General features: G+C 49.9%; 2 protein-coding genes across 6 annotated transcripts; both read right to left on the bottom strand.

The window, feature by feature from the left end:
* Window positions 1–22,517: 22,517 nt before the first annotated feature.
* ALDH4A1 (aldehyde dehydrogenase 4 family member A1) lies at window positions 22,518–57,171 on the bottom strand. Of its 2 annotated transcripts, none has more exons than XM_083161898.1 (15): window positions 56,922–57,171; window positions 48,447–48,540; window positions 46,202–46,294; window positions 42,835–42,882; window positions 42,558–42,713; window positions 41,544–41,693; window positions 41,241–41,315; window positions 39,788–39,975; window positions 37,908–37,981; window positions 29,878–30,074; window positions 29,480–29,527; window positions 28,222–28,374; window positions 27,286–27,407; window positions 26,438–26,556; window positions 22,518–23,766 (listed from the first exon to the last, which is right to left on the bottom strand). In XM_083161898.1, the coding sequence occupies exons 1-15, from the start codon at window positions 57,140–57,142 to the stop codon at window positions 23,654–23,656; spliced, it is 1,851 nt and encodes a 616-aa protein (XP_083018024.1). In that variant the 5' UTR covers window positions 57,143–57,171; the 3' UTR covers window positions 22,518–23,653. The 2 variants fall into 2 exon arrangements, with proteins under 2 accessions (XP_083018024.1, XP_083018025.1); XM_083161899.1 differs by having other exon boundaries at window positions 56,843–56,983.
* Window positions 57,172–66,374: 9,203 nt separating this feature from the next.
* On the bottom strand, window positions 66,375–118,036 carry IFFO2 (intermediate filament family orphan 2). 4 transcript variants are annotated; one of them, XM_083161902.1, is made up of 9 exons: window positions 117,369–118,034; window positions 78,875–78,935; window positions 78,688–78,783; window positions 73,588–73,728; window positions 73,020–73,168; window positions 71,685–71,805; window positions 71,480–71,572; window positions 70,910–71,040; window positions 66,375–70,601 (listed from the first exon to the last, which is right to left on the bottom strand). In XM_083161902.1, the coding sequence occupies exons 1-9, from the start codon at window positions 117,911–117,913 to the stop codon at window positions 70,496–70,498; spliced, it is 1,443 nt and encodes a 480-aa protein (XP_083018028.1). In that variant the 5' UTR covers window positions 117,914–118,034; the 3' UTR covers window positions 66,375–70,495. The 4 variants fall into 4 exon arrangements, with proteins under 4 accessions (XP_083018028.1, XP_083018027.1, XP_083018026.1 ...); XM_083161901.1 differs by having other exon boundaries at window positions 66,375–70,604; window positions 71,480–71,569; window positions 117,369–118,033; XM_083161900.1 differs by having other exon boundaries at window positions 66,375–70,604; window positions 117,369–118,032.
* Between the last annotated feature and the right edge of the window lie 3,860 nt (window positions 118,037–121,896).

Consider the following 121,896-nt stretch of genomic DNA (forward strand, 5'->3'; position numbering starts at 1 on the left):
CTGGAAGGATGTGACGAGAGACAACTGTTAATTGAGCCTCTAATCTCCAGATGACATGAACGCTTCAGAATGTGGGACTGAAAAATGACGTTACAGCACCGAGGCTCCTCCAACGCCAAGGTCAGAAATCCACGTTACCCGAGCAAGTATCCGCTGGTACACACACTTAACCTGCAGCTGTCATTCCCTAATGCCTTGGTATACCGCATATCTCAGCGTTACATTCCTGTGGTCGTTTCCTGCCTAACCGCGCTTTTATATGGACGGAATAGACAGCGAGGAGACTGATTCAGTAAGATTCCAGCAGCTTGCGTAGGGAAATAAAGGCTTACCATACATTCCTACCGGAAAATTAGGACAAAGTATATTACATCCCCAGTGTGTGCGTAGCCCAGGACTTGCTCAACGGCTGTGATAGAAACATGCTGATTGGGGGCGGAGCTGATGTCACATGACTTCCCCTCACACACCTGGCCACGCCTGCGTATTCCCTGACACTCCCAGATAACAGCCGCTCACCATGTAATGATTCCCCAGTGTCTGCGTAGCCCAGGACTTACTCAGCGGCTGTGATAGAATCAGGCTGATCGGGGGCGGAGCTGACATCACATGACTTCCCCTCACACACCTGGCCACGCCTGCGTATTCCCTGACACTCCCAGATAACAGCCGCTCACCATGTGCTGATTCCCCAGTGTGCGCAGTGTGTGCGTAGCCCAGGACTAACTCAGCGGCTGTGATAGAATCAGGCTGATCGGGGGCGGAGCTGACATCACATGACTTCCCCTCACACACCTGGCCACGCCTGCGTATTCCCTGACACTCCCAGATAACAGCCGCTCACCATGTGCTGATTCCCCAGTGTGTGCAGTGTGTGCGTAGCCCAGGACTAACTCAGCGGCTGTGATAGAATCAGGCTGATCGGGGGCGGAGCTGATGTCACATGACTTCCCCTCACACACCTGGTCACGCCTGTGTATTACCTGACACTCCCAGATAACAGCCGCTCACCATGTAATGATTCCCCAGTGTGTGCAGTGTGTGTGTAGCCCAGGACTTACTCAGCGGCTGCGATAGAATCAGGCTGATCGGGGGCGGAGCTAATGTCACATGACTTCCCCTCATACACCTGGCCACGCCTGCGTATTACCTGACACTCCCAGATAACAGCCGCTCACCATGTAATGATTCCCCAGTGTGTGCGGTCTGTGCGTAGCCCAGGACTTACTCAGCGGCTGATATAGAATCAGGCTGCAATGGGGGCGGAGCTGATGTCACATGACTTCCCCTCATACACCCGGCCACGCCTGCGTATTCCCTGACACTCCCAGATAACAGCCGCTCACCATGTAATGATTCCCCAGTGTGTGCGTAGCCCAGGACTTACTCAGCGACTGTGATAGAATCAGGCTGATCGGGGGGCGGAGCTGACATCACATGACTTCCCCTCATACACCTGGCCACGCCTGCATATTCCCTGACACTCCCAGATAACAGCCGCTCACCATGTAATGATTCCCCAGTGTGTGCGGTCTGTGTGTAGCCCAGGACTTACTCAGCGGCTGATATAGAATCAGGCTGCGTCGGGGGTGTAGCTGATGTCACATGATTTCCCCTCATACACCTGGCCACGCCTGCGTATTCCCTGACACTCCCAGATAACAGCCGCTCACCATGTAATGATTCCCCAGTGTGTGCAGTGTGTGCGTAGCCCAGGACTTACTCAGTGGCTGTGATAGAATCAGGGTGATAGAGGGTGGAGCTGACATCACATGACTTCCCCTCATACACCTGGCCACGCCTGCGTATTACCTGACACTCCCAGATAACAGCCGCTCACCATGTAATGATTCCCCAGTGTGTGCAGTGTGTGCGTAGCCCAGGACTTACTCAGTGGCTGTGATAGAATCAGGCTGATCGGGGGCGGAGCTGATGTCACATGACTTCCCCTCATACACCTGGCCACGCCTGCATATTCCCTGACACTCCCAGATAACAGCCGCTCACCATGTAATGATTCCCCAGTGTGTGCAGTCTGTGTGTAGCCCAGGACTTACTCAGCGGCTGATATAGAATCAGGCTGCGTCGGGGGTGTAGCTGATGTCACATGATTTCCCCTCATACACCTGGCCACGCCTGCGTATTCCCTGACACTCCCAGATAACAGCCGCTCACCATGTAATGATTCCCCAGTGTGTGCAGTGTGTGCGTAGCCCAGGACTTACTCAGTGGCTGTGATAGAATCAGGGTGATAGAGGGTGGAGCTGACATCACATGACTTCCCCTCATACACCTGGCCACGCCTGCGTATTACCTGACACTCCCAGATAACAGCCGCTCACCATGTAATGATTCCCCAGTGTGTGCAGTGTGTGCGTAGCCCAGGACTTACTCAGTGGCTGTGATAGAATCAGGCTGATCGGGGGCGGAGCTGATGTCACATGACTTCCCCTCATACACCTGGCCACACCTGCGTATTACCTGACACTCCCAGATAACAGCCGCGCACCATGTAATGATTCCCCAGTGTGTGCAGTCTGTGAGTAGCCCAGGACTTACTCAGCGGCTGTGATAGAATCAGGCTGATCGGGGGCGGAGCTGAGTCACATGACTTCCCTTCATACACCTGGCCACGCCTGAGGTTTCATTGACACTCCCAAACACCGGCTTCCTGTCAATCAACTTGCATATAAGCAGCGATAAAATATTTTGCAGGATTGTATCGCCTCGTACATGCTTACTATGGGCCGTGCACATCTGGAGTCTATCGATAATCGCCCAGCCTGAGAATTTGTAGCCGTGCGATCAGGTCTGAATAAACCCTAGGTTCCAGAATTTTCTACAGTGCATTGCTGTTATTAGTGTGATACGTTCTCATGCATGCACTAGCAGTAATAATTACTATATATATTTATCTAAGGGCCCAGACCATGCATCTAATGGTTAGCCACACCTCTGTGGTGGCTGACCACACCCCCTCTGGAGACAGGCCACACTCCTAAACACAGGGTCCTAGCATTTCCCCCTGTGGGCTCTTCATGCCCCAGTCCGTCACTGGATGCAATAGGGAAATGACAGACAGGATGTGATTCCACTGCGCCCAGGAAGAAGGACACTAGATGCTCAAAACACGTCTGAAGTGACTGGTGTCCATCTATTGGACCTGCCCAGTGCTAAGGTATTTGGATCCAAAGACAGGGTGCAATCCTGGACTGCAGCCCTGTCTTTACCATCCTTGCTGGCTCCAAATACCCTTAGGGGTAAGAAGCTTTCTACGTGTTTTATACAAATTAATACATTTTTATTTCTTTCTGTTTGTGCACAATTAAATTTTTGATTCTATCTCCTGGCGCCTGACACAATTGTCACACACACACACACCCATCTACTCCACAACGCGTAAGGTCAGAGGGAGACCCTAAAGTGACAATTTAAGGCTGCCGGGATAGGAGCGCAGGACACAGTTCCTCCAAAAGTTCCGAAAGGATCTAAATGGGCGCTATCAGTAACAACACCTCTTTTCCTTGATTTAATTCCCCCCTATATGTGTCTGTACCCCAGACCCATCCAAATTCTGGGGCAATCACTCTCTTGCTGAGACACCTAGATATCCGTTCTGCTTCATGTAATGTCAGTTCTGGAACATTAGCTGGGGAAAAACACTTTTATGTTTAGACACAAATGTTGAATTACAGGTACAGCCAAGCCGCCCTGGGGACATGTTGTCAATGGGACGGTTTAAGGATTAAGGCATAATACCAGTGGGCAGGAGAGGCTTGCAAAGACTGAATGTTCTGTGTACACGGGCGGATTCCCACTCTAGCATCTATTGGTAAACAGAGCGGCACATTGGGCAGTGAGAGGGGGGAGGGCAGAGTCTCCCTTGTTACCCCCCGCAGCCCAGCACACAGCAGCACACTATTACTGCCCGATGTGCTTCTGCACCAGTAGTGGGCAGAGGAGAAGTGTTACAGTACCCGGGCCCATCTGAGCTCTCGGCGGCCCTGCACACACTCAATGGTTTGGCAGCAGGTTTTCTTGCCTGTGCTCCATTCAAGTTAAACCATTCTGAATGAGCCGGCTATTAGTACTCCGTTCCAGGCAAGGGGTGGGAATTGCTATTTAAGCAGCATTTCACCTATGGCACTGGAACATATATCGCCCAACAGAATGCTAAATTCCCTCGCTATCCTATGGCGCTTCTACTGTACCACTGATTCTGCTGAGCGACAGAGAATGATGGGTCTGATTGCAGAAGCTCTCCGCAGCAGCTACCTCACCCCGGTCACTAAGTGTCCGTGTGTCACCTTCTGACACACGCGTGAAATTGTCCGTAAGGCTGGCCGCCATATTGTGGCCTCAGTAATCTCTCCTCAGCGCTGTTTAGCCCACACATGGCCGTCTCCATATTTACCTTGTAAACATGTTTTTATATTCTACTTTTTATACTGTGTTCCTTTATATTTCTTGCACTGTAACAGAACTGCCTTTGTTAACCGTAGACAAATGAAACCAGAACTCCAAGCGCTGTGTGTGGCCGCAGTCCGAGAGCAGCAATAAACAGCATTTATTGGAGTGCGGCTATAAACACCACATAACGTGGCCGTGTGGCAGGTGTCCGACACCTGGGTATAACGCCTCTGCTGCTGATCTGCTGGCAGCGCTGGTGCAGCCATTAACACATTACACAGTGGAGCGGGTGCGTTCTCCATGGCCCCATCCTGACCCCTGGAATTATGTATCCTATGACTGGAATGGGAAATGTGTAGACAAAAGGGGATGCTCACAGTAGGGGGCCTGGGCATTGGGCCCACAATGAGGTAGTTGTTGGCCAGCTGTGGCTGAAGCACCATTACAGAGTTGGGTAATCCTCTCTGTGGAAATGGCCATTCAGCAGGAAAGTGATGGACATGGGGAGATGGGCGACGTGCGCTAATGGGGCTCATATATGGCAAGGAGTGCGGGCACATGGCGCTGACCCTGTAATCACGCAGGGCAGCCTTCAGCAGGTTCCAGGCCTTGCCGAGAATGTACATAGTGAACAGATTCAGAATAAATGTTGTCTAGACTACGTGTATGTCCTCGGTTACACAGTGCTTCTCTGTATCCATACGGAGGACTAGCTACCACTGGCAGTGCTTCTCTGTATCCAAACGGAGGACTAGCTACCACTGGCAGTGCTTCTCTGTATCCACACGGAGGACTAGCTACCACTGGCAGTGCTTCTGCATTTGGTCCTATTCCCCCAAATACTCGCTGTCTGTTTGTTGGCCGTACATGTGGGGAAGGAACGTTAATATTCTCCGCTAGTATTACTCTATAACGTGCATGGCACAAAGTATTAGACTTTGGGGCACTTTTTCCTTTTCAATTTGCTCTTTGCAACAATGAGAGATCATATAGCGCCTGACTGTATCCTGGGCCGGCGCCACCACTAGGCATTTGCCTAGGGCGCCGGCCTCTGGAGGGTGGCACTTTGAAGTGCCGTATAAAAGCGGTGGCCGCTGCACCCCCGTGGAGCCAGTTGAGCGTTCCCCTAGTGTCTCTCTCCAACACCCCCCCCCCCCTCCAGACCGGGTCAGAGGCGTGTGAAGCTGCCCAGTGCTTCCACTGCCGCGCTGCGGGGAGGAGGGGGGGGGGGAGTGTAGGGAGATGCTGGCCAGTGCCGCCCCCCCCCCCCCCCCGGATCACTGCAAAGTGCAAACGGCGCCTGAACCCCCCCATGCCGTGGAGCAGATAGGCAGCGGCATTCCCGTGCCCTGCCGTGTCACCCCCCCCCCCGACCGGGTAAGGGGGGCAGGGCGCCTGGGGTGCTCAAACAATTTACACCGGCCCTGACTGTATCCCATACAGGGAGAGAGTCTCTAATAGGAACCTGTCTCTGATGTGTAGGTAGTGTACTTCAATCGGTGTGGGAACAATGGTAGCAACAGACCCTCCCAGAGCGGATACTGTGTATGGCGTTATCTGCTCACTGAGCTCTTACTCACATATTACCCACAGACTCTCCCAGAGCGGATCCTGTGTATGGTGTTATCTGGTCACTGAGCTCTTCCTCTCATATTACCTGCAGACTCTCCCAGAGCGGATACTGTGTATGGTGTTATCTGGTCACTGAGCTATTCCTCACATATTACCTGCAGACTCTCCCGGACCGGATCCTGTGTATGGCGTTATCTGATCACCTCACATATTACCCGCAGACTCTCCCAGAGCAGATCCTGTGTATGGCGTTACCGGTCACTGATCTCTTTCTCACATATTACCCGCAGACTCTCCCAGAGCGGATCCTGTGTATGGCGATATCTGGTCACTGAGCTCTTCCTCACATATTACCCACAGACTCTCCCAGAGTGGATCCTGTGTATGGCGATATCTGGTCACTGAGCACTTCCTCACATATTACCCACAGACTCTCCCAGAGCGGATCCTGTGTATGGCGATATCTGGTCACTGATCTCTTCCTCACATATTACCTGCAGACTCTGCCAGACCGGATCCTGTTATGGCGTTATCTGATCACCTCACATATTACCCGCAGACTCTCCTAGAGCAGATACTGTGTATGGTGTTATCTGGTCACTGAGATCTTCCTCACATATTAACCGCAGACTCTCCCAGAGCGGATCCTGTGTATGGCGTTATCTGGTCACTGAGCCCTTCCTCACATATTACCAGCAGACTCTGCCAGAGCGGATCCTGTGTATGGCGATATCTGGTCACTGAGCACTTCCTCACATATTACCCACAGACTCTCCCAGACCGGATCCTGTTATGGCGTTATCTGATCACCTCACATATTACCCGCAGACTCTCCTAGAGCAGATACTGTGTATGGTGTTATCTGGTCACTGAGATCTTCCTCACATATTACCCGCAGACTCTCCCACAGCGGATCCTGTGTATGGTGTTATCTGGTCACTGAGCTCTTCCTCACATATTACCCACAGACTCTCCCAGAGCGGATCCTGTGTATGGCGTTATCTGGTCACTGAGCCCTTCCTCACATATTTCCAGCAGACTCTGCCAGAGCGGATCCTGTGTATGGCGATATCTGGTCACTGATCTCTTCCTCACATATTACCTGCAGACTCTGCCAGACCGGATCCTGTTATGGCGTTATCTGATCACCTCACATATTACCCGCAGACTCTCCTAGAGCAGATACTGTGTATGGTGTTATCTGGTCACTGAGATCTTCCTCACATATTACCCGCAGACTCTCCCACAGCGGATCCTGTGTATGGTGTTATCTGGTCACTGAGATCTTCCTCACATATTACCCACAGACTCTCCCAGAGCGGATCCTGTGTATGGCGTTATCTGGTCACTGAGCCCTTCCTCACATATTACCAGCAGACTCTGCCAGAGCGGATCCTGTGTATGGCGTTATCTGGTCACTGAGCTCTTCCTCACATATTACCCAAAGACTCTCCCAGAGCGGATCCTGTGTATGGCGATATCTGGTCACTCAGCTCTTCCTCACACATTACCCGCAGACCCTCCCAGAGCGGATCCTGTGTATGGCGTTATCTGGTCACTGAGCCCTTCCTCACATATTACCAGCAGACTCTGCCAGAGCGGATCCTGTGTATGGCGATATCTGGTCACTGAGCCCTTCCTCACATATTACCCACAGACTCTCCCAGACCGGATACTGTGTATGGCGTTATCTGATCACCTCACTTATTACCTGCAGACTCTCCCAGAGCGGATCCTGTGTATGGTGTTATCTGGTCACTGAGATCTTCCTCACATATTACCCACAGACTCTCCCGGACCGGATACTGTGTATGGCGTTATCTGGTCACTGATCTCTTCCTCACATATTACCCACAGACTCTCCCGGACCGGATACTGTGTATGGCGTTATCTGGTCACTGAGCCTTTCCTCACATGTTACCCACAGGACTCTCCCAGAGCGGATCCTGTGTATGGCGATATCTGGTCACTGAGAACTTCCTCACATATTACCCACAGACTCTCCCAGAGCGGATCCTGTGTATGGCGATATCTGGTCACTGATCTCTTCCTCACATATTACCCGCAGACTCTCCCACAGCGGATCCTGTGTATGGTGTTATCTGGTCACTGAGCTCTTCCTCACATATTACCCACAGACTCTCCCAGAGCGGATCCTGTGTATGGCGTTATCTGGTCACTGAGCCCTTCCTCACATATTAAAAGCAGACTCTGCCAGAGCGGATCCTGTGTATGGCGTTATCTGGTCACTGAGCTCTTCCTCACATATTACCCAAAGACTCTCCCAGAGCGGATCCTGTGTATGGCGATATCTGGTCACTGAGCTCTTCCTCACACATTACCCACAGACCCTCCCAGAGCGGATCCTGTGTATGGCGTTATCTGGTCACTGAGCCCTTCCTCTCACATATTACCAGCAGACTCTGCCAGAGCGGATCCTGTGTATGGCGATATCTGGTCACTGAGCTCTTCCTCACATATTACCCACAGACTCTCCCAGACCGGATACTGTGTATGGCGTTATCTGATCACCTCACTTATTACCTGCAGACTCTCCCAGAGCGGATCCTGTGTATGGTGTTATCTGGTCACTGAGATCTTCCTCACATATTACCCGCTGACTCTCCCACAGCGGATCCTGTGTATGGTGTTATCTGGTCACTGATCTCTTCCTCACATATTACCCACAGACTCTCCCGGACCGGATACTGTGTATGGCGTTATCTGGTCACTGAGCCTTTCCTCACATGTTACCCACAGGACTCTCCCAGAGCGGATCCTGTGTATGGCGATATCTGGTCACTGAGAACTTCCTCACATATTACCCACAGACTCTCCCAGAGCGGATCCTGTGTATGGCGATATCTGGTCACTGAGCCCTTCCTCACATATTACCAGCAGACTCTGCCAGAGCGGATCCTGTGTATGGCGTTATCTGGTCACTGAGCTCTTCCTCACATATTACCCAAAGACTCTCCCAGAGCGGATCATGTGTATGGCGATATCTGGTCACTCAGCTCTTCCTCACACATTACCCGCAGACCCTCCCAGAGCGGATCCTGTGTATGGCGTTATCTGGTCACTGAGCCCTTCCTCACATATTACCAGCAGACTCTGCCAGAGCGGATCCTGTGTATGGCGATATCTGGTCACTGAGCCCTTCCTCACATATTACCCACAGACTCTCCCAGACCGGATACTGTGTATGGCGTTATCTGATCACCTCACTTATTACCTGCAGACTCTCCCAGAGCGGATCCTGTGTATGGTGTTATCTGGTCACTGAGATCTTCCTCACATATTACCCGCAGACTCTCCCACAGCGGATCCTGTGTATGGTGTTATCTGGTCACTGATCTCTTCCTCACATATTACCCACAGACTCTCCCGGACCGGATACTGTGTATGGCGTTATCTGGTCACTGAGCCTTTCCTCACATGTTACCCACAGGACTCTCCCAGAGCGGATCCTGTGTATGGCGATATCTGGTCACTGAGAACTTCCTCACATATTACCCACAGACTCTCCCAGAGCGGATCCTGTGTATGGCGATATCTGGTCACTGAGATCTTCCTCACATATTACCCGCAGACTCTCCCACAGCGGATCCTGTGTATGGTGTTATCTGGTCACTGAGCTCTTCCTCACATATTACCCACAGACTCTCCCAGAGCGGATCCTGTGTATGGCGTTATCTGGTCACTGAGCCCTTCCTCACATATTAAAAGCAGACTCTGCCAGAGCGGATCCTGTGTATGGCGTTATCTGGTCACTGAGCTCTTCCTCACATATTACCCAAAGACTCTCCCAGAGCGGATCCTGTGTATGGCGATATCTGGTCACTGAGCTCTTCCTCACACATTACCCACAGACCCTCCCAGAGCGGATCCTGTGTATGGCGTTATCTGGTCACTGAGCCCTTCCTCTCACATATTACCAGCAGACTCTGCCAGAGCGGATCCTGTGTATGGCGATATCTGGTCACTGAGCTCTTCCTCACATATTACCCACAGACTCTCCCAGACCGGATACTGTGTATGGCGTTATCTGATCACCTCACTTATTACCTGCAGACTCTCCCAGAGCGGATCCTGTGTATGGTGTTATCTGGTCACTGAGATCTTCCTCACATATTACCCGCAGACTCTCCCACAGTGGATCCTGTGTATGGTGTTATCTGGTCACTGATCTCTTCCTCACATATTACCCACAGACTCTCCCGGACCGGATACTGTGTATGGCGTTATCTGGTCACTGAGCCTTTCCTCACATGTTACCCACAGACTCTCCCAGAGCGGATCCTGTGTATGGCGATATCTGGTCACTGAGAACTTCCTCACATATTACCCACAGACTCTCCCAGAGTGGATCCTATGTATGGCGATATCTGGTCACTGATCTCTTCCTCACATATTACCCTCAGACTCTCTCGGACCGGATACTGTGTATGGCGTTATCTGATCACCTCACATATTACCCTCAGACTCTCCCGGACCGGATCCTGTGTATGGCGATATCTGGTCACTGAGATCTTCCTCACATATTACCCACAGACTCTCCCGGACCGGATAATGTGTATGGCGATATCTGGTCACTGAGCCCTTCCTCACATATTACCCACAGACTCTCCCGGACCGGATACTGTGTATGGCGTTATCTGGTCACTGATCTCTTCCTCACATATTACCCACAGACTCTCCCGGACCGGATACTGTGTATGGCGTTATCTGGTCACTGAGCTCTTCCTCACATATTACCCACAGACTCTCCCAGAGCGGATCCTGTGTATGGCGTTATCTGATCACCTCACATATTACCCACAGACTCTGCCAGAGCGGATCCTGTGTATGGCGATATCTGGTCACTGATCTCTTCCTCACATATTACCCACAGACTCTCCCGGACCGCATACTGTGTATGGCGTTATCTGGTCACCTCACATATTACCCACAGACTCTCCCGGACCGGATCCTGTGTATGGCGATATCTGGTCACTGATCTCTTCCTCACATATTACCCACAGACTCTCCCGGACCGGATCCTGTGTATGGCGTTATCTGATCACCTCACATATTACCCACAGACTCTCCCGGACCGGATCCTGTGTATGGCGTTATCTGGTCACTGAGCTCTTCCTCACATATTACCCACAGACTCTCCCAGAGCGGATCCTGTGTATGGCGTTATCTGGTCACTGAGCTCTTCCTCACATATTACCCACAGACTCTCCCAGAGCGGATCCTGTTATGGCGTTATCTGATCACCTTACATATTACCCACAGACTCTCCCAGAGCGGATCCTGTGTATGGCGTTATCTGGTCACTGAGCTCTTCCTCACATATTACCCACAGACTCTCCCAGAGCGGATCCTGTGTATGGCGTTATCTGATCACCTCACATATTACCCACAGACTCTCCCGGACCGGATCCTGTGTATGGCGTTATCTGGTCACTGAGATCTTCCTCACATATTACCCACAGACTCTCCCGGACCGCATACTGTGTATGGCGTTATCTGGTCACCTCACATATTACCAGCAGACTCTGCCAGAGCGGATCCTGTGTATGGCGATATCTGGTCACTGAGCCCTTCCTCACATATTACCCACAGACTCTCCCAGACCGGATACTGTGTATGGCGTTATCTGATCACCTCACTTATTACCTGCAGACTCTCCCAGAGCGGATCCTGTGTATGGTGTTATCTGGTCACTGAGCTCTTCCTCACATATTACCCGCAGACTCTCCCACTGCGGATCCTGTGTATGGTGTTATCTGGTCACTGATCTCTTCCTCACATATTACCCACAGACTCTCCCGGACCGGATACTGTGTATGGCGTTATCTGGTCACTGAGCCTTTCCTCACATGTTACCCACAGGACTCTCCCAGAGCGGATCCTGTGTATGGCGATATCTGGTCACTGAGATCTTCCTCACATATTACCCACAGACTCTCCCAGAGCGGATCCTGTGTATGGCGATATCTGGTCACTGAGATCTTCCTCACATATTACCCGCAGACTCTCCCACAGCGGATCCTGTGTATGGTGTTATCTGGTCACTGAGCTCTTCCTCACATATTACCCACAGACTCTCCCAGAGCGGATCCTGTGTATGGCGTTATCTGGTCACTGAGCCCTTCCTCACATATTAAAAGCAGACTCTGCCAGAGCGGATCCTGTGTATGGCGTTATCTGGTCACTGAGCTCTTCCTCACATATTACCCAAAGACTCTCCCAGAGCGGATCCTGTGTATGGCGATATCTGGTCACTGAGCTCTTCCTCACACATTACCCACAGACCCTCCCAGAGCGGATCCTGTGTATGGCGTTATCTGGTCACTGAGCCCTTCCTCACATATTACCAGCAGACTCTGCCAGAGCGGATCCTGTGTATGGCGATATCTGGTCACTGAGATCCTCCTCACATATTACCCACAGACTCTCCCAGACCGGATACTGTGTATGGCGTTATCTGATCACCTCACTTATTACCTGCAGACTCTCCCAGAGCGGATCCTGTGTATGGTGTTATCTGGTCACTGAGATCTTCCTCACATATTACCCACAGACTCTCCCAGAGTGGATCCTATGTATGGCGATATCTGGTCACTGATCTCTTCCTCACATATTACCCTCAGACTCTCTCGGACCGGATACTGTGTATGGCGTTATCTGATCACCTCACATATTACCCTCAGACTCTCCCGGACCGGATCCTGTGTATGGCGATATCTGGTCACTGAGATCTTCCTCACATATTACCCACAGACTCTCCCGGACCGGATACTGTGTATGGCGATATCTGGTCACTGAGCCCTTCCTCACATATTACCCACAGACTCTCCCGGACCGGATACTGTGTATGGCGTTATCTGGTCACTGATCTCTTCCTCACATATTACCCACAGACTCTCCCGGATTGGATACTGTGTATGGCGTTATCTGGTCACTGAGCTCTTCCTCACATATTACCCACAGACTCTCCCAGAGCGGATCCTGTGTATGGCGTTATCTGATCACCTCACATATTACCCACAGACTCTGCCAGAGCGGATCCTGTGTATGGCGATATCTGGTCACTGATCTCTTCCTCACATATTACCCACAGACTCTCCCGGACCGCATACTGTGTATGGCGTTATCTGGTCACCTCACATATTACCCACAGACTCTCCCGGACCGGATCCTGTGTATGGCGATATCTGGTCACTGATCTCTTCCTCACATATTACCCACAGACTCTCCCGGACCGGATCCTGTGTATGGCGTTATCTCATCACCTCACATATTACCCACAGACTCTCCCGGACCGGATCCTGTGTATGGCGTTATCTGGTCACTGAGCTCTTCCTCACATATTACCCACAGACTCTCCCAGAGCGGATCCTGTGTATGGCGTTATCTGGTCACTGAGCTCTTCCTTACATATTACCCACAGACTCTCCCAGAGCGGATCCTGTTATGGCGTTATCTGATCACCTTACATATTACCCACAGACTCTCCCAGAGCGGATCCTGTGTATGGCGTTATCTGGTCACTGAGCTCTTCCTCACATATTACCCACAGACTCTCCCAGAGCGGATCCTGTGTATGGCGTTATCTGATCACCTCACATATTACCCACAGACTCTCCCGGACCGGATCCTGTGTATGGCGTTATCTGGTCACTGAGCTCTTCCTCACATATTACCCACAGACTCTCCCGGACCGCATACTGTGTATGGCGTTATCTGGTCACCTCACATATTACCAGCAGACTCTGCCAGAGCGGATCCTGTGTATGGCGATATCTGGTCACTGAGCCCTTCCTCACATATTACCCACAGACTCTCCCAGACCGGATACTGTGTATGGCGTTATCTGATCACCTCACTTATTACCTGCAGACTCTCCCAGAGCGGATCCTGTGTATGGTGTTATCTGGTCACTGAGATCTTCCTCACATATTACCCGCAGACTCTCCCACTGCGGATCCTGTGTATGGTGTTATCTGGTCACTGATCTCTTCCTCACATATTACCCACAGACTCTCCCGGACCGGATACTGTGTATGGCGTTATCTGGTCACTGAGCCTTTCCTCACATGTTACCCACAGGACTCTCCCAGAGCGGATCCTGTGTATGGCGATATCTGGTCACTGAGATCTTCCTCACATATTACCCGCAGACTCTCCCACAGCGGATCCTGTGTATGGTGTTATCTGGTCACTGAGCTCTTCCTCACATATTACCCACAGACTCTCCCAGAGCGGATCCTGTGTATGGCGTTATCTGGTCACTGAGCCCTTCCTCACATATTAAAAGCAGACTCTGCCAGAGCGGATCCTGTGTATGGCGTTATCTGGTCACTGAGCTCTTCCTCACATATTACCCAAAGACTCTCCCAGAGCGGATCCTGTGTATGGCGATATCTGGTCACTGAGCTCTTCCTCACACATTACCCACAGACCCTCCCAGAGCGGATCCTGTGTATGGCGTTATCTGGTCACTGAGCCCTTCCTCACATATTACCAGCAGACTCTGCCAGAGCGGATCCTGTGTATGGCGATATCTGGTCACTGAGATCCTCCTCACATATTACCCACAGACTCTCCCAGACCGGATACTGTGTATGGCGTTATCTGATCACCTCACTTATTACCTGCAGACTCTCCCAGAGCGGATCCTGTGTATGGTGTTATCTGGTCACTGAGATCTTCCTCACATATTACCCGCAGACTCTCCCACAGCGGATCCTGTGTATGGTGTTATCTGGTCACTGATCTCTTCCTCACATATTACCCACAGACTCTCCCGGACCGGATACTGTGTATGGCGTTATCTGGTCACTGAGCCTTTCCTCACATGTTACCCACAGACTCTCCCAGAGCGGATCCTGTGTATGGCGATATCTGGTCACTGAGAACTTCCTCACATATTACCCACAGACTCTCCCAGAGTGGATCCTATGTATGGCGATATCTGGTCACTGATCTCTTCCTCACATATTACCCTCAGACTCTCTCGGACCGGATACTGTGTATGGCGTTATCTGATCACCTCACATATTACCCTCAGACTCTCCCGGACCGGATCCTGGATATGGCGATATCTGGTCACTGAGAGCTTCCTCACATATTACCCACAGACTCTCCCGGACCGGATACTGTGTATGGCGATATCTGGTCACTGAGCCCTTCCTCACATATTACCCGCAGACTCTCCCACAGCGGATCCTGTGTATGGTGTTATCTGGTCACTGATCTCTTCCTCACATATTACCCACAGACTCTCCCGGACCGGATACTGTGTATGGCGTTATCTGGTCACTGAGCCTTTCCTCACATGTTACCCACAGACTCTCCCAGAGCGGATCCTGTGTATGGCGATATCTGGTCACTGAGAACTTCCTCACATATTACCCACAGACTCTCCCAGAGTGGATCCTATGTATGGCGATATCTGGTCACTGATCTCTTCCTCACATATTAACCTCAGACTCTCTCGGACCGGATACTGTGTATGGCGTTATCTGATCACCTCACATATTACCCTCAGACTCTCCCGGACCGGATCCTGTGTATGGCGATATCTGGTCACTGAGATCTTCCTCACATATTACCCACAGACTCTCCCGGACCGGATACTGTGTATGGCGATATCTGGTCACTGAGCCCTTCCTCACATATTACCCACAGACTCTCCCGGACCGGATACTGTGTATGGCGTTATCTGGTCACTGATCTCTTCCTCACATATTACCCACAGACTCTCCCGGACCGGATACTGTGTATGGCGTTATCTGGTCACTGAGCTCTTCCTCACATATTACCCACAGACTCTCCCAGAGCGGATCCTGTGTATGGCGTTATCTGATCACCTCACATATTACCCACAGACTCTGCCAGAGCGGATCCTGTGTATGGCGATATCTGGTCACTGATCTCTTCCTCACATATTACCCACAGACTCTCCCGGACCGCATACTGTGTATGGCGTTATCTGGTCACCTCACATATTACCCACAGACTCTCCCGGACCGGATCCTGTGTATGGCGATATCTGGTCACTGATCTCTTCCTCACATATTACCCACAGACTCTCCCGGACCGGATCCTGTGTATGTCGTTATCTGATCACCTCACATATTACCCACAGACTCTCCCGGACCGGATCCTGTGTATGGCGTTATCTGGTCACTGAGCTCTTCCTCACATATTACCCACAGACTCTCCCGGACCGGATACTGTGTATGGCATTATCTGGTCACTGAGCTCTTCCTCACATATTACCCACAGACTCTCCCGGAGCGGATCCTGTGTATGGCGTTATCTGGTCACTGAGCTCTTCCTCACATATTACCCACAGACTCTCCCAGAGCGGATCCTGTTATGGCGTTATCTGATCACCTTACATATTACCCACAGACTCTCCCAGAGCGGATCCTGTGTATGGCGTTATCTGGTCACTGAGCTCTTCCTCACATATTACCCACAGACTCTCCCAGAGCGGATCCTGTGTATGGCGTTATCTGATCACCTCACATATTACCCACAGACTCTCCCGGACCGGATCCTGTGTATGGCGTTATCTGGTCACTGAGATCTTCCTCACATATTACCCACAGACTCTCCCGGACCGCATACTGTGTATGGCGTTATCTGGTCACCTCACATATTACCCACAGACTCTCCCGGACCAGATCCTGTGTATGGCGATATCTGGTCACTGATCTCTTCCTCACATATTACCCACAGACTCTCCCGGACCGGATCCTGTGTATGGCGTTATCTGATCCCCTCACATATTACCCACAGACTCTCCCGGACCGGATCCTGTGTATGGCGTTATCTGGTCACTGAGCTCTTCCTCACATATTACCCACAGACTCTCCCGGACCGGATACTGTGTATGGCGTTATCTGGTCACTGAGCTCTTCCTCACATATTACCCACAGACTCTCCCAGAGCGGATCCTGTGTATGGCGTTATCTGGTCACTGAGCTCTTCCTCACATATTACCCACAGACTCTCCCAGAGCGGATCCTGTTATGGCGTTATCTGATCACCTTACATATTACCCACAGACTCTCCCAGAGCGGATCCTGTGTATGGCGTTATCTGGTCACTGAGCTCTTCCTCACATATTACCCACAGACTCTCCCAGAGCGGATCCTGTGTATGGCGTTATCTGATCACCTCACATATTACCCACAGACTCTCCCGGACCGGATCCTGTGTATGGCGTTATCTGGTCACTGAGCTCTTCCTCACATATTACCCACAGACTCTCCCGGACCGGATACTGTGTATGGCGTTATCTGGTCACTGAGCACTTCCTCACATATTACCCACAGACTCTCCCGGACCGGATACTGTGTATGGTGTTATCTGATCACCTCACATATTACCCACAGACTCTCCCGGACTGGATCCTGTGTATGGCGATATCTGGTCACTGATCTCTTCCTCACATATTACCCACAGACTCTCCCGGACCGGATACTGTGTATGGCGTTATCTGGTCACTGATCTCTTCCTCACATATTACCCACAGACTCTCCCGGACCGGATACTGTGTATGGTTTTATCTGGTCACAGCCTTTCCTCACATGTTACCCACAGACTCTCCCAGAGCGGATCCTGTGTATGGCGATATCTGGTCACTGAGAACTTCCTCACATATTACCCACAGACTCTCCCAGAGCGGATCCTGTGTATGGCGATATCTGGTCACTGATCTCTTCCTCACATATTACCCTCAGACTCTCTCGGACCGGATACTGTGTATGGCGTTATCTGATCACCTCACATATTACCCTCAGACTCTCCCGGACCGGATCCTGTGTATGGCGATATCTGGTCACTGAGATCTTCCTCACATATTACCCACAGACTCTCCCGGACCGGATACTGTGTATGGCGATATCTGGTCACTGAGCCCTTCCTCACATATTACCCACAGACTCTCCCGGACCGGATACTGTGTATGGCGTTATCTGGTCACTGATCTCTTCCTCACATATTACCCACAGACTCTCCCGGACCGGATACTGTGTATGGCGTTATCTGGTCACTGAGCTCTTCCTCACATATTACCCACAGACTCTCCCGGACCGGATACTGTGTATGGTGTTATCTGATCACCTCACATATTACCCACAGACTCTCCCGGACTGGATCCTGTGTATGGCGATATCTGGTCACTGATCTCTTCCTCACATATTACCCACAGACTCTCCCGGACCGGATATTGTGTATGGCGTTATCTGGTCACTGATCTCTTTCTCACATATTACCCACAGACTCTCCCGGACCGGATACTGTGTATGGCGTTATCTGATCACCTCACATATTACCCACAGACTCTCCCGGACCGGATCCTGTGTATGGCGATATCTGGTCACTGATCTCTTCCTCACATATTACCCACAGACTCTCCCTGACCGGATACTGTGTATGGCGTTATCTGATCACCTCACATATTACCCTCAGACTCTCCCGGACCGGATCCTGTGTATGGCGATATCTGGTCACTGAGATCTTCCTCACATATTACCCACAGACTCTCCCGGACCGGATACTGTGTATGGCGATATCTGGTCACTGAGCCCTTCCTCACATATTACCCACAGACTCTCCCGGACCGGATCCTGTGTATGGCGATATCTGGTCACTGATCTCTTCCTCACATATTACCCTCAGACTCTCTCGGACCGGATACTGTGTATGGCGTTATCTGATCACCTCACATATTACCCTCAGACTCTCCCGGACCGGATCCTGTGTATGGCGATATCTGGTCACTGAGATCTTCCTCACATATTACCCACAGACTCTCCCGGACCGGATACTGTGTATGGCGATATCTGGTCACTGAGCCCTTCCTCACATATTACCCACAGACTCTCCCGGACCGGATACTGTGTATGGCGTTATCTGGTCACTGATCTCTTCCTCACATATTACCCACAGACTCTCCCGGACCGGATACTGTGTATGGCGTTATCTGGTCACTGAGCTCTTCCTCACATATTACCCACAGACTCTCCCAGAGCGGATCCTGTGTATGGCGTTATCTGATCACCTCACATATTACCCACAGACTCTGCCAGAGCGGATCCTGTGTATGGCGATATCTGGTCACTGATCTCTTTCTCACATATTACCCATAGACTCTCCCGGACCGCATACTGTGTATGGCGTTATCTGGTCACCTCACATATTACCCACAGACTCTCCCGGACCGGATCCTGTGTATGGCGATATCTGGTCAGTGATCTCTTCCTCACATATTACCCACAGACTCTCCCGGACCGGATCCTGTGTATGGCGTTATCTGATCACCTCACATATTACCCTCAGACTCTCCCGGACCGGATCCTGTGTATGGCGTTATCTGGTCACTGATCTCTTCCTCACATATTACCCACAGACTCTCCCGGACCGGATACTGTGTATGGCGTTATCTGGTCACTGATCTCTTCCTCACATATTACCCACAGACTCTCCCGGACCGGATACTGTGTATGGCGATATCTGGTCACTGATCTCTTCCTCACATATTACCCTCAGACTCTCTCGGACCGGATACTGTGTATGGCGTTATCTGATCACCTCACATATTACCCTCAGACTCTCCCGGACAGGATCCTGTGTATGGCGATATCTGGTCACTGATCTCTTCCTCACATATTACCCACAGACTCTCCCGGACCGGATACTGTGTATGGCGATATCTGGTCACTGAGCCCTTCCTCACATATTACCCACAGACTCTCCCGGACCGGATACTGTATATGGCGTTATCTAGTCACTGATCTCTTCCTCACATATTACCCACAGACTCTCCCGGACCGGATCCTGTGTATGGCGTTATCTGATCACCTCACATATTACCCACAGACTCTGCAAGAGCGGATCCTGTGTATGGCGATATCTGGTCACTGATCTCTTCCTCACATATTACCCACAGACTCTCCCGGACCGCATACTGTGTATGGCGTTATCTGGTCACCTCACATATTACCCACAGACTCTCCCGGACCGGATCCTGTGTATGGCGATATCTGGTCACTGATCTCTTCCTCACATATTACCCACAGACTCTCCCGGACCGGATCCTGTGTATGGCGTTATCTGATCACCTCACATATTACCCTCAGACTCTCCCGGACCGGATCCTGTGTATGGCGTTATCTGGTCACTGAGCTCTTTCTCACATATTACCCACAGACTCTCCCGGACCGGATACTGTGTATGGCTTTATCTGGTCACTGAGCTCTTCCTCACATATTACCCACAGACTCTCCCAGAGCGGATCCTGTTATGGCGTTATCTGATCACCTTACATATTACCCACAGACTCTCCCAGAGAGGATCCTGTGTATGGCGTTATCTGGTCACTGAGCTCTTCCTCACATATTACCCACAGACTCTCCCAGAGCGGATCCTGTGTATGGCGTTATCTGATCACCTCACATATTACCCACAGAGTCTCCCGGACCGGATCCTGTGTATGGCGTTATCTGGTCACTGAGATCTTCCTCACATATTACCCACAGACTCTCCCGGACCGGATACTGTGTATGGCGTTATCTGGTCACTGAGCTCTTCCTCACATATTACCCACAGACTCTCCCAGAGCGGATCCTGTTATGGCGTTATCTGATCACCTTACATATTACCCACAGACTCTCCCAGAGAGGATCCTGTGTATGGCGTTAACTGGTCACTGAGCTCTTCCTCACATATTACCCACAGACTCTCCCAGAGCGGATCCTGTGTATGGCGTTATCTGATCACCTCACATATTACCCACAGACTCTCCCAGAGCGGATCCTGTGTATGGCGTTATCTGATCACCTCACATATTACCCACAGACTCTCCCGGACCGGATACTGTGTATGGCGTTATCTGGTCACTGAGCCCTTCCTCACATATTACCCACAGACTCTCCCGGACCGGATACTGTGTATGGTGTTATCTGATCACCTCACATATTACCCACAGACTCTCCCGAACTGGATCCTGTGTATGGCGATATCTGGTCACTGATCTCTTCCTCACATATTACCCACAGACTCTCCCGGACCGGATACTGTGTATGGCGTTATCTGATCACCTCACATATTACCCACAGACTCTCCCGGACCGGATCCTGTGTATGGCGATATCTGGTCACTGATCTCTTCCTCACATATTACCCACAGACTCTCCCTGACCGGATACTGTGTATGGCGTTATCTGATCACCTCACATATTACCCACAGACTCTCCCGGACCGGATCCTGTGTATGGCGATATCTGGTCACTGATCTCTTCCTCACATATTACCCACAGACTCTCCCGGACCGGATACTGTGTATGGCGATATCTGGTCACTGATCTCTTCCTCACATATTACCCACAGACTCTCCCGGACCGGATACTGTGTATGGCGATATCTGGTCACTGATCTCTTCCTCACATATTACCCACAGACTCTCCCGGACCGGATACTGTGTATGGCGTTATCTGATCACCTCACACATTACCCGCAGACTCTCCCGGACCGGATCCTGTGTATGGCGTTATCTGGTCACTGAGATCTTCCTCACATATTACCTGCAGACTCTCCCAGACCGGATCCTGTGTATGGCGATATCATGTCACTGATCTCCATCTACTGAGCCAGTATTCACATTTTGCCACATGGATTGAGCCAAAATATACACTATACCAAACAAATTGAGCAATAATGCAAAATATGCATCATAAACAGGGGCATTGCGCGCCAAAGGCTGGCATTAAAATATTACACCATAATGCCCATTACGTTAAGCCACACGCCATAATGTCCATTACGTACAGTATTATGCCAAACACCTTAATGCCTATTAAAAATGATGCTATATAAGTGCTGCTCATTGACAGGGGTTTCATGCTCCTTGCCATGTGGGATTACATGCTCATTGCCAAGGTGGAATAAATGCTCATTGGAAAGCCCTGGCCCTCAGCTACAAAATGGGCCTATTTGGAGAGTGGGCCTGGAGCTGTAGCTCCATCAGGCCCATTGTTAATCCGGCCCTGGATGTAGGTCATCCATGTAGAATGTGGCATCAGGACACTGAATGTGATCTGACCACGGTTTCTCACTCCTCTGGTACATTACATGTGACTCTGCATGGGGCAGATGTAGGGTAAGTAGTACAATGGGATGTTGCTTTGTACAAGTTAATAAAGGGACGCACACATATGCATGAGCGTAAACTTACACGCATCGGTCGCAGTTCTTTACCGCTGGAGAGGTAAAAAGGGGAAGCAAAGGGGTGAGCCAACAAAGGCCAAGTACAGGAAGGGCGTGTCCATGCAAATGCTGCTCATGCGGACCAGCAGCTGTACACCTGTCAGGAGGCGGAGCTTTCCCTGCTACAGGTGATGAGTACTATTAGTAATTCTCCATAACGATTCCACACACAGGAAAATATCAGCTGATTCCATAGTACATACCATTAGTCTCTGATTTATATTTATGTGCAGAACCACTGTATGAAGGCAGAAGACGGGAGAGTTGATATTCTGATTTATTATTTGTTTGATTCCCAGATTATCGGCAGCTCTTGTAACAGTTATTCTAGCTTGACCTAAAATCCACACATGTGCTCAGTCATTCCCACACAACGCATGTATTTTATGTACATACAATAAAGAATGGCCTGAATTAGTGAAATCGGACGGTATAATGTAATGAGTCCGGCAGTATATCCCAGCCATGGCGTCCTCAGTATACGTGTATTCTATGCTGTAAGAAGGGAAGCCCAGGCATCTGTTACAGCAAACATAAAAGTTATTTGTTTTAAAACTATATATATTTTTTTTTCTTTTTTTTTTTATAAAAATCTAAATAATGAAATTCTCAAACATTACAATGTCTGTAGGTGGATGTTGTGTTTTAATGATTTTTTTCCTACCTGCTGGTGGAGCGTGAGCAATGGGGAACCTAAAATGTGTAACGACTACTGCAAATCCTACAACGCGGCATGTCCAGTGTAACGTCATGGAAACCCTGTTCGCCTGCGTGTGTGTGCTATCACCCTCTGCTGGGACAACATTGTGACAGGTTGAGTATTATATTACCGAAGTGCCGCTATATTTAACCAGTGTCACTAAAACATAATAAGGAACCTGTAAGACATGTACAGCAAGTGCTAACAGCACAATATGGCTGCCTGCCAGAGCCGCTCCTTGCCGCAAGACTGCGCCAGTGTGCATTACAATGAATTGTCAGGGAGGGGCTCAGCCGCAAACTGTTGATCGGTCTAATCTATGTTAATGTAAAACCTATTTGTGTAACCTGTATCATTTTATAACCTATTACGTGGCATTACATTAATGGCACCTGAACAATGCCCCGCCCATATTTACCAGCGACCACCTGCTTAGAGGTGCAGGAAGCTGCCAATCAAATGTAATGAACATAATTGGGATTTTCAGTGTCATTTGTCTGTGATGACCACTAATAACGGTTTCACTGTAAGGAGGAAGAATTTCTGGGTTCTCATTTAAAACATTTAAAAAAAAAATAAAAGATTTTTAAAATAAGTAAAACACTGTTTTGTTGCACTGAGGATCAGTAGTCTGAAGGCGGTATTATCGTTCCGCGAAGAGAACATTCATACTGTTCCATGCGTCCACGCAGCGGTCTCACTGCATGTAAGGGTACTTCCATTCAGTCAGGGGGACGTGGGTTTCTTTGATGACTTGCGGTGAGGTCCAGCGCAGGATGTAGTGCGCGCTGCCGGGTTTGTCGTTCGTACCTGTGGCAACAGAGAACAAAGTAAATAGTCAGTGAGAAGTAAGGAAGGGAGAGCAGCTGTAACATTGCCCCCAGCCTCCTGGCACGCCAAGCCATTACATAACAAGGACCACCGCCCTTACCCCGGGCAAGAGAGGCAATGAGATGGTCAGGAAACATCTAGCGGGAGACTGGTGAAGGTCAGAAATGCAAACGCTTGTTACCAGCAGCAAAAACACTAATCTAATAAGGCAAGTACCGGCATCTGTATACTACCAGCATCTGCGTACTACTGCCACCTGTATACTACCAGCGTCTGCGTACTACTACCACCTGTATACTACTACTGCTGCTGACTGTATACTACCAGCATCTGTATACTACTACTACTGCTGACTGTATACTACCAGCACCTGTATACTACTACTACTACTGGCACCTGTATACTACTACTGGTGTCTGTATAGTACTTACTGATGTATGCTACCAGCATCTGTATACTACTGGCACCTATATACTACTACTGCTGCTGCTGACTGTATACTACCAGCACCTGTATACTACTACTGGTGTCTGTATAGTACTTACTGATGTATACTACCAACATCTGTATACTACCAGCACCTGTATACTACTACTGGTGTCTGTATAGTACTTACTGATGTATACTACCAGCACCTGTATACTACTACTGGTGTCTGTATAGTACTTACTGATGTATGCTACCAGCATCTGTATACTACTACTGCTGCTGACTGTATACTACCGGTACCTGTATACTACTGCTGGTGTCTGTGTAGTACTTACTGATGTATGCTACCAGCACCTGTATACTACCGTCATCTGTATACTACTACTGCTGCTGACTGTATGCTACCAGCGCCTGTATACTACTACTGGTGTCTGTATACTACTACTGCTGCTGACTGTATGCTACCAGCATCTGTATACTACCAGCACCTGTATACTACTACTGCTGTTGACTGTATACTACCAGCATCTGTATACTACTACTGCTGCTGACTGTATGCTACCAGCACCTGTATACTACTACCGGTGTCTGTATAGTACTTACTGATGTATGCTACCGGCACCTGTATACTACTACTGGTGTCTGTATAGTACTTACTGATGTATACTACCAGCACCTGTATACTACTACTGGTGTCTGTATAGTACTTACTGATGTATGCTACCAGCATCTGTATACTACTACCGGTGTCTGTATAGTACTTACTGATGTATACTACCAGCATCTGTATACTACTACTGCTGCTGACTGTATACTACCAGCACCTGTATACTACTACCGGTGTCTGTATAGTACTTACTGATGTATACTACCAGCATCTGTATACTACTACCGGTGTCTGTATAGTACTTACTGATGTATGCTACCAGCACCTGTATACTACTACCGGTGTCTGTATAGTACTTACTGATGTATACTACCAGCACCTGTATACTACTACTGCTGCTGACTGTATACTACCAGCATCTGTATACTACTACTGCTGCTGACTGTATACTACCAGCATCTGTATACTACTACTGCTGCTGACTGTATGCTACCAGCACCTGTATACTACTACTGCTGTCTGTGTAGTACTTACGGATGTATGCTACCAGCATCTGTATACTACTACTGGTGTCTGTATAGTACTTACTGATGTATGCTGCCAGCACCTGTATACTACTACCGGTGTCTGTATAGTACTTACTGATGTATGCTGCCAGCACCTGTATACTACTACCGGTGTCTGTATAGTACTTACTGATGTATGCTACCAGCATCTGTATACTACTACCGGTGTCTGTATGGTACTTACTGATGTATGCTACCAGCATCTGTATACTACTACTGGTGTCTGTGTAGTACTTACTGATGTATGCTATCAGCATCTGTATACTACTACTGGTGTCTGTATACTACTACTGCTGCTGACTGTATGCTACCAGCACTAGTATACTACTACTGCTGCTGACTGTATGCTACCAGCATCTGTATACTACTTGCTATCTGACAGCCAGAATGTGGGAGAAATCCAGACTTCTAAGTGATTTTATCAGGATTTATGGCTGCATGGAAGCTACGTTTTATGGCTGTTTTAATTGTCTTATGTTTACGTGTTGTTGATTTTAACATCGATTTGCATAATCCCCTTATCGCTGCCTCTTATCACTCGGAAAGCATATTGTATTATAATTATTAACATATTTCATTAGAATGTATTCATACCATGTCATCCATCCTTGTTGTACACACGTTGTCATCTTATACCTCTGCTAGTTCCAGTATAAACATTTTCTGTATGTACCAGACGTGTGCTGTATTTGTTAGCTGGCCTCAGATATAGGACAAATAACTGGCAGCGTCCATAGAGCAACCTCCGACTGATATGACAAATAAAAAGCCGTGGTGATACTCAGGATTATTGCCACTTCGATTCATCATTTGGAGTGGTAGAAGCAGATGTGTATATGCAGCGTTAGGCGATAAACCGCTTAGAACGCTCCCGCAATGGGAGATTGCATCTAAAGTGTTGGTTTATATGTGTCGGCCTGACCGCCCGATCCCATAGCAGCCAGTACACACCGCGGGGCTCAGAGGCGGCTCACCGGGGGTTACACTGCGGACGCAGCACTCGTCCGATCAGCGGTGTGTACCCAGCTTAATGAATGACATAACTCACCTGACGCCCGGGACCCTCCGAAGGGCTGCTGAGCCACCACCGCCCCTGTGGACTTGTCATTGATATAGAAGTTACCAGCCGCGTTGCGCAGGACCTCTGTCGCCTCAAGCACAATGTTCCTAGATACAAATGAAACACAAGTCTTAGTAATCACACGAGTGGCAGTAAACCACTGTATGACCCACGCCGGACCCCAGCGCATGATGTAGGCCATAACACCCTGAGAGTCCAGCACACAGTGTTAGGAAGAAAGCGCGCCTACAGCTGTATTTACTATGTCATGTAGCGCTCTGGAACGTTATCCAGGCGTGTTATGGGCGTGCTCACTAGGTACGCTGCCATGAATAGGAAACAATCGGTATCATATCCTACGCTGTAATTGTACCGTCTCCCAGTGCGGACATCGTCTTATACAGGAATAACCAAACGTCACTCGCAGGAGGAAACTGGAGCTGGCGGCCTCCGCTGGCCTGATCCCAGAAAGGGAACGGACTCATTTATTGGGCTGTAGCCTGGTTACACATTATCCCGGGACACGTGCGGAGTCACCGCAGTAAAACCATTTACAGCAATTAGGCTGATAGCCGGCTGAGAGATAAGGAATGCACAGTCCATAAAGATTATTCCTGCAGCATTGTCCGTTCCAGTGGTGTCACTTATACAGCACAGGGGGTTATGGGGGATATTTACTAAAGCCGTCACCCGCTTCCCATGTCTGTATATGCTGTATGTACAATATCCTGCATACTGTACATGTGAATTACACAGCAGCCTGCTAACGGCCATTACAGACACACTGCACAGGAGGAGACCCCAGTTCTATAATAACCGCTGATAGCACAACTTACTTATCCTGGGCAAACACTGCCCCCGTGAGGCCATATGGGGAACTGGAATCTATCAGCTGCAGAACCTCTTTGTATTTATTTTCTGGATACACGTACACTGCTAACACTGGTCCGAATATTTCCTGCATCAAAAGAGAACACAGTATATAGGTATGACCCGTACAAAGGACAAGGGTATGTAGTCATTGTGCAGAGATGCGTATAGTGATAGCTTAGTGGGCTATTCTGTGTAGGAAAATCGCATTGCATGTCCATATTAAGTGCGCAGGGGTGCTTATACAATGAAATATCGCATGCCACCAAATGTGATGCGATGCAATATTTCATTGTACAAGCACCCATGCCATGTGATGTGATGGGTGCTTACTATGCCAATGCGTCACCCCCAGTATCCACGCCACTCCGAAGCGTGACGAGCGGCGGCGGAACGCGTCCTCTGACCTTTTCATACCCGCACTATCCACGTCGGCTTGGAGTTGACTTTATATAGTGTGGCGAGCGCAGCAAACCACCGAGCCCGAAGCGTGGCGAGGGGACGCGGAATACATGTAAAGTAATGCGCGTGCGCTCACCACGCTTCAGGCTCAGTGGCTCGCTGCGCTCGCCACACTATATAAGGTCAACTCCACGCCGACGTGGATAGTGGGGATATGAAAAGGTCGGAGGACACGCTCCGCCACCGCTCACCATGCTTCAGGGTGGCGTGGATAGTGGGGGTGTTTTAGGAACACATTCACACCAGCCATATCATACATGTAAAAATATGGAAAATCTGGGTGCCGTTCTAGGAAACAAGTACCGGATGCAGTATATTGGTATGATCCATACCTGGGGAACCTGTACACAGTCAGTCTTGCGAATCAACCAGAATAAGGACCTTTGTGTGCGCCAGTCACACGTCTCATCACTGCACACAATCACACACAGTCCCCTCACCTCCAACATTATTTTCTCCTTGGGATCTTTGCTCTCGATTATCGTGGGCTCCACAAAATACCCCACTTTGTCGCTGCAGGTGCCCCCGGCCAGGATGGTGAGATTGGGTGACTGCTCCGCATGCTTTATCCATCCCTGTATCCGTCTGAATGACTAGTGGGAGGCAGAGAATGGTGACATTTTACACCTCTCACATAGCGGACAGCATTGTGCAGTACATAGGGGCGTTGTGGAAATACTCGCTGCTTGTTGCAATAATGTCTGAGCATCCGGAGTTAAATTAGAATTATTTAAAGATAAACGTCATATTTAGCCAACCACAATACAAAGCGGAACCTAACCTGCATGTTAACCCTTGAGAATGTATCCTTCCTCGCGGCTTCAGGAGCTGCAAGGAAAAGTCCAGGGGATAAAAGCACTATCAGAAGTCCAGTGATTCCCCAGTGTAGGATGATCAGTGAGTTTCCGCACCCGACCCCCTGATTATTGTCACGGGGTATTATATTATTTTGTTTAATTGACCGGTAATGAGACCACACAATCTTCTTGCGCTCTGTATGTGGGTTGTCTCACATGGTTTCTGGCTAACTGCAAGTAAGATTTCATCAACTCTCAACAGTTTTTCAGTATTCTCTGGTTTTCATGATGAAGCTAGCCAACTGTAACACCTTTCACAGATGACTGATTTTGAAACCAATTGAGACACATTACGGTCCAGTTACATCAATATGATGCTACGCTGGAAGACCGATTCCATGGTTTTTTATTTAGGCATTCGGGTGCCGTTTAAACGCTGCTACGGCACCCGAATTAAGCCGATCTCGCAACCTTCGCAGGGCTGAATTCGCCTAAAATAGCTTGCAACCCTATGGAGGTTCGAGCGCTTTTAGGTGAATTCAGTCTGCCGTAAAGTACCCCCGGTGCTGTGAATCATCCGCACTTGGTAGGATCGACCCCTTTTCATTCACGGTACTTGTGAGTTTAAAGTACGTGCGGGGAATCTGCCCCCAGTGACTGGGCCCTAATTCATTAACAAGCCGCATTCTAATGAATGTTAATGCAGTGGCAAAATGACGCACCAGAACTTGGTTACTGAAAAGGATTCTGGGTGATTATGTGAGACTACAATGATTAGCGCCATCTACCATAAGATCTGCACAATTACTAATATAAAAGCAATTGCCTAAATCATGCAGGCGGTACAGGAATATCGGACGCACACAAGTTCCCCCCAGATAACACAAATCCCGCTACTTGCCTTCTCATCAATAACGGCAGACATGAAGCTGGTGAAGTCGTCTGCCGGCTGGGAATTAAAGCAGAGAAACCAGATCAGAGAGTTCCAGGATCATTACTAAGTTACCCAAAGCTTCTCACTGAATGTCACGGAACATTCGCTAAATCCTCACACAACCGCCAGCTTGTAACATTACCCTTCCCACCTGACAAGGGACGGACGCTTCTTTTCAATTAACACATGGGGTTAATGGCTACTTACGATAAATTCCTGCACTACTCCCTAACTCTTCATCCCCCCCGTCCCCGTCCCTGACAGGATAAGAGAAGCGGATGGTTCTGCAGGTATTAGCCCCGGCCTAACGCAGACTCTAATCCCATCACACTCCCGCTGAGAAGAGGTGGGAATCTCACACTCACATTCCCCACTTTGATCTTGCTGTGTTCCTCTAGCAGTCGGGCTTTGATCTGGGGCCACAGAGAGTCGGGAACGTAGAGCCGTGAGCAGGCAGAGCACTTCTGGCCGCTGTACTCGAAGGCCGACCGGATCGCGCCGTTCACCACGCTTTCGATATCGGCAGATTTGTGCACAAAGTGGAAGTTTTTTCCTCCACATTCTGTAAAATAAAATAAAAAATAGAATTTTTTTAATGAACTCCTTCAGTAGCAGAGCGCTGCGCCAATGCCTGGGGCCACAGTAGTCATGAGGCTGGATGGAGAACATATGAAAGGCGGCGGTACGAAGGGAAGGTAGTGGATCAGCATCTGTAAAAAACCCTGAATTCTCGCTCATTGTCCCATCCTCCTCACCCCAGGCCAACGTTGCTGGGTGACCGTAGCAAACAGCCCACCATGAACCTGGTGACCATTATGCAGTAGGTAGCACCTATCCTTGTGTATCAATGCCTATTTCCCTATACGAGCAGGGCCCTCCTACCACTTTGACTACCCAGTCTGTTTTATCACTGTTTTCAATTCTAAAACTACACTGTTAATACATAAATGCATAATATAGAGGTGTGGAGTGGACTATTTTATTTAGTGATCTAGGGCCTTATTCTGGTTCACTCGCAGAGGCAAATTCCTTCTCAAATGGACAAAACCCTGTGAACTGCAGGTGGGGTAGATGTTACTTGTGCAGAGAGAGGTAGATTTGGGTGGGGTTTTACTTCAAAGTGAGATCTATATTGCAGTGTAAAAATAAAGCAGCCAGTATTTACCCTGCACAGAAACAAAATAACTCACCCAAATCTAATTCTCTCTGCACATGTTACATCTGCCCCACCTGCAGTGCACATGGTTTTGTGCATTTGAGAAAGAATTTGCCTCTGAGACTGAACCAGAATAAGGGCCCTTATTTAGTTGATCTGTACTGTGCGCTCAGTGAGGTTTGCAAGTCATTGAATGGCAGCATTATCCTGCATTATGCACTATGTCCTAAAACCGCTGGATCCTGAAAACTTGCAATGCAGACGCCCGGGGCCTGCGACCCAACCTGCAGCGTTTATACATTGCTGACCTGGCGTGAAGAGACTGCTGTAAGGAGTCAGGTGTGGACAGAATGGGATGAGACCGTTCTGTATTTGTTACGTTCAGTGTTCATTCAGCACAAACAGCTCGGAAGCTATTCATTCACAAACATCTCCCAGGCTTTATGTGTGTCCTGTGTACACAAACAGTGTCGTTATCTCATCACTGAAATAACAAACAGCTGGGACTGTGCGGCACCGACTGTAAATTCTATTACCTGCCTCATCCAAGCAAGCGTTTCCCACCCAGTACCGGCCTCGTCCTCACTCTATCATGGTCTAACATAGACAGAGAATTATATGTACAAATAACAGCCCTCCTCACATGCACACTAATGCCCATTACTGCTAAATAAACAGCCATCACACAGTGTGTACGCCCCAAAGGTCACCCAGTACCGGCCTCGTCCTCACTCTTCTATCATGGTCTAACGTAGACGAAAGGGAGAATTATATGTACAAATAACAGCCCTCCTCACATGCACACTAATGCCCATTACTGCTACATAAACAGCCATCACACAGTGTGTACAACCCAAAGGTCACCCAGTACCGGCCTCGTCCTCACTCTTCTATCATGGTCTAACATAGACAGAGAATTATATGTACAAATAACAGCCCTCCTCACATGCACACTAATGCCCATTACTGCTAAATAAACAGCCATCACACAGTGTGTACGCCCCAAAGGTCACCCAGTACCGGCCTCGTCCTCACTCTTCTATCATGGTCTAACGTAGACGAAAGGGAGAATTATATGTACAAATAACAGCCCTCCTCACATGCACACTAATGCCCATTACTGCTACATAAACAGCCATCACACAGTGTGTACAACCCAAAGGTCACCCAGTACCGGCCTCGTCCTCACTCTATCATGGTCTAACGTAGAGGAAAGGGAGAATTATATGTACAACTAACAGCCCTCCTCACATGCAAACTAATGCCCATTACTGCTAAATAAACACCCATCACACAGTGTGTACGCCCCAAAGGTCACCCAGTACCGGCCTCGTCCTCACTCTATCATGGTCTAACATAGACGGAAGGGAGAATTATATGTACAAATAACAGCCCTCCTTACATGCACACTAATGCCCATTACTGCTACATAAACAGCCATCACACAGTGTGTACAACCCAAAGGTCACCCAGTACCGGCCTCGTCCTCACTCTATCATGGTCTAACATAGACGGAAGGGAGAATTATATGTACAAATAACAGCCCTCCTCACATGCACACTAATGCCCATTACTGCTACATAAACAGCCATCACACAGTGTGTACAACCCAAAGGTCACCCAGTACCGGCCTCGTCCTCACTCTATCATGGTCTAACGTAGACAGAGAATTATATGTACAAATAACAGCCCTCCTCACATGCACACTAATGCCCATTAGTGCTACATAAACAGCCATCACACAGTGTGTACAACCCAAAGGTCACCCAGTACCGGCCTCGTCCTCACTCTATCATGGTCTAACATAGACGAAAGGGAGAATTATATGTACAAATAACAGCCCTCCTCACATGCACACTAATGCCCATTACTGCTACATAAACAGCCATCACACAGTGGGTACAACCCAAAGGTCACCCAGTACCGGCCTCGTCCTCACTCTTCTATCATGGTCTAACGTAGACGGAAGGGAGAATTATATGTACAAATAACAGCCCTCCTTACATGCACACTAATGCCCATTACTGCTACATAAACAGCCATCACACAGTGTGTACAACCCAAAGGTCACCCAGTACCGGCCTCGTCCTCACTCTTCTATCATGGTCTAACGTAGACCAAAGGGAGAATTATATGTACAAATAACAGCCCTCCTCACATGCACACTAATGCCCATTACTGCTACATAAACAGCCATCACACAGTGTGTACAACCCAAAGGTCACCCAGTACCGGCCTCGTCCTCACTCTTCTATCATGGTCTAACGTAGACCAAAGGGAGAATTATATGTACAAATAACAGCCCTCCTCACATGCACACTAATGCCCATTAGTGCTACATAAACAGCCATCACACAGTGTGTACAACCCAAAGGTCACCCAGTACCGGCCTCGTCCTCACTCTATCATGGTCTAACGTAGACGGAAGGGAGAATTATATGTACAAATAACAGCCCTCCTCACATGCACACTAATGCCCATTACTGCTACATAAACAGCCATCACACAGTGTGTACAACCCAAAGGTCACCCAGTACCAGCCTCGTCCTCACTCTATCATGGTCTAACATAGACGGAAGGGAGAATTATATGTACAAATAACAGCCCTCCTCACATGCACACTAATGCCCATTACTGCTACATAAACAGCCATCACACAGTGTGTACAACCCAAAGGTCACCCAGTACCGGCCTCGTCCTCACTCTATCATGGTCTAACGTAGACAGAGAATTATATGTACAAATAACAGCCCTCCTCACATGCACACTAATGCCCATTAGTGCTACATAAACAGCCATCACACAGTGTGTACAACCCAAAGGTCACCCAGTACCAGCCTCGTCCTCACTCTATCATGGTCTAACATAGACGGAAGGGAGAATTATATGTACAAATAACAGCCCTCCTCACATGCACACTAATGCCCATTACTGCTACATAAACAGCCATCACACAGTGTGTACAACCCAAAGGTCACCCAGTACCGGCCTCGTCCTCACTCTATCATGGTCTAACATAGACGGAAGGGAGAATTATATGTACAACTAACAGCCCTCCTCACATGCACACTAATGCCCATTACTACTACATAAACTCCCATCACACAGTGTGTACAACCCAAAGGTCACCCAGTACCGGCCTCGTCCTCACTCTTCTATCATGGTCTAACGTAGACGGAAGGGAGAATTATATGTACAAATAACAGCCCTCCTTACATGCACACTAATGCCCATTACTGCTACATAAACAGCCATCACACAGTGTGTACGCCCCAAAGGTCACCCAGTACCGGCCTCGTCCTCACTCTATCATGGTCTAACGTAGAGCAAAGGGAGAATTATATGTACAAATAACAGCCCTCCTCACATGCACACTAATGCCCATTACTGCTACATAAACAGCCATCACACAGTGTGTACGCCCCAAAGGTCACCCAGTACCGGCCTCGTCCTCACTCTATCATGGTCTAACGTAGAGCAAAGGGAGAATTATATGTACAAATAACAGCCCTCCTCACATGCACACTAATGCCCATTACTGCTACATAAACAGCCATCACACAGTGTGTACAACCCAAAGGTCACCCAGTACCGGCCTCGTCCTCACTCTATCATGGTCTAACGTAGACGGAAGGGAGAATTATATGTACAAATAACAGCCCTCCTCACATGCACACTAATGCCCATTACTGCTACATAAACAGCCATCACACAGTGTGTACAACCCAAAGGTCACCCAGTACCAGCCTCGTCCTCACTCTATCATGGTCTAACATAGACGGAAGGGAGAATTATATGTACAAATAACAGCCCTCCTCACATGCACACTAATGCCCATTACTGCTACATAAACAGCCATCACACAGTGTGTACAACCCAAAGGTCACCCAGTACCGGCCTCGTCCTCACTCTATCATGGTCTAACGTAGACAGAGAATTATATGTACAAATAACAGCCCTCCTCACATGCACACTAATGCCCATTAGTGCTACATAAACAGCCATCACACAGTGTGTACAACCCAAAGGTCACCCAGTACCGGCCTCGTCCTCACTCTTCTATCATGGTCTAACGTAGACAGAGAATTATATGTACAAATAACAGCCCTCCTCACATGCACACTAATGCCCATTAGTGCTACATAAACAGCCATCACACAGTGTGTACAACCCAAAGGTCACCCAGTACCGGCCTCGTCCTCACTCTTCTATCATGGTCTAACGTAGACGGAAGGGAGAATTATATGTACAAATAACAGCCCTCCTTACATGCACACTAATGCCCATTACTGCTACATAAACAGCCATCACACAGTGTGTACGCCCCAAAGGTCACCCAGTACCGGCCTCGTCCTCACTCTATCATGGTCTAACGTAGAGCAAAGGGAGAATTATATGTACAAATAACAGCCCTCCTCACATGCACACTAATGCCCATTACTGCTACATAAACAGCCATCACACAGTGTGTACAACCCAAAGGTCACCCAGTACCGGCCTCGTCCTCACTCTTCTATCATGGTCTAACGTAGACCAAAGGGAGAATTATATGTACAAATAACAGCCCTCCTCACATGCACACTAATGCCCATTAGTGCTACATAAACAGCCATCACACAGTGTGTACAACCCAAAGGTCACCCAGTACCGGCCTCGTCCTCACTCTTCTATCATGGTCTAACGTAGACCAAAGGGAGAATTATATGTACAAATAACAGCCCTCCTCACATGCACACTAATGCCCATTACTGCTACATAAACAGCCATCACACAGTGTGTACAACCCAAAGGTCACCCATTACCGGCCTCGTCCTCACTCTATCATGGTCTAACGTAGACGGAAGGGAGAATTATATGTACAAATAACAGCCCTCCTCACATGCACACTAATGCCCATTACTGCTACATAAACAGCCATCACACAGTGTGTACAACCCAAAGGTCACCCAGTACCGGCCTCGTCCTCACTCTATCATGGTCTAACATAGACGGAAGGGAGAATTATATGTACAAATAACAGCCCTCCTCACATGCACACTAATGCCCATTACTGCTACATAAACAGCCATCACACAGTGTGTACAACCCAAAGGTCACCCAGTACCGGCCTCGTCCTCACTCTTCTATCATGGTCTAACGTAGACGGAAGGGAGAATTATATGTACAAATAACAGCCCTCCTTACATGCACACTAATGCCCATTACTGCTACATAAACAGCCATCACACAGTGTGTACGCCCCAAAGGTCACCCAGTACCGGCCTCGTCCTCACTCTATCATGGTCTAACGTAGAGCAAAGGGAGAATTATATGTACAAATAACAGCCCTCCTCACATGCACACTAATGCCCATTACTGCTACATAAACAGCCATCACACAGTGTGTACAACCCAAAGGTCACCCAGTACCGGCCTCGTCCTCACTCTTCTATCATGGTCTAACGTAGACCAAAGGGAGAATTATATGTACAAATAACAGCCCTCCTCACATGCACACTAATGCCCATTAGTGCTACATAAACAGCCATCACACAGTGTGTACAACCCAAAGGTCACCCATTACCGGCCTCGTCCTCACTCTATCATGGTCTAACGTAGACGGAAGGGAGAATTATATGTACAAATAACAGCCCTCCTCACATGCACACTAATGCCCATTACTGCTACATAAACAGCCATCACACAGTGTGTACAACCCAAAGGTCACCCAGTACCGGCCTCGTCCTCACTCTATCATGGTCTAACATAGACGGAAGGGAGAATTATATGTACAAATAACAGCCCTCCTCACATGCACACTAATGCCCATTACTGCTACATAAACAGCCATCACACAGTGTGTACAACCCAAAGGTCACCCAGTACCGGCCTCGTCCTCACTCTATCATGGTCTAACGTAGACGGAAGGGAGAATTATATGTACAAATAACAGCCCTCCTCACATGCACACTAATGCCCATTACTGCTACATAAACAGCCATCACACAGTGTGTACAACCCAAAGGTCACCCAGTACCAGCCTCGTCCTCACTCTATCATGGTCTAACATAGACGGAAGGGAGAATTATATGTACAAATAACAGCCCTCCTTACATGCACACTAATGCCCATTACTGCTACATAAACAGCCATCACACAGTGTGTACAACCCAAAGGTCACCCAGTACCGGCCTCGTCCTCACTCTATCATGGTCTAACGTAGAGCAAGGCGAGAATTATATGTACAAATAACAGCCCACCTTATATACACACTAATGCCCATTACTGCTACATAAACAGCCATCACACAGTGTGTACGCCCCAAAGGTCACTCAGTACCGGCCTCGTCCTCACTCTATCATGGTCTAACGTAGACGGAAGGGAGAATTATATGTACAAATAACAGCCCTCCTCACATGCACACTAATGCCCATTACTGCTACATAAGCAGCCATCACACAGTGTGTACAACCCAAAGGTCACCCAGTACCGGCCTCGTCCTCACTCTATCATGGTCTAACGTAGAGCAAAGGGAGAATTATATGTACAAATAACAGCCCTCCTCACATGCACACTAATGCCCATTACTGCTACATAAACAGCCATCACACAGTGGGCCTTATTCTAGTTCACTCTTAGAGGCAAATTCCTTCTCAGATGGACAAAACCATGTGCACTGCAGGGGGCAGATGTAACAGGTACAGATAGAATTAGATTTGGGTGAGTTATTTTGTTTCGGTGCAGGGATACTAACTGACTGCTCTGTTTTTACACTGCAATATAGATCTCACTTTGAAGAAAAACCCCGCCCAAATCTAATTCTCTCTGCACCTGTTACATCTGCCCCACCTGCAGTGCACATGGTTTTGTCCATTTGAGAAGGAATTTGTCTCTAAGAGTAAACTAGAATAAGGCCCAGTGTGTACGCTCGCCCCAAAGGTCACCCAGTGGAGCATTTGATGAATTGGTTTGTGGCACGTTCCCACATGATGTGCAGGGAACGATATATCACACGGAACGCACAGCAATGCAATATACCTATACATCGCTGAGACGTGCAACCAGCTTGCCCACACTTTGCCCATTATACACTGCCATCTGATCGGTTTCCGGGCAGAGGGCCTTATACCTGTACACCTATAGGGGAGGGGTCTCTCCATGTTGGGAAGTCTAATGTCAGAATTTCTGCTGATATTCTCAGACTGCCGTATACTGTACGCATTATGTTCCGTGTCCCGCATAAGCTGCAGCGCATCTCACCTCCCGCTAGACGAGGGTACGTCCGGTATCGGTCCAGGTTCTCGGCTACCTGTTTCCAGAGGCTCTTGAAGGTTCTATGATCAAAGGGGAGAGCGGAACTAATATGAACTCAAAGTACTAAAGTAGACCTGTGTATTGTGCAGCGCGCACCTGTGTATTGTGCAGCGCGCACCTGTGTATTGTGCAGCGCGCACCTGTGTATTGTGCAGCGCGCACCTGTGTATTGTGCAGCGCCCACCTGTGTATTGTGCAGCGCGCACCTGTATATAGTGCTGAGCATAAAAGTTCACATGCATCTTTTTTACCATTCAGTTGCATCTTATTTGCAAAACAAATGCATATTCTGTCTGCTGATTAAAATGATATCCAGCATGCCTATATTCTTTGTACGACGCAGCTGTGTGTGCATATGAAATGCTATGTGAGTGTGTTTGCTATATAAAACACTGTAACGTAGCATTCTGAATGCACACACAGCTGCACAGAATATAGGCAAGCCCCATATCATGGAACGGTAAAAGATGATTGGTGCTGCATTCGTTATATGTAACACGATTTGTAGTGCAGGGACAATAGGTGGACACATCTGTATGAGGAGATGCAGAGTATGGGGGTTATTCTGGTTCACTCGGAAAGGCACAATCACTCTCTAATGGACAAAACCACGTGTACTGCAGGTGGGGCAGATGTAACATGTGCAGAGAGTTAGATTTGTGTGTTTTATTGTTTCTGTGCAGGGTAAATACTGGCGGCTTTATTTTTACACTGTAATATAGATATCTGTTTGAAGTACACGGTACACCCCCACCAAATCTAACTCTCTCCGCACATGTCACGTGTATCTGCGTATGGAATGCACTGTAACGTTTCATTTCTTATGCAGACACAGCGGCAGTCATGCACTGAAATATAGACATGCTGCATATTATTTTAATCAGCAGAAGCGGCTTGTGCTCAATTTAGCAGAAACAGAGGTACTTGTGGATTATCACGGCTCCCATTGCATGCCATCGCATGCCATATATAGTGTATTGAAATTAGTATGAAACATGTTCAATGGCCCCCAAATGGCATTTTTGAGGCTGCACCACCCCCTCTATCAACGCGAACCCGAAGCGTGGCGAGCGGCGGTACGCGTCCTACGACCTTTTTCATACCCCCACTATCCACGTCGGCGTGGAGTTGAGAACAGAAAGTGTGGCGAGCGCAGCGAGCCTCCAAGCCCGAAGCTTGGCGAGCGGACGCGGACACCTGTGAAGCCCGCGAGGGCAGGCGTATACCTGTGAAGGTATCCGTGTCCGCTCGCCACGCTTCGGGCTCGCTGCGCTCGCCACACTTTCTGTTCTCAACTCCACGCCGACGTGGATAGTGGGGGTATGAAAAGGTCGTAGGACGCGTACCGCTGCGCTCGCCACGCTTCGGGTTCGCGTTGATAGTGGGGGCGGTACAGCCTCAAAAATGCCAGTTGGGGGCCATTGAACATGTTTCATACTAATTTCAATACATTTGGATGCTTTTCTGTTAAAAATCGCATGCGATCAAATCACATGCAATGCGATTTTTTCATGTGCGATGGCCATCGTGGGAGCCGTGATACTCCACAAGTACCGAAACAGATGCCCAGCGCTACAGAGTCACAGGGACCACACGTGATATGTATAACGTGACTTGTATTGTATGGAGCATAGATATATATGGATACATCTGTAGCAGCATTCACACCAAATAAATGGTATATTTTCTATACACATTATGGATCTTATTGGAAATATCAGAACCTGACGTCTACAAAAACAGAAATAATGATAACTACAGCCAGAGCGGCAGAGAAACATGGACACGGGCTGCTGCTGCTGGCGCGATGTTGGTCGGATACTTACGGCACACTACCGGTGAAGTTGATTCCACTTAGGTGCTCTGAAGCGGTAACCGTATTGCCAAAGACTGGGCCGTCCGCCGGGACAAACTGTATAATGTTGGGGGGAAGGCCGGCTTCTCGCATAACCTTGTACACCGCGTAACTGGACAAAACCGCCGTATCGCTGGGTTTCCACAGCACCACGTTACCCTGGCACAGGACACAATCTGGTTAGCGGTCTGCGAGACTGGCACAGTGATGTCATAACGTCTCACACTACATCACCCTGGCACAGGACACAGTCTGGTTAGCGGTCTGCGAGACTGGCACAGTGATGTCATACCTGATGTCTCACAACATTACCCTGGCACAGAGCACAGTCTGGCACAGTGATTTAATACGTGATGTCTCACCACATTACCCTGGCACAGAGCACAGTAATGTCATACCTGATGTCTCACCACCTTACCCTTGCACAGAGCACAGACTGGCACAGTAATGTCATACCTGATGTCTCACCACATTACCCTGGCACAGAGCACAGTCTGGCACAGTGATTTAATATGTGATGTATCACCACCTAACCCTTGCACAGAGCACAGACTGGCACAGTAATGTCATACCTGATGTCTCACCACATTACCCTGGCACAGTGCACAGACTGGCACAGTTATGTAATACATGTCATCTCACCACATTACCCTGGCACAGAACACACACTGGCACAGTGATATAATACACTATATCCTCTAGATTTCCTTTTGGCGCGTTTTAGTTATGTCTCATTAACGTTCCTACTTTGGCTAATGAGCCGCACCTGTGTGTTATTACCAGTGAATTATAATTACATTACTATGATGTCACTATCCTGCCAGTACGGAGCAGCCAATAAGAAAGCAGCTGGATAAATATAACACAGTAACTGTAATTCCGGATCAGTATTATCAGTATATGTGCTATAAGCTACCTCGGTCATTATACAGTACAGCCCCCCGCCTGCGTATGTGGATGGTTCACAGATAACGTCTACGTAGACAATAGGTCAACACCAAAAGATCGACATGAAATAGGTCAACAATGACAAAAGCTTGACACAAGCAAAAGGTCAACATACGTTCTGTTGTAATATGATAAATGCGCGGTCTCTATCTGAGGGCAGATTATGGCCGTCACTCCTCACATAGAAATGATTTATTAATCACGTTACCTCTTGTATTTCCCACACTACTGAGCCTCCAACCAGCTATTGACAGTACTAACGCGGGTCCTAACTAACCTGACTACTAACATAACTAACTATTGCCACAGATAACTTCTGTATGGAATCCGTACATCTCCCCGGCTCTGGCAGCAAGGCCTCTGGTGGGAGCAAAGATGTCACGCTTCCCCCTGTATGGTGTAATAAAGCAGGCAGCAGTCTCAGAACCAGAGAACGTCCCCCCCCCCCCCCCCCCCGACTTACTGCAATCACTTACCATCAAGGCCGGGGCTCCTGCCAGGTTCCCCCCAATAGCAGTGAAGTTAAACGGAGAGACTGCGGCAATAAAACCCTGAGGAGGACAGAGAGTGGATGTGAGTTATGTATAGCCAGGCATCTGGTCACCATGATGGGGACACACACCTTGGATGGGCTGTAGGACTTCTAGATACATCATATAAATGTAATACAGTACAGCACGCAGCCCCATAGCTGCAACGCCCCCCACCCCATGTGCTAGGACCCACTGTGCGCGGTACTTGTGTGAGTCAGAGGAGATCCAGAATACGTGTTACATTACCTCTAGGCCCCGGTATACCATGGTGTTGGTGCTGACGGGCACACTGATCGGTTGCTGGTGTTGCAGCTCCAGTGCGTACTTTGCATTAAATCGGAGGAAGTCGATCAGCTCCGCAGCAGCATCAATTTCCGCCTGAATTACAGTCTTACCCTAAGGGAGGAATAAGATGGAACCGGTCTGATCATACCGTGTCTGCTGGTAGGAGACGTTACTGTGACTATAGATCCTCATTACGGGAATATATCTGTACTCTTAACTGTCACTCTGCCTGTTCCGCACCAGCCTCCGTGTGACTCCATGGTTGGTGGGTCTGGGGACACCCGGTGCGCACTCTGGGTAGATTTATTACGCTCGGTGAAGTGATAAAGTGTCTGGTTTATATCACCGCCCAATCATCTCCTAACTGTAATTTTTCAAACCAAGCCTGTAAATTCACAGTTAGGAGCTGATTGGCCGGTGATAATAAACCAGACACTTTATCACTTCACCGAGCTTAATAAATCTGCATCTCTGTATCACCCTTGCACGCTGTAGACACGCACGCCCAGAAAGGGGCGTGGGCTACGCTGAAAAGGGTTTGGCCCTGATGGGAATCCCAATGACATCATTCTGTGGGCAGCCCAGAATCCCCTGAGATGCTGGGGTGTTCCCGGGGGCTAGCACCTATAACAGACTCATCCTCTATGGCAGGAGCTGGGTGCTGCAGGAGACATTGTCAGTGAGCTATATACCACTCCCTCTGCTTATAGCCTGGCCTTAATTGTACCCTTCCCACAATCACCCATTGTACTATATACACAGTGCAGCTAGCCCCCACCGCAAGCAATACTTTGGAATAGAGAGCCTGATTCACGTTCAGTTGTAGTTTTCCCTCTGTAACACTTTTATTTTGCTTGCTTGTTGGAACGTGTTGCAGCTGTCCCTGCTCCCAGTTAGTTTTGTACCTACTGTCCTCTATGGGGAACCAGACCCCTCGCTGGCTGTGCAGGAGATGATATTCCTGGAGACACTTACCTGTCCAACCATGGTCTTTGCCAGTATCTCCGCCCTTCTGGGTCCGCTAAGAAGATCAGCGGCTTTAAAGAAAATCTGAGCGCGATCTTCTACCGGCCTGAGGTCCCATTCCTTGCGTGCGGACAGGGCAGCATTGATGGCTCTGTTGAGCAAGTCCTGTAACACAAGTCCCTGATTATCAGTGTGCGCTGCTTATATGCAGTTGTGTATGCGCCAACATAGAAGGCAGCGCAGTACAACGCAGGCACTGTCGGCCGAGAGATGGATCACTACTCACCTTGTCCGCGTAGCAGTATTTGGCGACTTTGTGCGAATGATTGAACGGCTGGAATGAGATGGAAACCAGTTGTTAGGAAAGACAGAGGCTGGTGTACCCCAACACGCCACTATAATTCTACCTGCTCACTGGTGTCATAGGGACACAGGGCTGGGGCGGGTCTCGTCCCTCTGGTGTGAGAACAATATAATCCAAGCACTATCCCAATATACACCCACTCCACTATACCGATCATGTATTTCTTAATGAGCCCCAAACCGCGGTCACTACTACTTTCTTGTTGGGCACCTAGCCCTATGAGCTGACACTCTCCTGGCTTTTCTCTTTGTGAATTAAAGTTGTGTTGGCCTATTAGATTTGATATGTTTTTTTCACACAATCCTGGTCCACCTAAATCAGGTGCTTGTATTATAATAGACAGAGGGGGAGATATATCAAACCTTCTAACAAGGACAGGGGCATAAGCTGCTCATGGCAACTAGCCAGCATTCGTTGCTATCGGTAACTTCTCAGCTAGTTCTCTAGTTAATAGTGCCCAACAAGAATGCACTGATTGATCATTGTATGGGGAAAATGCATAAATGGGCATTAGAATGTAAGCTCTGAAGAGCAGGGCCCTCGTCCCTCATGTGGTTTCCCTTCTCTAACTTAAACCATCTTTAATGGTATTAAATCCTGCCCCAACACTTATGTCAGTGCCGCCTGCTGATGCAGCTATGGTTATGTGCCCTGTACTTGTCCTCTATTGTATTCAGCTGTAAGTCACTGTCTCCTGGGTTATATACTCTGTAATAGGGTGCTGCGGTTTCCATGTTCTCTGCCCCCCTGATACTTATGTCAGTGCTGCCTGCTGATGAAGCTATGGTTATGTGCCCTGTACTTGTCCTCTATTGTATACAGCTGTAAGTCACTGTCTCCTGGGCTGTATACTCTGTAATAGGGTGCTGCGGATCCCTTGTTCTCTGCCCCCTGATACTTATGTCAGTGCCCTCTGCTGATGCAGCTATGATTATGTGCCCTGTACTTGTCCTCTATTGTATTCAGCTGTAAGTCACTGTCTCCTGTGTTATATACTCTGTAATAGGGCGCTGCGGATCCCTTGTTCTCTGCCCCCTGATACTTATGTCAGTGTCCTCTGCTGATGCAGCTATGGTTATGTGCCCTGTACCTGTCCTCTATTGTATTCAGCTGTAAGTCACTGTCTCCTGGGTTATATACTCTGTAATAGGGTGCTGCGGATCCCTTGTTCTCTGCCCCCTGATACTTATGTCAGTGCCGCCTGCTGATACAGCTGTGGTTATGTGCCTTGTACTTGTCCTCTATTGTATTCAGCTGTAAGTCACCGTCTCCTGGGTTATGTACTCTGTAATAGGGCACTGCAGATCCCTTGTTCTCTGCCCTCTGATACTTATGTCAGTGTCCTCTGCTGATGTAGCTATGGTTATATGCCCTGTACTTGTCCTCTATTGTATTCAGCTGTAAGTCACTGTCTCCTGGGTTATATACTGTGTAATAGGGTGCTGTGGATCCCTTGTTCTCTGCCCCCTGATACTTATGTCAGTGTCCTCTGCTGATGCAGCTATGGTTATATGCCCTGTACTTGTCCTCTATTGTATTCAGCTGTAAGTCACTGTCTCCTGGGTTATATACTGTGTAATAGGGTGCTGTGGATCCCTTGTTCTCTGCCCCCTGATACTTATGTCAGTGTCCTCTGCTGATGCAGCTATGTTATGTGCCCTGTACTTGTCCTCTATTGTATACACCGGTCAGTCACTGTCTCCTGGGTTATATACTGTGTAATAGGGTGCTGCGGTTTCCATGTTCTCTGCCCCCTGATACTTATGTCAGTGCTGCCTGCTGACACAGCTATGGTTATGTGCCCTGTACCTGTCCTCTATTGTATACAGTTGTAAGTCACTGTCTCCTGGGTTATATACTGTGTAATAGGGCATTGCGGATCCCTTGTTCTCTGCCCCCTGATACTTATGTCAGTGTCCTCTGCTGATACAGCTATAGTTATGTGCCCTGTACTTTTCCTCTATTGTATTCAGCTGTAAGTCACTGTCTCCTGGGTTATATACTGTGTAATAGGGCGCTGCGGATCCCTTGTTCTCTGCCCCCTGATACTTATGTCAGTGCTGCCTGCTGATGCAGCTATGGTTATGTGCCCTGTACTTGTCCTCTATTGTATACAGCTGTAAGTCACTGTCTCCTGGGTTATATACTCTGTAATAGGGTGCTGCGGTTTCCTTGTTCTCTGCCCCCTGATACTTATGTCAGTGTCCCCTGCTGATGCAGCTATGGTTATGTGCCCTGTACTTGTCCTCTATTGTATACAGCTGTAAGTCACAGTCTCCTGGGTTATATACTGTGTAATAGGGCGCTGCGGATCCCTTGTTCTCTGCCCCTGATACTTATGTCAGTGCTGCCTGCTGATAAAGCTATGGTTATGTGCCCTGTACTTGTCCTCTATTGTATACAGCTGTAAGTCACTGTCTCCTGGGTTATATACTCTGTAATAGGGCACTGCGGATCCCTTGTTCTCTGCCCCCTGATACTTATGTCAGTGTCCTCTGCTGATGCAGCTATGGTTATGTGCCCTGTACTTGTCCTCTATTGTATTCAGCTGTAAGTCACTGTCTCCTGGGCTATATACTCTGTAATAGGGCGCTGCGGATCCCTTGTTCTCTGCCTCCTGATACTTATGTCAGTGCCGCCTGCTGATGCAGCTATGGTTATGTGCCCTGTACCTGTCCTCTATTGTATACAGCTGTAAGTCACTGTCTCCTTGGTTAAATACTCTGTAATAGGGTGCTGCGGATCCCTTGTTCTCTGCCCCTGATACTTATGTCAGTGCCGCCTGTTGATGCAGCTATGGTTATGTGCCCTGTACTTGTCCTCTATTGTATACAGCTGTAAGTCACTGTCTCCTGGGTTATATACTCTGTAATAGGGTGCTGCGGTTTCCATGTTCTCTGCCCCCCTGATACTTATGTCAGTGCTGCCTGCTGATGAAGCTATGGTTATGTGCCCTGTACTTGTCCTCTATTGTATACAGCTGTAAGTCACTGTCTCCTGGGCTGTATACTCTGTAATAGGGTGCTGCGGATCCCTTGTTCTCTGCCCCCTGATACTTATGTCAGTGTCCTCTGCTGATGCAGCTATGGTTATGTGCCCTGTACTTGTCCTCTATTGTATACAGCTGTAAGTCACTGTTTTGCTTATGTACTTTGTAATTAGGCTATGTGGATCCCTTGTGATGCTAAATAAATAAAGGATAGTAATAATAATAATTTAAATAACTAGTTTGTTACCAAATCAAGTTTTACCGAAAAACAAATCTTTCCCTTCACTGCCCACGTCTTACCGAAACCTGGTATCGGACATCCTGCGTCCACACCTCTTCCCCCCCTACCACACACGGGATCTCCTCCGTCTTGTTCTGAAGGTCAAGTAGCGCCTAGTAAGCAACAGAGGAAAGGGTTAAAATATAAGGATCCCAATGTATTAATGGCAAACTAAGAGAGCAAGGAGTAAAGTTGGCGTTATCCTGCAGGTGAGACGAGGCCGTCTGCTGAAATCAGCACATTCACAGCAAATAATTCACAGTTCTTAACTGGGAATTCGGCTGCACAAACCATCTGATGAACTGGGAAACTGTCAGAGAAAGCTAATAATTGCTGGAGTTACACAACGGCCGTGCTGCCGATTCCCTCTTCCCAGACAGGATCACTCGGGGCTCATTCGCAGACTTTGCTAAACCGGCGCAGTTCCTCTCTCCTGCCTGGGGTGCGGCTCTGCGCTGTTGTGCTTCTAGCACAGACTGGCCTGTATCCCTGTGCTGAGATACAGAGCAGAAGCACCAAAGCAGAGAGGGACACCCTAGGCATGAGAGAGGAACTGCACCAGTTTAGAATGGTGCATGTAATGTGTTTACGTTCGCATTAGCGGTGGTGCTTGCCTAATTATACCAGGGCAGTCTGTATGATTCCTTGCAGGTCCCAGGACAGGTATAGAGAGCTGTATGTCTCTTTAGACAGCGCTAATGGGAGGGGAGCGGATAAAATCTGGTGGTGTTCAGGTGACTATACATTAGTGCGATTTATATTACTTCCGATTACGATGCGTGGTCCTATGTGTATCGGATCAGACCCAGAGAATCTCGTGGCTGCCACAAGGTTTTGTTATATCCTGTAGTCGTGAATGGGATCGCATGCGCTGGTGTACAGGGGCCTTTATTAGATTCAGTGTCCCATAGCAGACAGAGGGGTAGATTTATTAATTGTAATTGTGGGGCATATGCGCTATCCCCGTGCTCTAAAGCAGGGGATAGCGCTTCCCTTCATCGCTGTGCGGGTAGTGTAACGGCGGCGGTGCGGGGGAGGCTACCTAGCGCATGTACTATTTGAAGTACAGCGCTTAACACTCCTACCTAATTTACGAAAGTTCCTTATCTGCCTTCATTCGGCTGGGCATAGCTGTCTCTGGGGTAGATTTATCAATTCTTCCCTAACGTTCCTTATGGGCGCAGGTTCGCTTCACCACTTTATCGTGGTGAAGCTCCCCTGCAATTCGCCCAAATTTACCATTAGAGTGTGCTTCGTTATGGGAGTGCGTTATCCCCTGCTGCCGGGGATACGCTGCCTCCCATAACGTTTCCTGCGCTGCCGTCCGCCTGTTATCTGCGCATGCGCAGGATACCTTTTTCTTGCAATACGTACCCAGCGCATGCGCAGTTTTTCTTGTTAGGTGCCGCTTGTTGGTCTCCGGCGTCTTCAGTTTAATACTGCGCATGCGCCGGGTAATGTTTGCCGGGGATGTTGTGTACCCGGCGCATGCGCAGTTTGAATTTGCAAACGCCGAACACCAGTAAGCGGCAGGAGAGACCTGCAGCGCCAGACATTTATGGCGATAAGGACAGCGCCTCAGAGGCGCATAAAGAACTTTCATAAATGAGGTATGCAATAAGCGCCCTGTACTGAAAAAAGTACATGCGCTATCTCTCCACCCTCGCACCACCGCCGATATTTTACTAGTCAAGCAGGTTTGATAAATGAGGGGAAGCGCTATCCCCTGCTTTAGCGCAGGGGGATAGCGCAAAAACCCCTCTGCGCACAGTCGTAAATCTACCCCTCTAACACCAGACTAATCTGGCGGTGCAAGTTTCATGGTGACTTTTTTTTTTTTGTTCATTACAATAAACTTTATTGTATTCTTTGTATTCTCTTCCCGGCCTGGCTGTCTTGAGGTGGCGCTACGGGTGTTGGGACTTCTGTTTTTTTTGTATGTTTTTTTTTTTTGTCAATAAACTTTATTGTACTAATTGCTCTTGTCAAAAAAATAAAATAAACTGCGCATGCGCCGAAGATACGGCGCCGGGAAAGAAAGCAGAGCAACAAGCCGGGGAGGATCGCACAGCTGTTATGGGAGGGAGCGTATCCCCGGCAGGAGGGGATAACGCACTCCCATAACGTGCCGCCAAACAATAATAGATTCGGGTGAAAGTCAGGTTCTCTTCACCACGATAAAGTGGTGAAGCGAACCTGCGCCCATAAGGAGCCTTAAGGGAAAATGAATAAATCTACCCCAGAAACACAAAACGTAAGTCTCACTTTCTGCAGAGCGTCTCTCTCGGGACTGCCATGCCGGAACTCCAGGATCGGCTCATTCTTCACGTCGGCTGCTGCGATGTGATGTCGGCGGAATCTGAAAGAGACAACAGTAGATGTTTCGTGGTTATAGAACTAGGTCAGACATAGGGCTAATTCAGACTGGATCGCATGGCCGGGAATGTGCAGCGGCCAGCGTTCAGTTGTAAATGAACAAATAAAGTTTAGAAATTCCCTACAAACAGGTGAGGAAGCACGTGAGCGAGAAATACAGATTACGCCATACGTGAGCTGACTGACTGCATTCTACATTCTATACGGAACTTTCAACTGTTTCCTGTTAAATGATTAAAAATACATAAAATATGGTCATTCAGCCAGAACGCAAGACATTTTATAGTTTATAGTAACACCTCTGAGAATGGCCCAATGTAAACTGATCATATGCATTTGAGGTCGCCGACAGTGCGGCAGAACAGGTCAAACCGCTTAGAATCCCAGGCCAATTTCAAACCAGTTCAGATTATTTGTGTAAGAAGAAAGGGGCCACTGGCGTGGTACATTCAAGACAGTCAATAGGTCAACTCCAAAGAGTAGACATTCATTAGTTAGACATTGGCCAACATCAGATGTGCGTTAGTTAGTTAGACATTAGCCACTGTTAGACATGCATTAGTGAGACATTGGCCAACGTTCAACATGCAATAGTTAGACATTAGCCACTGTTATACCCCTTTCACACCAGCCTAAATTCCCAGGTTGAGTCAGGTAACAACCCGGTACTAGCAAGGGTGTGAAAGGTTCCCGGAACAAAATTACAGGGCTAATTTGCTGGCAATCCAACCAAGCTAGGTAGCAGGGTTGTTCCCGGGTTCAACCTCGGGGACCTGGCTGGTGTGAATGGTGTAGGGTATATTGATGGTCCTCAGTGTCCTGTCCGGCCGGGAATCCACGCAGGCGGTGGATGATGATGACGCAGCTCTCCGGCAGCAGTGAGGGCGCCGTAGAGATGCGTCATCTTCATCCAACGCATGTCCCATCATTTGCGCCGCCGCCTGTGTGGATCCCCGGCCTGCACAGAGGACAAGCAACCGGGGTGACTATTCTCCCCACCTCCGCCGACTGCCCGACGCCATCCCGCCGGCCTCCTCCGCACCTCCTGCCGGCCTCCTTCCCGCCCCCTTCACACACCAGAAAATGCAGGGACTTTTCTGGTGTAAAAGGGTCCCAATCTGGGAATGTCCCTGCTTGTCCCGGGAATGTAATTCCCGGGTTTGTCTCTGCATTTCTGGTGTGAAAGGGGTATTAGACATGCATTAGTGAGACATTAGACACTGTTAGACATGCATTAGTGAGACATTAGACACTGTTAGACATGCATTAGTGAGACATTAGACACTGTTAGACATGCATTAGTGAGACATTAGACACTGTTAGACATGCATTAGTGAGACATTAGACACTGTTAGACATGCATTAGTGAGACATTAGACACTGTTAGACATGCATTAGTGAGACATTAGACACTGTTAGACATGCATTAGTGAGACATTAGACACTGTTAGACATGCATTAGTGAGACATTAGACACTGTTAGACATGCATTAGTGAGACATTAGACACTGTTAGACATGCATTAGTGAGACATTAGACACTGTTAGACATGCATTAGTGAGACATTAGACACTGTTAGACATGCATTAGTGAGACATTAGACACTGTTAGACATGCATTAGTGAGACATTAGACACTGTTAGACATGCATTAGTGAGACATTAGACACTGTTAGACATGCATTAGTGAGACATTAGACACTGTTAGACATGCATTAGTGAGACATTAGACACTGTTAGACATGCATTAGTGAGACATTAGACACTGTTAGACATGCATTAGTGAGACATTAGACACTGTTAGACATGCATTAGTGAGACATTAGACACTGTTAGACATGCATTAGTGAGACATTAGACACTGTTAGACATGCATTAGTGAGACATTAGACACTGTTAGACATGCATTAGTGAGACATTAGACACTGTTAGACATGCATTAGTGAGACATTAGACACTGTTAGACATGCATTAGTGAGACATTAGACACTGTTAGACATGCATTAGTGAGACATTAGACACTGTTAGACATGCATTAGTGAGACATTAGACACTGTTAGACATGCATTAGTGAGACATTAGACACTGTTAGACATGCATTAGTGAGACATTAGACACTGTTAGACATGCATTAGTGAGACATTAGACACTGTTAGACATGCATTAGTGAGACATTAGACACTGTTAGACATGCATTAGTGAGACATTAGACACTGTTAGACATGCATTAGTGAGACATTAGACACTGTTAGACATGCATTAGTGAGACATTAGACACTGTTAGACATGCATTAGTGAGACATTAGACACTGTTAGACATGCATTAGTGAGACATTAGACACTGTTAGACATGCATTAGTGAGACATTAGACACTGTTAGACATGCATTAGTGAGACATTAGACACTGTTAGACATGCATTAGTGAGACATTAGACACTGTTAGACATGCATTAGTGAGACATTAGACACTGTTAGACATGCATTAGTGAGACATTAGACACTGTTAGACATGCATTAGTGAGACATTAGACACTGTTAGACATGCATTAGTGAGACATTAGACACTGTTAGACATGCATTAGTGAGACATTAGACACTGTTAGACATGCATTAGTGAGACATTAGACACTGTTAGACATGCATTAGTGAGACATTAGACACTGTTAGACATGCATTAGTGAGACATTAGACACTGTTAGACATGCATTAGTGAGACATTAGACACTGTTAGACATGCATTAGTGAGACATTAGACACTGTTAGACATGCATTAGTGAGACATTAGACACTGTTAGACATGCATTAGTGAGACATTAGACACTGTTAGACATGTATTAGTGAGACATTAGACACTGTTAGACATGCATTAGTGAGACACAAGTAAAATGTCGGCAGACAGATGAATAAGTTGACATGAGTGAGTTCGTCCTACTAAGCACAACGTATTCTACAACACTAGCGTCTGTTCATGGGAACTTACCATCTAGAATGCAAGACACGTTTCATTCAGTATGTTTGCTGTAGTAAATGTTAATAAGGCGTCATGGAGAGAGGGAATAGGCCGTAACTAGGGGTCCGCCTTCAATTAACCTTTAGTAAATCCCCTCCCTTCCCTATCTTTGTTTATTTGGAGGGCTCCCAGGGGAACCACCATTGCGCAATAATTAGCAGGGTCCCAACACTTACACCTCAGCTGATCACCATCAGCACTGTCCATAGCAGAAGAGACCTGTCACAGTGCAGTACATGAAAGCTGTCTTCAACAAGGTTTTATACAGACCTGCTACAATGGATCTCTCCTGCTGCAGACAGTGGGCCAAATTAAATAGGGGCCCATTTATCAAACCATATTTGCGGCTAAATCCCCGAAAACACACGTTTTCGGGGTTTAGCCGCAAATATTAAGTATCTCCTAAATGTATCAAAGGGGGATTGTAGCAGGGATCCCCCGTGGGCGGGAAAGAGTACCGTTAGGAAGGGTGGGCGGGAAAGAGTACCGTTAGGAAGGGCGGGCGGGAAAGAGTACCGTTAGGAAGGGCGGGCGGGAGAGAGTGCCGGCAGGAAGGGCGGGCGGGAGAGAGTGCCGGCAGGAAGGGCGGGCGGGAGAGAGTGCCGGCAGGAAGGGCGGATGGAGAGAGTGTCGGCAGGAAGGGCGGATGGAGAGAGTGTCGGCAGGAAGGGCGGATGGAGAGAGTGCCGGCGGGAAGGGCAGGCTGGAGAGAGTGCCGGCGGCAAGGGCGAGCAGAAGAGAGTGCCGGCGGGAAGGGCGGGCTGGAGAGAGTGCTGGCGAGAAGGGCGGGCTGGAGAGAGTGCCGGCGGGAAGGGCGGGCTGGAGAGAGTGCCGGCGGGAAGGGCGGGCTGGAGAGAGTGCCGGCGGGAAGGGCGAGCAGGAGAGAGTGCCGGCGGGAAGGGCGGGCTGGAGAGAGTGCTGGCGGGAAGGGCGGGCTGGAGAGAGTGCCGGCGGGAAGGGCGGGCTGGAGAGAGTGCCGGCGGGAAGGGCGGGCTGGAGAGAGTGCCGGCGGATAGGGTGAGCAGGAGAGAGTGCCGGCAGGAAGGGCGAGTGGGAGAGAGTGTCGGCAGGAAGCACAGATGGGAGAGAAGTTAAAAGTTATTGGATTCATCCCATAACAGAATAACCTCACATATACATTTATTTATTGTAAAAAAATCTCATGCAATACTATAAATGCACAATGATTGGAACCTGTGCGTATACAGAAACATCAGTAAATGCACAATGATTGGATCCTGTGGGTATACAGAAATGTCAGTGAATGCACAATGATTGGATCCTGTGGGTATACAGAAATGTCAGTAAATGCACAATGATTGATGCACAATGATGGGAACCTGTGGGTATACAGAAACGTCAGTAAATGCACAATGATTGGAACCTGTGCGTATACAGAAATGTCAGTAAATGCACAATGATTGGAACCTGTGCGTATACAGAAACATCAGTAAATGCACAATGATTGGATCCTGTGGGTATACAGAAATGTCAGTAAATGCACAATGATTGGATCCTGTGGGTATACAGAAACGTCAGTAAATGCACAATGATTGGATCCTGTGGGTATACAGAAACATCAGTAAATGCACAATGATTGGATCCTGTGGGTATACAGAAATGTCAGTAAATGCACAATGATTGGATCCTGTGGGTATACAGAAACATCAGTAAATGCACAATGATTGGATCCTGTGGGTATACAGAAATGTCAGTAAATGCACAATGATTGGAACCTGTGCGTATACAGAAACATCAGTAAATGCACAATGATTGGAACCTGTGCGTATACAGAAACATCAGTAAATGCACAATGATTGGATCCTGTGGGTATACAGAAATGTCAGTAAATGCACAATGATTGGATCCTGTGGGTATACAGAAACGTCAGTAAATGCACAATGATTGGATCCTGTGGGTATACAGAAATGTCAGTAAATGCACAATGATTGGAACCTGTGCGTATAAAGAAACATATTGTTTTCAGGTCGCGGTTACACAGTCGTGTTAGAGGCCTTATTCTAGTTCACTCTTTCTGACAAAGTCCTTCTTAGATGGACAAAACCCATGTGCACTGCAGGGGGGCAGATGTAACATGTGCAGAGAGAATTAGATTTGGGTGAGTTTTATTTTGTTTCTGTGCAGGGTAAATACTGGCTGCTTTATTTTTACATTGCAATATAGATCTCACTTTGAAGTAAAACCCCACCCAAATCTAATTCTCTCTGCACAAGTATCTTCTGCCCCACCTGCAGTGCACATGGTTTTGTCCATCTAAGGAGGATTTTGTCAGAAAGAGTGAACTAGAATAACCCCCTAAATGTTTTAGGTCTTAGGAAACCCTGGGCGAGATAATGAGGTTATTGTATGCGCACAAGTGCCAATATTTGTACAGCTGTGACACTTCCCAGCACACAACTGGAACACTACAACACAACATGTTAAACTGAGGAATTGTAGCCAGCATTGCTGGCCCGTTAGTACGCAGAGTGCAGTGGTAACGAGGGAAACCGAAGGTAAAATAATTACACCTGTGGCCTACAGCAATAGCCGGGGGGAGGGAACATACTACAGCAATAGCCGGGGGGAGGGAACGTACTACAGCAATAGCCGTGGGGGAGGGAACATACTACAGCAATAGCCGGGGGGCGGGAACATACTACAGCAATAGCCGGGGGGAGGGAACATACTACAGCAATAGCCGGGGGGAGGGAACGTACTACAGCAATAGCCGGGGGGCGGGAACATACTACAGCAATAGCCGGGGGGAGGGAACATACTAGAACAATGGCCACGGGTCATCCTGACACATTCACATTCTCCCTAGGAACTGGTTTCATATATATATATCTGGTTCCAGATGGTAGATCAGGGTTGCCTACCCTCCCGGAATGACCGGGAGGGTCCCGGAAATCGGGTTCCCCTCCCGGCCCCCCGGAAAGGGGGGCAACCCTCCCTCATTAACCCCAATCCCCCGCGGTCCGCCCCTCGGCGGGGGGGGGGGGGTCCGTGACTAAAATGACGCGATCACTGTAGGCACGCCCCCCCCAACAGGAAAGCCCGTCTGTGGCTCCGCCCCCAATCGGCCTCTTTTTAAGCTCCCGGCGATAGCCCCGCCCCCCTGTACAACAGAGCTGGCTGCCCTCTCCCGGAAGGCAGCCAGCAAAAGTCGGCAAGTATGTTGTAGATCTACAGTGTCTTGATACACAGATGTAGATTGACAGGGTCAAAATGTCGACATGAAAAAGGTAGACACATGTTTTTACTTCACCATCCATGTCAGCATAGAGGGAGAATATAATAGTATGCCAATTGTAATGAGGCACCGCGCCCAAAGCATGGGGAGCACAGTGAGCCATGCAAGGGTACGGGTTACACTAAATGGTCCATGTCGACATGTGCCGCCATTGGCATTAAAAATTGGGAAAAACTCATGTCGACATTTGCATGGAGCCCATTTATTAAGGATCACATATACAATGCGATCTGTGCAAACACATGGACAGGGCTCTTGGTCACGCTGCCCCCCCACTGCCCCGACGGCAGGATACAATGGGCTACCACCATCTCAGAATGGCGGTAGCCCAGGGACCAGAAGCCATGCTGCCTGATACATCGGACAGTTTGCATCACCCATAGTAACCGGTGCAGGAGGGACCGGAGATTCCCGCTGTGGTCCCTCCTGATACATTCCGGTGATACTAGCCACAAATATGAAATGATAAATGGGCCCCCATGTAAAATGATAAATGGACCCCCATGTGAAATGATAAATGGGCCCCCACCTTTTTCATGTCAACCTTTTGACCCTTTCAATATTGCATGATGACATTTTTTGGGTAGATCTGTCTATCTAATAATCCACACCCTTATAAACCTTTGCCCCATTCATAGTGGTGGCTGGGACAACACGGGGGCAAACAGAAGCCTCACAGCCTCTGTGCCCTGTCACCCTACACACCCTAGTGACCAGAGGTCGTCACCTACCCCTCGCCCCAATCCTGCCTCACAGAGGGGAACGTGTCTGCACATCCACCAGAGCTGTGTCTGCACATAGTGTACATTGCTGGGGGTCTCAGTTACTGCTAAATGCCAACCAGCGGTCATAATGGGACCACAGTTACTGCCCACCATAGCCCGGCTTCTGTCACTGCTCACAGGGTGTTAGATTGGCAGTGTGGGTTCGGCACAAGCGGGTGGATTTATCGACACACGTCTAGGATCTTGTCTGGCAATGTGGACACAGCTGTGATCTTATCCCGCAGTACAGGCATGTCGGGGGAGGGGGGGATCTCAGCACATGACTCTAGACTACCACTGTAGACATGGCATCGGGCACAAGGTTGGCAGTGCTGGCACAGCATGAGAATCTAAGCTGGCATTGTGAGCACAGAAAGTGGACACTAGGCTGGCAGTGCAGATATATCACTGTGTTCTAGGCTTGCAGTAAAGGTACAGTGCCAGGATTGAGAATGGCACAGGGGAACAAGGCTAAAAGTGTGGGCACAGAACTGGGGATGTAAGTTATTGGTATGGGCAGGCACAGCATTGGGATTAGGCTGGCACTGGGAGAGTATGGGCAGACTCACCTTAGGCAGGCAGGCTGGCTGGCAATATGGGCACAAGCTATCAGTATGGGCACAGCACTCGGAGAGGCTGGTGGTGGCACAGTGTGGGCACAGCACTGGGGTGGAAGCGAGTAGTGTGGGCACAGCACTGGGAGAGGCAGCTGATGGCACTGTGTGGGCACAGTACTGGGAGAGGCAGCTGATGGCACTGTGTGGGCACAGCACTGGGAGAGGCTGGTCGTTGCACAGCACTGGGGGTAGAAGCTAGCAGTGTGGGCATATAAATGTTACTGGGCTGGCACTGGGAGAGGCAGAAGGGGGAACAGTGGGCACAGCACTGGGGTGGAAGCTAGTAGTGTAGTCACAGTACTGGGAGATGCAGCTGATGGCACAGTGTGGGCACTGTACTGGGAGACAGCTGATGGCACAGTGTGGGCACAGAACTGGGTGGAAGTTATTAGTGTGGGCACAGCTATGGGACAGGCAGTCGGTGGCACAGTGTAGGCACTGTACTAGGAGATGCAGCTGTAGGCACAGTGTGGGCACAGTACTGGGTGGAAGCTATTAGTATGGGCACAGCAATGGGAGAGGCTGGTGGTGGCACAGTATGGGCACAGCACTGGAGTGGAAGCTAGCAGTATGGGCAGAGTAATGTTACTAGGCTGGCATTGGTAGGGGGTACCGTGTGGGCACAGCATTGGACTCACCCCGCACAGGACTGGCTCAGGGCCCTCCGGAGCTGCAGCATTGCCGATATCAGTATGTGTCTGTCCCGACTACACTCACCTTGCGCCCAGCACGGGGGAGGGGGAGGCCCCGCATGTAACGCCGCGTCCTATTGGCTGGGTTAGAGGAGGCGGCTGACACCCGGGGACAGAGGGTGACAGCTGCCCCTCCCCGCATATCCTGCAGCCTGCCCGGGTTACCGGGCCTCTCCGCGCTAATGTATCACCGGCTGCGGCAGCGGGATACAATGTATCGCTCACAGCGCTGGGTACTGCGGCCATTGGCTCAGCAGCAGCAGCTCTATACAGCAGCCGTCCAATGGGAAGCCGCGCACGAGGAGACGCCTCCATATCTGATGGGCTATCCGGTGACGTCATCTGCCTGCGGGGATCCCCCTGTTACCTCTGGCAGACACTGTGGGGCAGATGTATTAACCCTGGCAAAGGGATGAAGTGGGGAGAAGGAGATAATGCACCAGCCAATGAGCTCCCAACTGTCATGTTTCCAACACAGCTGATTGGCTGTTGTGTTATCTCCTTCCACTTTATCTCTAGTTTATCTCTTCGCCAGGCTTAATACATCTGACCTAGTGCAACAAGTAATGGCAGCCCTGTATACATCACACACAACTGTATACACGTATACATCCCCCTCCATGTACATAACCAGCCCTGTGTATATATACTTATGTCCTCGCTGCGGAATATGTGTGCGCTATATAAATAACTGGTAATAATAGTCTCTGTACAGCGCTGCAGAATATGTGTGCGCTATATAATAACTGGTAATAATAATCTCTGTACAGCGCTGTGGAATATGTGTGCGCTATATAAAAACTGGTAATAATATTCTCTGTACAGCGCTGCGGAATATGTGTGCGCTATATAATAACTGGTAATAATATTCTCTGTACAGCGCTGTGGAATATGTGTGCGCTATATAATAACTGGTAATAATATTCTCTGTACAGCGCTGTGGAATATGCGTGTGCTATATAATAACTGGCAATAATAATCTCTGTACAGCGCTGCGGAATATGTGTGGGCTATATAATAACTGGTAATAATAATCTCTGTACAGCTTCGCGGAATATGTGTGCGCTATATAATAACGGGTAATAATATTCTCTGTACAGCGCTGCAGAATATGTGTGCGCTATATAATAACTGGTAATGATATTCTCTGTACAGCGCTGTGGAATATGTGTGCTATATAATAAGTGGTGATAATATCTGTACAGCGCTGCGGAATATGTGTGCGCTATATAATAACTGGTAATAGTAGTCTCTGTACAGCGCTGTGGAATATGTGTGCACTATATAATAACTGGTAATGATAGTCTCTGTACAGCGCTGCGGAATATGTGTGCGCTATATAATAACTGGTAATAATAATCTCTGTACAGCGCTGCGGAATATGTGTGCGCTATATAATAACTGGTAATATTCTCTGTACAGCGCTGCGGAATATGTGTGCGCTATATAATAACTGGTAATATTCTCTGTACAGCGCTGTGGAATATGTGTGCGCTGTATAATATCTGGTAATAATAGTCTCTGTACAGCGCTGCCGAATATGTGTGCGCTATATAATAACTGGTAATAATGTTCTCTGTACAGCGCTGCGGAATATGTGTGCGCTATATAATAACTGGTAATAATAATCTCTGTACAGCGCTGCGGAATATGTGTGCGCTATATAATAACTGGTAATAATATTCTCTGTACAGCGCTGCGGAATATGTGTGCGCTATATAATAACTGGTAATAATAATCTCTGTACAGCGCTGTGGTATATGTGTGCGCTATATAATATAACTGGCAATAATATTCTCTGTACAGCGCTGCGGAATATGTGTGCGCTATATAATAACTGGTAATATTCTCTGTACAGCGCTGCGGAATATGTGTGCGCTATATAATAACTGGTAATAATATTCTCTGTACAGCGCTGCGGAATATGTCTGCGCTATATAATAACTGGTAATAATATTCTCTGTACAGCGCTGCGGAATATGTGTGCGCTATATAATAACTGGTAATAGTCTCTGTACATCGCTGCGGAATATGTGTGCGCTATATAATAACTGGTAATAATATTCTCTGTACAGCGCTGCGGAATATGTGTGCGCTATATAATAACTGGTAATATTCTCTGTACAGCGCTGCGGAATATGTGTGCGCTATATAATAACTGGTAATAATATTCTCTGTACAGCGCTGCGGAATATGTGTGCGCTATATAATAACTGGTAATAATATTCTCTGTACAGCGCTGCGGAATATGTGTGCGGTATATAAATATCTGGTAATAATAGTCTCTGTACAGCACTGCGGAATATGTGTGCGCTATATAATAACTGGTAATAATGGGGCAGATGTATCAACCAGCGTTAAGTGCAAAAATGCACTTAACGCTGGTTAACTGGGGGGGGTTACGTCTATCCCTAATGTATTACTAGCGCACCTAACGTGCGCTAGTAATAGCCCGCCGAGTTACGCTCGGCGGGGCTGTCCCTGCAATCCCCCCATGGATTAACGCCCGGGGCGATGTATTAACAGCCTTCAAGGCGTTAATTCGCCCTGGCCGCTTCGCCAGCTCAGGGCTAGCGTTGTCCTATCCCCCACTATGGGGACAACGCTAGCCCTGCGTCTGGCTTGGGCTGCGCTGGAGATCTCGCGGTATTAGCGAGATCTCGCGCATGCCCAGTAAGCCGGGCAGGGGGGGGGCGACGGCGAGTGCGCATGTGCGGGGCGGCGAGGGAGCCGATAAGGAGAGCCGTTAACGCTGGGGATAACGGCTCTCCTTATCAGCATGGGGGGTGTTAATACATCTCCCCATAACGAGTGCCCGCTTCTCCTCGTTATGCAGGAGAAGCGGGACGTTATTTCAGAAGCGCAGGGGGGGGGGGGGGGGTTAGTACATCTGCCCCAATGTTCTCTGTACAGCGCTGCGGAATATGTGTGCGCTATATAATAACTGGTAATAATAATCTGTACAGCGCTGCGGAATATGTGTGTGCTATATAATAACTGGTAATAATAGTCTCTGTACAGCGCTGTGGAATATGTGTGCGCTATATAATAACTGGTAATATTAGTCTCTGTACAGTGCTGCGGAATATGTGTGCGCTATATAATAACTGGTAATAATAATCTCTGTACAGCGCTGCGGAATATGTGTGCGCTATATAATAACTGGTAATAATATTCTCTGTACAGCGCTGCGGAATATGTGTGCGCTATATAATAACTGGTAATAATATTATCTGTACAGCGATGCGGAATCTGTGTGCGCTATATAATAACTGGTAATAATAGTCTCTGTACAGCGCTGCGGAATATGTGTGCGCTATATAATAACTGGTAATATTCTCTGTACAGCGCTGCGGAATATGTGTGCGCTATATAATAACTGGTAATAATATTCTCTGTACAGCGCTGCGGAATATGTCTGCGCTATATAATAACTGGTAATAATATTCTCTGTACAGCGCTGCGGAATATGTGTGCGCTATATAATAACTGGTAATAGTCTCTGTACATCGCTGCGGAATATGTGTGCGCTATATAATAACTGGTAATAATATTCTCTGTACAGCGCTGCGGAATATGTGTGCGCTATATAATAACTGGTAATATTCTCTGTACAGCGCTGCGGAATATGTGTGCGCTATATAATAACTGGTAATAATATTCTCTGTACAGCGCTGCGGAATATGTGTGCGCTATATAATAACTGGTAATAATATTCTCTGTACAGCGCTGCGGAATATGTGTGCGGTATATAAATATCTGGTAATAATAGTCTCTGTACAGCACTGCGGAATATGTGTGCGCTATATAATAACTGGTAATAATGGGGCAGATGTATCAACCAGCGTTAAGTGCAAAAATGCACTTAACGCTGGTTAACTGGGGGGGGTTACGTCTATCCCTAATGTATTACTAGCGCACCTAACGTGCGCTAGTAATAGCCCGCCGAGTTACGCTCGGCGGGGCTGTCCCTGCAATCCCCCCATGGATTAACGCCCGGGGCGATGTATTAACAGCCTTCAAGGCGTTAATTCGCCCTGGCCGCTTCGCCAGCTCAGGGCTAGCGTTGTCCTATCCCCCACTATGGGGACAACGCTAGCCCTGCGTCTGGCTTGGGCTGCGCTGGAGATCTCGCGGTATTAGCGAGATCTCGCGCATGCCCAGTAAGCCGGGCAGGGGGGGGGCGACGGCGAGTGCGCATGTGCGGGGCGGCGAGGGAGCCGATAAGGAGAGCCGTTAACGCTGGGGATAACGGCTCTCCTTATCAGCATGGGGGGTGTTAATACATCTCCCCATAACGAGTGCCCGCTTCTCCTCGTTATGCAGGAGAAGCGGGACGTTATTTCAGAAGCGCAGGGGGGGGGGGGGGTTAGTACATCTGCCCCAATGTTCTCTGTACAGCGCTGCGGAATATGTGTGCGCTATATAATAACTGGTAATAATAATCTGTACAGCGCTGCGGAATATGTGTGTGCTATATAATAACTGGTAATAATAGTCTCTGTACAGCGCTGTGGAATATGTGTGCGCTATATAATAACTGGTAATATTAGTCTCTGTACAGTGCTGCGGAATATGTGTGCGCTATATAATAACTGGTAATAATAATCTCTGTACAGCGCTGCGGAATATGTGTGCGCTATATAATAACTGGTAATAATATTCTCTGTACAGCGCTGCGGAATATGTGTGCGCTATATAATAACTGGTAATAATATTATCTGTACAGCGATGCGGAATCTGTGTGCGCTATATAATAACTGGTAATAATAGTCTCTGTACAGCGCTGCGGAATATGTGTGCGCTATATAATAACTGGTAATAATAATCTCTGTACAGCGCTGCGGAATATGTGTGCGCTATATAATAACTGGTAATATTCTCTGTACAGCGCTGCGGAATATGTGCGCGCTATATAATAACTGGTAATAATATTCTCTGTACAGCGCTGCGGAATATGTGTGCGCTATATAATAACTGGTAATAATATTCTCTGTACAGCGCTGCGGAATATGTGTGCTCTATATAATAACTGGCAATAATAGTCTCTGTACAGCGCTGCGGAATATGTGTGCGCTATATAATAACTGGTAATAATATTATCTGTACAGCGATGCGGAATCTGTGTGCGCTATATAATAACTGGTAATAATAGTCTCTGTACAGCGCTGCGGAATATGTGTGCGCTATATAATAACTGGTAATAATAATCTCTGTACAGCGCTGCGGAATATGTGTGCGCTATATAATAACTGGTAATATTCTCTGTACAGCGCTGCGGAATATGTGCGCGCTATATAATAACTGGTAATAATATTCTCTGTACAGCGCTGCGGAATATGTGTGCGCTATATAATAACTGGTAATAATATTCTCTGTACAGCGCTGCGGAATATGTGTGCTCTATATAATAACTGGCAATAATAGTCTCTGTACAGCGCTGCGGAATATGTGTGCGCTATAAAATAACTGGTAATAATAATCTGTACAGCGCTGCGGAATATGTGTGCTATATAATAACTGGTAATAATAGTCTCTGTATAGCGCTGCGGAATATGTGTGCGCTATATAATAACTGGTAATAATAGTCTCTGTACAGTGCTGTGGAATATGTGTGCGCTATATAATAACTGGTAATAATAGTCTCTGTACAGCGCTGCGGAATATGTGTGCGCTATATAATAACTGGTAATAATAGTCTCTGTACAGTGCTGTGGAATATGTGTGCGCTATATAATAACTGGTAATAATATTCTCTGTACAGCGCTGCGGAATATGTGTGCGGTATATAAATAACTGGTAATAATAATCTGTACAGCGCTGCGGAATATGTGTGCGCTATAACTGGTGGTAATATTCTCTGCACACCTATATATATTTGATTTCGTGCATTAAACCCAGATGAAGTTACTAGCTACTGTGACCCAAGATGTCTGTCTGTTTCTCTCTGGGACCACTATTACAATTAATGATTATTTACCGAACGGGTGTCAAACACAAGGCCCGCGGGCCAAATCCGGCCCGACAGACCTCGTCATGTGGCCCGCGCAGCCGCTGCCGCCAGCCTTCACCTTTTATTCTCTTTTTTTAGATCTTTTTTTTGCACTGCCGGCGGCCATGTTCCTGTGGTCTTTTAAGATGTCTGCGGCCACGGCTACGTGGAGGAGGGCCCGACAGCCTGTTCCCTCTTATCGAGGCAGTGGCAGACGCTGGGTGGGGACGTCATGACGATGACGCCTCCCACCCACGCATCTGCAGAGAGGAAGGAAGGCCGAGTCGAGGGTCCGCAGCAGGACAGGCCGCGGCGCAGAGGAATTGAAATTACTGGAGCTGCAGCAGCAGTTAAGGAGCCTGAGGGATAAAATACAGTAAGTTACATAAAAAAAACAATATATCTGGTGGTGGTGTCATGGCATTACTTTTATATTATACAGGGGGAGCAGGCTGTGGTGTCATTATTATTGTACAGGGGGAGCAGCCTGTGGTGTCATGGCATTATCCCATGACACCACAGGCTGCTCTCCCTGTATAATAATAATGCCATGACACCACAGGCTGCTCCCCCTGTATAATAAAAGTAATGCCATGACACCACAGGCTGCTCCCTCTGTATAATAATAATGCAATGACACCACAGGCTGCTTTCCCTGTATAATAATTTGTGTCATGGCATTATTATTGTTATATTATACAGCCTGTGCTGTCATTGCATTATTATTATACAGCGGCCCTTTGAGGGTGACCAAACTGCTGATGCGGCCCCCGATGAATTTGAGTTTGACACCCCTGATTTACCTGGATTCTTTTTTTCTGCATATAGGGTCTGACTAGATCTTATCAATTGAGTCTGACAGAGTATTCCACATCTTACTGTAAGTAATTCCCTCCTTCACTAGGGCCCTAATTCTGATGGAGTCGGACGGCCAATGTATTGTTGGAGAATGTGCGAACGCCGTGCTTGTCCGAATACGGCGTGAATTCTGTATAGAAAACAATCGGTCGGACCTATCCGAGCAGGGGGTGGAGAGGGGCGTGAAGGGATGTTTGGGCTCATTACCATATGCGTACTCCCCGCGTTTCATGGGCGTTCCCATGAAAACGCTGGGCGTACGTATGGTAATGCAGCCGTGACGCACGTGTGGGGGGGCGGATATATGACATAGCCGGATGCCAGCTGCCGCCCATATCCCTGCTTTCATACAGAGACATATCCGAGTGGTCTGGAGCACACGGTGCTGCCTGACCGCTCCGTCCATCATTCCATGGTCGGCGACCATCGGAGGATGGGGGAGGTTCCCACAGATGGGGGAGGTGTTCACATGAAACATCCACTCGCGGTCCATTCGCTCAGCGTCTTACCGCATTCGGACGGTGTGAGCTTTTTGTACGGTAGGCGGGGCTAAGAACGCTTGGATCCTGTCCGAAATACGCATCTGTCCGAGTCAACTAGAATAAGGGCCTAAGGGGGTTATTCAGGTTGATTCGCAAGGCTGCGAATTCGCAGCCTTGCGAGTCCACCAAACCCCGCCCGGCGAACGCACGCCCCCCCAGCAAAGTGCGGCTTCGCCCACACAGCAGCGAATGGATGTTTTGCATAAACATCTATTCGCTTTGCTGGGGTGTCCGCCCACATCATTCGATGGTCACCGACCATCGAATGATGTTTAGCGTGCACGCTTATATAAGTGACTTTTGAGTTACTTACATTTGCGTGCACGCTGGCGTGATATGGGCGGGCAGCTGACATCCGGTGATGTCAGCTACCCGCCCCACACACCCGCGTCACTGCCTCATTACCTGGGCGTTCCCATATGGTAGTGGGGCAGCCCGGCACCCCCCGCCCATCTCCGCCCCCCCCCCTCGCTGCCATGGGTGCGTGCACCCGGCGACCCGAAAGGTCGCCGTGGGTGCACGCACCATGCGCCTGCACATGCGTCGAAACACGCCTGCGCAAACGCACAACATCGGTACTGCGTGCGAATGCGCGCAGTACCAATGCAATCTGAATAAGGCCCTAAGTGTGAGACTTCCTCTCCTCTAACCTTAGGGGGTGACCGTGTGTCCTGTGTGCAGCCTTCCACCCGATTTCTGTATTGACCCTTAGGGTGTTGGTATGCAGGTGTGTGTGTGTGTAACCTTAGATCTGCGTGCACATTCAGAGGGAATCACCAGATGTCAGCGGCCCGGTCCCCCACACCCGTGTAAATCGGCCCATTAAAAAGCTGGGCTTTCCGATATGCTAATGGCCGCCCTGCCGCAAGGATGGGTGCGTGCACCCTGCGAACAGTTTGTTGGCAGTTGCCGCATGCACCCAGCGCATGCGCAAAGCAAAAACATCAGCCCCGTGCGAACTGACCAGAATAAGGTCCTTAATGTGGTACACAAAATTGCATTGCCTGAACAGTCTATTTATCCATGCAATACTGACCTCACAGGGCCGGCACTGGTATCGTAAAGCAGGGGAAACAGAGATTTGGGGCAACTTTCTATACGATTTTGACTATATAGTGAAGCCAAATCGCACCTTGTGTACACACCTTAATTAAACTTCTATATGGAAGTGACTGGGAACTTAAGTCATTTTGACATGACCTACCCCTCACAAATCCATGCTGGTTCCCACTAATAATATAATACTATTACACACCAAGTACTCTCCGGAATGCTATCCCTTAATATACCCTGCAGTAAATCCCACACCATTGGTGTCAGACTTACTGGTCTATAATTTCCTGTATGCGTTTCACTTCCCTTTTTAAATAACGGTACTACTGCTGCCATTTGCCAGTCTCTTGGTACCTAGACTGATGAAATTGAAACGGCAAAAATGATATTCTATAGCCTAGCTAATTTTGTGCTCAGATCCCTTGGGTGTAAGCCACCTGGCCCTGATTTATTTTAGAATTTTGACAAATTTTGACTTCTTCCAGTCAAACCAGTATTAAGTAGAAGGACATGATCATTAGTGCGTTACCAGACAGCTTTGTGTTTTCTTCTGATCACTGCTGAGATTGGGTCATTTGGAGCGACATTGTGTCAGATATAGACACATTCATTAACATTTCCTGATAAACTGGTGCCAGGTGTAGAAGTGCAGTGACTCCGCAGTAAGTGGTAATGGTCCATATGGGAGAGCTTTTCTTTGGAATGCTGGCAGCAGCTGATTTTTCTATTATTGTCAGTTGTTGTATTAGGAACTACATGTGTTCTAGCTGTCATTCCTATCCCATGCACAGTCCCAGCTGCTGCAGAACCTCAGAGCGGTCATTATTTTCCTGTACATGTTCCCAGCAGCTGCAGGATTTACTCCCAACATATGGGCCAGCACTGCCTGCGGGTCTGTAGTAAGTGTATGTTATGCGACAGTGGGGAGAAGGAACAATCAGCCAATACACTACTATAACACCTGTGCGATGGGTGTTCCCGTCCTTGTGACGTGGTGGGCATTAGATCCTCACAATAAGAGAGCCAACAACTATTTCAGAATTTTGGTGTTTATTGAATTTTATTTCCAAGAGGTAAAAAGTGCCAAATCCCAACAACCAGATTCATGGCCAGGGGGGGCCGCAACGCATCGCTCCGCAACGGCCGGCAGCCCCTCCGGGGGAAACAGATCAGTCAGTACTTTGCCATTTGTATGCGGACAAAACTGTTGTGAGACTTTTGTAGATAAACAAATCCCGGTAGGGTAAAGGAAGGGCAAAAATAATGAATTGAAAGAACAGGATATAAAAAGGGTTACATGGTCTACACGACAATTCCTGTACAAAATCCCCAATCCCCAAAACATAAAATGAGACATAGAAATAAAAGCAAAACATATACACAAAATCGTCTATTTGGCTGTAAGTGTTGTTCCCTCCTAGTAAAGGGAACGGCCATTGCATTTACACATCACCCGTACATCCACAATAAATAACGTCTTCACGTGGTGTCCTCATAGGAATGTACTGTAATCCAGGTAAAAATGCTGCATCGTTACCCCCTCGTTCTGCCACACGGATGCCAACTCCGGAAGAAAACAGGATCTAGTTATTGCAAGAGTCAATTTATGGCTGGTTGGATAAAGGGATATTTCAAGATGGCTGCCTACTGCTACTCTGTGGAATAGCTTTCTTAGTACTACCCCCTGCTGCACGGGAGGTGCAAACGCAGAATGAGGCAGCCAACGGATCCACTTATACACAAGACATGGTCTAAGGACAATACACATAGTAACACGCGATGCTCATATCAGGGACTTACATTCTCCAGTGTCAGGTTATGTCGGTCACAGACTGTGCAGAGATTTCACATTTATGCTTCTGATTCCGCCGCAATGAGGCGACGCTGGTGTACAGTAAGTTATAGGTCAGGCAGGACATAGGAAGGGTTTCAACACGTTAAAAATGATATAATAGTGTTCTTAAATCAGTGCTTTTGGTGGTAACAAGGGTATTTGTCACATCATGATTTAGGAGAGAGTCTTTTCTGTTGATTCCACAGCAGCAGGGAAATGGAATAGGGCTTGCAGAGGTCCATTTCGGATGAGATTGCAGTGTTAACAATCTAGGCTGAAATCCAGGAACTCTGCAAACTCCATCCGCTATATGGCCTGGACGGAGCGCAGCCAGAATAAATGGGCGGAGCCTCCATGTCCCCACTAACTCCCACACAAATAAGTGCCCAGAATAAGACCTGGCAGTCTTGCTGTGCTATTCCTCCACCAGGTCCCCAATGAAGGGAGGACATCCTGCTGTTCCCAACCCCATTCATGAACCATTTCTATTGGTCATTTAGGTATAAATCACAATACTGAATGGAGAACCGAACTCATTGAAAAAAAAAAAAATAAGAAAATAATATTTTTAGCTTTTTTTTTTTTGTTTTAGATTTTCCAAAAGTTTTGTTCACAAAAATAGAATATACACTATTTGCTTTATAAATAGATTACAATTAAGCTTGCCGAGAAGTTGCCCCCCCCCCCCCCCCCCAATATTGGTTGCCATTCTATTCTGTATCACCTGTCGTTTTATTGGTACGTTCAATTCTTCCAGCACGAGGCCACACCAACACGTTTCTACAGTTCTCAACATGCACAAGATCCACGCCTACCACTCCTTATGTATACACACAATCCCCCCATACATAGTGTGCTGTATATGGCTCCAAGTCACCGCAATGGGGAGGACAATGGCTACTTGTTCCATCACATGACTATATATATTTCCCCAGTGCCTTCTGTCACATGACTGTAGATTCTCCAGTGACTGACACTTCCCAGTCACATAACTATATAACATGATCTTGGTGGCTCTTGGAAGTAATCAACGCAGCACATAACATTGGTTGTAACTTATCCAACACGCTACACGCTTCTACTATTTCCCTTCCCACCACACGTGTCCTCCATTGTGTCCTTTGTAATAGTCAAGGCAAACAACCGCAGACACCCCCCTCCCACTATAAAAATGTATAGTAAAACAGTCCTTACAGTAATCATCTAAAAAACATGTCAATATGACACATCTATTCCGATACAAAAGAAGTATTTACAGTCTGCTGATACAGAAGAGAAAGATCTGCAACCCAGAAGGTATTTGGTTCATCTGTGACCCAGAACGTACGGAAGGCAAAATGATATCTACATAGGTGTCTGCGCTACGGCAATTAGGCAAGTTAGTTACACCCTTCACCACTAGAGGGGGCACTAGGAAAGTGCAGATGTGGTTCTGCCCTAAGCTGCTTCCACCTCTGTTGCAGGGTAAGTCACTATTACATGGGCAATATAGAAGAAACATTCACCAATCGGGTACTGTGGAAATAAGAATGATGTGTATCATGTATGTGTCTTCTGGCTACCACTTGTAAACCACAGTAAACGGTCACAAGTTTCTGACTGCGCCATAACATCAGAATCATGGAATAAGTCATTACGCCAAATCATCCAGTGCCTGTAACATTTCCCCTGTGTGATACCCCATCCAGAGACGGCCTTGGAAGCAGTTAGAACAACACCTGGCGCAGCTAAATGTTGCACAGTGGACAGTAGCGCCATCTGCTGCCCCCCCCCCCCCCCCAACACAGGTATTAAGAGTTTCGCTTTGGCTTAAGGGAGGTTGAGAAAATCTGTTCTCTGCAAAACGAACAAAACAGGAAATCTAACGAAACCGGTCAGAAGGCCACCAAGGTACGATAAATAACAATTCCTATGAAACAGTTCATTATATACAGAAATAGCATCAAAGTCCAAACCCATAAAAGCAACATATAATATTCTTACCAGCCACTTCCCAGTGATCGCCATAGATAAATAGGGTCAGTGGTGCATGACACGGCTGGGGGGTTCCACTATAGGACAGGCTGGTATACAGGGCGCTGTATGCATTGGACAGAATCCACTGTAATACTTTGTAAGTGGATGGCCAGAGGTCCTTTATGTCCCAGGCCGTCCCCAGTCTCACCTCTGTGACACACATTAGGGGAACTTCCGCTGTTTTTAAGTCAATGTAAACCACATTTCCAGCTTGTCCTGGCCGTCTCCATTATGGACAGGTGTGGGTTTTTGGGGCCTCTAATGAATAGGCAAACGGGGAGTTCTAGGAAAGTTATTAAATTCTGGAAAAGGTTCTAAGCCAGGCATGCCCAAACTGTGGCTCTCCAGCTGTTGTGAAACTACACATCCCAGCATGCCTTGCCATAGCTTTAGCATTTCCTAATAGCAAAACTGTGGCAAGACATGATGGGACTTGTAGTTTCACAATAGCTGGAGGGCGACAGTTTGGACATGCCTGTTCTAAGCAGATGTTAAGCTGGGCATTTGTACACATTCCTCATTTTGTTTAACCCGGGACAGACGCAAATGCTACAGCTACTATTATTATTTTTTTAATTACCCCCTAGCGTTACCCAGAAACATACGCTGATCTGTGCAACGCAAAGTGCAAGTTTTCTATCCGGTGACTGGATTGGTAAACGCCCCGCCACGTCATGCACCCCTCACCTCCCCCAACGGGAAGTATCTGACTAAAATAAGGCAAACGTATTGCATAGTGTCCCTACATACGGTGCCGTTCACAGAGCCCCCGTCTCCAGTTGCTGTGCCACATGTGCCGTGCAGGCCGGGAATAACCTTCCTTTTCCTAGATAAAACATACGTACCTAGAAGCACTGGGTAGGTTAAGATCTATTACACACCACCATTGTGACGGCCAGAAACACCCTGATCTACAGTATGTACAGACTGGGCGCAGTCACACTGTATAGTGCCAGGAGAAGGCAGCCAATCAGCAGTCCCAGGAACGCGGTGAATGAGGTCTCCACTTCCTAGGAGCTGGATAGGCTGCCGCTGCTGGGTACGGTGAGTGTGCACTAACATGCTGTACACGCGTCATACACACTTAATAATCCAGAATAAGAATTCCACGTGGCTCTGAAGTGGGGAAGGCACATGTGAAACAGCACTTCGTTTTGTTCTCAAGACTTCTATGTACAGAGTTATCCGTAGAAGAATAGACATTTACAGCACCAAATAAGGAGGGTTGGTAGTCCAGAGGGCATTTTGGGAGTCCTCCAAAGTCTCTGCTTTGTCCTAAGTGCAGTAGCAGGAGGCCCCAGTCATCAGCTGATGGCACTGTCTCCATCCCCGTCCTTCTCAAATTCCTCCTGCATCTCATCCGAATTCCCTGAGTCGCTGCTGGCTACGGAACTGGTGGACGGAGAATTTCTGCTACAGACAAAAGAAACCAGGAATAAATATTGGGAGATTTCCTTCTGTATCGCCCCATCCCAGCCCCCTACCCATCTTGTTTCCAACAGGAGAGCTGAAAATCCTAAACAGAAGCCCCCTAGAGAGCGGCCCTTTAGGCAAGGTCTCAGGGTCTTCCTGCAATGTTTGGCGGATAAAGGACCCTAGTCTGGGTCCACTAATGCTCGGACAGGGTCTGTAAACAGGCCATGACTGGAGCGGTGCCAGGGAGAGATTACGCAAGAACGGGCAGAACACAAGCTCTCCTCCGAGGGTCTGTCCCTCACCTTCCAGCCGATCCCTTTATTAGCCTCCTGCAGGTCTCCATCTGCACATCCAGGCCCCTCTTCATGCTGCACATTTCCATGTATTCGTGGAGATGCCGGTTCATGTCGCTCTTCGCCGTCGCCAGCTCCAGCTAGGTCACAAAACAGGCGCTAAGGTTACCGATCGGCATTTACTGGCCACATAACACAATAATACACAGTATATCTTTCCACTAGGCTGAAATGCATTGCCCGACCAGAGATGAACGCTAGCTCACAGCCCTGAATTAATACGGTCATTTTGTAGAAAGCATCTTTTGTGAAGTCTTTGCTGTGAGATGTGGAAAAGGGTCAAAGTCAAAGAATAGGAAGGACTAGTTGTCGCCGGCAAATGATCTAAAGTCAATGAATTGAAGTTTCGTTAAACATTGCGCCAACAAAAATGAGTCACTGTGAGCTCAACTGGCATTTGTAGCAGATATTTTGCACATCTCACAGCAACGTTGGCACTGAAAGGGTTAATAAACGCCGTCTGCCGCAGATCAGAAAACCGCCTAATGGCATTACTAGATGTAACCAGCATGGCCTCACCTCAATCTGATCGATTGTCTCCTGGTACTCCTTGTCCCGGGTTTTCAGGAACGTCTCCGTCTCCTGGATCAAACTGCCCAAGCTTTCTTCCTGCTAGAGAGGAGAAGAGGAGCTCAGTGAATGTACAGCCACTTAGTAGTGCGTCACAATACTGGCACAGGGCTAAGAGAAGAGACAGCGACAGTGAAGTCTCTGCAGAACTTGCCTCTCCCTGGGGCTCCACGGGTGGGTTACAGTTGGTGAAATCTTCCCACAACAGCAAAGTATCCTCGTTTTCTTCCCACGTTAAGCTGTCGCAGTCGTCGTCAAAATCGTACGTCTCCCGTCTGTGGAGAATATTACAGCACAAGATTAGGGAGGACTAGATCTGCACTTTTCTGTACCCGATCTCCATTTGTGGACTCCAAACTGTCTGCTTCTCATGAGCCCACCAGGTGGCGCTATTGGACTACATTGTAGCACAGACTGTAAACAGATCTTCCCAGTAAACTTTGTGTCTATAGAATAAAAAAGGAGAACACTGTCCAAACCCAATCTTCCCATGGTAACAATGACTTCCACCCCCTACTGAACAGAAGGCCATTGTAGTTGAGGAAGGAACAGTTCCCAGTAACTTTAAAGGTATCATGTCCTTTGCACACGCTTGGTTTACGGATTAAATGACTTTACGGATTCGGGATAAATGCAGTCAGTTCAGAGAGGCCGGAGGTGCAGGATTTTGTCTGAGAACCGATGTATTTTTAAAGTGCCAATCATTAACAAGGCAAAAACCTCCCAGTTTTTGAAAGTGGAAGATTGCCGCTTTAACAGTACAGCCAACTCCTGACCCTTTATAATCGACAACATTGTTTATTCTACAAGTAGATATAATCGTTTCAGGTACAATATAGTTATTGTAACCTGACACAATAGGACTATAGTCATCAGACCACTGCCTATTACAGGAGCCCGATACCAGACCGGCCACAAGGATGGCGGACGGTGCTGGGTAACTGGTAAAATTCCCACACGGGTCACAACGACGTACTGGTTACTGGCTGCATCTTTTTTTTTATGGCTGATCGGAGAGGAAATAGATTTAAAAAAATGCTGAGATTCATTTGTGGTGATGTCAGCGGGAGAACGTTGGGGCCTGGAATAAAGCAGACGCTGATGATGGGGCTGCTGGTATTTTAAGAGGCCTTCCAGCTTTGTCAGCATTATTCTTGTAGCACCCTCCCCCTCCCGACTGCTTCCCAGCCTCAGACTTGGCCGAGATCTCTAGAACGTCCGCCGCTCACATCCCTTCCCGGTCTGGACTCAGTCACAGGAAGCGGAGCTGTGTAATACAGGGGCACACAACTCATGCATTAGGAATGCCTTAAATCCAGGACCCTGGTCCTTATCTGGGACCTATACTTTGTGTAAGGAATTGTATGGATTTGTTTTTACTTCTGTTCTGACATTATCGATCTTTCTGTGCGAACGAAACACCTAAAGTAAAGTAGAAATAACTAATTTTGTAGCGTCAGAGCATTGCACATGGCGGCAGCAGACTTACAGCTGGTTAAACATCCGCTTCATCTCATCGGTGATATTCAGAGAGCAGCTGACCTCATCGTCTGAGAACCGGCCAGCGTCCCCATCCTGCTCCGCGAGGTCATCCTCAGGCGCCAGCTTCCGTTCACGCTTTTTGGACACCGTTCCCACCTTCAAAAAATGAGAGAAAGGAGTTCCAGCTCCGTTAACAACAAGTACAGTCCGCAGAGTAGTCCTGGCGGGGTAGAAGGAGGGCGTGAGGGAGAGTTATGGATTAACAAGCAGCAAACCTGCGCCGCGTGCTTTCAGTGCCAGCCATCAGCCTGTGGCATGCATGCAATGCACAGCAGAGAGCAAGCCCCTTCCGTGTCCTACTCTATCCACGCAGAGAATACAGAGGAAACAGAGCACCGGTCTGATAGTTTATTCGCTGCCCGCCATTGGCCTAGAGAGTGGGGAGGAGCCTAATCTCACCAACAGTGATAGTAAATAGAGTGCGGTACACTACCCGCCAGTGACCCGGTCCTAGCTGGAATTGGGTTATGCAGACATATACAGGGGCAGGTCAGAGAAAGACAAGGCTGGGTCACCTGGAACATCTTGGATACATCCTCGGAATTTCTCTGCTGTGCCACATCACACAGCTTGGCGGTGATATCAATCCGCCTGCAGATATCCATGTCCACCTTCATGGCTTTTTCCTGGATCCTTGAGTCGAGATCGGTCATTGGCTGTGGGGGATATTGGGATATTATCTCCTCTAGTAAACCCCCTCATTTTATAGAACAAACATCGCCCCCTTAGGGTGAGAATAACAGGTCTCACCGTCGTCACACCCAGAATCCCTCCTCTAATATACAGGATCTTACAGGTCCAGCTACAGCTTTGGCACATTCTGAAAACCTGGCATGTCAGCACCCAACAGCAACAGGGCATAACCCTCTCACTGCACAATGGGAAATGTCTCACAGATGATCTTCCCATATTCAGTGTGCCCGGGCAGCACCGCAGCATTGCCTCCTACACCCAGGTTACCACCTCACATCACCCATACACAGTGTGCCCGGGCAGCACCGCAGCATTGCCTCCTACACCCAGATTACCACCTCACATCACCCATATACAGTGTGCCCGGGAAGCACCGCAGCATTTCCTCCTACACCCAGGTTACCACCTCACATCACCCATACACTGTGTGCCCGGGCAGCACCGCAGCATTGCCTCCTACACCCAGGTTACCACCTCACATCACCCATACACAGTGTGCCCGGGCAGCACCGCAGCATTGCCTCCTACACCCAGATTACCACCTCACATCACCCATATACAGTGTGCCCGGGAAGCACCGCAGCATTTCCTCCTACACCCAGGTTACCACCTCACATCACCCATATACTGTGTGCCCGGGCAGCACCGCAGCATTGCCTCCTACACCCAGGTTACCACCTCACATCACCCATATACAGTGTGCCCGGGCAGCACCGCAGCATTGCCTCCTACACCCAGGTTACCACCTCACATCACCCATATACAGTGTGCCCGGGCAGCACCGCAGCATTTCCTCCTACACCCAGGTTACCACCTCACATCACCCATATACAGTGTGCCCGGGCAGCACCGCAGCATTTCCTCCTACACCCAGGTTACCACCTCACATCACCCATATTCAGTGTGCCCGGGCAGCACCGCAGCATTGCCTCCTACACCCAGGTTACCACCTCACATCACCCATATACTGTGTGCCCGGGCAGCACCGCAGCATTTCCTCCTACACCCAGGTTACCACCTCACATCACCCATATACAGTGTGCCCGGGCAGCACCGCAGCATTTCCTCCTACACCCAGGTTACCACCTCACATCACCCATATTCAGTGTGCCCGGGCAGCACCGCAGCATTGCCTCCTACACCCAGGTTACCACCTCACATCACCCATATACTGTGTGCCCGGGCAGCACCGCAGCATTTCCTCCTACACCCAGGTTACCACCTCACATCACCCATATACTGTGTGCCCGGGCAGCACCGCAGCATTGCCTCCTACACCCAGGTTACCACCTCACATCACCCATATACAGTGTGCCCGGACAGCACCGCAGCATTGCCTCCTACACCCAGGTTACCACCTCACATCACCCATATACAGTGTGCCCGGGCAGCACCGCAGCATTGCCTCCTACACCCAGGTTACCACCTCACATCACCCATATACTGTGTGCCCAGGCAGCACCGCAGCATTGCCTCCTACACCCAGGTTACCACCTCACATCACCCATATACAGTGTGCCCGGGCAGCACCGCAGCATTTCCTCCTACACCCAGGTTACCACCTCACATCACCCATATACAGTGTGCCCGGGCAGCACCGCAGTATTTCCTCCTACACCCAGGTTACCACCTCACATCACCTATATACTGTGTGCCCGGGCAGCACCGCAGCATTTCCTCCTACACCCAGGTTACCACCTCACATCACCCATATACTGTGTGCCCGGGCAGCACCGCAGCATTTCCTCCTACACCCAGGTTACCACCTCACATCACCCATATACTGTGTGCCCGGGCAGCACCGCAGCATTGCCTCCTACACCCAGGTTACCACCTCACATCACCCATATACAGTGTGCCCGGGCAGCACCGCAGCATTTCTTCCCACACCCAGGTTACCACCTCACATCACCCATATACAGTGTGCCCGGGCAGCACCGCAGCATTGCCTCCTACACCCAGGTTACAATGTTACCACCTTACATCACGTTTGTACCCCACACTACGTGCGAGCAGTGATAAAGGGAGAGCATACTGCGTCCTACACAGCGCTGGAGCTAGCGGAGTATACACGCACTAGAGACAACCGCATGGTCAGTGTTATGCTGCAGCAACCGCCAATTCCCAGAATGGAGAATGTTGACATTAGAACAATATTGACATACTGCAGTTGCCGACATGGATATCAGAGTTAAATGATTAATCATTACTGTCGGCTTTCTACTGATGTGACTGATGAAACCTGTACAGTGCAGAGTAATGGCAGGCTCTATGGAAAAGGTTAATAAAGGACTTTTACAAACAATCCTTTGTTCAGGTCAGTGACACGGAACAGTGACCCGGCGAGATCTGAGAGACTCCGGAGCGCGCCAGGTACAGCAGAGAGCGGGCGGGTTACCCCTTTATAGTGACACAACAGAAAGGGCTCTCCTGTTACGGTAACACCTGTAGCGTTTGCACCATGTACTCTAACACAAGCGGCAGGACGAGCGTTAGCTCGTCATTGTGTGGTCACCTCCCCTCTCTCCTCAAACACGGCTCTTACTGGGAACAATCATATAGAGAATGTTGTTATTTATAGAGTCGGATTCTCCGCCCCGGCTACACCTGTCCTTAGTAACGCTGCATTGTTATCGTACACATGTAGCCGGCGTGTAATATACGCATGCAGGGATTAGGGTTGGCAAGGACGGGTGTCTGGGAACCGGCCTTGAAGGGCTCAAACGCGCTGCAAGATAAAAATGGAACGAAAGGGAAAAAAAACAACACAACCAAAAAGGAGTTGGCCGGGAGAACAGTCTGGAATGAGATGCGGACACAATGGAACCTTGTTTTGAAGAAGCCAACATTAACTCTTTCTGCACCAGGCCAGAAGAGTTATCAGTATTGTTAGACCCAGCGAGCGGTCCAGACGCCCAAGTGACGGACACAATTCCATCCACTTACAACCGGATGTAGATCCCGGGACATTTCCCAGGATGGTACACTATAAGTCTGCGGCAGATTAGGTGCAGGATGCAGACACGCTGGGTGAGGGACGACATGCTGACGTAGCAACGCAGGGAGAGGGACAACATGCTGGCGCAGAGGCGCTGGGAGAGGGACGATACGCTGACGCAGCAACGCTGGGAGAGGGACGACACGCTGACGCAGCAACGCTGGGAAAGGGACGACACGCTGGGAGAGGGACGACACGTTGGCGCTGACGCAGCAACGCTGGGAGAGGGACGACACGCTGACGCAGCAACGCTGGGAGAGGGACGACACGCTGGGAGAGGGACGACACGCTGGCGCAGACACGCTGGGAGAGGGACGACACGCTGGGAGAGGGACGACACGCTGACGCAGCAACGCTGGGAAAGGGACGACACGCTGGGAGAGGGACGACACGTTGGCGCTGACGCAGCAACGCTGGGAGAGGGACGACACGCTGGGAGAGGGACGACACGCTGGCGCAGACACGCTGGGAGAGGGACGACGCGCTGGGAGAGGGACGACACACTGACGCAGCAGCGCTGGGAGAGGGACGACGCGCTGGGAGAGGGACGACACACTGACGCAGCAGCGCTGGGAGAGGGACGACGCGCTGGGAGAGGGACGACACACTGACGCAGCAGCGCTGGGAGAGGGACGACACGCTGGGAGAGGGACAACACACTGACGTAGCAACGCTGGGAGAGGGACGACACGCTGGCGCAGACGTGCTGGGAGAGGGACGACATGCTGACGCAGCAACGCTGGGAGAGGGACGACATGCTGGGAGAGGGACGACACGCTGGCGCAGACACGCTGGGAGAGGGATGAGGCTTTTCCTGCTGCTACAGAGTCAGATTACACAGACATCATTCAGCCTATTGTTTCCCTGACTTTACAAACCTAATATGGCTTCAAGTCTGCATCTCGCTGCGCACTTCCAAACGGGAACCAATTAACTATTTCAGCGCTAGTCAGCAGTATACAGGCCCATGTCTAAACCTTTATTATACAATGTTTATTCATTTACACCAGACCCTGCCCAGTGGAGCTTACAATCTAATGCTCTACACTAGGGTGGTTTCATCAGAAGACATTGACCAGAAAACCATAGGTTGACTTGAGAAAGGTCACGGGGCACGGTTGGCACACAACTACATTCTCCCACTATGCCCACTGAGATGGTTAAAGTATGAGTAAGTCGGTAAAAAAATCTCATGAAAAATTCAATGCCTTTTGATTGCATAACCCCCCCCTGCACATTTCTTTATTTCAGCTTTTCTCAATCTAAACCCTCAAGAACCCACCAACAGGTCATGTTTTCAGGATTTCATTCTGTGGAAGCATCTGGCATATTTATGTACCCAGCAATATAGTTGAACTCACTAGACCATGATTAAAGAGACCCAGAAAACATGTCCTGCTGGCAGTACTTGAGGAATGGAGAGGAGGAGAACTCAGATTTATTTAATAAAGTCTATATAACCTGCATTCAGGAGGATTACCCTGCAGTGACAGAGTTACAAATCCAGGTGTGAGGGGCCCCTGAATAACGCTGGGTGCCCAGTAACAGAACGGATGGCTCCTTGGGCCCCAAGGAAAGCCAGTGATGTCACACAATCTATACCAATATATCCCGCATCTTCCCTTTAGCACGGACGCCTGCATTCTAGCTGGACATGCTCAGAACGCACCATGCATGTACAGTCCTGTTAGTCACACGCACACACACACACACACACACGGTTACTTAGGTCAGTACACACTTCAGTCCAAGTCACAAGCCTAACGGCTGGGGAAGGGCTCATTCATGGTCACATCGCCTGATGGAGAAGGCTTCCGATACAGCAATACACAGTGCTCAGCATCTGACATGTAGAAGCGGTGTGGGCTGTACATTCCGCAGTGATTGTGCCGGGACAAGCGGGACAGCTACACGGAGTACTTACGTCACTCATCAGACCCTTGAAGACCACCAACTCCGATTTCAACCTCTCGATCTTCTCATTGAGTTCATCGTGGACACTGTACGCCTCTTGGGCCTCCTGGTGAAGAGGACAGGGGTTAGGGAACAGGTAACGTACCTGGTTGGGGGTCTACAGCCCCCTCTTCTCAGCAGAGATTGCCCCATCTTACCTCCTGGAGAGTCTCCACCATGGATTCAAGATTTGTCCTCTTGGCAAGCTCTTCCTCCCACCTGTAAGAGAGACAGGCCTGGTCAGTAAGTTCTAACCAGGAATAATAACAGAAACGATGGAAAATTGGGGGTCCACAAGTTACAGATTTACAGGTCACATTGCAGGAGACAAGGTGTGAAAGTTACGGGCTCATCCATACCCCTGCGCCCCTACCCATCGCCCGTACTCCACAGCACGCGTGCCACACAACCAGCCGGTTACTTTATAGGGTTTGGTGTTTTCCTTTGTGCTGAACAAGCTCTAAAACCGGACACAGCGCGCAAAATGTTTATGTACGGAATTACCCATTACTGATCCCCCCCCCCCCCCGCCCGGATTAAGCCCGGGAGAGTGGGAGTAACCACCCCCAGACTTTAGTTAGAACGTACATTAAATCATCCGCAAAACATTTCTATAGAAAAAAAGAAAAAAAAATGTCGACATGAAATTTTCACTTTATTTAAATTCGTAGATTTAACGTCTGAGTGCCGACGGTGCTGTGACAGATCCTCAGAATATGCGCTACAAATGCCAGCGCCACCCACAGCGACTGTTCTTAGTATAAATACAGATACAGCCGAGTCAATGAACTGAAGTTTATTTAAATATTGCACCCAAAAAAAAAAAAACGAACAGTCGCTGTGAGGGGCGCTGGTGTTTTTAACGAATATTTTTAAGATCTCTCACAGCAACTTTGGCACTCACAGGGTAAACCACGTGTACCGCTTCGCTCGCCATGCTCGACCTACCTAACCATTCCCAAAGGTGCCCATACACTAGTAAGATTTATCTTCAGATCTGGCTGGTTGGAACAAACACCTGGTAATATCTGAGTGACAGTTTGTCAGTTTTCCAAGCAAATGGTCAACTGTCATTTGCTCTCATCCATAACCAGGTTTTTGTTCCAACCAGCCAGATCTGCAGATAAATCTCCGTGTGTGTGGCCGCCTTAATCACTGGCATGTCTGGAGCAGTTGTAGGACGGGCTGCAGTGGCGTGACGTCACGAGCGGCCAAACACATGGCTGCCCTAAAGAGGAGACGGCTTCACTAGACCTGGCACAAGAGCCATGAGATTACAGGGATGGAGCCAACATGCAGTGCTGTCTTCCCCTGCCGCCCAATGCCAGCACCATGATTTGTAGTTATATCAATCAGACCCCATATCGGCTATCGGATACCGGTCACCTTATCGGTGTATAAAATTCTAATATATAAAACATGCAGAGTCGATATAACTCCAGGGTACAGAACACATCTCCTGTGCGTTGTGTTACAGGGATTTAGGTGATAATCTCCGCTCAGGTCTATAGATAGTAACAGCCGGGGCTCCCGCTGTGCTGCAAAACCCTCATTTCAGAAGGAGCCAAAGGCCACATCTGGAGACCGCCCCAATCTATAGCTCCGTATCAATATGTATTTTAGTCTGAAGCTGGGACGTGTCTATGTCAGATCACAGCCACTCAATCGATCCTGCAGGTCGGATACACAGCCAGGAAGCGGGTAACACAAGACATCAGCACGTGATCTAGTGCATATATGGGGATAGCAGACCATTACCTAGGTCCTTACACAAGACGTCAGCACGTGATCTAGTGCATATATGGGAATAGCAGACCATTACCTAGGTCCTTACACAAGGCGTCAGCACGTGATCTGGTGCATATATGGGGATAGCAGACCATTACCTAGGTCCTTACACAAGGCGTCAGCACGTGATCTAGTGCATATATGGGAATAGCAGGCCATTACCTAGGTCCTTACACAAGACGTCAGCACGTGATCTAGTGCATATATGGGGATAGCAGACCATTACCTAGGTCCTTACACAAGACGTCAGCACGTGATCTAGTGCATATATGGGAATAGCAGGCCATTACCTAGGTCCTTACACAAGACGTCAGCACGTGATCTAGTGCATATATGGGAATAGCAGACCATTACCTAGGTCCTTACACAAGACGTCAGCACGTGATCTAGTGCATATATGGGGATAGCAGACCATTACCTAGGTCCTTACACAAGGCGTCAGCATGTGATCTGGTGCATATATGGGGATAGCAGACCATTACCTAGGTCCTTACACAAGACGTCAGCACGTGATCTAGTGCATATATGGGGATAGCAGACCATTATCTAGGTCCTTACACAAGGCGTCAGCACGTGATCTGGTGCATATATGGGGATAGCAGACCATTACCTAGGTCCTTACACAAGACGTCAGCACGTGATCTGGTTAATATATGGGAATAGCAGACCATTACCTAGGTCCTTACACAAGGCGTCAGCACGTGATCTAGTGCATATATGGGGATAGCAGACCATTACCTAGGTCCTTACACAAGACGTCAGCACGTGATCTAGTGCATATATGGGAATAGCAGGCCATTACCTAGGTCCTTACACAAGGCGTCATCACGTGATCTAGTGCATATATGGGAATAGCAGACCATTACCTAGGTCCTTACACAAGACGTCAGCACGTGATCTGGTGCATATATGGGAATAGCAGGCCATTACCTAGGTCCTTACACAAGACGTCAGCACGTGATCTGGTGCATATATGGGAATAGCAGACCATTACCTAGGTCCTTACACAAGGCGTCAGCACGTGATCTAGTGCATATATGGGAATAGCAGGCCATTACCTAGGTCCTTACACAAGGCGTCAGCACGTGATCTAGTGCATATATGGGAATAGCAGACCATTACCTAGGTCCTTACACAAGGCGTCAGCACGTGATCTAGTGCATATATGGGGATAGCAGGCCATTACCTAGGTCCTTACACAAGGCGTCAGCACGTGATCTAGTGCATATATGGGAATAGCAGACCATTACCTAGGTCCTTACACAAGGCGTCAGCACGTGATCTAGTGCATATATGGGGATAGCAGGCCATTACCTAGGTCCTTACACAAGACGTCAGCACGTGATCTGGTGCATATATGGGAATAGCAGACCATTACCTAGGTCCTTACACAAGGCGTCAGCACGTGATCTAGTGCATATATGGGAATAGCAGACCATTACCTAGGTCCTTACACAAGGTGTCAGCACGTGATCTAGTGCATATATGGGAATAGCAGACCATTACCTAGGTCCTTACACAAGACGTCAGCACGTGATCTAGTGCATATATGGGAATAGCAGACCATTACCTAGGTCCTTACACAAGGTGTCAGCACGTGATCTAGTGCATATATGGGAATAGCAGACCATTACCTAGGTCCTTACACAAGACGTCAGCACGTGATCTGGTGCATATATGGGAATAGCAGACCATTACCTAGGGCCTTACACAAGATATAAGCACGGGTCGGCGATGGCGTGCATGTAAATATTGCACTGCGCACAGATTTTAGGCCCCGATTCTGTGTCACAGAACAGCCTAAATATAGCCAAGTCTCACTCCAGCACGCAAAAAGCTGAAGAGATCGTCTGCCTCAGCTCTTGGAGACCGTCCAAAATCCTCAGAGAAGTCATTTCTGTCTTCATACTGCGGCATTTCAAACATGTCTATATTAGCTGCATTCCGGGCCCTTGGCAGCAAATGGTTTTAGCAGATCGGGGATTGGCGAGGAGAGGCTACGGAATAGTCACAGCGGAGCAGAGGAGACCAGGACTGAGTGATCACCGATTCATCCAGAGGTTTAACCAAACCCAACACAGCACACTCTGATCTGACCAGCTAGTGGTACAAGCGTAAGGGGGCAATAAAGTTTTTTATAAAAAAAAAAAAAGCAACTTTTACTATTGTCATTTTCAGAGTCTTAAAATGGTATTAAAACGGCCCCATCAACCATACGCAGTGCTATTGCTTCTCCTGACACACCCACCAAGCTTGGTCTGTAACCATGCAGCCTCACCAAGATTGACACCCATGGTACGGCCCTACTTTCCAGCAGTTAAAGCAGCCATTTTGTAGACAGAACAGATATCGCCATGACATCACGGAGGCCATTTTGTGCCGAGGCTGATGAGAATGTAACCTATTAATTCCTAGAATGTTTATGTTACATTTGCCATCAGCGGTCTCTGCTATATATACGGGTGAATAGAGCTTACAGGTACGAGAGGAACGTCTCATTCTGCCGCTAACACACCTCAGATCATACCGTTTGCCAAACCCTGAGGGGTGTGACAAATACAACAAGTCAGATTGCTGCCTACTCCAGGGAAGGAACAAGCTACTTTAATCACGGCGATAAACGATGATAAATACCTCAGGTATGAGATGTCTGACATTCCTGAGAGCTCAGACTATCCCCCAGCAAGATGCACCTTGCTCACATATTACACAAAGTACTGGAATGCGTGACATTTGGACAAGACCTGGCTTCATGCTTCACGGCATATAGATATTAATGCAATAGATCTGGACTGGTCCCCTACGCAGCGGCCATTTTGTGATCCAAACAAATCTTCATGAGCAGGGAGCCCAGCACTCTGCAGGATGAGTGGGCAATGAGCATGTAGTAATGTCAGCATCAGAACTGGACATTGTAATGTCGACACTACGTCCGGTTTTGAGCATTCTCACAGCGGACAAAGAACTATAGATTGTAAGCCTTCGAGCAGGGCCCTCCTATGCTGTCTGTTATCACCTAATCTTATTTTATTACTGTTCTGTTCCCATCTGTACAGCGACATATATGCTGGCACTACATCGGTCACTATTAATAATAATAGTAGTAGAGGACCATATAAAAGTGTAATAATGCTAAATATTCTGGACACGGGTCCTGGCACCGTAGAAACCATATTTGCCAGGATGATACTAAACTGCAGACAAGAGAACTTGCTCATAAGCAGGGTAAACGTTACTTGTAACGGCCTAGAACAATAGTAGTTACACAATAGTGTGTGCATGAAGGGGTTACACATGTTGTGTCATCACTAAAGAGACTACCCGGGGTCTGTGTCAGCAGTGACAGCCATCAGACAGGCCCTGCTAAGCGCACAGCGCTCCAGCACATAATTACAGGCCGCCGGAGTGCTGAGCAGCCAGATGCCGAATCTTAATTCAAGCTGCATTTCCTGGACGGGATCCAGAGGAAGCATTAAACTGATAAAACCGTTATAAATCACCGCTCGGCGGCAGCAGCACCTGGCCCGGCGCCGGCAGCCTGGGAGAACACGCAACCTGTGCTACACTAATGCACGCAGCGCACAGATCATGCAAACATTAACCCTTTCATTGCCTCTCTGCAAGCAAAGAACTTACCAGAGCCAAGCAGGCTGTGCAACCTGGGGCTCTCCCGCTGATGTGCAAGTGGCAGGGCATGCTGGCTTTTGTAGTTCCTTGTACACTTAGAAACTGTTCGCAAGTTGCATCTGGGTTAGTTAATGCGTGTTCAGACAAGAACGGTTATCTTAACATTAACTATATAGTGGGTACACACTAATGGATATGAGCGATAATATAGTGAATATCGTTATCGCGCATAACATTTATTAAAATCGGATAGCGCATACCCAGCTTGAAGCTTTGCAGCATGTGTGGGCTGCATGCAGAAGCAGACCGTATTTACCCTGCATGCAAACATATAACATTTGCCTCCCTTAAGCTATAGAACGGATTCTGAGTTGGGTATAAAATTAAAAGAGAATTTAACAGTCGCGCTTCTGCACTGTGCCACAGGCGCCATTATGGATTATTGACTGATAGACACCACCATACACAGCAGCGTGGGAACACAATGCTCATGTACAAACACTCAGACGAAAACAATGGCAGGGTGTTTCCTGAGCCCAGGAGCTTACGCTATGGAACAGCGAGCAGGTCTGCTACTGGAGCATTGCAGCTAGAGGAAGTTCCTTTGCCCCCACAAGTCTGGTGACGCCATGAGGGAGTTATGCAGAGGAGACGGCCTGTATATGGGCCATGTGACTGAAATCACTCCTTATTCTGCCCTGGGATATTTACCAGGCAGCTGCTATTTCCCTGACAGCCCATGTACCATCTGGGCCACATTCCCAGCACCGCAGTCACCAAGCACCATCCTGGCCACATTCCCAGCACCGCAGTCACCAAGCACCATCCGGTCCACATTCCCAGCACCGCAGTCACCAAGCACCATCCGGGCCACCTTCCCAGCACTGCAGTCCCCAAGCACCATCCGGGCCACATTCCCAGCACCGCAGTCCCCAAGCACCATCCGGGCCACATTCCCAGCACCGCAGTCCCCAAGCACCATCCGGGCCACATTCCCAGCACCGCAGTCCCCAAGCACCATCCGGGCCACAATCCCAGCACCGCAGTCCCCAAGCACCATCCTGGCCACATTCCCAGCACCGCAGTCACCAAGCACCATCCGGTCCACATTCCCAGCACCGCAGTCACCAAGCACCATCCGGGCCACATTCCCAGCACCGCAGTCACCAAGCACCATCCGGGCCACATTCCCAGCACCGCAGTCACCAAGCACCATCCGGGCCACATTCCCAGCACCGCAGTCACCAAGCACCATCCGGGCCACATTCCCAGCACCGCAGTCACCAAGCACCATCCGGGCCACATTCCCAGCACCGCAGTCACCAAGCACCATCCGGGCCACATTCCCAGCACCGCAGTCACCAAGCACCATCCGGGCCACATTCCCAGCACCGCAGTCACCAAGCACCATCCGGGCCACAATCCCAGCACCGCAGTCACCAAGCACCATCCGGGCCACATTCCCAGCACCGCAGTCCCCAAGCACCATCCGGGCCACATTCCCAGCACCGCAGTCCCCAAGCACCATCCGGGCCACATTCCCACCACCGCAGTCACCAAGCACCATCCGGGCCACATTCCCACCACCGCAGTCACCAAGCACCATCCGGGCCACAATCCCAGCACCGCAGTCACCAAGCACCATCCGGGCCACATTCCCAGCACCGCAGTCACCAAGCACCATCCGGGCCACAATCCCAGCACCGCAGTCCCCAAGCACCATCCGGGCCACATTCCCAGCACCGCAGTCACCAAGCACCATCCGGGCCACATTCCCAGCACCGCAGTCACCAAGCACCATCCGGGCCACATTCCCAGCACCGCAGTCACCAAGCACCATCCGGGCCACATTCCCAGCACCGCAGTCACCAAGCACCATCCGGGCCACATTCCCAGCACCGCAGTCACCAAGCACCATCCGGGCCACATTCCCAGCACCGCAGTCACCAAGCACCATCCGGGCCACATTCCCAGCACCGCAGTCACCAAGCACCATCCGGGCCACATTCCCAGCACCGCAGTCACCAAGCACCATCCGGGCCACATTCCCAGCACCGCAGTCACCAAGCACCATCCGGGCCACATTCCCAGCACCGCAGTCACCAAGCACCATCCGGGCCACATTCCCAGCACCGCAGTCACCAAGCACCATCCGGGCCACATTCCCAGCACCGCAGTCACCAAGCACCATCCGGGCCACATTCCCAGCACCGCAGTCACCAAGCACCATCCGGGCCACATTCCCAGCACCGCAGTCACCAAGCACCATCCGGGCCACATTCCCAGCGCCACAGTCACCAAGCACCATCCGGGCCACATTCCCAGCACCGCAGTCACCAAGCACCATCCGGGCCACAATCCCAGCACCGCAGTCACCAAGCACCATCCGGGCCACAATCCCAGCACCGCAGTCCCCAAGCACCATCCGGGCCACAATCCCAGCGCCGCAGTCCCCAAGCACCATCCGGGCCACATCCCCACCACCGCAGTCACCAAGCACCATCCGGGCCACAATCCCAGCACCGCAGTCACCAAGCACCATCCGGGCCACATTACCAGCACCGCAGTCACCAAGCACCATCCGGGCCACATTCCCAGCACCGCAGTCGCCAAGCACCATCCGGGCCACATTCCCAGCACCGCAGTCGCCAAGCACCATCCGGGCCACATTCCCAGCACCGCAGTCGCCAAGCACCATCCGGGCCACATTCCCAGCACCGCAGTCACCAAGCACCATCCGGGCCACATTCCCAGCACCGCAGTCACCAAGCACCATCCGGGCCACAATCCCAGCACCGCAGTCCCCAAGCACCATCCGGGCCACATTCCCAGCACCGCAGTCACCAAGCACCATCCGGGCCACAATCCCAGCTCCGCAGTCACCAAGCACCATCCGGGCCACAATCCCAGCACCGCAGTCACCAAGCACCATCCGGGCCACAATCCCAGCACCGCAGTCACCAAGCACCATCCGGGCCACATTCCCAGCACCACAGTCACCAAGCACCATCCGGGCCACATTCCCACCACCGCAGTCCCCAAGCACCATCCGGGCCACAATCCCAGCACCGCAGTCACCAAGCACCATCCGGGCCACATTCCCAGCACCGCAGTCACCAAGCACCATCCGGGCCACATTCCCAGCACCGCAGTCACCAAGCACCATCCGGGCCACAATCCCAGCACCGCAGTCACCAAGCACCATCCGGTCCACATTCCCAGCACCGCAGTCCCCAAGCACCATCCGGGCCACATTCCCAGCACCGCAGTCACCAAGCACCATCCGGTCCACATTACCAGCACCGCAGTCACCAAGCACCATCCGGGCCACATTCCCAGCACCGCAGTCGCCAAGCACCATCCGGGCCACATTCCCAGCACCGCAGTCGCCAAGCACCATCCGGGCCACATTCCCAGCACCGCAGTCGCCAAGCACCATCCGGGCCACATTCCCAGCACCGCAGTCACCAAGCACCATCCGGGCCACATTCCCACCGCTGTCACTGAGTAATCACAGCAACTCAGTGTAATCACTTTAGGGGAGGCAATAACCGGGTAGTATGCCTATAGGGAGATACACACACACACACACACACAATGCATTCTGTCCACCGAATGGCATTACAGTATCAAAATCTGCCTTTAAGTGTCCCAACATCTACTCTGGCATGGTGGCCATTTTGAACCAACATTGGTGGGAAACCCAGCCAATCATTGCCTGAGGGCTGCGGTTTGTAGTGAGCCGATGGGCAGGAAGTCTGTTCAGCCCATAAAATGGCCGACTCCATCAGGTGCAGGCGGCATGGAAATCTACAGAATTCTTTGCAGACGATGTAACTGTGTGTACGCCGGCGCCGTGGAGATCTGTGTCACACTTAACATGTAAAGGTTTCCTTACAATCCCCCGCTGACATAGAAACCACTTCAAGTGATTATGTGGTAAAATCATCATCTAGATCCTTCACTACAAAGCCTTTAATGGTTCACAATACCGACACTGCAGGCAAGATGCTGGAAGTGACAGATTACCAGGGAGCAATGTGACGAGAGAATCCTGTATAATTGCAGCGAGTGTCAGCAACGCATTACATAAATAATAATCAAATATAAAGTCTCGCCCGATTGATGCCGTTCTGTGGAATCTGATGCTCCACTTACAGGCGGTACAGGTGCGAGACAATGAGAACGTAATCCATGAGAGGAAGCAGAGGAATGAGGCTGCAGCCAGCGGAGAGAGGGATTTACAGGGATTTGTGTCTGACAAGATGTTGGTCGCACCCAAAGCTCCACACCCCGGTGATGTAACAACGCAGATCCCACCTCTGGCAGGACGGAATTCATGGCGTCTCCGAGTAGTGCAGCCCAGTTTATTATATAGCGCAGCATGTTCCGTTTCACTTTGCAACTGGAAACAGTGATAAAACAAAATGGTGTTATACCAGTCAGAGGTAGGAGGGCCCTGCTCATAGGCTTACAGGTTATAAAGAAACAGGCATTGATACACAAGTATAGGTGTTATCCATGATGTAATGGCCACCAGATTGCAGAGGCTATTGGTGGGCTGTATGATACGGTGACCCAGCAATGTTGGCCAGGGGTCAGGACAGTGAGACAATAAGTGAGGGTATGTGAGGACGGTACAGTGAGGATGTGACTGGGCAGGAGAGGTATATGGAGGTTATGTGGCTGGTTCTGGAATCTGATAAGCTGCCCGAAGCGGTGAGTACTCAGGTTAAAAGCTGCGTACACACGTACAGATTTATCTGTCCGATCTATCTGGTGGGAACAAAATCCTGGAAATGTATGGGAGCATATGGACAAACAAAAAATTGGAGAGGCAGACAGGGGCACTCACAAAATGGAACGTTCAGTAGGTGTGTTCATGCAAATGCGTTGCTCTCTGACCAGCAATTATGCGCCTCTTAGGATACAGATCTTTTGATCTGCTGCACGATTCAGAGTTAACTTTCACCTAATGCCGCATCTGGCAGACTCTATGTGGGTCTGGATGATGCTGCTGCTGCAGGAGGGGCAAAAGGAAGCAGCGATAACAAAACCACTGCTTGGGCAGAAGCCGCACCCAAATGAGACTCCAGCTAGGTTTCCCAATACCACTGAGAAACCGGTTGATCAGATAGCAATCCAAACCCAGTGCAAGTACAGGGACCCCATATAACCAAGACGGCGGGTGAGGGGAATTCCTAGAACATCCGCATGACATTCACTTAATATTATATATAAAAGAAACGTAAGAAAATAATAAAAAGCAACGAGACTCCCTGGACACCACGTTGCTATGGTATAGAAATAAACTGGTACATTTTGTACAAACTCTGCAGAAACCACTTCCTCTGTGTACTCCTTACACCTACTGATCAATGTGGGGCCGCGGTAGCAACCAGTCACTTCCTCCCAGATCTCGGCAAAGCCCAAAGATAAACACTGCATACCAACACAGTCACCCACGCCAACAGCTTCTGACTGAGGCAGCGCTGGGAATAGGCCTGTTCCTCAATGTAAGCACCACACACTTTCACCCACCGACTTCCCCGAGTTGTGTGGTCAGCTGCTCTGCACCCGCATTCTAGCTAAACGCCTCTGACTACTGCGGGACCTGCAGCATCTCCAGTTACTAATGCACAGAAGTACAACGGACGTCCACATAACCGGCATCAGGCCTAGCACCGGCTTATACTGGGAATCAGCCTCTATACCCTCCAGACCAGAATATGCAGGGCTGGTAAAATAAGTACCAATACTTTAGGCTTCTAAATCAGGATAACCGGTACGCCAACCATTTAGGAAAAAAGTTAGTTACAAATTGTCACCAGGCAGCGATAAACATCACTGGAAGATTGCTGCTAGGATAGGAGAGTGGGTCCTCCATTGTGGTCAACAAGATTTCATTGGAAGAACGGCATTCTATAGCGATCTTACAGGGTACACAATGACTTCCCTCCTGTCCCAATACACTGGATTCTTCAAAAAATAAACCAAAACCACAACCAAAAAGTGGGATTAGGTCTAGTGATCCGGGGTGGCCAAGATGCCCGAAAGTAGCAGCAGATCACCTGTTCTACAGTGTTTTGAAATTGTAGCTCTTTGTATCACTACCTGGATATATTTTAACGTACACCTCTCACCAAATAGCCAGCACATCCTCCTGAGTCCCGCTGTCCAATCACCAGCTCAATACAAGTCTTAGAACAAGCCCCAGAGCGCTCAGGTAGAGATACCAGCCTAGTGTAGGATTTACCCAGGTTCCCATACATCTGACATAACTTGTGCCTTAATGAGGCACTACACATAACTGGGCAGAACTTCACGCACACATTAATCAGATTAGTCACTGTACAAGCCCCACCACCTGCTTATGACATTTCCTATACGTTCCATGACTAATGGGGACGTGCACTTGGAAACATTCTATATGAAGATGCAGGCTTCCAACTATTTCATCAGCTTCCCGGCTTCACACTTGGGGCCCTCCTGGAACGTAACCTCGGCGCTTATTCTGGTACTGGCAGGGCTGACGTGGATTTTCTGTGTGAGATTTATAGGACACACTGCCTGGCAACAGTCAGATCTCTATGTAACCCCCCACAGGTCTGGTCTGAGAACTGGGGAGGGGGATAGTTCACCAAGAGGGTGTTATCGGATACAGACACAGGAGGAGAAAAGCCCATTGTTCAGCTGCAAGAAAGATTTATGAAGTGGAGTAAGGCTGCAGCTGGGGAACTACAAGTACCAGCAAGCCACCTCACCCATCATTACTGTGTCTTTGGGAGAGATTAATACAAAGACACAGCAATGATTTACCAAGAACCCAGAAGTCCCGCAGATGTACTGTATATCAGCAAGGAGATATGTCATGGAAAATATCCAGAGAAAAAGGACGAGCAAGTTATCCATCAGTAACCAGAGTCAGGGCCGGTGCTAGGGTGTCCGGCGCCCTCCTGCAAACCATACATTTTGCGCCCTTTCACATTGCCATTGCAACAAGCTGCAGTCCGATTGTGGGAGCGTTATGCAAAATGCGATCCTATGGAGGATCTCGGGTGCATGTACATGTATGCATACACCATCTCAGTGCTGTGTCCGCAAAATGTTGCAGGCACTAAAGGTGCCCATATAAGCTGCGAGAATCTAATGCGTTATGGGCTAGATCGCATTGCACGGCATGAATGCAATGTGTGTGCGATGCGATCCGGAAGCAGTACAAAAAGTATGTGCAGCACTCGTGACTGAGGGGGAAAGGAGGGGAGAGGAGGAGGAGATGGAAGAAGAGGGGAGGAGAAAGAGGGGCCGGAGTGTTGAGGACTGGCAATGGCACTGGCACAGCACACTGAGAAGAGCGAAGGAAGGGGAGGCGGCGCTGCTGCCTGTTCGTCATTTGATTGACAGCTGACAGGCGCAGGGAGCAATGGGTAGGGGGCGGATCCGGACATGACATGTCATCCAAGCATTCACAGACAGCGCTACATGCCTCAACGCAAGTGTCCGTGAGAAAGAGGGGCCAGGTCGCAGGAGGAGGAGTGTGTGCGCGGTGCAGGGAGCTGCTCTTTATACAGCTGTCAGACTGGTGCTGCGGGCGGCGTGCAGGAGGCAGTGACAGTGAGGGCTGAGGCAGCTTTAGCAAAGCAGGGAGGGAGACAGCGCCTTTTCAGCATGGCGCCTCCCTGCTTTGCAGGAGCTGCTGAGTGGGTAGCGCCGGCCCTGACCAGAGTAACTGCATCTCCCCCCACCAATAGTACATTCCCTATACAGTCTATAGGCGGGAGATCGGCCACATGACTTTCCTGGCGCTTCTATTAACCTCGCCTCTCCCGGAGCCCAATTATACAACATTCTGCTGTATGGTCGGATTGGCATGGTGTGGGATTGTACAATGATCCTCCATTACTACGCTCTGATGTCACGTGCAGGGACCGGAGCTACATGTATAATAACAACCAATCGTATACAGCAAATCCGTCCCGAAATCTTTAATGTTTAACTAATTCCGTCTCTTCAAGGTCGCCTTGTCCTGTAGCACAGCGAAGGCATAATTACAGCGAGCTTGCCAACATCTATCCATATTCATCAAACGCAGCCTGTCCGGCCACCAGGAGTCATAAATCAACCAAAAAGGGGAGACGGCAAAGTCAAACTATACAAAGGGCTCAACACAGGTCGTTCCATGGAGCAGAGATACAATAATCCAGCCACCTGTAGTTCTGTGGATATCAAAATGCATAACCTAGTACCGAGGCCCTGGCCATGCCACCTTCCTGTATAACCTAGTACCGAGGCCCTGGCCATGCCACCTTCCTGTATAACCTAGTACCGAGGCCCCTGCCCATCCCCACCATGCTCACTTCCTGCATAACCTAGTACCGAGGCCGCTCTCCCTACCTGCCGCCTCATGTCCTGCCCATCCCTGCCACGCTCACTTCCTGCATAACCTAGTACCGAGGCCGCTCTCCCTACCTGCCGCCTCATGTCCTGCCCATCCCCACCATGCTCACTTCCTGTATAACCTAGTACCGAGGCCGCTCTCCCTACCTGCCGCCTCATGTCCTGCCCATCCCTGCCACGCTCACTTCCTGCATAACCTAGTACCGAGGCCGCTCTCCCTACCTGCCGCCTCATGTCCTGCCCATCCCTGCCACGCTCACTTCCTGCATAACCTAGTACAGAGGCCGCTCTCCCTACCTACCACCTCATGTCCCGGCCATCCCTGCCACGCTCACTTCCTGCATAACCTAGTACAGAGGCCGCTCTCCCTACCTGCCGCCTCATGTCCCGGCCATCCCCGCCACGCTCACTTCCTGCATAACCTAGTACTGAGGCCGCTCTCCCCGCCTGCCGCCTCATGTCCTGGCCATCCCCACCATGCTCACTTCCTGCATATCCTAGTACTGAGACCGCTCTCCCTACCTGCCACCTCATGTCCCGGCCATCCCCGCCATGCTCACTTCCTGCATAACCTAGTACCGAGGCCGCTCTCCCTACCTGCCGCCTCATGTCCTGCCCATCCCCGCCACGCTCACTTCCTGCATAACCTAGTACCGAGGCCGCTCTCCCTACCTGCCGCCTCATGTCCCGACCATCCCCACCACGCTCACTTCCTACATAACCTAGTACCGAGGCCGCTCTCCCTACCTGCCGCCTCATGTCCCGGCCATCCCCACCACGCTCACTTCCTGCATATCCTAGTACTGAGACCGCTCTCCCTACCTGCCGCCTCATGTCCCGCCCATCCCCGCCACGCTCACTTCCTGCATAACCTAGTACCGAGGCCGCTCTCCCTACCTGCGCCTCATGTCCTGGCCATCCCCACCATGCTCACTTCCTGCATAACCTAGTACAGAGGCCGCTCTCCCTACCTGCCGCCTCATGTCCTGCCCATCCCTGCCATGCTCACCTCCTGCATAACCTAGTACCGAGGCCGCTCTCCTTACCTGCCGCCTCATGTCCCGGCCATCCCCGCCATGCTCACTTCCTGCATAACCTAGTACCGAGGCCGCTCTCCCTACCTGCCGCCTCATGTCCTGGCCATCCCCGCCACACTCACGTCCTGCATAACCTAGTACCGAGGCCGCTCTCCCTACCTGCCACCTCATGTCCCGGCCATCCCCGCCACGCTCACTTCCTGCATAACCTAGTACCGAGGCCGCTCTCCCTACCTGCCGCCTCATGTCCTGGCCATCCCCACCATGCTCACTTCCTGCATAACCTAGTACAGAGGCCGCTCTCCTTACCTGCCGCCTCATGTCCCGGCCATCCCCGCCATGCTCACTTCCTGCATAACCTAGTACCGAGGCCGCTCTCCCTACCTGCCGCCTCATGTCCTGGCCATCCCCGCCACACTCACGTCCTGCATAACCTAGTACCGAGGCCGCTCTCCCTACCTGCCGCCTCATGTCCTGGCCATCCCCGCCACACTCACTTCCTGCATAACCTAGTACCGAGGCCGCTCTCCCTACCTGCCGCCTCATGTCCTGGCCATCCCCGCCACACTCACTTCCTGCATAACCTAGTACCGAGGCCGCTCTCCCTACCTGCCGCCTCACGTCCTGGCCATCCCCGCCACACTCACTTCCTGCATAACCTAGTACCGAGGCCGCTCTCCCTACCTGCCGCCTCATGTCCTGCCCATCCCCACCATGCTCACTTCCTGTATAACCTAGTACCGAGGCCGCTCTCCCTACCTGCCGCCTCATGTCCCGGCCATCCCCGCCACGCTCACTTCCTGCATAACCTAGTACTGAGGCCGCTCTCCCCGCCTGCCACCTCATGTCCTGCCCATCCCCGCCACGCTCACTTCCTGCTTTTACTAGTACTGAGACCGCTCTCCCTACCTGCCACCTCATGTCCCGGCCATCCCCGCCACGCTCACTTCCTGCATAACCTAGTACTGAGGCCGCTCTCCCCGCCTGCCACCTCATGTCCTGCCCATCCCCGCCACGCTCACTTCCTGCATATCCTAGTACTGAGACCGCTCTCCCTACCTGCCGCCTCATGTCCTGGCCATCCCCGCCACACTCACTTCCTGCATAACCTAGTACCGAGGCCGCTCTCCCTACCTGCCGCCTCATGTCCTGGCCATCCCCGCCACACTCACTTCCTGCATAACCTAGTACCGAGGCCGCTCTCCCTACCTGCCGCCTCATGTCCTGCCCATCCCTGCCACGCTCACTTCCTGCATAACCTAGTACAGAGGCCGCTCTCCCTACCTGCCGCTTCATGTCCTGCCATCCCCGCCATGCTCACTTCCTGCATAACCTAGTACCGAGGCCGCTCTCCCTACCTGCCGCCTCATGTCCCGGCCATCCCCGCCACGCTCACTTCCTGCATAACCTAGTACTGAGGCCGCTCTCCCCGCCTGCCACCTCATGTCCTGCCCATCCCCGCCACGCTCACTTCCTGCTTTTACTAGTACTGAGACCGCTCTCCCTACCTGCCACCTCATGTCCCGGCCATCCCCGCCACGCTCACTTCCTGCATAACCTAGTACTGAGGCCGCTCTCCCCGCCTGCCACCTCATGTCCTGCCCATCCCCGCCACGCTCACTTCCTGCATATCCTAGTACTGAGACCGCTCTCCCTACCTGCCACCTCATGTCCCGGCCATCCCCGCCACGCTCACTTCCTGCATAACCTAGTACAGAGGCCGCTCTCCCTACCTGCCGCCTCATGTCCCGACCATCCCCACCACGCTCACTTCCTACATAACCTAGTACCGAGGCCGCTCTCCCTACCTGCCGCCTCATGTCCCGGCCATCCCCACCACGCTCACTTCCTGCATATCCTAGTACTGAGACCGCTGTCCCTACCTGCCACCTCATGTCCCGGCCATCCCCGCCACGCTCACTTCCTGCATAACCTAGTACCGAGGCCGCTCTCCCTACCTGCCGCCTCATGTCCTGCCCATCCCCGCCATGCTCACTTCCTGCATAACCTAGTACAGAGGCCGCTCTCCCTACCTGCCGCCTCATGTCCCGGCCATCCCCGCCACGCTCACCTCCTGCATAACCTAGTACAGAGGCCACTCTCCCCACCTGCCGCCTCATGTCCTGCCCATCCCCACCATGCTCACTTCCTGCATAACCTAATACAGAGGCCGCTCTCCCTACCTGCCGCCTCATGTCCTGGCCATCCCCACCACGCTCACTTACTGCATAACCTAGTACCGAGGCCGCTCTTCCTACCTGCCGCCTCATGTCCTGGCCATCCCCACCATGCTCACTTCCTGCATAACCTAGTACCGAGGCCGCTCTCCCTACCTGCCGCCTCATGTCCTGCCCATCCCCACCATGCTCACTTCCTGCATAACCTAGTACAGAGGCCGCTCTCCCTACCTGCCGCCTCATGTCCTGCCCATCCCCGCCATGCTCACTTCCTGCATAACCTAGTACCGAGGCCGCTCTCCCTACCTGCCGCCTCATGTCCTTGCCATCCCCGCCATGCTCACTTCCTGCATAACCTAGTACTGAGGCCACTCTCCCCACCTGCCGCCTCATGTCCTGACCATCCCCGCCACGCTCACTTCCTGCATAACCTAGTACCGAGGCCGCTCTCCCTACCTGCCGCCTCATGTCCCGCCCATCCCCGCCACACTCACTTCCTGCATAACCTAGTACCGAGGCCGCTCTCCCTACCTGCCGCCTCATGTCCTTGCCATCCCCGCCATGCTCACTTCCTGCATAACCTAGTACTGAGGCCACTCTCCCCACCTGCCGCCTCATGTCCTGACCATCCCCGCCACGCTCACTTCCTGCATAACCTAGTACCGAGGCCGCTCTCCCTACCTGCCGCCTCATGTCCCGCCCATCCCCGCCACGCTCACTTCCTGCATAACCTAGTACCGAGGCCGCTCTCCCTACCTGCCGCCTCATGTCCCGCCCATCCCCGCCATGCTCACTTCCTGCATAACCTAGTACCGAGGCCGCTCTCCCTACCTGCCGCCTCATGTCCCGCCCATCCCCGCCATGCTCACTTCCTGCATAACCTAGTACCGAGGCCGCTCTCCCTACCTGCCGCCTCATGTCCTTGCCATCCCCGCCATGCTCACTTCCTGCATAACCTAGTACCGAGGCCGCTCTCCCTACCTGCCACCTCATGTCCTGTACATCCCCGCCACGCTCACTTCCTGCATAACCTAGTACCGAGGCCGCTCTCCCTACCTGCCGCCTCATGTCCTGCCCATCCCCACCACGCTCACTTCCTGCATAACCTAGTACCGAGGCCGCTCTCCCTACCTGCCGCCTCATGTCCCGGCCATCCCCACCACGCTCACTTCCTGCATATCCTAGTACTGAGACCGCTGTCCCTACCTGCCACCTCATGTCCCGGCCATCCCCGCCACGCTCACTTCCTGCATAACCTAGTACCGAGGCCGCTCTCCCTACCTGCCGCCTCATGTCCTGCCCATCCCCGCCATGCTCACTTCCTGCATAACCTAGTACAGAGGCCGCTCTCCCTACCTGCCGCCTCATGTCCCGGCCATCCCCGCCACGCTCACCTCCTGCATAACCTAGTACAGAGGCCACTCTCCCCACCTGCCGCCTCATGTCCTGCCCATCCCCACCATGCTCACTTCCTGCATAACCTAATACAGAGGCCGCTCTCCCTACCTGCCGCCTCATGTCCTGGCCATCCCCACCACGCTCACTTACTGCATAACCTAGTACCGAGGCCGCTCTTCCTACCTGCCGCCTCATGTCCTGGCCATCCCCACCATGCTCACTTCCTGCATAACCTAGTACCGAGGCCGCTCTCCCTACCTGCCGCCTCATGTCCTGCCCATCCCCACCATGCTCACTTCCTGCATAACCTAGTACAGAGGCCGCTCTCCCTACCTGCCGCCTCATGTCCTGCCCATCCCCGCCATGCTCACTTCCTGCATAACCTAGTACCGAGGCCGCTCTCCCTACCTGCCGCCTCATGTCCTTGCCATCCCCGCCATGCTCACTTCCTGCATAACCTAGTACTGAGGCCACTCTCCCCACCTGCCGCCTCATGTCCTGACCATCCCCGCCACGCTCACTTCCTGCATAACCTAGTACCGAGGCCGCTCTCCCTACCTGCCGCCTCATGTCCCGCCCATCCCCGCCACGCTCACTTCCTGCATAACCTAGTACCGAGGCCGCTCTCCCTACCTGCCGCCTCATGTCCTGTACATCCCCGCCACGCTCACTTCCTGCATAACCTAGTACCGAGGCCGCTCTCCCTACCTGCCGCCTCATGTCCTGCCCATCCCCGCCATGCTCACTTCCTGCATAACCTAGTACCGAGGCTGCTCTCCCTACCTGCCGCCTCATGTCCTGTACATCCCCGCCACGCTCACTTCCTGCATAACCTAGTACCGAGGCCACTCTCCCTACCTGCCGCCTCATGTCCCGCCCATCCCCGCCACGCTCACTTCCTGCATAACCTAGTACCGAGGCCGCTCTCCCTACCTGCCGCCTCATGTCCTGTACATCCCCGCCACGCTCACTTCCTGCATAACCTAGTACCGAGGCCGCTCTCCCTACCTGCCGCCTCATGTCCTGCCCATCCCCACCACGCTCACCTTGTGACACCCAAATAAAATAAAAATCACAAAAAGCAGCATTACATGTCATACGGCTTATAACAGTTTCCCCACAATGGCCCCATTGCCGCGGGGAAACGCACAGACTGAGGGTATAATCCCCAGCACAGCCGTTCATCTCTGGCGAGTACCGTGCATGTAATATGATAACTCCGGGATAAGACCCCGCCAGGCTGTACACATCTAGGCACAGATTATAAGATTATTCATACAGGAGACAAAGGGATTCCTGAGGAATAAAATAATTGCCAGTTTCATCGCTCAGGTTGTGATCTGTACCTGTCAAAGAACCAGGGGCGTCAGTCACGCACCTGCGGCCCCCCGGACAAGACGTCACATGAACGCTACAAAAGATTTAATACCGCTGGAGGTGGGGGAGCTCAGATATCCCCTGGCCATGTCTCATTTATTGATGGTGTAAGAATAAAAGAATGGGATAAGTGACAGCCGGGATAAGGAAACACAAACAGCTCCGCACCCAGTCTGTAGGAAGTCTAGATTACTATAAATAAAGAGGTGACGGTGAGAGATTCCGTATACAAACCAGGCGATTGGGGACTGTCAGAAGGAAGATTGAGATAAACCACGGTCTCTGGCCATAAGAAGGGGGTGATATTTATTATCAATTGGTCCACAATAAATAAGTCAACACTACTGGTTCAAAATGAAAATGTTCAACAAGTTTACTCAACTTTTATATACATGTTTAACCATACAAAACAGAACAAAATAAAAAAAATAATTATGTCAACCGTTTGTGTCGACCAATTCACTGTGTCGCCTCTTCTGGATGTCCAACAGTTACCCCACACCCCAGAGCCAACCCAAGGTTCATGTAACTGAGCCATACATAGCGATTCTGCAGAACTCCTCCTGTAATCAATGCTTGGCTGGTTACACAACCTCTGTAATGGGACCAAACAATTAAATATCTGTTTAATTTCTTCAACACAAGGAAATAACGACGTGAATATTTCATGAGCACAGAGGACGATGCGGCAATCAGCGGATATTTACACCGCGCCGGGCACATCTGTATTCGGGCTGAGCAGTGACCGCACCAGCGGCTGGGGTGTAGCCGGGAGCGACACCAATACACTCAGCACAAATATTAGGTCATCTCAACTGCAAACACAGAATCACCTTTTCGCTGTGATTGATAGAGATATAACTACAGTCGCGGCCGTTCCTGGGAACATTCGTGCAAAGGCTACTGATTAAACAGACACCACAAAGGCCGTTCGGCTACATGCGGCACACTGGCACAGGCTGAGCAGGGTATGCTGAGACTTGTAGTTCTGCCATTGCTGGCAAGCACAGTGGCTTAGGTAGTGGTGCAGTCAGATAATGAAGGAACAGATACAGTAAATGGATATAAAGTTCTCCTGACAATGAGTCTTTGGCTTAATAGGCTCCTTGTGTCCAGAAACCGAATCTATATAGAAGTGGAGGAAAGGGCAGAGGGCCCTGCTCGTGACAGCTTACATGATAAAAATGAATGTATTTAGTGGATACAACCTTCCAAATGGATGTAAATGTATCTGGAGGTGAACACCTAAGGTTCTATTATCTCTTTGGAGAAATCCCTCCCTGACCCTGTGCTACTTCCGGACCCAAGGTTCTCCCAGATTACACATTAAGGACGACATGACGATGGCTCCTTCCCGTCTGTCCACTGCTAATGCGGCGGTCATCGGTTAACCCCGGAATAACCCGTTATAAATAGAAGGACCGGTTCTTACGGACTCCATTCTGATCTAGTTTAATCTCCGCTTACGTGCGGATTCTCGCTACGCGCACAATGTATGGTACTGGGAGAAGCGCACTGCGCAAGACGACAGCAGCAGGATATTATCATTGTTCCCACAGTGTGAATAAGCCAGAAAAGGGGAGATGGGGAAATGTTCCCTACAGAGGTGTCCAAATAGCCCTGCGGAGACTGGCAGACGTCACAGACATCATCATCATCAGCCCAGTCCTGTTTATGTCGCTGCCCAGACAGATGGGCTTTTATATAAAGAAGAGATTCCGGTCCTCGCAGCAGACAGTGTGTTACCGCTTGGTATGCAGGAGCCGTGTCCCCACCACGCCCTATAAATCACAGCACCTACATACACGTCCCCGGCCACCCTGCCTGCTGCTAGGGCCCCGTCATGTGTGTTACCGCTTGGTATGCAGGAGCCGTGTCCCCACCACGCCCTATAAATCCGTGCATCGCCCTGTACACAGCACCTACATGCACGTCCCTGGCCACCCTGCCTGCTGATAGGGCCCCGTCATGCGTGTTTGATGTGACAATCTGAATACAGACAAAGGCTGAAGGGTCAGTGACTCTGGGTATAAGTCTCCCAGGGGTCAGATCTCCGCCTGACTCGGCCTGGGAGTCCCAGCATTCCCCAGGACAAAGCGTGTGTTACTAACAGGCACAAATGAGATTTTGCACTTCCCTGGGGTAACGTGTACAGAGAATTGGGGAATTGGGACCTTATCACTATAGTGAAGCGATAGCTGCCACCAGGACAGAAAGAAATCCCGTCAGACCGGCTAGCCATTCGCAGATCCATACGCAATTCACTCATTGCCGAGTCTGTGCAAATGTGCGTAACTCTGACCCTACCACAACTCTGCGACAGAAACAAGCTGATTGCGGCCAGCGCGGATGTCACAGACCCTCCCCTTAAATGCCTGGGAAACGCCTGCGTTTCACTGGACACTCCCAGAAATCATCTGGTTACCACCCACAACGCCGGCCTACTGTCAGTCTATCTGTAGGGGGTGGAATGCAATTAGTTCCTGGCGCTATTTCTGTTTGGGCTCGCCGCAAGGTACGATCAATACGCTTGCGCAGCAAATAATTGCTTGTTCTGTGATCTGGCATAACTGCAATCAACTCTGAATCAGGCCCTTAGTGCGGTACCCACTCACACCTTGGGGAAGCCACAGGGACTGAACCGCACATGGTCGCCTGATGCACACAGTGTTATGTGGGGTACACACCAGAACGACCTCGATCGTCCGCGACCGATAGACGACCATGGAACGATGGACTGCCCGGGAGCTCCTGGGCAGTCCCCAGCTAACGATTTGCAAAATGTGGGGGTTTTTTTTGCGAAACGATCTTGATCCGATCCCGATGAGGCGGTATTGGACTGTCTGCGACAGTCGGTCGGACTGGTATCTACCTGCAGCACGTAGGACCAAACGACGCGACCAAACGAGTAGCGGTTACACGCATCGGATCAACAAAATGACAAAAAGGCCCAAAAGTACATACAATTGGTCGGTATTGTATCTAGATTGACTGGATTGAGGGAAAATCGTTCTGGTGTGTACCCAGCATAACACCATGCTGGTTACTGTGCGGTGAGAACCAGGATACACGGTTTAATAACATCCTCCATGTACACAGGGGGATAACGGGTCATTACTATGGCTACAGGGATGCCAACTGCACCAGGTTATAAAGTAAATGTACACAATAAGGTGGTCTCGCTGTTTCCTTTTCCAGCAGAACAGATCGGTCTCTTCCCAAGCTGCAGGCCCAGGCCCACCTCACCCCTCTCTCTCCCCCCACCCTCTGGGACACAGGGCCGCTGCTTGGAGACAGCCTGACCTGACTGCCAATTCCTGAGCAGCAGAATCAGCCGACGCAGCAGAACACAAAGCGCTGTCGCTCTGCAGTGCCGCAACCTGCTGTAATGCACAGAGGGCATAGGCTGCCAGCTTTCCAGTACAATGTCATGAGTCTGTAGAAAAGAAACACAGGCCTATTACTTATTCATTATTCCAGAGCCTCAGTCTCTAGCCCAGGATATAACACGATATCAGGTGCTGATCGCTGCAATTAGCGCTGAGATTACCAGCAATGCCTATATAGCGCATCAGAGGCGGGTATGAGGACTGGGGTACAGGTGGGGGCTGTAACCACCTGTAGTACAAAGTACTGTGTACATACCCCCGGGGCCACAATCTGCGGGTCATTGCCCCAGCACAGCGCAGCTCACGGACAGCCAGCGCTGCAAGATTTATATTGTGTATTTACCACTACCGTGGCGGATTCCATTGCATCACACCTCGTAGTGATGTGCCTCATGCCTCAACTGAGGTAAACATGAATTTGCACCTGTAAAATGGAAAGATACCCGTTCTGGGGTTCTCATACATACGGCAGGGAGGTGGTCGGGGGGGGGGGGGGGGTTGGCGGTGGCGGTGAGGCATTGTAGGGTCACACATAGAGGTTGCGAGTCTCTTGAAATGTACCCGCATACAGAGCCCCAAACATATTCCGCAGTGCTGGACAACCCGGTTCCCCTAATATACACGCATGCTGTGACCTGTAACATGACCGCAGAACACGCAAACTCCATGCACACAGAAAGATGGTGGGAATACAGGCCACAGCATTGAGAGATGGGATTGCCAAAGACCACGGTGCCACCATCCTCCTCAATGATCAAGGCTGCGCACTTTATTTATACTTTTATATTATACAGAAGAACGCAATGGTGCGTATCTAACTGGCACCGAGGCAAAGGATACTGGGAAACAATCAGCGGAGCGTTTCACAATGAAGGTCAGAGGCAATTCTAAAACTTGCTCATTGTCCCACATCCCAGAAGTCTGCAAGTCCGGCTCACTGCGGGGACATGGCCTGACTCAGACTCGCAGCGGCAGAGCGGGCGCACAGACCCACAGACCCTGACTCATGGCTGCTTTCTGGGCTCCGGCCAAATGAGCCAATTAGCAAATAACCCAGCAGACAAAACAAGATGCTTATTAAAGCCCAGGCTGCAGTCTGTCACTCCATGGACCTTTAACCGCAGTCAGCGGGCGAGCAGGAGGGCGCAGCGCCCCGAGATGCCCACACAGATACTCATTACACATGAATTCAAAAGTAATTAAAACTAGGAACTGCAGATGCTGGATGTCATATCAAGTGGCCTATAATAAGTGTTATATAAATATCCAGCGGCCTACACCACATGCGATGGCCTATTCTGGGAGACGGGCCTGGATACATCCCGGATTCAGCATCACCGCTCGTTGCTCAGACAGCATCACAGAGTATGGGGTATTGTATACCGAAATAAAGCACAGCTGCAGGGAACAGAGGCCCCCCCCCCCCAGTCACACAGAGAGCCCCCCACGCACAGTCACACTGAGCCCTCCACCCCTCTGTGCACCACCCCTGCCTGCGGTACAGAAGCACCTGGCACCCTTCCACAGTCCTCTGACGCATCTGCTACCAATGTCTCATGTCGCCCCATCTAACTATCCACTTTCTAAACGTGGGAGCACAGACATGTGCGGACAGCACCCCAACATTACCACAGAACGCCGGTGAGCCAACGAAAGTTATCCAAATCGGTGATCCACAAGAGAAAACACGTCAGCACCCACGTAACTAACATCCCAACATTCCTCATCCATGCCTCAGACAGGTGGGGAAACAGTAACCCTTCCCCTGCCAGACAGCCCTCATCCCCCCTCACAGTACACATCATCCTGGGACATCCATACCTCACACAGACAGGACGGGGGCACAGTAACCCTTCCCCTGCCAGACAGCCCTCATCCCCCCTCACACAGTGCACATCATCCTGGGACATTCATACCTCACACAGACAGGAGGGGGACACAGTAACCCTTCCCCTGCCAGACAGCCCTCATCCCCCCTCACAGTACACATCATCCTGGGACAGACAGGGGGGGGGACACAGTAACCCTTCCCCTGCCAGACAGCCCTCATCCCCCCTCACAGTACACATCATCCTGGGACAGACAGGGGCGGGACACAGTAACCCTTCCCCTGCCAGACAGCCCTCATCCCCCCTCACACAGTACACATCATCCTGGGACAGACAGGAGGGGGACAGTAACCCTTCCCCTGCCAGACAGCCCTCATCCCCCCTCACAGTACACATCATCCTGGGACAGACAGGGGCGGGACACAGTAACCCTTCCCCTGCCAGACAGCCCTCATCCCCCCTCACACAGTACACATCATCCTGGGACAGACAGGAGGGGGACAGTAACCCTTCCCCTGCCAGACAGCTCTCATCCCCCCTCACAGTACACATCATCCTGGGACAGACAGGAGGGGACACAGTAACCCTTCCCCTGCCAGACAGCCCTCATCCCCCCCTCACAGTACACATCATCCTGGGACAGACAGGAGGGGACACAGTAACCCTTCCCCTGCCAGACAGCCCTCACAGTACACATCATCCTGGGACATCCATGCATCACAGACAGGAGGGGACACAGCCATAATTAAAGTCACCATGGGACATTCACCACAACATACAGGACCCCACTCCTCACACGTTGCCCTGGTAGTTGACGCTTTTTAACCCCCTGAGATCGCTATAGGACAATTAAGGTTCTGGTCATCGCAGGTCGCCATGTTCTAATCTGATGCATCGGAGCTGACAGGGGACAAGTGACGCGTTCTGTATAAATTCATCCCAAATCTGGCACTTAACACGAGCTCCTGACAAATGCCCAACGCTAGCTCAGCGGGCACTGCCAGCTCCCCGGTGTAACCGACGCCAAGAGCCCCATTCTTACGCGCAGGATACAATGAGCACGATGTTGGAGTCTGAGAGGTTTATTGTGTGATATGGGAAAAACGCCCTAAATTGTCCCAAATATAGATTTGCGGAAACTAAAATAATGGTAATGAGGCCACTGCTCCAGATCATTTATTCCAGTGCTAAAGGGGATCTAGCTCCCGAAATAATGTAACAGGCCTACAACTTCTGCTGGAAACACAACCGTGGCTGCGGGACACGTGGCCCAGACCTCAATTTAAAAGTCCATTATGTGGGAGATCTCGTTACTATTTTCATCCATCCGTTTGCTGTAGAGTAGAAGTTAATTATCCAGTATACAAGTATCCGCTAGGAGAGATTCTATATGGTAGTTTCCACGACGATGGGAAAAGTCTGCGCAGGAAACAGAATACTATTGGTCGGCTGGTATTCTTGTATCCCCAGAGAGGGGTCAGACTGCTGGGAACGGGTTACAAATCTCATTTATACACAGGAGGCATTTGGAACTTGTCGGCTGAGGAGCTGCAGATTGCTCTGATCTCTCACAAGCAAAGACTCACTGCAGAAAGTTATCAGGAGGCTGCAAGAACAGTGGCGGGACCTCTCCGTCTGCCGCCAGTTTACACCTCAGGCTACTGTACGGAAAGTCAGACTGTAGGCCTGAACTAACCTGATCTCACTGCATATTAGCGGGGAGCGCCATGTCCCCTGCTCATCCTGTTCTAGGTCAGGCAAAACAACATTTCTGCAAAAATATAAAGAATATACAATTATAGCAGAGGAGTGAAATGATTCACTTTGCCAGCATTAAGGATCGGAATTTTAAATCTATAGGTAAATTCTTGTAGACGTTGATAGCACGGTGCCTGGCTGGTTGATAGAGATACAGTGTCTGGGTCAACAGTAAGTCAACACTTTGTCAACTCTCCCCCCCCCCCCTCCCAAAAAAAAGAAAAATAATTTTTTAACTCATGTTGACCTTTCATCCAAACCCAAATTGCACGTCTGTCCCGACACCTGGAGCATTAGAAGTTGGTCTCTGTACACAATAAGACAGGGGCGTTCATTGTTAGAGGACAGGTTTAAAAAGTTTTAGAAGAGATGATTTATTGAATGCTTTATATACAGAGAAGTGTTCCCAGTTTGGTCCAATCATTACACGGAATCCCTCGGCCTCTCTGCTGCTGTCAGATAGTAATTGTAATGAAAGCTTGTTGGCCTCACAGCACCACACATACACAGCTGACACTGCTGCGCGCCTATTTACTCTCCCGGGGTCACAGCACCACACATACACAGCTGACACTGCTGCGCGCCTATTTACTCTCCCGGGGTCACAGCACCACACATACACAGCTGACACTGCTGCGCGCCTATTTACTCTCCCGGGGTCACAGCACCACACATACACAGCTGACACTGCTGCACGCCTATTTACTCTCCCGGTGTCACAGCACCACACATAAACAGCTGACACTGCTGCGCGCCTATTTACTCTCCCGGTGTCACAGCACCACACATACACAGCTGACACTGCTGCGCGCTTATTTACTCTCCCGGAGTCACAGCACCACACAAACAGCTGACACTGCTGCGCGCCTATTTACTCTCCCGGTGTCACAGCACCACACATAAACAGCTGACACTGCTGCGCGCCTATTTACTCTCCCGGAGTCACAGCACCACACATACACAGCTGACACTGCTGCGCGCCTATTTACTCTCCCGGGGTCACAGCACCACAAATACACAGCTGACACTGCTGCGCGCCTATTTACTCTCCCGGTGTCACAGCACCACACATACACAGCTGACACTGCTGCACGCCTATTTACTCTCCCGGTGTCACAGCACCACACATACACAGCTGACACTGCTGCGCGCCTATTTACTCTCCCGGGGTCACAGCACCACACATACACAGCTGACACTGCTGCGCGCCTATTTACTCTCCCAGTGTCACAGCACCACACATACACAGCTGACACTGCTGCGCGCCTATTTACTCTCCCGGTGTCACAGCACCACACATACACAGCTGACACTGCTGCGTGCCTCTTTACTCTCCCGGTGTCACAGCACCACACATACACAGCTGACACTGCTGCGCGCCTCTTTACTCTCCCGGTGTCACAGCACCACACATACACAGCTGACACTGCTGCGCGCCTATTTACTCTCCCGATTTCACAGCATTTGTTTTATGGGCGGGCAGGTAGACCAGGACCACGCCAGCGATAATGACCAGCTGCTTGGAGGCAGCCCGAGGTGGTGACATAACTCCTCTCACAAACATCCCAGGAATGTCCATGTACACCGGCCACACCAGTCACAGCACCGCCCGAGACACAAACACGCACAATGACACAACTGTGATCAGCAACTGCTGTATAACTAATAATCACTTCTACACTTAATTACATAGCGCACACATATTCCGCAGCGCTGTACAGAGATTATTACCAGTTATTATATAGCGCACACGTATACCGCAGCGCTGTACAGAGAATATTACCAGTTATTATATAGCACACACATATTCCGCAGTACTGTACAGAGACTATTACCAGTTATTATATAGCGCACACATATTCCGCAGCGCTGTACAGAGATTATTACCAGTTATTATATAGCGCACACGTATACCGCAGCGCTGTACAGAGAATATTACCAGTTATTATATAGCACACACATATTCCGCAGTACTGTACAGAGACTATTACCAGTTATTATATAGCGCACACATATTCCGCAGCGCTGTACAGAGATTATTACCAGTTATTATATAGCGCACATGTATACCACAGCGCTGTACAGAGAATATTATTACCAGTTATTATATAGTGCACACATATTCCACAGCGCTGTACAGAGAATATTATTACCAGTTATTATATAGCGCACATATTCCACAGCGCTGTACAGAGACTATTATTACCAGTTATTATATAGCACACACATATTCCGCAGCGCTGTACAGAGAATTTTATTACCAGTTTATATATAGCGCACACATATTCCGCAACGCTGTACAGAGACTATTATTACCAGTTATTATATAGCGCACACATATTCCGCAGCGTTGTCCAGAGATTATTATTACCAGTTATTATATAGCGCACACATATTCCGCAGCGCTGTCCAGAGACTATTATTACCAGTTATTATATAGCGCACACATATTCCGCAGCGCTGTCCAGAGACTATTATTACCAGTTATTTATATAGCGCACACATATTCCGCAGCGCTGTACAGAGAATATTATTACCAGTTATTATATAGCGCACACATATTCCGCAGCGCTGTACAGAGAATATTATTACCAGTTATTATATAGCGCACACATATTCCACAGCGCTGTACAGAGAATATCATTACCAGTTATTATATAGCGCACACATATTCCGCAGCGCTGTACAGAGAATATTATTACCAGTTATTATATAGCGCACACATATTCCACAGCGTTGTACAGAGAATATTATTACCAGTTATTATAAAGCGCACACATATTCTGCAGCGCTGTACAGAGAATATTATTACCAGTTATTATATAGCACACACATATTCCGCAGCGCTGTACAGAGAATATCATTACCAGTTATTATATAGCGCACACATATTCCGCAGCGCTGTACAGAGAATATTATTACCAGTTATTATATAGCGCACACATATTCCACAGCGTTGTACAGAGAATATTATTACCAGTTATTATAAAGCGCACACATATTCTGCAGCGCTGTACAGAGATTATTATTACCAGTTATTATATAGCACACACATATTCCGCAGTGCTGTACAGAGAATAGTAGAACATTCCCATCAGTCCCTGCTCCAGTGAAGCTCACAATCTATATCCCTTACCACACACAGAGGGAGCCAATTATCCTACCAGGACAAGATCACTGCAACGTAAACAATGGCTGTATACCAGAGAGTGATCATATTGGGCTTTACAAACTTAAAAAAGTGATTTTGAAGTGACAAACCACCAGCCAAGTAGCTCCTAACTGTCATTTTTCAAACCCAGCCTATAGCATGTCAGTGAGGAGGGGGATTGGCTGGTTATCGCTTTTTGAAGCTTGAGTAACCACCGTACAGGTACAGTCCCACAGAAGGGTCACCAATGTAATTGTGGTCTTACACCCTCAGTCACAGCGTAAAACCAGCCACCCTGTATACCATCCCTCCCGCCGCCTGTACAGCTGCGTATGAACAATAACTTTTGGGAGGGGCTGTTTATGTGTGTAGTAATCTGTATAATGCTACAGTAATGTGCATTAAGCTACAGATCTCAGTGTGTGGCAAGGGATTAGACCAATGGGGCAGGAACGGAATGACAAATAGTCTGCACAGCGCTGCGTAATTAGTGGCGCTGTATAAACAACAATAATAAAAGTCTGTTAATAAAAGTGGTTTGTACAAGGTCAGAAGGAAAGTGAAGAAATAAGGCAATGAGCCCCGGCAGCGGCAGACAGGGATTACAAGGGGTGTAACGCCACCGTTTCGGGGTCCAGCCCTGTATTATGTCATCAGCATTACAAGGAGTCCCAGCAGCCAAATCACAGAGAAGGAGGATTAATCTGTTTATTGTATAAAACTCCCAACTCATCAGAAAAGATCACCATAAAACGCTCTATAAAAACAACTTTTAATTTAACTTAGATGTCGGCGTTTGTCCCAAACAATTGCACAGAGACCGTCATGTTCTCATCTTCTCTGTCCTTAAAGTTATTTAACACTTATTTGCCCATTTTCATTCCAGCGCAGTCTGGTCTGTTACTCAGCACAGATATACAGACCTCTCTGTGCTAGAAGCACCACAGCAGAGAGACACCCCTGGCAGGGAAGAGGAAGTGCAAGTGTTTTGCAAGGTGCTAGAATGAACACTAGTCTTAACTTTATGGAAACTTTTCACCAGAACCAAAGTTGTACAGCGATTGACGATCAGGATCCTCTCAGTCAGTGGTTCTCAACATCAGTTCTCAGTAGGGTTACCACCTAGTCCCTTTAATTCCGGACACATATTAATTACACAGGTTCTGTGGCTGGCTGACTTCAAGACTCCACTTCACCTGATTTTAAACTGCCACAGAACCTGTGTAATTAACATGTGTCCGGAATTAAAGGGACTAGGTGGTAACCCTAGTTCTCAGGACCCCACACAGTTCACGTTTACCAGGTCTCCTCACAGAATCAGTGAAATAATGATCTCCACCTGTGATCTTTTAAAATGTGTCAGTGAATAATGAGTGCACCTGTGCACCTGCTGGGTGACCTGCAAAATGTGCACTGTTGGGGGGTCCTGAGGACCGCGCTTGAGAACCACTGTTTTAAGTGCATCTTTAACATTCAATAGACATAGGCTGCAGAGGGCGGTAGGTGCATTATAGCCAGTGTTCCCTGCCTGGGTATAAAGGTGGTTGTGTGGTCTGCCTACATCATACAGGCCAAGGTCACTGAACACGTTACAGGGATCACGTCTGCATTATTGATGCATGTGTCACCAATTACATAGCACAGAACCGCATTAGACATATGCCCCCCACCCCTGCCTACTGCTACCCCACACAGCGGCAATGACAGAACTACGCAAACGAGCGAGAAATAAGATCCGGCAGCCACGAAGACCCAGGCTGCCGGGGAAGAAACATTACCACCTGTAAATGAATAACACCTTCCAGAGATGGGCCCGAAATCCCTTCTATATTAGCACGGAATGGCGTAAGGCGCTGCAATAATAACCCACAGCAATAAGGCAGTCGGGCTTTCCTCTGCACAAACGTTTAATATAGTGTCCAGTTACGCTCGCAGCTTGTCCGCATTAGGCCCGGGATGAACGCTAAGCTGCTGGAATATTAAAGGGCTCCGAACATAAACTTCAATGCTCAACTTGTGGGAGAAAGGGTAACGCATCGGATTTAGGAGTCTGGGGATGTGCCCGCAGGTAACTGCCAAGTGCACCAAACAAAAGGTCTATTATGGAGTCACACACACACACACACTACCAGCTCGCGAAAATGACGGATCACCATAACACTGAACGCAAATATCAGTGTGACCTCATAAATCGCCGTATCCATGGTGACCAGTATCTTACGTGCATTAATCTGCAGCCAATCAGATACACATATTAGTGAAGGTCATTTCGGAGCGCTGTTTGCCCGGTTTGATCCTTTGGATCGCATTAGAGAAGTAAACAGCACAACAAGAGACACAACACACTTATGGCACAATAGGACAGGAATTATTATGTGCAATATGTAAGACAATAAGCTTGCAAAAGGCAAGTCAGAACACGATGCAAGACAATGATGCCACGAGCAGGGGCCACACACCCCGGGGTCACCCTGTCCATTCCATCTCAGGCGAGGAAACCTTAGACCTGGCGAGCAGCATGGCATTACGTCCCACAGCACAGAGCCCAAACGTGGCCCCCAGTGCAATATGGTCAATGCACCTGTATAGTACTTACGGCCTAAGAAGAGCTCTGAGTGGTCCCGCGATGGTACCGGTGCGCTTCCGATACTCAATGGAGTTGTTAGTAGGTTTGAGTAGCGTAGAAGAATGTAACGGACACAGGTGGAGGACGGGCGAGTGATCCAGGGGATAATACAGAATCAGAGGAGGGACCCTGGGAAAAGCCCACAGATTCTGCAGGATGGATAGAAGGAAAGTCCTGTAGGAACTACCGGGTAATTAGGGTTTAATACGATGTAAATGCGGCTACAATCTGTCATCGGGTATCTGCTGGTCTGTTTGTAGGAGGAATTATGTTACTGAGCTTTCAGCCCTGTATTAGAGATGGCAGCAGAGCTGGAAATACAAGTTCATATAATACCCAGCGGTAAGTAAGAGGCACAGGAGTATAGGTACACGGTGTCATGCTCCGACAGATGACGGGGTACACGCGGTATCCAATACCTGTACGGCCACTCAGGGGAAGGCACAGGAGTACAGGTACACAGTGTCACGCTCCGACAGATGACGGGTTACACGCGGTATCCAATACCTGTACGGCCACTCAGGGGGAGGCACAGGAGTACAGGTACACGGTGTCACGCTCCGACAGATGACGGGGTACACGCCGTATCCAATACCTGTACGGCCACTCAGGGAGAGGCACAGGAGTATAGGTACACGGTGTCACGCTCCGACAGATGACGGGGTACACGGGGTATCCAATACCTGTACGGCCACTCAGGGGGAGGCACAGGAGTATAGGTACACGGTGTCACGCTCCGACAGATGACGGGGTACACGGGGTATCCAATACCTGTACAGCCACTCAGGGGGAGGCACTGGAGTATATGTACACGGTGTCACGCTCCGACAGATGAGGGGGTACACGCGGTATCCAATACCTGTACGGCCACTCAGGGGGAGGCACAGGAGTACAGGTACACGGTGTCATGCTCCGACAGATGACGCGGTACACGCGGTATCCAATACCTGTACGGCCACTCAGGGGAGGCACAGGAGTACAGGTACACGGTGTCATGCTCCGACAGATGACGGGGTACACGCGGTATCCAATACCTGTACGGCCACTCAGGGGGAGGCACAGGAGTATAGGTACACGGTGTCACGCTCAGACAGATGATGGGGTACACGCGGTATCCAATACCTGTACGGTCACTCAGGGGGAGGCACAGGAGTACAGGTACACGGTGTCACGCTCAGACAGATGAGGGGGTACACGCGGTATCCAATACCTGTACGGTCACTCGGGGAGGCACAGGAGTACAGGTACACAGTGTCATGCTCCGACAGATGACGGGGTACACGCGGTATCCAATAACTGTACGGCCACTCAGGGGGAGGCACAGGAGTATAGGTACACGGTGTCACGCTCAGACAGATGACGGGGTACACGCGGTATCCAATACCTGTACGGCCACTCAGGGGGAGGCACAGTAGTACAGGTACACGGTGTCCTGCTCCGACAGATGACGGGGTACACGCGGTATCCAATACCTGTACGGCCACTCAGGGGGAGGCACAGGAGTACAGGTACACGGTGTCACGCTCCGACAGATGACGGGGTGCACGCGGTATCCAATACCTGTACGGCCACTCAGGGGGAGGCACAGGAGTACAGGTACATGGTGTCACGCTCCGACAGATGACGGGGTACACGCGGTATCCAATACCTGTACGGCCACTCGGGGAGACACAGGAGTATAGGTACACAGTGTCCTGCTCCGACAGATGACGGGGTACACGCGGTATCCAATACCTGTACGGCCACTCAGGGGGAGGCACAGGAGTATAGGTACACGGTGTCACGCTCCGACAGATGACGGGGTACACGCGGTATCCAATACCTGTACGGCCACTCAGGGGGAGGCACAGGAGTATAGGTACGTGGTGTCACGCTCCGACAGATGACGGGGTACACGCGGTATCCAATACCTGTACGGCCACTCAGGGGGAGGCACAGGAGTATAGGTACACGGTGTCACGCTCCGACAGATGACGGGGTACACGCGGTATCCAATACCTGTACGGCCACTCAGGGGGATTCACAGGAGTACAGGTACACGGTGTCACGCTCCGACAGATCGGGGTACACGCGGTATCCAATACCTGTACGGTCACTCAGGGGGATTCACAGGAAAACCACTTCCCCCACAAATCATTGCCCCGTCATTGTGAGAGCTGGAGCGAGAATTATACATTGGGATGTGATTATAGAAGGCAGGAGCCTGAGCTGTACTTAGTACACAGTCCTGACAGATGGGACAATGACCTCCACAGTGTACATTACTGAAATGTGGGGGATGTTATATAAACAAAGCGTGACAGTCAGTGGTGTATACTGTGCCTCCGGTGTATACTGTAGCCAGGGCAGAGGTCAACATTACCAGCTTTGCTACTGCTCCCATGTACGGCCAATGGCAGGTGCCAGCAGTTACCAGCCAGGTGGTTATACATAAGGGGGCACAGCTACTGCTCCCATGTGCGGCCCGTGCCAGCAGTAACTAGGTGGTAATACACAAGAGGGGCACAGCTACTGCACCCATGTGCGGCCCGTGCCAAGTGCCAGCAGTAACCAGCTGGTAATGCACAGAGACCAGACATCGTGTTGCAGCTATTCGTGTCCCGGTCTGTGACGGGCTGAGCTCCAGTTACCATGTGGACTCCATCACCAAACAGTGACATACAGAACCGTGACACGGACAGGACCCGGCCCTTCATCAACAGACTCCTCACTGGACCGTCCCCTTTATGCTGAAATATTTGGAAACATCATGAAAATATTCACCAAGCAAAAAGCCCGGGGACATTATTGTCCCCACACAGGTGAGGCAGTGCCCCCCCCCCCCCCACACAGGTGAGGCAGTCGTCGTCTCTCCCCACCCCCCCATTCACAGGTGAGGCAGCCCCAGCCGGCACAGGTGAGGCAGTCATAGTCGTCGTCGTCGTCCCCAGCCAGCACACAGGTGAGGTAAGCCCCCCCAGCCGGCACAGGTGAGGCAGCCCCCCAGCCAGCACAGGAGAAGTATTTCTCCCAGGGAGCACCTGCCAATCATATCACTCACTCCCCAACCACTTTATTCAGAGAAGTGACAAGTACAAATCCTGACCGCCGCGGGGGAAACACAGAGCACTGGGCTAACACCTACAGAAGGTATTCATTACAATCCAGCATAACTACAAGAGTGCGGTAACAACACACAGCTATATACTAAATCGCTTACACTAATGTGCAGTGGTGGTGAATAAGGGACCGGGTCCAGCGCCGGAGACAGATATACCTCTCCCAAAATACACATGCATGGAAATAAAGTGTAAATCTGCAGCGACAGATTATCCCAAACCCCAACTGTGTATCAGCCCAGTACCATGGATAGAACGCACAAGTGCATACATCTCTGCGGGACCCCAGCAGTGCCCGCGCCATCATCATGGTGAATAAGAGCAACCGGCTGAACCAGTCCCGTGACAGACAGACCAGGGCGTCCCAATCACCCCAGGACTAATAAGTCTAGTGACCCTTGTACAGAGTGTAGGAGCCATCGCTCCCCCATTCATCAGACAAGTGACTGCGGGGACAATCCCTGGATGTGACTAGGGACAGGCTTCCTGACAATTTCCAGGAAAGCTCTCCCAGGATCCGGGCCGCAGACAGAATGGCAGCATTTACCCTGATCACAAAGGGTTAAGCATGAAGCGGATGCAGCGTAAGTAAGTTACAGTGGTCTGTCTGGCGCTAATCCCGGGATGAGGAGCGAAGATCAGAGCTTCCAAGTATTTATAGGCGAGGAGATACAGGAGACGGTCTGCTCAGCATCAGTGTGAGATAGAAAATATATATATATATAATATATATATATATATATATATATATATATTTTAATACAAAGGGAAGTAATTATAAATTAATTTATTCACAGGCCACATAAGACTGGCACACTACTAATCAATTAAATTATTAATGGCATAATCCTAATAAGGTATGTATTATCACTAAAATATCACTATAATTATCCTCACTATAATATAAATTTAATAATCAAATAGGAAGCATACATGTATATATATTAAAGAATTATTTTGTAATTTAAAAGGGTCTAAGATCACCGTATCCTGGAAATAAAAAAAGTCCAGGAGACATCTTATAAAGAAGAATATGGTCTGTTTATTTCACAGTCATTGATTAAAAGATAATTAACTAGGAAATATACGGGTTTAAATAATAGTATTTTTCACCATATTTATTAGAAATAAGAATAAAGAAACACTTTTATTCACGTCCTTTCACACTCTTTCTTTGAATCACCACCGGTTCTTCATCATGTTCTATCTCTCTTTCTGGTCCTCATTGTTATGGGGAATTTCCCCTTTTTAAATTTTTGATGTAAAAACGAAATTTGTTACTGTACATTGAAACAATGTTTTGCACTTGTAGACCGTTGTACTCCCCTGATGAAGTCTCTATGAGACGAAACGCGTTGGGGTTCTCTACAAGCGTTTTTATCAATACTACCCCGTGAAGTTGAATAAAAGAAATATTGGAACTAAACAACTCCGGCTTACTTCACTGGATGTGGATCTTGAAATAGTGTATTTGGACATTTGTAATTTAATTTGGCGCCATACCACTATTGAGTAAAAACATTGGGCTGTGGTTGTTCCCTACCCCTCAGGGAACTTAGTGGTGAGGCTGCCTTATACATAATTGTAAATTAGATATACTGAAAACAATCTGTAAAGAGGCATAGCGTGAATTGGAATATTGGGGATACACACACATATATATATATATATATATATATATATATATATATATATATATATATATATATATATATATATATATATATATATATATATATATATATATATATATAACATACATATATACATACATACACATACCCCACCTTCCATCCAAACAAAGGATGCTGATAACATTGAACCCAGATTAACCCCTCGTTGGCTGATATTCCACAGGACAGACCCAGGATTCCTGTCACACCCAGGGATGGAACCACAAACACCACGTTAGACATAAGGGGGTCTTGGATAATTAACCCCCCCCCCCCAGTAAGTGAGCAGCTGCTGCTGTCTGCCCCGTCCTAGGGAACCATCCCTGCTCGTCCCGCTACAGCCAGAGCCACACAGAATCTCCCTGCTGGCAGCCCACATGGGCACAGCAGCACAAGATGCTATTTACAGGCACCATCTGGTCCCTACCCTGCAGCCACCTGTATAGATGGAGGACAGACAGGCCAATATACAGCAGCCCGGCCCATTACCCTACAGAGCCCATAAGCTGCAGGAGCAATCAGCACTGACCACGGCCTATAGGACAGATGGAGATGTGACTTATCCCCACGTGCGGGTGACTAGTGGGCATGTGCCCAGTCAGCTGCATTACTAATCACTGCAACAGTGGCACCTGTCATATCGCAACAGTGGCACCCGTCATATCGCAACAGTCTATCAGAATATTACTGTCCCAGCATGTTTACAAACAGCAATGAATGGGGGACAGAGCATAAGAGGGGTGTGGGGGTGACATGGACAAAGTGACGTTAGGATGATGGATCAGTACAGGGGTTATTATTATACATCAGATCTAGCATATTTGGGTGCAGAATACAGGGGGGGGGGGGTATGAAGGGCAGGACCAAGGTATGTTGGTGCAATATAAATAAAAGGGAGAGATAGATGATGGATATGTTGGGGCAGATTATAGAGGGGTATATGACCCAGATGTGTCGGGGTACAGTATGGGGGGGGGGGGGGTATGATATGTAGGGTGTAGGGGCAGAGTATATAGATGGGGTAGGATGGATATGACCCTGTACGCAGGATCGGGGGATTGGCAGGGGAAGGGGCCACAGCAGTAAGGAGGGGGGGTGGCAGGGGCCACAGCAGTAAGGAGGGGGGGTGGCAGGGGCCACAGCAGTAAGGAGGGGGGGTGGCAGGGGGCACAGCAGTAAGGGGGGTGGGTGGCAGGGGGCACAGCAGTAAGGGGGGTGGGTGGCAGGGGGCACAGCAGTAAGGGGGGTGGGTGGCAGGGGGCACAGCAGTAAGGAGGGTGGGTGGCAGGGGGCACAGCAGTAAGGGGGGGTGGCAGGCGGCACCTACCTCCTCCTGTACTCGTCCCTCTCCCGCTTGACCTTAGCCAGCACGTTGTAGAGGGCCCGGAGCTCCGGGGTGATGGTGTCTATCTGTACTCCCACCCCGTCCGGATGGGTCCAGGACACCCCCGGCCCCTGGAAGGTCTCCAGGCCGCCCCCGGTGCGCCGCACGTGGGTGTAGCTCCAGATGTGGCCGGGCATGCGGCCGTAGGTGTGGTTGGCATTGGGGGCCTGGTTGGCATTGGGGGGCTCGGTCTGCACCGCCTGGTCCCGGTAGAAGGTGCGGTGACGGCGCTGCTCCCGCTGCTGGGAGTACTCCTGTTGCAGCTGCTTCTCCAGCAGCCGGTTGCGGCGCTCCAGCTCATGCACCTTGGCCAGGAAGCAGCGGAACCGCACGTTCAGGGTCTTCAGGACGTGGATGTTGGAGCCCAGGTCATTGCGCAGGGCCATGGTGACAGGGGTGCCCGAGGAGGGGGCGGCGGTGCCCGGGCCGGACTCCAGCTCCCGCATCATGTCCCCGAATACCATGGAGTTCATCATCCTCCCCCCCATCCGCCCAGGGGACTGCTATGCGGCATAAGGCACATCCATGGCTGCAGCAGCTGCTCCGTGTCCTCTCCCCGGCAGCCGCAGCTCCTGCGCTATGTAACTGTACAGGGGCCCCGCCCCCCGGCTCCGGGACACGCCCTATAGCGCAGCCTGGCCCGCCCGCTACTGTGTGTGTGCTGCTGCTGGTGATGCTGCTGCTGCTGGTGATGACATCAGGTCGGTGCTGCTGCTGCTGCTGTGTATGGGGGACTGCTACTGTATGTGCTGGTGACATCAGGTGCTGCTGCTGCTGCTGTGTATGTGGGACTGCTATGTGCATGATAACATCAGGTGCTGCTGCTGCTGGGTATGGGGGACTGCTCTGTGCATGGTGACATCAGGTGCTGCTGCTGTGTATGGGGGACTGCTACTGTGTGTGCTGGTGACATCAGGTGCTGCTGTGTATGGGGGACTGCTCTGTGTATGGTGACATCAGGTGTGACTGCCCTGTGCATGGTGACATCACCTATGACTGCCCTGTGCATGGTGACATCACGCGTGACTGCCCTGTGCCCTGGTGACATCACGCGTAACTGCCCTGTGCATGGGACATCACGAGTGACTGCCCTGTGCATGGTGACATCACGCGTGACTGCCCTGGTGACATCACGCGTGACTGCCCTGTGCCCTGGTGACATCACCTGTGACTGCCCTGTGCATGGTGACATCACCTGTAACTGCCCTGTGCCCTGGTGACATCACCTGTGTCTGCCCTGTGCATGGTGACATCAGGTGTGAGTGCCCTGTGAATGGTGACATCACCTGTCACTGCCCTGTGCCCTGGTGACATCACCTGTGTCTGCCCTGTGCATGGTGACATCACGCGTGACTGCCCTGTGCATGGTGACATCACGCGTGACTGCCCTGTGCATAGTGACATCACGCGTGACTGCCCTGTGCCCTGGTGACATCACGTGTGACTGCCCTGTGCCCTGGTGACATCATCTGTGCCCTGGTGACATCACGCGTGACTGCCCTGTGCATGGTGACATCACCTGTGACTGCCCTGTGCATGGTGACATCACCTGTGACTGCCCTGTGCCCTGGTGACATCATCTGTGACTGCCCTGTGCCCTGGTGACATCACCTGTGTCTGCCCTGTGCCCTGGTGACATCACCTGTGTCTGCCCTGTGCATGGTGACATCACGTGTGACTGCCCTGTGCCCTGGTGACATCATCTGTGACTGCCCTGTGCATGGTGACATCATCTGTGACTGCCCTGTGCATGGTGACATCACGTGTGACTGCCCTGTGCCCTGGTGACATCATCTGTGACTGCCCTGTGCATGGTGACATCATCTGTGACTGCCCTGTGCATGGTGACATCACTTGTGTCTGCCCTGTGCTTGGTGACATCACCTGTGACTGCCCTGTGCCCTGGTGACATCACCTGTGACTGCCCTGTGCCCTGGTGACATCATCTGTGCCCTGGTGACATCACGCGTGACTGCCCTGTGCATGGTGACATCACCTGTGACTGCCCTGTGCATGGTGACATCACCTGTGACTGCCCTGTGCCCTGGTGACATCACCTGTGACTGCCCTGTGCATGGTGACATCACCTGTAACTGCCCTGTGCCCTGGTGACATCACCTGTGTCTGCCCTGTGCATGGTGACATCACGCGTGACTGCCCTGTGCATGGTGACATCACGCGTGACTGCCCTGTGCATAGTGACATCACGCGTGACTGCCCTGTGCCCTGGTGACATCACGTGTGACTGCCCTGTGCCCTGGTGACATCATCTGTGCCCTGGTGACATCACGCGTGACTGCCCTGTGCATGGTGACATCACCTGTGACTGCCCTGTGCATGGTGACATCACCTGTGACTGCCCTGTGCCCTGGTGACATCATCTGTGACTGCCCTGTGCCCTGGTGACATCACCTGTGTCTGCCCTGTGCCCTGGTGACATCACCTGTGTCTGCCCTGTGCATGGTGACATCACGTGTGACTGCCCTGTGCCCTGGTGACATCATCTGTGACTGCCCTGTGCATGGTGACATCATCTGTGACTGCCCTGTGCATGGTGACATCACGTGTGACTGCCCTGTGCCCTGGTGACATCATCTGTGACTGCCCTGTGCATGGTGACATCATCTGTGACTGCCCTGTGCATGGTGACATCACTTGTGTCTGCCCTGTGCTTGGTGACATCACTTGTGTCTGCCCTGTGCTTGGTGACATCACCTGTGACTGCCCTGTGCCCTGGTGACATCATCTGTGCCCTGGTGACATCACGCGTGACTGCCCTGTGCATGGTGACATCACCTGTGACTGCCCTGTGCATGGTGACATCACCTGTGACTGCCCTGTGCCCTGGTGACATCATCTGTGACTGCCCTGTGCCCTGGTGACATCACCTGTGTCTGCCCTGTGCCCTGGTGACATCACCTGTGTCTGCCCTGTGCATGGTGACATCACGTGTGACTGCCCTGTGCCCTGGTGACATCATCTGTGACTGCCCTGTGCATGGTGACATCATCTGTGACTGCCCTGTGCATGGTGACATCACGTGTGACTGCCCTGTGCATGGTGACATCACGTGTGACTGCCCTGTGCATGGTGACATCCCCTGTGACTGTCCTGTGCATGGTGACATCACCTGTGACTATTACTGTTACTATTGGCGATCACATTAAGGTGCTGTACCGTCACGTGTCATGTAAGGGTGGAGCCCCTTATACCCGCCGGGGGCACGGTGTGTTTGGGTGAACCTACCCAGCACCAGGCTGGCAGCTATTAATAGTTTGCGGCACACAGGAGAAGCTGGTGAAAGTCTGATGCAATATCTTAATCATTTATCATAATTATTTCCTAATTATCTAATTAAAGAGAAGCCAGTTGCCCAGGTGGCATTACCAGGTGAGATTCCCACCCATCTATATGGTGCGTGACAGGTGAGGAACATCGTGTTTATCACCCAGACATACATTTATCATTTACTCATATGCACATGTCCATATGAGGGCCCACAAGAGGCTGCAGCCACTGAGACTCCACACAAGACGCTGCAGCCACTGAGACACCACACAAGACGTTGCAGCCACTGAGACACCACACAAGACGCTGCAGCCACTGAGACACCACACAAAACGCTGCAGCCACTGAGACACCACACAAGACGCTGCAGCCACTGAGACACCACACAAGACGCTGCAGCCACTGAGACACCACACAAGACGCTGCAGCCACTGAGACACCACACAAGATGCTGCAGCCACTGAGACACCACACAAGACGCTGCAGCCACTGAGACACCACACAAGACCCTGCAGCCACTGAGACACCACACAAGACGCTGCAGCCACTGAGACACCACACAAGACGCTGCAGCCACTGAGACACCACACAAGATGCTGCAGCCACTGAGACACCACACATGACGCTGCAGCCACTGAGACACCACACAAGACCCTGCAGCCACTAAGACACCACACAAGATACTGCAGCCACTGAGACACCACACAAGACGCTGCAGCCACTGAGACACCACACAAGACGCTGCAGCCACTAAGACACCACACAAGACGCTGCAGCCCAGGCAACCATAACATACAGCAACCACCACTAAGACATCACACAAGACGTTGCAGCCAATAAGACACCACACAGGACACTGCAGCCACTAAGACACCACACAGGACACTTCAGCCCTGGTGGGCTAATATTACATACAGTATGAAGACAGCAGGAAGCCACAGACTGAGAGTTATATAGTGGGAGGAGCAGGGTCCCCAGCAGCACAGAGTATATCAGGAGATGAGGAATGTGTCAGTGAGGACAGGGCTGCATGTGACAGGGGCAGTGACATGATGTGAGGAGGGGAATGGAGGCAGCAGGAAGCCACAGACTGATAGTTATATAGTGGGAGGAGCAGGGTCCCCAGCAGCACAGAGCATATCAGGAGATGAGTGATGTGTCATTGAGGACAGGGCTGCATGTG

Source organism: Crinia signifera, chromosome 19 (genome assembly GCF_055691185.1).
Source record: "Crinia signifera chromosome 19, ASM5569118v1, whole genome shotgun sequence".
NCBI classification, from domain to species: domain Eukaryota; kingdom Metazoa; phylum Chordata; class Amphibia; order Anura; family Myobatrachidae; genus Crinia; species Crinia signifera.

Bases quoted from the DNA above. Each gene is read 5' to 3' on its own strand.
- ALDH4A1 (XM_083161898.1), bottom strand. From the start codon at position 57,142: ATGGCCGCAGTACCCAGCGCTGTGAGCGATACATTGTATCCCGCTGCC. The intron at 42,883-46,201 runs GTAAGACGTGGG...ATCTCATTCCAG, and splicing joins ATGTCCGATACCAGGTTTCG to CCGTTCAATCATTCGCACAA. The intron at 42,714-42,834 runs GTGAGTAGTGAT...CTTGTGTTACAG, and splicing joins AATACTGCTACGCGGACAAG to GACTTGCTCAACAGAGCCAT.
- IFFO2 (XM_083161900.1), bottom strand. From the start codon at position 117,913: ATGGGGGGGAGGATGATGAACTCCATGGTATTCGGGGACATGATGCGG. The intron at 71,806-73,019 runs GTAAGTCTGCTG...TATTCTCCACAG, and splicing joins AAGCGGATGTTTAACCAGCT to ACGGGAGACGTACGATTTTG. The intron at 71,573-71,684 runs GCAAGTTCTGCA...TCTCCTCTCTAG, and splicing joins CCGTGGAGCCCCAGGGAGAG to CAGGAAGAAAGCTTGGGCAG.